Here is a 144,179-nt window from a genome sequence, read left to right as displayed (position 1 = left end):
TTCGGGACAACGTCCACTATTGAAAAGGCCATGTCTAGACGGATTTTTAGGCTTTAATGGGAACGCGAACAGTTCTAGTCCTTGGTCAGTGTGGTCAAGGACCTTACAGCTTTTGAGAGGAGCTCAGATCAGTCTAGATGCTGTGTAAATGACCTTTAGTAAATATCTCTGATGAAGGAGACCGAGTAAAGAGGGAACCGTGTAAACACGCAACGCCCGACCTCTCCCAAACCTTAACGTATTCATTTTAATACGAGTTGGCCTTCTAGGGTACAGCCTTTGCACTTTTTTTTAGTATGTATGGAATTATAGTGTACCTTCAAGCATTGTGCATTAAGGTACGTTCTACCATGGCGCTGCTGAGTTCTGGATTGTGATTGGTCAGAAGGTGTTGATTAATTCTCTACAGTAACAGTAACGCCACTTCACCAGACCGACCCTGCCACTGATTCTTTTCCTAGAACAGCACAACGGCTCCTTCCATATGCAGTAACACTACCAACAGATGTGTCCTTTAGACTCAGTAAACATCTGGGCACATCGACGTGTCTTTCTACGTTTCTTATCCGCTAGAGAGGCAGAAACATAGCAGCGTGCAATAGCATCTTCAGTTCTTCAGTTCTACACTGCGCTTTAACGTGTTAAAGGACAAATAAAATGTGTCCCCGTGGGACTAAAGACATTATCTTTGGCTGTAGTAGATCGGTTTGTGTGTGTGTGTGTGTGTGTGTAGGATATGTGTTGTTTGCCCAGCAGACAACTTATACAAGATGAAGAAATTCATTGCTAAAGTTAGCAAACATGGTGGCGGGTCTCAACGGGGACGGTTTATATAAAAAGCTCTCCTTTTGGTGTGTGTGTGTGTGTGTGTGTGGGTGTGTGTGTGTGTGTGTGCGCGTATACAAAGTCAATTTTGAAATGCACCCTGCATTTTGTTTGTTTCTCTTGTGTTTCTCAGTGTATCGAGGAGATTGATCGAGTGTGGTGTGCGCAGGAACCTGCCAAGTCCTCTTTAATTACTGCATAATTAGCTGCATTTACTTCAACCCTCTTGGTGATTCTTGTAGAAATTGGATTTACACAGTCCTGCTTTCCCCTCCACCACAAAACCGGAGTCGAAAATCCACAAAGTGGAAAGTTTTGTAACCCGCAGGGTGTGAAGACGGAACGGTTCATGTCATAGCCTTTCAGGTTAATTATCCGTTTTTTTGGGAGCCTTTTGCTCTGAAGATATTCCTAGAACTGCAGTAATTATCCCATCATGGAATGTGGGGGGAGTGCGGAAAAAAATCAGGAGCCCAGGCTATACTTATATATATATATATATATATATATATAGACTTAAATACATCAAGGTTCTCGCTCAAATCTGGCGAGTGCTTTCATACAGTACGAGCCCCTCACAGTTCAGCTGAGCGTTAAGAAGGATCCCAAATCCTGTCTGTATTTCAAAGGAAAGGTTAATTGAAGCAATGACTCGGATCACCGGCGCATGCAGAGCACCACGCAATTTATCAGTGGCTGGAGAGAAACTTTTCATTTTTGCAGCTTAAGTTGAAGTTGAAGATTATTGTCTATATACGCAAACATGAGGAGCCGTGACGTACAATGTACAACAATAACAATGCTGAAATGATTAGAACATGGACCAATGTCCATTACAGGGACACACACACACACACACACACACACATTCCAGGAGTGCACATAGACATATGTGAGGATTTGGTCTTCGCTCCAGCACACAAACGAGCGGCCAGTGACCGTAGCTTTGTTAGCACTTGTGACGATTTGAGCCGTGTGAAATCCTCCGAGGTTCTCACCGTTGTTCCCGGAGCTGTTTTACACGGTTATTAATTGACACATGCGAGAATGAGAAAGTCAGTTAGCAGTGTCTTCACCGTACTCTGAGGTGCTCCTGCGTATTCGGTACGACTGATTTCTCTCTCTCTCTCGGTCTTTCTCTCTGCAGCGTGTGAGCTGATGACGCAGGGTATCCTGGCGCTGGTGACGTCGACCGGATGCGCCTCGGCGAGCGCCCTGCAGTCCCTCACTGACGCCATGCACATCCCGCACCTGTACATACAGCGCAGTGACGACGGCTCGCCTCGCACCGCCTGCCCGCTGAAGCCGAGCGCCGACGGAGGACGCTACACGCTGGCCGCCCGGCCTCCTGTGCGCCTCAGTGACGTCATGCTCGCACTCGTCGACGAGCTCCGCTGGCGCAAGTTCCTCGTCTTCTACGACAGCGACTACGGTAAGAGCGTCACGTCTTTTTCGCTGGTTGAACCGAGACAACGTTCACATCAAAAGTCGGATTCGCGATTCCTTTTGGTTAAAAGGTGTTGATTTGTTTTCTAGAACGCCAGAGGAGCAGCTGTTACAGAAAATTCATTAACACCTCCTGCCCAATCAGAATCGATCGTTTGATAAATTGCTTGGGTGTTGCATTATGCGATAAAGACTTTGTAGTGGATTGTTACTGAAGCAGGCCACAGTTTAAACGGAGAAACCGGCCTGCTCATTCGTTAGCAAATGACTCGTCAATGTCTATTCATGAAAATCCAGCCTTAGGATGGAAACCTCCTGGAATATCTGAACTTTTCCTCAAGCTGTTGATTTGACTGTTCAGAGCAGCATCAGCCTAACACCGTGTGTGCTCTCTGCTCATGATTTCTCATCCCATATTTCCCAGAAAGCTTGTTTGTTGTTCCTTGTCTGTTAATAAAATGGAAAACGGTTTAGCACGGCTGCTTTTCATGGACGCTGCACTCATCTATAGCTTTAGAAACCTGGTAGCACATAATCTTACGGTTTTATAAGATCCTTAGGAACTTGAACACGTTGGCTGATGTAGTTTCCTTTCTAATTGGTATCTACATTTCCTGCTGATGGCCACGACTAAAAGAGTCAGTCCAGACTTCTCTATCGCTGGTCACAGATATAATCTCTCCAGTGGGTCCAGGGTCTGCCGCAGGATCTCCATCCAGTGGTGACATGCCTGGGTCAGTATCCAGGAGGAGTCCTTATAAGCTGCCCAAGGGTCCTCAGCTGGTTCCTCTTGATTTGGAGGAGCAGTAGCTGTACTCCGAGGTTCTCCCAGATTGTCCAGCTCCTCATTCTGTCCTGGAGAACATGGCCTGCAAACCTCATTTGCACCACCTGTGCTTGAAACATAATTCTAGCTCCACAGCTTAGAAAAACAATGTTGGGAATGTTGAGCTAGCTGGTTAACTATGGTGAAACATGCTATAAAGACTGGCTAACTAGGGCAAAGTTGTGAGTTGGTGATGGGTATCTAGCGACCTTGGGTTCTCTTGGACCTCTTCTCGGGGTGAACCTAACTACACAACTAAAACCAATGCATAAGTGTTTAGAACTACTGTTCTCTCTCTGGAACTCTGCTAGGGGTATAAAACAATGACACTATGTGTACTGCATATATTCATGTCTGTATTCAGATTTAAACCTGAAGTGGGTGTGGCCTAACCTAGAAGATGTGGAACAATGGAATAAAAAACCCAAATGTGGCCCAGATGAGAGTTCCTCGACCTCTGCTAGGAGTTTTTATTTTTTTCTAATGAATTTAGTTGGTTCCATTTCTCAAAATATAAACAAATTTAGTATTCTAATTGAAACAACTGTGAGCCCGACCAGGCAGTTACTAAAGACAAAAGAATGAACTCTAACCCGGGATAGTAAACCCATCCTCTGAAGGAATTCGGAATAATGCATCTGTACGACATAAAAAAAGAAAAGAAAGGAGGTTCTGCACGTTGACCTGAGCTGCACTGGATTCTGGCAGAAGTTACATGTGGGTGGAAGACGCTGACACTGTTGTATCTGAAGAGCGCTGTTTACTCTGCGCTCGAGCAGCTGAGTTAAGAGCACTGAAAATGTTTGGACAGAAGACTAATGAACGGTGTTCGGGTCATGTTTTTTTATTCTTTTAACCGTTTGAACACGATCAGCTGAGAAATAAGAAATTTGATCAGCCTGACCGAGAGAACATTTCCACCTGTACCGGAAATGAAAACGCTTCCAGTGAAGGTACGAAGGTCATCGTTAAATAGAAGGTGAACTATTCATGTGGAGTGGGTGTTAGTATATATTTATGTATTTATTTAAATGAATCCAGAACCTTGGCAGATTGTCCACTTCTTCCAGCTGTGTGGCTCAATCTCTGTGTGCGGTGTTGTGTAATGTGTTTCTACATAGCATATTAGGAGACCTGATTATTTATTGATTTATTTATTTATCATACATGTTTCGACAGATGTTGACTTTTAAACATTACGGATTTTTACCACACATCTTCCATATGAGCCAAACGGAAGGAATATTGCCATGCAAATTGTGTTTGTGTTTTCTGTTATTGTGCTTCGTACCATGGCTCTGTTTAATTCTGATTCATTTTCCATAACAGCAGCTCTGATGGTAGAGCAGGTTTATATTAATATGTTATCGTTTCTATAATAACAGCTCATTCGCAGGGACTCGTACAGCGGATGCGCCACCTAAACGCGTTTTACAAATGTGTGTAATTGTTGATATTTCGTGAGATGTTTGATTATTTCATATTTATGGAACGAGTCTGCGGTGTTTGTTCACTGTTTATTTATAAAAGATATTTGTTTATCACTGCGGTATAAGAGGAATAAAAGCGGGACACTGAGCCGTATCGCATTACTTTGGAGTGGGTTCCATCCATCCATTACATCCTACAAGGGTCACGTGGAACCTGGAGACTATCCCAGGGAGCATCGGGAACAAGGCCGGGTACACCCTGGACAGGGTGCCAATCCATGGCAGGGCACGATCACACACGCCCGTTCATACACTATGGACGCTTTGGACATGCCAGTCCGCCTACCATGCATGTCTTTGGACTGGGGGAGGAATCCCCCGCAGCACGGGGAGAACATGCAAACTCCGCAAACCCCTAACCCTGGAGGCGTGAGGCGAACGTGCTAACCACTAAGCTATAAACAAATCCTCAGTTGGAACGTAGCTGTCTTTTATTTCTGTTATTTGTTCTCTTCATTGTTTGCATGTCAGACTATTTCAAATTAATTAAGCAGATTGTTCAGTTCACAGTCTGCTGTGATTATTGCATTTGAATTGACTTCAAGGTGATTAGCATGTATGAATTTCTGTAATTGGATTGCTTAAATTCAACATAGAGTTGCGGTTCAGCTTGGGGAAGAGCTAAATATGCATTGCAGTTACTCATGCTCATCAAGTCTTGGCATATTGATTTCTTAAATGCCAATTAGTCTGTGAAAATCCAAAGTGTCAGGATGGTTTTAGTGTGACTAAGAAGGCAATTACTCTATTTATACTGACAGTTTACTCATTTCTTGGACTGCTTTAGATCTTTTCCCCTCCACGTTTCCTCCAGATGGTTGGAACGCTATATTCATTCTACCGTTCTAAAAGAGAAAATGTTTGTAAGATCCACAACCTAACCTCGATTACAGAGTAATCACTACTCCTGGACGAGTACCAGCGCTGACAACTGGGCTTTGGTGTGAGGCTGAAAGGAAACACATTTACAGGTCTGCACACACATCTCAGTTTATTTCACACCCCTGTTCAGGTTAAAGCCAGGCACAACCATCGCTCTCAGTAAAAACACAGTGGTACTGTTCTGCTCGTTCCCTTCTGCCTGTTAGCTAATGGATAGTGCACATCACTCAATTGTGTGAGGCACAGCAGTGTGTGAGGTTTATACTGCAGTGCAGAATGACTCAGTGGAGACCAGCTCTCAGCGACAGAGTGTAAAGTGTTGGGTTCCATTAGGTGTTGACAAAACACACCGATTCTGTCGGATGCAGGTTGTATGGTGCTTATTAAAGACTCGGTTTGCTGCATGGTGAATCATTAGCTCCTATCTGATGTGGTTTGAAGCACTGGGTCCTTCCTTTTCTGGTGTTCTTTGACTAAAGCGTTTGGTTCTGGTTAGATGTAGTTTGAAGTGCCTATTAAAGAACTTGACTCTGTGTCGTATAATGAATCACTGGGTTCTGTTTAGTGCTGAGTGACGCGTTAGGTTCCGATTGGGCCAGGCAGAAGTATTGGGTTCTGCTTGGTGTGGACTGAAGCGCTGGGTTCTTCTCATTGTGGATTAGAGCAGTGAGTTTGTTGTGTCTGTTGTGGACTGATGCTTTTGGTTCTGGTTGGTGTGGAACATCACATTGGGTTCTGATTGATGTGGACTGAAGCGTTCGGCTTGTGTGCTCCGTCAATATGGAGATAATGTTTCTCAAATGCAGCCGGTTTTCGCTCACCCTGTGAATTTACATCTGTTATACTGGCTGGGATTTATGTTCCCCTACTGGCCAGTGCTCACCAGACACAACAAGAATGATCAGACATGGTCACAGAGATTGAAAAAGCATGCCCAGACTCTCTAATAATTCTAATGAGCGATTTCAACCATGAAGTCTGGATCTCCCGTCATTCCATCAGCACATTAAAAGTGCCACCAGAGAGGGAAAAACTTTGGGCCACTGCTATAGCCCCATTAAGAATGCATAGCATGCCACTACCCCTGCCCCTTTTGGGGTGTCTGATCATGCTACGTTCCAACTCATTCCTGCATATAGATAGAGACTGAAACCAGTGAAGGCATGGACTACTGAAGCAATTGAAGAGCTTCTGCAATAGCACAGACCAGGACATGTTTAAATCCAACAACAAACCCTGTTTCACAGCTGTGCAAGAAAAATAGAAGAGGCTTTAAGGACAGGAGAGAAGGATGAATTCAAGAAGGCAAAACACAGGTTTGAGAAAACTATCTGAGTAGCCAAATAGCTATACTCTGATAACCTGAATAGTTTCCTTCTCAGTCTATCAAACTATAAAAAGAATATCTCTTTGTACTGACCTCCATCTTACAAACCTACTAAATGGCTTCTACTGCAGATTTGATAGACGGGCCATCTGTTTGTCATCCATCAGGTTCCTAATCTGCCACCTACTCGGGTGCAATTTCTGCAATTTGCCTGTAGAAGCAACAGATTTGTAGATGATGCAGTTAACACTTGAAGAATCTAGGCTCTCCAAACACATATGTTCAGGCTTCAGTTCCTACGAGAGAAACTCATCACTTTGCATGTACCTCGTTCACTCAGCACTGGAGCACCACGAGATTGTGCCTCTCACCCCTCTTATATTCACTTTGCACAAAAGACTGTGTTTCCAGTGATGCATCTGTGACCGTAGACTGAATCATTAGGTTCTGCTTGATGTGGACTGAATCATGGGTTCTGCTTGATGTGGACTGAATCATTAGATTCTTCTTGATGTGGATTGAATCATTAGATTCTTCTTGATGTGGACTGAATCTTTAGATTCTTCTTGATGTGGACTGAATCTTTAGATTCTTCTTGATGTGGACTGAATCTTTAGATTCTTCTTGATGTGGACTGAATCATTAGATTCTTCTTGATATGGACTGAATCTTTAGATTCTTCTTGATGTGGACTGAATCTTTAGATCCTTCTTGATGTGGACTGAATCATTAGATTCTTCTTGATGTGGACTGAATCATCAAGTTCTTCTTCTTTTATACGGAAGCATAGTTTCAGTTCTGAGTGAAGTTCTTCCATCCGGTGTGTAGTGAAGTGTTTGGTTCTGCAGGTGCAGAATGAAAAACACTTATTTTTTATTTAAAGTAAACACTATGGTTCCCTTCGTTATGATTTAAAGCACTGGGTTCTTTTACTGCGGAGTTTTTGGGGCCTAGCACGTTTTAATCCTGTCATTTGTGCTCTCAGTTTCAGTTCTGGAGTGTTCTCTTCATGTGAGCAGGAAGCACTTTATTGAGGACAGTAATAAAAGGGACGTTCAGAGGACAGGACAAAGGGGACATTTATTCAAATTAAGGCTTTTTGTAGGATTTTATTGGGAGCAGATGGCACCTGGGTCTGCCCGTCCATACACGGCCTCGCCTCGCACTGACAGCTGAGTGATTATGATTAAGGAGAGACCTTGGATTATTGCACAGCTTCCCATCTCTACCCTTCATCTCCTTTCCCATTTTTCCCTTTGTTCTGTCTGACTCTGTCTCCGTCTCCTTGCGTTCCTTTGAGAAGTACGGTCTATGACTTTCTCCACCACGTACGTTCACATATTTTCCATCAAACTTTTCTCATACACTTTCTGTTTTTTTTTACAGAAATTGGATTCTCTATAGACCGCGTGGAGTTTCTTGCTGTGCCTCAAAGCACCATGGGGCAGGAAGTGTCAACTTTCTCAGCATTCTCTGGCTGCTAGCTGAAACACAAAGTTGCTCTTTTCTGTTCTACACATCATCACCTCTAAATGAAAAAAAAAAACAAAACAAAGGAAACTTCAGTAGCAATCAGATCTGACCTGAGCTGCCCACTGGTATGCAAAGTTGCCAGATATTCCTTGTAGTGTCACGTCTAGTACTACTGAAGCGCTGAGGCACTGAGGGATTTTTTTTGGTGAGAAAATGTTTTTTTTTAGACGTAGAAAAAAAAGCCAGCCCACAAGGTTGAATTATGGAAACAATGCTGAAAAAACCAGCTTATTTTGGATTAGTGTTGTTTCTTAGATGTTACAGAAATAAGCACATTTTAATACAATTCAAAACATGAACTTTTGATACAGGTTAGCACCGCCCATTCTCTCTACAGCAGGTTAACCACACCCACTAATTGAAAGTCATTAGTTAAGGGGTGTGTATACCGTCCTCATGTTTTTTCTTTGAATCTTGTTGGGTGCTATTTCACATTAAAGGTGGGAAAAGATCTGACATGATTTTATCTTCAATTTTAACAGGGGTGTGTAAACTTTTAGCCCACACCCGCAGCACACGCTCAATATTACATTTATTTAGAATGACCTAAAGCCCATGCACTCATGCGTGGTGTTCGTCCGTCTGCTGGATGAACGGGAAGTGCAGGATGTTTTTGCCCTGGGTGAGGTCTTTATGAAGCGATGGTGGCAGGCTCTGCTGTAAACTCTCTTTAGTGAAATACACACACACACACACTTCTTTTAAATGGTCTTCTGTGATGCTCTCGTACAGTCGGGTTTAAAAGTCCGTGTCTTCAGACTTGAGGCAGGACGTTCAAGGTTGCTTCTGAGCTCTGAATACTGATGCGGGGTGTGATTTCAGTATTAAATCCTCACTACGCATTAACTCATATACCGTTGTTTAGAAATTCATACCTCATGGATTACATTATCAATAATTCATGTCCGGGTGACTGAAAGCGGTCACATACGAGAGCTGGTGTAAAAATGAAACTAGTGTCCCCATAGTTTTGTCCAAGAAGGTGTAATTCGGTACAGGTTTATTAATGAGTGCAATAACGTGTAGTCGTGAGCTTACGTGTCAGCCGCAGGAGCTACAAGGATGAGATTCTCTACCTCATTATGAATGAATTACTGAAGCAGATGTAGTGTTCGCTTGCTTCAGGTTGTTTGTGTTGGCAGTGAATTGCACATCAAATAGTCTGTAGAAAGGTTTTCAAGGTAATAAGTCATTAAGACTTGACTTCCATCAGGTAGAGAAGTGCTGGGTTCTTCATAAACGTCCACAAAGCAGAAATAGCGCAGCGCGGTAAATAACGTTCACGACATAAGAAAGGTTACGAATGGTAGCACCACCCGTCATGCTAACCTTAACTGAAAGCCGCAAAAGAAGAACCGCCCCCCCCCCCCCAAAAAAAAACCCCCTCATTATATTTGTAATGGTTTTTAATGATTATAATGGGAATTGTATTGGTTTTAATGGAAACTGTAACAGTCCCTGTGGGTCTCTCCTGGTAATTTGTTGCCTTCTATTGGTGGCATGTTATGTCTAGTGGATTCCATTAAGGATCAATAATGGTTTTAATGGTTAGCTGATGGTTTGTACTGGTATTTGTAGTGGAAACCATTAGAATTCCTCTAATGGTTTCTATCGTTTGTTTGTTTTGCGTCAGAGACCTATAAATGTGAAGTTATAGGCTAGCAAGCGTGCTATGCGTACGTCAGAAACCAGTCAAGCTAGCTCGCGGCTTTTGAAGATGAAACCACACTTGTTAGTTTTTCTTCCGTTTTCGTGTCAGACAGCAAACAGGAACTAAAGTCGTAAGCGAGGAACTGAAGAACTGTCGTGAAGGATCGGTCTGAGGAACCGTGTCGAGCCGATGGTTTGGATTACGCCGTCGTACCTAATTTGCACCGGTGAGAAACGATGAATGGGTGGAAACCGAATGCTCACCTGTCACTCTGGTTGTGAATGTAGGATAATAAGGTGTACTGTAGAGGAGCTGGAGGGAACTTGAGAAGCTTGAAGAACTGCTCTGAGCGTTGTGTATTATGAGAATGACACTCAAAATGCTTCAAAGCCTGTCTATGATACACGCTTCAACTTCTCCTGCCTCTGACTTGAGCTCTACAGCGCTGCTTTGATCGTCTGCTTTGTGTTCGGAGTGAAGGTGTGTGGAAATCAGGTTGCTGATGTGGATCCCTGCTATATCCCGCTGTTTGTGCCTGCACCATTTAATATCTCTGTGCTTTTTTTTTTATCTGCACAGCGTGTTTAAGCAGCTTGAGTAATTGGGATGTAGTTGGGAAGAGGAAGGAATCCATCGCTCCCACCAGATGTTAAAGGACTCCCTTTATACCTCAGTTTTTGTTTAGATCATGGTACGATTTCCCTCTAGATGCCCCGTCATCTTCCCAAGATGATCCTTCATGCTTCTTCTTCTTCTGGAAAGCTGCTTGATTCCTGTGATTTATCTACCTGGGGTTAAAGACGTGTTTTTACGTAGACGTTCTGAAACATCGTGCGGTGTGATACAGCCTGATGTGAAGCGTGAAGCTCTTCATCCACGAAGCGGACTCGTTTCTTAACCCGCGGCAATTAAAGAAATAAACGTCTTCTCGCAAAACATCACCGATTCGTTTTTCAGCAGCGAATGAGCTATTACTATAGAATGTATTAGAACGAGAATTTTGACCAATCAGATTAGAGAATTCAGCAGTAATAGATATAATGCTATAATAGATAATAGCAGCAGAACTGGACTCGGTGTCGTTCTCAGAGGGTTCCTCTGGTGCGGTGAATCCTGTGGATTCACGGATGATTAAGTATTCATCAGGCTTGGGAGTGATATTGTGTGGACACCTGCAGCTCTAATATTTGTCTCGTTTTTAGTACCTCTGTGTTCTGCTTTGATGTTTTCTCTCATTATGTCTCCGAGCTGGCCGGTGAGAAAGAGCAGGGAGTTGAATCAGGGCTGCACTGCAAAAATAAATAAAAACACCAAATCTTAGCAAGGGGAAATATCATGTGTCCAGTGAACCAACTAGAAGATTATTAAACCTATTTTCAGACGTCCGAGCTTTGAAGTAGTCTCATTCTATTGGCGGGTCGTTACGTTTATTTTTAAGCGTTTACGTCTAGACAGAAGCCGATACGAACGAGTAAAAGCATCTAAAAGCAGGTGCAGTCATCGTATATCTGATTGAAATCATAAATTTGTCAATATATTGTCACTTGCGAAGAGATCTGAGGTGCATCTACAGTAAGGATCCAGAAAGATCTCTTCTGAGCCTGAGGATTTTAGTCAACTTCTCTAATAATAATCTCACGTCTAGCTCGTCAAACATTAAGTACAATGATGGGACACTTGTCATCGCAGCTGTGGATTTAAGCAGCTAGCGCTTCACATGAACGTCTCTATTCGAGTGTAAACGATAATGAACGTTAGCAGACGTCTTGACCTTGATATCGAGATCTGCTTGAGCAGAGGGATGTCCCAGTGAACCACGCCATATCTAGAGTATCGTTCTACTACTGCAGATCTTTTATACTTTTATTACACTGTTTTTCTCGCTCTCGGTTCCCTCCACTTCAAAACACCAGCAAAATCCAACAGACTCTGAGATTCAGACAAGGAATCCTTACAAAGCCATCCTACAGGACTCCACAGCCCCGCTGGAAGAACAGAGCTCATCTTCAAGACATGAGAATCTGAGCAGTACCATTTAATAAAAACTTTCAGCTGTTTGATGCCAGACGCCACCAGACGCCTGCTGATGTGTTACTCAGTGGGATTATAATTGTACGGCAATTCTCGGCATCAACAACGGTGCATTTGGAGGCTGTTACGCGGGCAGGTGGAATCTTAATTCATCTAATCTTAGATCCAGATGAGTGCTCGGTCAGTTTAGACTTCGAAACCACCGGCACGTTTTCTCTACAGGCCTTCGTTGGCTTAATCTGATTCATCCAACCAATCGAAATCTAGAATTAAAAGCGCGATCGAATCAAATGCACACATTACGGCACGCGCCCTCGTTAAACGCCGAGGCGGAGAAAAATCAATATCCCCATCTGACTGTGAAGCATGCTGGCGGTAGCGTTAGTAGAGTCACGTCTCGGTTGCGTCTCACTTCATCGTTATGGGTGATTGTGCTGAAGATTCAGTTTTGCATCCCTTTTCTGCTACAGTTTTGTGTAGAACAATGTAAATACACCAGATATATCAGTGTGTCTGAAAAGAAAATAACGCTTATTCCGAACCTCGCTTTTCCTCGCTATTTTCCATCTTTAAGCCCGACGCCAGATGTTCCCAGAGGATGGCGGGACGTTACAGTGTTCATTACGTTCGTGCTCGGCGGCCCGACCGAAATGAAAAGAAAGCAGAAGACACGAAGACGGAAAGTCTTCTTTTCCCCGCTCTCGCAGCGCTCAGTCTGTGTCTGATTTATTTATTTTTTTACACGGATAAGATGTAAACAGATGGCGGGCAGCGTTCCTCTTGAGGGAGAGATGCTTTTATGAGAATTCTTCTGCATTTCTAATGTTGTTTTGGGTTCCATAATGAATGCGTATGATCGCTTTCAAGCCACGAGCACCTTGCCACGCTAACGGCGCAGCTAACTGTTGGCCTGTTGCTATATGTTGGCTTGGAGAGGAAGCTCTCACAGGTTCACAAGCTTCCAGCACATAAATCTTCATCAGTTCCTTTCGCATGGCATGAATTGCTGCGCTGGGTTTTTGGTTCTGCTCCAGCGGTTAGAGGAAACTGGCTATGCACCAAGAAGCCATAGGTTTGATCCCAGCTGATAACATCTCCCCTCAAGCATGGCACTTATCCCCGAATCCACCACGGTTTGCTCGCTTAATCACATCTGCTAAAACAAATATATGCCAGCTTACTGGAGCTCAGCAGATCGTGTGCAGATGGTTCCTAACCCCGAGAACCCTTTTTCTTTTCCATATTCTGTACTACCAGGCTTCGCACATGCACTTACACCAGGCAGCCGTCCATGCCATATGCTACGTTGTTTAATCATGACTACTCCTTAATCAGGACATTTTGTTATTTAGTACGGAAATCTTCAGAACATACTAAGAAAATGCTTTTTCTGAATAAAACCAAACGTAGAGAAGTGTGTTATTTTTGGGTTTGTGGACCGGGTGAACGTTATATTTCATTATAAACCGTCTTCTGATTGGCTTCTTATTTCTGTGGGCCTTTTAAAAACGTCAACACGATGCATTCCATTTATTCATTTTTTAAAAATCCAGAATGAAACGAGATATTAGGTGTTGGTTCCCCTTTACCGGATTAGTCACGCTCCGAAAGTGCTCCGTACGAGGAGGAAAAAAGGCTGAATCCGGCCTGGATGATGTGTTCCTGTGTTACGAAACCGAGGCTGATGACTGGATGCAAAAACAGCAGCGAGTATCTGTTCAAGGGGTTAAAACTGTGGCGAAGTGGAGATTTTTCTGAGCTGCCACACAATGAGGGATGTGCGTGTTTAGGTGTCGGAGCCTCACGGAGCCACTCGTGAGAGAGTCATCGGGCGAGTGCTGGGATCGGGATGGACACGGCCTCTGAAGACTTTATTAAAAAGAAAAAAAGGAATCTAATGAAAGGCTGAGTGTGTGTGAGTGCAGTTACGGCCGGCTGGGATGTCCTCGTCCCCGTGCTAATGGCTCCTCCTGAGGCTCTGGTCTCGGGCCCTAACTGTGAGACAAATCAAACCTGTGAAAGCTTTTTATTTTTGTCTCGGTCTCCGACAGCCCTGTTTATTAGCGGCTCCGTGCTCTTTTTCACACCCTTTTTGCTTTCAGGGCTCTTCCCGACGTGGACGTGTCGTCTTTACGGCCGTAAATAAGACTGGATTATTACCGCGGCAGTCGAGCTCAAACTTTCATTATTGTTTTTAAACCCGTGGCCACTTTTTAATACTTAATGCGTTCAAAATGACAGACTTAATGATTTTCCTGTGGGTTTGTGGTCTCAGTAGTCCACCGCGCTCGGATTTATCAGGATGCTTTGCAGATGTCGAGGCTTCGTCTTGGTCTCGGAGACGGAAGCGTCACTCGTATTTCAGAATCTCTGTTAAACCAGGTTTCTCAGGATCTCCATCAACACTGTCGCAATCATTCATTATGAAATAAAAACCTTGCAGCACCGTGCTGTTGAATTCTGCATTCTGATTGGTCAGTCAGTTTGCGCAGACGCGGTTGTTACAGGTGTAGTTGTGTAATGAATAAGACGCTGTTATTGGAAAATAATCAGCAGTGAGTTACCGTCGTCACAGGAAGTTGATTAGTTTCCTATCACAGCACATCTTGAAGTCTTTTATTCTTCTCACACCGAAGCAGTTAATGACCAAATTTTAAAAACATTTGTAATCGTTCACCTGTATCTAAACTTTATGGAAGGAGTCTCCAGTGTCAGCGCTTTTTAACAGTCAGACCAGACATTTAAGGGGTACAGGAAGAGATGTTCGTTTCTAGGTTTTGGAGGAGGAAATAGTTGATCAACACTTTTAAAATATTAAATAGAGATGTGGTTGTCAGTATTTATGGTTTCTATCTGAATCTGCACTAGTTTTACTTCTCAGCTGTGTTTGTATTCTATCAGATAATGTGTGATTATATACACGGAATAAGTCTATTACACGGTCTAATCTCAATCTCATTTGGTTGAAAGGAATCGGGTACTAATCTGTTAATTCCTCTTTAATGTGTTAGATATTCACGTGTGTGTGTGTGTGTGTGTGTGTGTGTGTGTGTGTGTGTGTTTCTGACTGCATTGTTCCCTTTGATACAGAAGTGCACAGCTGCTTTAGAGGAAGATTGAGTGGGGTTTCAGTAGTGGCAGTGGAAGATGAGCCAGATGTTTGGACCAGGCTGTGATTGTGAGAAGTGTGTGTGATGTGGACGATTATTCATTTCTCGAGCCTCTTTGGGTGATGCTGGTGAGCGGTTTGAAGTTCCTGTTACTGCTGTGTCCTTCCCAAACCTAAAAATAACACAAATACATTCTGACATGTGAAGAAAGGAAAGAAAGGTACTTTAGTCCCACTTTAATAGGCCACCTTCCCGACTGCAATAAAACCCTCCCAAATCCTCTGCTCTCGTTATCGGACAGCAGAATGACTGATTTAATCTCTCAGCCACTTGGCAGGAAGGAAAAAAAGGCCTTAAAAGCTTTTTCTGTCCTCTGAGGTGTCTTCTGACATTCTACTAGAAATGCAGGCACATTCAGTCTGGCAAAACCTTCTGAAATGCAGCTTTTGACTTTTTTCATCTTCATACTCATAGTCATCATCATCACCATACTGATAGTCATCACCTTCATACTCATAGTCATCATCATCATCATCATCATCATCATCTTCATACTTATAGTCATCATCATCACCATACTCATAGTCATCATCTTCATACTTATAGTCATCATCATCACCATACTGATAGTCATCATCTTCATACTCATAGTCATCATCATCATCATCATCATCATCTTCATACTTATAGTCATCATCATCACCATACTCATAGTCATCATCTTCATACTTATAGTCATCATCATCACCATACTGATAGTCATCATCTTCATACTTATAGTCATCATCATCATCATCATCATCATCTTCATACTCATAGTCATCATCATCACCATCATCATCATCATCACCATACTGATAGTCATCATCATCACCATACTGATAGTCATCATCTTCATACTCATAGTCATCATCATCATCATCATCATCTTCATCTTCATACTCATAGTCATCATCATCACCATCATCATCATCATCATCTTCATACTTATAGTCATCATCATCACCACCATCATCATCTTCATCTTCATACTCATAGTCATCATCATCACCATACTCATAGTCATCATCATCACCATCATCATCTTCATCTTCATACTCATAGTCATCATCATCACCATCATCATCTTCATCTTCATACTCATAGTCATCATCATCACCATCATCATCATCTTCATACTCATAGTCATCATCATCACCATACTGATAGTCATCATCTTCATACTCATAGTCATCATCATCACCATACTGATAGTCATCATCTTCATACTCATAGTCATCATCATCACCATACTGATAGTCATCATCTTCATACTCATAGTCATCATCATCATCATCATCATCATCTTCATACTCATAGTCATCATCATCATCATCATCATCTTCATACTCATAGTCATCATCATCACCATCATCATCATCATCTTCATACTCATAGTTATCATCTTCATACTCACAGTCATCTTCATCATCATCATCATCTTCATACTCATAGTCATCATCATCATCATCTTCATACTCATTGTCATCATCTTCATACTCACAGTCATAATCATCATCATCATCATCATCATCATCATCTTCATACTCAGTCATCATCTTCATACTCATCGTCATCGTCATCATCATCATCATCATCATCATCTTCATACTCAGTCATCATCTTCATACTCATAGTCATCATCATCATCATCATACTCATAGTCATCATCATCATCTTCATACTCATAGTCATCATCTTCATACTCATAGTCATCATCATCACCATACTCATAATCATCATCTTCACTGTCATCATCATCATCATCATCTTCATACTCATAGTCATCATCATCATCATCTTCTTCATACTCATAGTCATCATCACCATACTCATAGTCATCATCTTCATACTCATAGTCATCATCATCACCATCATCATCATCATCTTCATACTCATAGTCATCATCATCATCATCATCATCATCTTCATACTCATAGTCATCATCATCACCATCATCATCATCATCTTCATACTCATAGTCATCATCATCATCATCATCTTCATACTCATAGTCATCATCTTCATACTCATAGTCATCATCATCACCATACTCAGTCATCATCTTCATACTCATAGTCATCATCATCACCATCATCATCATCATCATCTTCATACTTATAGTCATCATCTTCATACTCATAGTCATCATCATCACCATCATCATCATCATCATCTTCATACTCATAGTCATCATCTTCATACTCATAGTCATCATCTTCATACTCATAGTCATCATCTTCATCGTCACCATCACCATCATCTTCATCTTCATACTCATAGTCATCGTCATCACCATCATCATCATCATCATCGTCATCACCATCACCTTCATCTTCATACTCAGTCATCGACATCATCATCAGTACATAGTCACCATCACCACCATCATCATCACCACCATCATCATCATCATCTTCATCAGTACATAGTCATCATCACCATCAGCACCAACATCACTACCATCAGCATCATCATCATCATCATCATCATCTCCATCATCACTACCATCATCACCATCATCGTCATCATCATCGTCATCATCATCATCTCCATCATCACCACCATCATCATCATCACCACCATCATCGTCATCATCATCGTCATCATCATCATCACCATCATCACCATCATTATCATCATCATCATCATCATCACCATCATCGTCATCATCACCATCATCATCACCATCATCATCATCATCACCATCATCATCACCATCAATCATCACCATTATCATCATCATTGTCATCACCATCATCGTCATCATCATCATCATCATCATCACCATCATCACCATCATCACCATCATCGTCATCATCACCATCATCGTCATCATCATCATCGTCATCATCATCATCATACTCATAGTCATCAACATCACTTTCATCATCATCATCATCGTCGTCATCATCACCACCATCATCACCATCACAGTCATCATCATCATCATCACCACCATCTTCATCATCATCATCTTGATACTCAGTCATCATCATCATCATCATCATCGTCATCACCACCATCTTCATACTCATAGTCATCATCATCACCATCACTATAATCATCATCATCTTCATACTCATAGTCATCATCATCAATTAAATTCAATTCAGTTTGATTTGATTTGTATAGCGTTTTTAACAATGGGCAGTCTCAAAGCTCAAATGATATATCATCATCACCATTATCTTCATACTCATGTTCTTCATCATCATCACCATCATCATCATCACCACCATCATCATGATCACCATCATCATCACCACCACCACCATCATCATCACCATCATCGTCATCACCATCATCATCACCATCATCATGATCACCATCGTCATCACCACCACCATCATCATCACCATCATCGTCATCACCATCATCATCACCATCATCATGATCACCATCGTCATCACCATCATCATGATCACCATCGTCATCACCACCACCATCATCATCATCATCATCATCATCGTCATCACCATCATCATTATCATCATCACCACCGTCATCACCATCACAATCATCATCACCATCATCATCATAATCACCACCACCACCATCATCATCGTCATCACCATCACAATCATCACCATCATCATCATCATCACAATCATCATCACCATCATCATCATAATCACCACCACCACCATCATCATCGTCATCACCATCACAATCATCACCATCATCATCATCATCATCACAATCATCATCACCACCATCATCATCATCGTCATCACCATCATCATCACCATCACCATCATCATCACCATCATCATCACCATCATCCTCATCATAATCACAATCATCATAATCACAATCATCATCACCATCATCATCATCATCACATCATCATCATCACAATCATCACCACCACCATCATCATTGTCATGACCATCGTCATCACCATCATCATCATCATCACCATCATCCTCATCATCATCACCATCATCCTCATCATAATCACAATCATCATCACCATCATCATCATCATCACATCATCATCATCACAATCATCACCACCACCATCATCATTGTCATGACCATCGTCATCACCATCATCATCATCATCACCATCATCCTCATCATCATCACCATCATCATCACCATCATCATCATCATCACAATCATCATCACCATCATCATCATCATCATCATCATCATCATCACAATCATCATCATCATCATCATCATCACCATCATCATCATCACCATCATCATCACCATCACAATCATCATCACCATCATCATCACCATCATCATCATCATCACAATCATCATCACCATCATCATCATCATCATCACCATCATCATCATCACCATCATCATCACCATCACAATCATCATCACCATCATCATCACCATCATCATCATCATCACAATCATCATCACCATCATCATCACCATCATCATCATCATCACAATCATCATCACCATCATCATCATCATCACCATCATCATCATCATCATCATCATCACCATCATCATCATCACCATCACAATCATCATCACCATCATCATCATCATCATCACCATCACAATCATCATCATCATCATCACCATCACAATCATCACCACCATCATCATCATCATCGTCGTCATCACCGTCATCATCATCATCATCGTCATCATCATCACCATCATCATCATCATCACCATCATCATCATCACCACCATCATCATCACCACCATCATCATCATCACCACCATCATCATCATCACCACCATCATCATCACCACCATCATCATCATCACCACCATCATCATCATCATCATCACCATCATCATCATCACCATCATCATCATCATTATCATCATCACTGCAGTGCATCACCGCAAACATTATACAAAACTTTAAATTATTGTCCAATCTGATAGTTTAGCAGCAACAATGATGAGACGCAGTACATTACACCACACCATCGCTATAACAACAAGCTATTAAACCTCTCGCTTAAACACACTGTCCTCGGGGTGAGATGGGGCGGGGAATTTACATACGTAGCGGACGTTTATTCAGTGTCTTCGATCATTACTGCTTATTATATTATTACAGTAATACCGTATTGTCTCCTATTCGACCGTTAGCTTGTCCCTGACTAATATTTTAGTCTTTGTTATGAGTATGGAAAGTCAGATCTCAGTTAATTAAGAATTCAATCTTGGCGAACATACAGTAGTGCAGCACGTCCGTTTTAAAACCACGTTGAATAATTGACGATGAGCATGAGCAGGTCGTTCAGCCTGTGTGTGCTTGGAGTTTGGCTTTGTGAAAGTAATACTTTTTGTCATCCTCCAGTTTTATCACGCCGTCGTCAGCATGAGTTATGACTCGGGTCATCTCCAGGAGTTCTCGGGGCGAACGAGATGTCTGGCTATCTGCAGCAATGCACAGAAACTACTCCGGCTTGGTGTCTGAGGCGATGACCGACGTCCCAAGTGCTCGTGTCTCCATTAGAGCAAGACCGTGACATGAGGTGTTAATGCTTTTTATATCTTGTTCCTCTCGCAGCACTTGTGAAAAAGCTTCTTCCTGTCATAAATCCTCGGGGTTTGGGCTTCACTCGGTGGGTCTACGTCGGCCGTTTTCACAAACATGCACTAACAGTGTTGATGCACAGCGACGTGGCAACATCTGAGCAACAGCAGTGCAGACCAGCTTCTAACGTCTCTTTAATGCGCAGCAATAAACACGATGGCTGAATTCTCCTGGAATATTCCTACTGTTTACTGATTCCTCAAACATCTCTACACTATTTAAACATTATTATTATTATTATTATTATTATTATTAGCATTGTCCATTATTCCTTTGTAAGAACGACCCGTGTGTACTGCCTCCGTGCCCTACTGAAACGTCTCCATACATCCACAAGTTCATTAACCGAATAAACCTCCTGCGAGATGGCATGTGACGAGACTCGACATGATTTCTATCCTGGACCTACTGTAGACTGGCATGTCTGTCTGTCTGTCTGCCTGTCTGCCTGTCTGTCTGTCTTTACAGGAGTTTTGTTGGTTGTCTCGTGCCATGTTTTCGTTCAGTGAACGTACCTCAGCCTGACGTGTGGAAGTTTTCGTCAGACAGCCGCAGCGCTCTGTACGTTACACCGTGTGTATTATGGTATTATAAGGCTGGTCTATATATGATACTTTTCTGTTTAGTTTGGACGAGATACAAGTTATTTCTGTATGTTTCATCAGGCAGTGCATGTGTATCACTGTTCTGACTCAGATCCTGGTCAGACATGAGTGTGTGTGTGTGTGTGTGTGCGTGTGCGTGTGTGTGTGTGTGAGTGTGTGTGAGCGGTAGACGGCGTATAACATGTCTAGCCAGCTGTTTTACTTTATATGAACTTATTGGCTTCAGTATTAAGATTTAAAAGTTAGCGCATGGAGTAAAGAGGTGTTGGTTCATTCATTTGTAATAAATTATGGCTGTGTGTGTGTGTGTGTGTGTGTGTGCGTATGTGTGTGTTGGGTGCACTTGACTGACACCGACTCTTCACGTTACGTCATCTTGTCTCTCCGCGTTTAGAATATTCCCGCTGATGTAAACGCTTGATGATTCACTATGGTTTTCTAAGTTTTTGCAAAAAATAATAATAATACATTTGCAAGACCTAACGCAACACCTCATGCACGGTGAGATCAGCAGCTGCGGAGGAACGACTGCAGCGCACGTTAAAGTCTGATTTAACTCCGGATCGAGAAAATACTGGATAGGAATGGACAACGAGAGTGCTAATTCGATGCCGTTGATTAGACTTTCGTCGTCTGCATAATTCAGTCTTAATTCAGTTATGCCTGTTGCAATTACGCTTGTGATTATGGCGTAATAACTGCAGCCTTTCATGCCATCTTGCAAAAAGAACGTTTTAGTCTTGTGCTAGCGTAATTAGCATGTAAGTAGAGCTGGAGTGGAAGGAGTGGCGTACGACCAGTGACGGCGGTCTGAGCAATCCATAGAAAGGGCCTTGGAAATAAACAAACAAACAAATAAATAAATAAAATTAGCACCTCTCCCAAAAAAAGCACATTCCGGTCGCTCCTCTACAGACGATAATTAGAGAACCTGCTTCACTCTTTCTAGTCGTATCTAATAAACTCGTTTCACATTCGAACGAGGTGACTTGTGCGTAGATTTAATGCAGAGGAAATGGCTGTTTAAGAGGTGATGGATATGCAGTTTGAGCATAATTTTGTGATAGATTTAATGACTAAAGTAGACAAATTGAAGTGCTATGGCAAGAGAACAACCTCCGTAATTATGCTCTCCACATAAGTGATAATGAGGCTCAGAGCTCCCATGTGTGCTGAAACTCTCTCTGCTCAGGACGGAGTCGTTCTTCTCGTCTTTCCTTATACACGTGTACGGTAGAGTGAGATATCCGGACTGTACTCTGTACACAAGACTGAACAAAAAGGGCAAATAGCGTGACAGTGTGAAACAGACACATTTAAGTTTATTCCCCATGTGGGCCATTTCCCGGTTTTTTGGAGAACTTGCGCCCTGCAGTCGCTGCCGCTGCCGCTACCCAACAATAACAGACTTGTCAACAGGCTAAACTCCTGCAGCGTACACGTATGAAAAACATGGCCGAGTCATTTGCCCAGGACTTTTATTACCTGTTATTAACTGGCAAATAAAATCAAACAAAATCTAATTAAATCAACCGCACAAAACGTAGAGTATTATCATACAGCGGACCTGACAACCCCGAACAGGAATAATGCCTGGCTATCGATCTGCTTCTCAGACTGAATGAACAAAGCAAACAAACAGCATTTTAGATCTCCGTCCAGTTATCATTGCCATTAAAATGATTAAGTCTTAGATTAACGCTTTGTTGTAGGTCTAATGAATCTTTTCTTTTTTTTTTTTTCCAGTCAGACTTGCTGGCCTTTGCAATCGCCGAACGTTTTCAGTGAGCTCAAAACATCCTCCGTCTGCAGTGTATTTGAAATGATCGTTTAAAGACTTTGTTTTGAATATCTAAAAGTAGAGGTAATCAGGAAGGGGGCGAATACTTTTTCACGGCGCGGTATAAAAGCGACAAAGGGAAAACGTGGGCCGGAAACATGACTGATGGGAGGAAGGGGCGGGGCTTCCGCTGAGTGTCAGAGTTAAACACAACTATGGAAATGTCACCCGGATCCTCTGCCATTTTGATGAAAGGAAACCTGGTCTAATGGCATATTTTGGAGAACGTTCCAGCGTACGGTGATGCTGTACGCAAAATGTGGAAAGGTTGGCAGGTCTGATACGGTCTTTGAAGCATTTTGGTATTTTCCATCTTAAATACCTCTGATGTAAGATGAAACCCTACTCAAGGCCTTCATAAGCGAGGCATAAATCTGCTTAAAGCAGTGCTGGAGAATTTTAAAAAAGCATCGTGAGCTTAGTGTTATAAAGTTCTGGGTGAAATGCTCTTTTGAAATGTGGGACGTCAGAGTTTTGAACTCAAAAATCCCAAAATTGATATTTACAGCTCAACAAGACCTACACGTTAAGGTTACTTCAAATTTGCATGATTAAAATTCTTAGACATTTAGAGAGTACATTTCTGAACGGCGGCCAAACACCGATAGAAATGTATGATTGTGTAAGATGAATTACTGTTTGATTTCATACATCCATTCTTATTCTGATCTCTTATCCTTCATCTCTTACATGACTAATAAATGATATCACTCAGTACAGAGACTTTTAGAGCCACGTTAGGATCATATATGCTTTTCAATAAAGTTTTATTTTACAGAAATGTATTATTTAAAAAGTAGAGTATTGAAATGTCGGAGTACTGGATTGCTGGAATGTTTTGAGTATTGATGTGTTGAAATGACAGGATTTGGAGTGTTGAAATATTGGAGTAGTGGAGCGTTAGAATGTCAGAGCATTAGCTTGTTGGAATGTCGGAGTATTGGATTGTTGGAATGCTGAAGTATTGGAGTGTTAAAGTGTCAGAATGTTGAAGTGTTGGAGTGTCAGAATATCGGTGTATTAGATTGTTGGAATGTCGGAGTATTCGATTGTTGAACTGGTGAAATGATGATGTATTGGAGTGTTGCAGTTTTGGAATGTCGGAGTATTGGATTGCTGGAGTGTTGAAGTCTCGGAATGTCAGAGTATTCGATTGTTGGAATGTCAGAGTGTTGGACCTGACCTTGTCCCCTCTCAACTGTCCAGCTATAGACCGATATCAAATCTCCCTTTCCTCTCTAAGATTTTAGAAAAGTTTGTACACAGCAGTTAAGCTCATACTTACATAGGAACAACATTCATGAAATGTATCAGTCAGGATTTAGACCTCACCACAGCACAGAGACAGCGTTAGTTAAAGTAGTAAATGACCTTCTACTGACCTCTGATCAGGGTTGTGTCTCGCTGCTTGTGATACTCGACCTTAGTGCAGCTTTTGATACTATAGATCACACTATTCTCCTTGATAGATTAGAAAATGTTGTTGGCATTAAGGGAACGGTCCTCTCTTGGCTCAGGTCTTATCTGACCGATCGTTATCAGTTCGTAGATGTAAATGAAGACTTCTCCACGCATACCGAGGTTAAATTTGGAGTTCCACCAGGTTCTGTTTTAGGCCCACTGCTTTTTACTTTATATATGCTACCCCTAGGTCAAATTATTCGTAAACATGGAATTATCTTCCACTGTTATGCTGATGATACACAGCTGTATGTTTCAGCGAAGCCAGAGGACAGACAGCAGCTTAGTAAATTTGAGGAATGTGTAAAGGACATTAGACGTTGGATGATTATTAACTTCCTTTTACTTAATTCTGATAAAACAGAAATACTATTATTAGGCCCACGTGTAGCTAGAAGTAATCTTTCTGATCTCACAGTAACTCTGGATGGTCTTTCTGTTTCATCATGTGCAGCAGTTAAAGACCTTGGAGTGATTATTGACTCCAGTCTATCATCTGATGCTCATGTAGATAATATTACTAGGATAGTCTTCTTTCATCTCAGAAATATTTCTAAGATAAGAAATATATTGTCACTACATGATGCAGAAATATTAGTTCATGCTTTCGTCACCTCTAGACTAGATTACTGTAATGTCTTACTGTCTGGATGTTCCAGTAGGAGCATAAACAAACTCCAGTTAGTCCAGAATGCAGCTGCTAGAGTCCTAACTAGAACCAGAAGATACGACCACATCACCCCGATCTTATCCACACTGCATTGGCTCCCAGTGAAATCTCACATTGATTATAAAATACTTTTATTAACCTATAAAGCACTAAACGGACTCGCACCACAGTATCTAAGCGACCTTTTGGTTTTCTATGATCCACCACGCCTACTTAGATCAAAAGATGCAGGCTATTTGTTGGTACCTGGAATAGTGAAGGCTACAGCAGGGGGAAGAGCTTTCTCTTATAGAGCCCCACAGTTATGGAACAGTCTTCCGGTTAGTGTTCGGGACTCAGACACAGTCTCAGTGTTTAAATCCAGGCTTAAAACGTGTTTGTTTACTCAAGCCTACCCTGACTAGACTTTCTATTATACTAATTCCCAGTCCTAATAATCCCTCTCTCCTTCTGCCGAGCCACACACGAATTTATGGAGATACTAGAGATCCAGATACTTTCTGCCTCTGTATGGAGCTCTCATCTACTCCAATTCCAGACTGCTGGGACTACGGCTGCTTCTAAGGCCATACAGACTTCATATGAATCCATAATGAACTTTTTCACACTATCTGTTGTTACCCAGATGAGGACGGGTTCCCTTCTGAGTCGGGTTCCTCTCAAGGTTTCTTCCTCTTAAAACATCTTAGGGAGTTTTTCCTTGCCACCGTCGCCACTCAGTGGCTTGCTCAGTTGGGATAAATTCGCACCTTTAATATCTGTACACCGTGTTGATATTTCTGTAAAGCTGCTTTGAGACAATGTCTATTGTAAAAAGCGCTATACAAATAAAACTGAATTGAACTGTATTGTTGGAATGTCAGAGTGTTGGATTGTTGGAATGTCAGAGTATTCGATTGTTGGAATGTCAGAGCATTCGACTGTTGGAATGTCAAAACATTTGATTGTTGGAATGTCAGAGTATTGGAGTGTTGGAATGTCAGAGTATTCGATTGTTGGAATGTCAGAGTGTTGGATTGTTGGAATGTCAGAGCATTCGATTGTTGGCATGTCAGAGCATTAAATTTTTGGAATGTCAGAGTGTCAGAATGTTGGAATGTCAGAGTATTCAATTGTTGGAATGTCAGAGTGTTGGATTGTTGGAATGTCAGAGCATTAGATTTTTTTTCCAGTTTTCATTTTTATTGAATATTTCTGCTGTACATTTCTGCTGAACATTAGATTGTTGGAATGTCAGAGTATTCGATTGTTGGAATGTCAGAGTATTCGATTGTTGGAATGTCAGAGCATTCGACTGTTGGAATGTCAAAACATTTGATTGTTGGAATGTCAGAGTATTGGAGTGTTGGAATGTCAGAGTATTCGATTGTTGGAATGTCAGAGTGTTGGATTGTTGGAATGTCAGAGCATTCGATTGTTGGCATGTCAGAGCATTAAATTTTTGGAATGTCAGAGTGTCAGAATGTTGGAATGTCAGAGTATTCAATTGTTGGAATGTCAGAGTGTTGGATTGTTGGAATGTCAGAGCATTAGATTTTTTTTCCAGTTTTCATTTTTATTGAATATTTCTGCTGTACATTTCTGCTGAACATTAGATTGTTGGAATGTCAGAGTATTCGATTGTTGGAATGTCAGAGTATTCGATTGTTGGAATGTCAGAGCATTAGATTGTTGGAATGTCAGAGTATTCGATTGTTGGAATGTCAGAGTGTTGGAATGTCAGAGTATTTGATTGTTGGAATGTCAGAGTGTTGAATTGTTGGAATGTCAGAGTATTCAATTGTTGGAATGTCTTGAAGTGTTGGAATGATGAAGTATTGGAATGTTGCAGTGTGGGAGATTTGAAGTGTCAGGATTTTGGCATGTCCGTGTATCGGAGTGTTGGAATGGTAGAATGGAGTATCGGAGTGTCACACAAACACCATGCAGTGTAGAATGGTGAAGGAGCTGCTACAGTGTTTACACCTTAATCAGATGAGGAACGTAATGGACAGAGTTCCACTGGGGTGTTTAACCTCAACACACAGCTTAACACCTGAGCTGGAGGAATCATCACTATACAGATCAACGTATACAGATTCACAACACCATTATTATTATTATTATTATTATTATTAAGTTACAGAGTTAGACTTACAGCCTTAAACCTGATGTGTGGAGTCAGAGGTGCTTGTGTTGTGTCGGTTTGAGACAGTGTGAGCTCAGACTCTACCCACTGGGATGTAATCACACTTTCGCCGTTACGTAAATGTCACCAGCTTCACTGTTATGACTGAAGAGAAGCTGCTGCTCCTCAGGGCTTTTCTTAACTTAGCAGAATATCAGATTACAGAAGATCAGCACTTGTCTCCTTCACTCTGGAGACGTTAAACGTTTCGATTCAGGAGTCGCGTTCAGGATGTCTTGGGGATCCCTGACGATGTGCGGATCAGGGTGGGATCTGCCTGAGCACTGACCATAACGTCTTCTACAAAAAGATCATTCATAGTAAAGTTATTTTTTAAAATACGTGTGCACTCGTTGATATGACGAAATCTTCTGTAAGGAGATGTTTATTACATGGATGAAAAGTATGTTCTTTAATAAATAAATAAAAAGAAAAGAGGGATGATCCACGAGTAACTGTAAAAGTCAGTCGGAGGAGACTTGTCCATAAGGTCAGGTGATATCCATCTTCATAAAGTTCACTCTGAATGAGCTGAGCGTTATTGCCTACTAATATTTCTCTTTCATCCAAATGCATCGTTTTTTATTACAGCAGAAGCTGGACTGCGCTGGAGGTGATTTTCAATTCGATTTTTCTTTTCTTCTTCTAATTTTCTCGAATTACTCCCAGTGTTGTCTGGCGGAGCATCACGCACGAATCAGACCTCAAACGTTTCACACTTAACCACGTTATTCCCTTCAACTTTGATGCTTGAAACTAACCTGATGATGATGATGATGATTATCATTATAGCTCAAGCTTGTGCTTGTGCTGGGGATATAATAATAAAATAAACCCTGCAGCTATGGCAGGGTCAGCGTGGTCACAGCGGCCTGAAAGTAATGATCCAGCCGAGCATGACTCAGCTGTGTGTTTGTGTGTGTGTGTGGCCCTGAGAGAGAGAGAAAGAGAGAGACAGAAAGTGTATAAGAAAGAGAGAGAGAGAGAGCGAGAGAGAGATTAATGGCAGAGGTGTAACTTGGTCTCACGTATTGTTTAGACACAACACTAAGTGACTTATTTTCAATGCGCCATCTTCCCGTGTCGATTTTGAAGTGCTGTTGTGCCGGAGTCTACGAACAGAGGCAGAGGCAGAGCAGACTCTAGCTGTTGTTTTTTTGAGGAAGCTCAGGTGCTTCGGCGTACGTATGAGGTGGGGTGCGTGGCGTGTTGCACCTGTAGTGGAGTGGCTGTAGTGTGCACCATTTTTTCTTTTCTTTTTTTTGTAGTTGTGCCTCCTTTTCCATCGGCCATTTTGTTGTAAACAGTTTACCAGCGATGAAGTGAATAATGATACGTGCTGTACATACGGAAGGAATAAAACACTCTTTCTGAAGATTTTACTGGAAAATAATCAGTGATGGGGTGATGCGAGTCGATTTATTTCCTATAACCTCATGTCGTTAAGTGTTAAGTGTCGTTAATGCACTGTCTAATTATCATTACTATTAAAAATAGACGACTTTGTTGTAAACCTATTTAATTCATTTTTTATTTGGTCACAGTGTTGTTGTTTTTTCTCTTTAAGCTGATTTTGACCCTTTTTAAGGTCCATAGTACATATAGTAACTGACGTTTGCGCTATACAGTGTGTAATGTTAACGTGGAACCTGCTTCCAAACGAGAAAATTCGAGAAAACGATTACTGTGAGATGGAGGGAAGGGGGCGGGGCTTCCGAGGTTGCGTCATAGCGTCACGGCGTACTCCGGCTTTCGGAAGGTCTGCTCGTTCGCAGCTGACAAATCAGTCTGCTTCGCATTTGCATAAAGTTAAACTCTGCTCGACTCCTTCTAATGGTTGCTTCGCCTCCTGCATTGAAAATGAATGATTTCCAGCTGCTTTGTTGAGTCTTGACGCTGTGGGTGAGTGAGTGCAGGGTTACGGAGTAAATTTATCCAATAAAACACTGCGAAAACACACACAGTAGTTCAAGAGTAAAATAAAAAGGCTCTTTATATCCTCGTTTTGCTGCATTGAAGAAGAGAAAAGGTAACTAGCAGAGGTCTTTCGAGAGACTTCTCCTCAGACTTGCTCCTGCATAAAAGTCTATTAATGATGCTTGGAGAAATCTTCCCGGGGTGCCATCACCATGCTCACGCACCCTGCGTCCCTGGCATCGACGCTGCAATCATCTGAAGGAGCGTAATCAGACATGGAGTAATAGCACGAAACCATCTCGGGAATCTCGACACAAGGCTGCGTTTGCACTCGGAGCAACATGTCTCCTGCACGGTGTCTTTAAAGGCCTCTTTTAAGTCGATTACACCATTTATCCTGAGCACTTAAAACTGTTTTTTCTGTCTGATATTTACCTAGTGTGCACTGGAGCCGAGAACATATGTGAGGAAGTCTGAAAGTGTGAAAATGCACTGGATTTTGTGTCATTCCTGTAAAGATTACACTGTACACAAGTGTCCTGGTGAATCCTAAACACAAACGAAGGGTCAATTGTACACTGTTGATGCAGATACTTGTGAGGTAATAAACTGTCTCTTGAGAAAAGTGTTGCTTCTAATCTTTCGGTCTGCAGCGTGCCTTATAAAGGGTATGGACTAATTGGCGTCTACACCATATGCGGCCCTCGGCATATTCAATAGGGAGCCAGTTGGCATTTAGGCGCCGGCTCCGTCTCTTTTCTCAAAAGTTTAGACGCTGATAAAGTGTGAACTGTCACCCAGCTGTTCTCTTTAGCAGCTTTAGCTGAGTGCGCAATACCGCAGCTGAGGTAAACATCCAGCGCTCCCAGCATTCTGAATACGAAAAAAAAAATCTTTGCAAAATAGATTTCTTCTACACACACACACACACAAAAATGAAGAATCAGATCACAAAAAGAAAATAAAAGACTAATATGAATGAGAAGATGGCGAGTGCTGAAATAAATCTAACAGGAGGCTTGTATATCATCCATATACTGTATAACCGCATGAATTGTACAAGTTGTAACAATCGCATTAATCACTGGGTTTAATTGAACAAAATGGCTTCCACACTCGTTATTCAGCAGCGCATAGAATAGCACTCGATCCAGCGCCACGAGAGTCTAAATCGAGGTCATGAAATCTCATTGTAGAGATGAGTTCTCCTTCTCTTCTTGTACCTTCTTGTGCCTAACATGATCGATCAACTCAGCCTGTATAGCTAGATACATACGGATTACCTCATTTCTAAAGCGCATCCTACTGTATACGCTGTGTGGGCCTCGTGCTTCCACTAGGGGGCACTGTAATGCAATGTAAGATGCAGGTGATCAGCGTTATGTGCTAATTAGCAGGTGCCTGATGAGATGGCTACGCAAGCGAGTTCTCTCTTCGGTGGAAGATTTTACCATCATGACCAGTCTGAACATTGTGTTTGTTTTTTGTTGTCCAGGTCCTGTATGAACAAATCAACAACTAAGCCAGTGGTTATTTAGAAATGAAGGCTAAGCTGAACAGCACATTTCTCTTCCTTCACCACTTAGCTAACTGACCTGTAGACCCGGAGGTCCTCTTAGTAGCAATGCAAATGTTAAACGCACAACACGTGCAATCTTTGCGTGTAGCTCTTCACGTGTACACTTTTATTTCACCGGAAATTTATAACATTAATACAGGGACATTATCACACGTTATAAAATCAGGAACATTAGCAAACTAATGTACATTACGTTAATGATTCAGTGGAACACCTGCATTAACAAAGTCGTAAAAAAAAGGGTACAAATGAACATCTTGATGTTTTCTTTTTTTTATTCTTTTTAAAGCTCTCAGTTGTTGCATGGCGATATTAAGAACCGAGTCTAAATATCAGCACCAGTTTAAGAGCATGCTATCAGTTCATTTAGGATCATTTATCTGGACTCAATAAACATTCAGTTAACTAATAGAGTTTAATGAAGGTGTATTTCATTAACATTTCAACCAACATCAATTAACGCATGCTTTAACTTATTTTGTTAATGTTACGTGCTGTTTATTAAGGCTAAGTTGATCATTTTTTAATGTTCATTTATGCAGTGATTTATTTAATCGAATCTTTGTTTTTAGTTTTAAAATAATACACTCAAGGTTTCGGGCTGGATTTTGCGAGTGCGTGTGGGAGTAGTTGAGATTCTGAGTCGGTGTGTTTGGGAGCAGGTCATGGCAGTGCAGCAAAGTGACATCTTAAACAGGAAGCGTGTGTGGAAATGTGCTGCCACGGTGTGCCATTGTTCGCTGTTAGAGCTCGTCGTCACGGCCCGAGCGACCGAGAACAGACGGCGCAGAAATAGAAAGGAGTGCAGAGCTCGTGTCACTGTTTTTTTCTTTCTTCTTCTTCTTCTTCTTCTTCTTGCCTGATGTTCTGGAGGGCGAGCGAAGGTACAAAGCTGAAGGCTTAAACTAACAGTAGCGTGTGCCTGTCATACGCGTTTACGTTCAAAGTGGATTTACTGGAAAATACAGAAGTGGAAAAATCGTAAGTCTCTGTATAGCTGCATGTGTACAGGATAAGTGATAGAACAATAACAACAGAAATAGAAGAAACAACACGTTTAGCACGTTTGCTTCTCACTTCTAGGGTTGGGGGTTCGATTCCCGTCTCCGCCCTGTGTGCACGATGCTTGCATGTTCTGCCTGTGCTTTGGGGGATTACTCCAAGTACTCTGGTTTCCTCCATCAGTCGAAAGACTTGCACCGTAGGCTGATTGGCATTTCCACTCCATGTGAGTGTGTGTGATGGGTTGACACCCCATCCGGTCCCCTGGGATGGGCTCCAGGCTCCTCGCGACCCTGTGTCTGGATAATAATAATAATAATAATAATAATAATAATAATAATAAAGATGGGAAATGAATCAGTTCTAATAACACGAACAGTAATGAATCAGTAAATCTCCATTCAGACAGCAAGAAAAGGAGCTCGAATTTTGTGAAGCGTGCGCTCCAGAGCGCTGATGTGTTCAGATGTGAGTCGGAGGGAGGCATGACACACATCGGGACACACAGCTGAGACGCCATGACTTCACGGAGCTCGGCGTAATCCAGCAGAACAGGGAGATTAAGCCCGGCTTTTTTCTGTCCGAGTGGTTGTGGACGTCGTGGGTTCAGCTGCTTGGTACCGACACGTTCGGTTCGACACGGCTGCAGTGACATCTGTATCCCGCTGTCTCGCTGGTCGAATTGCTTCCAGAAGGTCACAGGCTTTCCCTTGAGGCTCGCTCACATTTCAGCAGGAAGAAAAGCCGTAGAAATTTTAACAGTGACTCTATAATGGCTCCCGTGTCAACAACGCTAAAGTTCATCACCGGTTCAGAGCAGAATGATGTTCACGCTGTAAAGTCTTCTCCCAGGCTCGTGTTCAGCCTCAGCCGATCAGATCCGAAAGTTACCTCAGTGTCCGTGTGGGGAAAGTTCCTCGTATTCAGAGTCGAGTTACGCGGCTGTTTTTCTAAGCTCCACAGCCGGATTATTAAACTTCCCAGTAATCTGTTGTGTTATAATCCTAATCTGTTGTTCTCACCGCTCAGGGCATTCGCAAAGAGAGAGCAATAAGATTCAATAAAAGAGTGAGTTTTGGATCCTCACCTGTCTTCTAGCTCATGCTACAACCACAGCCCTGAATGTTTCACTGAAGAACACAAGGAGGGAAACCAATTAATGCAGTTCATCATGATCAAACGCGACCCTGTTATTATTTTTACGCAGTGTGTTATGAAACGCCTACATCTCATGATGTAATGCTCCTGCTCCTCAGATGCTGAAAGCGATCGTCTGGTTTGTTTTCTCCAAAAAGACTTGCTGGCTGTCATCAGCATGAAAGCATCCACACGTCTCCTCCAGCCCTGGATGTTGTAGGTCCATGGCTCTCGTTATGTTTCCGGTGTTTTCTGGTTCTGACCTTATCTGTGTGTCTGTACCGTGAGTATGGAAATGTCTGTGTTTGCCTGTGATTTGACATCTGCACCGGGCTCTGAGCACGGCTATTTAAACAGCCTAAACAAACTCGCTCTGGTCTGCCCCGCCTCCTCGTGCCAGGGATAACGCTACGACGTTCCCTCTTTTTTTCTTTTTGTAAATGTAAAACTCGTAGAGATGCAGCTGCAGGATCTTCTTCTGGAAGCTTGAAAAAATACCCGCAGGTAAAAGCTGTAGTGACCAAATGAAGGTTTTTGTATTTTTTTGCAGATTGGTCAGAAGGTGTTGGTTAATTTTCTATAATAGCAGCGCTGACACTAGTGCAGGTGCAAATTAAAAAGAACTATAAATGGATAAAAAAAAGTTTTATTCCATTTTTGAATACATTAATACATAAAAAAAGTGTGAAGGTTCAGATTAAGGTGAGGGTCAAACGAGCGATGCTGGGCTTCGTGAAATTTCCACACATCTCGAATGAATCAGGACGAGAAAGCCGCAATGAATTTAGCGCTCTTGATCCCGTCATGAAATGGAAACATACAGTCCTGCGATGGACAATCTGTCAGGACCATCTGCCCTGAGGAAGGACAAGTGTAAGCCCTGAGGCATTCATGTTCTCGCGCTGTGATGTCATCTGTGTGAATAAGGGGGTTCTGGGATGGGATGGGTGTTTGGTCCCAATCCTGAGATGGGTTTCAGTGATTTTTGGCCTGAATTTGCGGTTGCAGATGAAAACTCTTTGGCGACGAGCCACTGCGAGCAAAGTTCTGATTAAATCGGTCACCTCCTCGAGCTTCAGAAGCACTTTGCTTTTACAGCTGAAGAAGAAAGAATGTTCGTCCAAATTCTAGTGTTTTTTTCTCGTACTAGCTCTATCGATATATATATATGTATATATTTTAAATGATACGTCTCAGTTTTGAACAGTGCAGCCGGACAGCTCATGAAGAGAATAATAATTCTGCGCTAACTTGCTCCGTCCTGTAAATATACCTCACAACACATATCGATACACACAAGGCACGTGCACAGAGCTCTTGCAATTATAATTAAAATGCCATCTTTGTGTTGGAGGAGCGATGGAATTAGCTGTCAGAGAGACATTTTGTGTGTGTGGTGTGTGTGTGGAATTCTCAACATGCCACGGCAGTCAAGCTGTCAGATCTCACGTTGCTTTTAATGTCTTTTCCATTTATTTTTCGCCCTTCACGCCTCTACCGAATAGAAACTCATCCGCGTTCAGTTCGGCTACACTCAGCCTGTCATTGAGCACTGCAAACACAGCGCCACTGATTGTGTCTGTATCTGTTTACTGCTCCATATGTTTATGTGTTTTCAGATTTAACTGTCTACAATCAACTGTCTCTCTATCTCTCACAGAACGAGCTCTACGATCCGAACCAGTCGGCTTCATTCCAGTCCGGCGCATTCCGCAGAGACTGCCCTTTTGGCCATGAATGAGAAGCTACATGCTGCTAAATCAGCCAAACTGTCATGAGTCCTCATCCTCCTCGATCTTTCAGCAACGTTTGACACAGTCAACCACAAGACTCTTTTTTTGTCCACCCTCATGAGTCGTGGAATTCGTGACAAGGCATCACAATCGTTCGCTTCCTACCTGGAAGGTCAGTCATATCAGGTGACGTGGAGGGGATGCACATTGTCTGATCCATGCAGTGTCTCCATTGGTGTCCCACAAGGCTCAGTACTTGGACCTCTTCTGTTCTCCCTTTGTACTCAATCTCTTGTTGAGGTCATATCCTCACATGGGTTTTCATACCACTGCTATGTGGATGATGCTCAACTCATCCTCTCCTTCCCTCCCTCAGATCCTCATGTTTCTGCTCAGACCTCATCTCATCAGCAGAAACTTAATCCCAGCAAAATTGAACTGCTGTTCATCCCAGGTGATTCATCCCCATGTCAGGATCTTGTGATCTCCCTGGACAAGTCTCTGATCTCACCTTCGGTCTCTGCACGCAACCTTTTCCTCTCCCATTGCTAATCTGACACGCTCATGTCGAGTTCTTATTTTCAACACCAGAACGATTTGGTTATTTCTGTCCACACAGGGCCACTCAGGTGTGTGTTCAGTCCCTTCTCATTTTGAAACTGGACTACTGCACCTCACTCCTGGCAAGTCTTCCTCTGAGCTCCATTCCACCTCAATCTGATCCAGAATGCAGCTGCACGACTGGTTTGTTTTTGGAGCGTGATCAGCTGTGTCACTGAATTACAACGATATTTTGCAGGAAATAAACCTGTAAAAAATTATTACTACTACTATTATTATTATTATTATTATTATTATTATTATTATAAAAACCTCCTGTCTTTTTACTTCGCAGGATCCCGGTGCATTCCTCTCAGCTCCACCCTTTCTGGCAAGCTTTCTAAAAAAACAAAAAAAGTGTACCTTCTATTCGTATCTGTATTCGTGTGTGTTCTGCTCATTCTCTATAATGTATTCGTGTTTGGTTACATCCCTAACGTGTACACTCATTTATAAAATATGGAGATGACAGGAGAAAAAGCCTCGAGCTTTCAAGGCCACAGCATCCCCAAAAGAGCGACACAGCTCCTTCTCCTCTTTCACCCCGTCCTCTCCAATCCTTTTCTCCTCCTTTGGCCCGCAGCCCTTTTCTTTCACCAGCACAGAGTTTAGCATGCTGCGTGGCTGCCAGGAGATCTGCCCCTGGCAAGGAACGACAGGAAGCGTCCTCCTCGTCAGTGTGCTTTTCATGCGAACTCTTCTATAAAGTTGAAGATCTGAATGGAGGAGAGGCAGCGAGCAGGGTCGGCGCAGTGTATCTGGCGTCCTCTCACACTCCGGCTTAGCTTACAATGAAGCAAAAAGCCGAGCGGAAGACTGGCAATAATGTAGAGGGAAAAGTTTTGAATTATACTGAAGAGTATTTCGCTGGAGATGCCCGAGACAGAATTCTAGTCTCTAGTGAGGTTATAAAAGCCGAAGAAAAGCGCTTTTACCGTCAGTCTATCATACGGTTCAGAGAATAATACAGAGTCATGAAATCATCAGTCTGGAAATGCAAACAGCACTACGGCTTGATTTCATTCTGGATTTTAACGTGCCATGATAATATAATTAGTCATTTCTCATTCGATGAATCTAGCTGGACATTTTACTTGTTGACTGTTAGAAGAAGGATTCAAATCAAATCAAAATCACACTCAACTGCTTTCACACTCCAGACAATAACCCCCATACACCCGCAGGGTCGAGGGCTGCGAGTAATAAATACATGGATATTTTTATTAATCAATAAATATTTGTCTTTCTGTCTTTCTAGCACAATTAATACTACTACAAAACATTAACTAGGCCGAATTACACATCACCCTAACTGTTATACTAGCTCATTCACAGGGACTTGTACAGAGGATGCTCCACTGTGCGTGCAGCACTCGTTCTTCATGAATTGTATTCATGAATTCATTTCGTAAAGATGAAAGAAACGGCGGTGTATAAATGGCAGCGAATGGCAGCTCATCATTATATATTGTTCACTGTTTTTTATTGGCGTAGCAGTGAGTCCACTTCTGTGGAAATTGTTCAGCTGTCTGTGTACGTTACCTTTTATGGAGTTTTGTGGGCGTCGTTAAATGCAAATGAGCTGTGTCGGGAACAGCCGAGGAAAGTGCAAGTCAGGAACTTGCCTTTAATGGTTCTCAGCATACGCACGTGAAACTCGGTGTTTCTGAAGCCATAACGTTTTTTTGTTCAGTTTGCCTTACACAAACATTTACACACAACATAATGGTTAAGACGTTGGGCTACTGATCAGAGGGTCGTGAGTTCAAACCCCAGCACTACCAAGCTGCCCCTTGGGCCCTTGAGCCAGCTGTTGGGCTCTTGAGCAAGGCCCTTCACTTTCAACTTCTCAGATATAAAACAGTACGTCCCTCTGGATAAGGGTGTCTGTCAAATGCCACAGATGTAAATGTAAACGTTCCTAAAAGACTGATAAATGAGGCACCTGGTTGGAAAATAACCACCCTGGTGTTGATTATTTTCCCATAACAGAACATTTATTGTGGGTTTAAGGTGACTTTCTGATTGTACTGCAGATTGAGCAAACTGCCTTAGGCTAAGGTACGACTTGTATGTACATATAATAATAAGTGAAATATACACACACAAATGATAAGGCAGAGGCTTCAGGCCGTGTGAGCGGTGTATACTTCATGTGGGTGATGCTGGGACTGAAAAGGAGGGGAACAGGGAAGATGGATGGATGGATGGATGGATGGATATATGCTTCACGTCTGAATTTCTGCACACAAACCCACATGCACAAAAACCCATATTTGCTCCTTTAGTCTGTTTTTCACCTCCCTTTAGCTCAGTGTGTGTGTGTGTGTGTGTGTGTGTGTGTGTGTGTGTGTGTGTGTGTGCACAGACGGAGAGGAGAGGAGGGAGATAGAAAGCCTGGAACAGAAGCTGTGAAGTGAAGAATCAGCGCTTTACTTTTCCCGCACTAATCCCTTCCTTTCCCCCTCACCGCGGTCTCCAGCTGGATTGATCCTGTTTGATGGGATTTGCTCCTCCATTCCTCTTTGATTATCTCTTGTTATGATCTCTTCCCCTAAGTACCGCAGTTGTGTTTCACTGGGCCCAGGCCAGCTGTTGCTAGAACCAATGAGCTGAATGCTGAACGCTTCTCCTGCTGCCGTGTGCGCTGAGATTAACACGACTAAACACTCATCACAACTGAGCATCTTGTGTGCAAAAAACCCCCCCAAAAAACAACAACAACGTTTCATATGCCAGATTTTTCCTGTCTGATGCAGAGAGCAGCAGGTCATCAGCATACGAACAAAGATGTTTGCATAATTTTACATAATCAATGCATACATTTGAATGTGTTTTAGAGATTTAATCCGTGCAAATTGTCGAATTGTGTATAAAAGTGTAACTGTAACGCGTGCACATGTATTAATCATGTTCTGTACAAGTGATACAATAATTATCTTTCAAAGGTTTATTGGCATGTGCGATCGGAGATCTTTATTTAACGTTAATGGAAGGAGTCTCCAGTGTTAGTGTTGCCGTTAGCTCTGTTTAACTCTCTGTGAAACAAGTTACTTCCTGTCTTACGTTATAGTTAGTAAGACGTAGAACTTCGCACTGGAGACTGACACTGGAGACTCCTTCCATGAAAGCTAGTGTAAATACGTGTATTCTTACACAAAACCACATCAATGACCAGCAGTGACACGTCCCTGTGAATGAGCTGTTGCTATAGAAACGATACCGTATTTGACATACTGTCAGAGCTGCTGTTCTAGAAAATGAATCACCACCTGACGTCCAATCACAATCAGCACATGAAAAACTTTCCTCTGTACATGTGTCCGCTTTATTCCAGCACACACACAGCAATCCGTCTCCAGTTTTCACCACATTCTCACTGTGTTTTTTTTAAAATATCTCCTTTTTTTTTTTTTTTTTTTTTTTACCCCAGACAGAGGTGACACTAAGTAGAAGGGGAGGTAGAGAAGTAGTGGATTCGGCAAACAGCAGCACCTTTTTCTTACAAGATGTCTGTCATGGCTAATAGACAGGAGCAGGGCCCCGGAAGCAGTAATTGAAGAGCCCTTGAACCTCTCAGTGTGTGTGCTTTCAACTAGAAACACATCACTCCTGATTATAATTCACCTTCTTCTGTGTGAGTTTTGTGAGAAAATTGTACCTTAGCGAATATCCAGTGCTGTTCACAGTCACGGTTTGTTGGGAAACAATTTCGATTTACAATTACAAACAGCTCTGTGCTTGGCTTCTTACAGATATCCGTGGACTGCAGGGCTTTTTGGACCAGACGGCGAGACAGGGCCTGGACGTGGCTCTGCAGAGGGTGGACAGGAACATCAGCAGTGTCTTCTCCAATCTGTTCAGCAGCATGCGCACAGAGGAGCTGAACCGCTACAGGGACACGCTGAGGCGAGCCATTCTGTTGCTGAGTCCTCGCGGAGCGCAGGTCTTCATCCATCAGGTGCGTGGACTCGGATCTGTGTTCGTCATAAACCGCACGGCTCCACAAACCCTGCGCTGTTCACATCATCTGCATTCGGTTCAGGTTTCTTCGTACAAAGCGGCTTTACAGAAACCGCGACGTAGATTTAGATCCCAGAGGTGACAGAGAGAGCGACTCAAATGGGAACCGTTCGTCTTCTGGGTGACGTGAGGTTATAAATCCTTACAGTGTACAGGCGTAGAAGAGCGTTTACAGGACGAGAATGTAAATGGGATGAGCAACAGGACAGTGTTTATGATGACAGCAGCAGCACTTAAACACAAAGCTGCAGAATCCAGGTGAGATGAAACACTGAAGGCGAGGCTGCCTCTACCTTCGTTTCATTAATGTTTGTGCGAGACCCTGTAGACCTTTTAAAGCCGACGTCTCTCCGTGTGCTTCATTTTCCCCGCTGCGCTGAGGTCAGGACCTCTCAGCACCGCGTGTCACTTCAACCTCAGAAAGCTCTTAACACGGTGAGTTTGGCTGCCGCTGCTCTGAGATCAGCCGGAGACGGTAAAGCTCGTGGCTCTGCGCCAGCTTATTCTGACAGAATGAAAAAGTGCCGCTCTCATGCATATGGAAATGACTCGGCTTTGGCTGGTTCTATTTTTGGAACGGATCGTTTTAGAAATGCTGGAGTCTCTTATGCTAGTCGTTTGTAGACGGAGACTGGTAATTGCTTTAGGTTGGTGTTCCTCATCACACAGCACACTACCAGTTACACAATAGATTGGACGCATGATAAATTGGGACAGTAATAGCTACAGTGTGCTGTCCAGTCCTGAGTTGTAGTTGCCCATCTAAAAAGTGGTCGCTAGCATATAGGTATCGAATTAAACACATTAATACAGAGTAATGGAAACGAGTGAGTTAACGATTATTATTATTCTCTTCGAACAGAGTTTCTAGTGTAGCACGTCATGTTTGAGCTGTGAGCTGTAGAGATCTGTCCACGTAAAAAAAGATATTACTCAACGCTTTATTTCCTCTCGACGGTCTTAAGCGTAAACAGGAGAGTTGTGACACATCCAAATGTGTTAAACGACTTCAAACGTTGAACCTTTTGCAAAAGTATAGGAACGCATACATCTTGAAGTAAATGAAAGTAAATAACACTTGATATTTGGTTGCATGTCTCATGCTTGCAATATCTGCATCAAGTCTGCGGGTTCTTCTTCTGCAGTGCTTTTCCAGGTTTTTACCGTGCCTTCTTTCGGTTGTTGTTTGATTCAAAATGCCTTGCTTTTCTCCCATAGACAGCTCTCTGGTCTTCATGTTTGCTTACCCTTTTTAACAACAACTGCAACTGTCTTCAGTGAAACCCGAAGGCTAAAAATAAAAGTAGACGGTCAGAGCTAGTTTCAACAATCAGTCTAACGTGACCACACCTGTCAGTCACACGTTCCAGTATTTTTGCTCGCCTACATATCGGGTGGTCTGCTGCAAAATGTGCTAGGTTTTATGTTGTAAATAATATATAAATACCAGGAAATAAAAGCTGCGATTCTAAACTCTCTCCTCATAATTCATGTTTAGATCTCAAACCCAAATGTCTGAACTGGCCTTGCCGTTCCAATAGTTTTGGAGCGGACTGTATAGCAAATGACAGGCATGTAAAAGACAAACACTGATGCACTCTCAGATCCTGATCCTGATCTCCTCGGTCGGTATATTTTCAGGGTCTAAGATGTTTTTTTATTTTTTTTTAAACATTCGGTCTCTTTGGAGAAGTGGTGTGGGAGGTGTTGGTCATGTGGGCGTGCTATGTTTTGGCCCTAAACACACACACACACAAAAAAAACAAGCTGGCTGTCATGTGTCTGCTGCCAGCCGTGACAGGACAGGCTGTCCTCCTGATGAGGTCTGAGACTTGGAAGGAGATGTCTCAGCGGGTTTGCTATTAATGTGCCACCATATTTCACTGCCTGCTGACATCCCTGTCCCTCTGAAGCCCACTTCCCCTGTCCACAAGGAGCTGGATGCATTTCAGGACAGCGAGTGTTTCTGCAACTCTGGTAGATTTGATACAAGGCTGTGTGCTTTGTGTTATCCAACCATAATGATGTTATTTACCAGAAAAGGATGCTGTCAAATAATATTTATTTGTTTTCACATTGCTCTCAGAGAGAAGACAGACACCAGACACCACACACACACAGGACACAATCCTGACCTCATGCTTTTAATGAAAATATCTGTGAGGGATCCTTCACCAAGCGAGTGTTGGTGTATCCAACTAAAACGTCTAGAGGTCCAGCCACAGACGATTCCTCGAGATTAGTGACTAACACGACCGAAAAGCGACAGTTACCTTTGTCGTCCTTAATCTTAAATAACCCTAACCCTAACCCTCTAGTGAACTCTAACGGCAAGGAAGTGAGATTTGACTCTGCAGGAAGTGACTGGACAGCAAGCTAAATAGCAAACGAATGAATAAAAAAGAATCGATCTCGCTCTGATTCAGACTCGGAGTAATCGGTGTGAACATGACAGGCGGGGTGATGTTAGAGGTCATGGCGGTACCGTGGAGAGCGCCGCCGTCTCACGGCTCCGAGTTCGATCCTGAGCTCGGATTCCTGTCTATGTGGGGATTCGCATGGTCTTCGGGTTTTCCTCCAAGAAACACGCCTAAATTGCATACGCTGTAGATCTGATTGAAATCCTTCCGTCCCCAGCGCTCCTGTGTTAGATTAAGCATAAGGAAATTCCTCCAGTAATGTAACACAAAGCTCTGCCAGTTACGATTACATCTTCTCACAAGACACGACTCACAGTCTAATCTGATACCGAGCGTCCCTCATAAACTGCCAGAGAAACACAGGTGGTATATTACCCTCCCGTCCCACTGGGTCTTCCACTTCAGGAGAGATTGTGGCTAATCTTTTTTTTTGGCCACTCTCTTGAGTCTCCAAATTACGGTCCTGGTGTGTTCGGTATGAGAGGCAGAGACGGAGAATTTCTTACTCTCTTAACACGTGGGACTCGATAACGACGCACTTCACGGACCTGAATCGTCCGTGGAGCGCTGTTGTTTTCCCGCCTCCCGCCGAGCGATCTGAAAAGGGAGCGAGCAGGTGGACACGGATGCGCGAATGACTCACGTACCAGATGGATGGCATGATTTGTGGCACATCTGCGAGCATCCGACTAGCCTTTTCGTCGTCCCGTGGTGCGAGCGTTAAAAAGCGGGAGAAGCAGACGACAGGGAACAGACAGAAACCTGGATATCATGTCTTGCATGTGTGGGCATCCTTTCCGTCAGGATGTCATCATCTGTCTGACTATCTGTCTACCTTGATTTCTCTCTCTATCGCATACAAATCACGTGTGGAGCAGACGGAACCGGGGGGGGTCGGAGGATCAGGACGAGTGGCAACACGAATTCGTCCGCAGGGGCGACGGTGACGAGCCTCTCCTCATCGTCGTTTCAAAAAAAGATTTCTCCGGATGTTTTCACAAGGTTGTCTTTTATTTAGACCCCCATCACCGACGACCACAGTTCCCCGTAGCGCACTCGTCTATTTTCATCCCCACCGGCTGCTGAACGGGTTTCAGGCTTTTAATAAGCTCGTATTGAAATATTAATATCTTCTGCTGCTCGGGCTCAAAGCGAGACGCAAACTTTCAGGGCATCCTTGGTGTGTCTTTGAAGTTCAAATCTCGAATAGCAGGGTTCGTTTTAAAGCTTTTTTCCCGTCCTTTTATTTTTCACTTCACCTATGGTGACAGGATCATAACAGAGACGTTTTTTTTTTCTTTTTTTTTTTTCTCTTCCTCCTTCTGCTTGCCCTGACCACCAAGTGACACTTTACTGGAATATTCAATAACTCCTCCACAAGTTACTTCAAAAAATATTTTATATATATATATATATATATATATATATATATATATATATACTTGTTTAGGGACTGAATAACAGTAGTCTTGTTTGGAAAACATCAGTGTTTATATATGACTAACGTCTTGAACTGTGAATACATCAATATACAAAACCTTTACAGATTTCCGTTTGTCAAGCTCCGAGTGTTTTTTTCCCCCCATTGCGACATGATGGAATTTAAAGTAAATCTCGACACCAAATCATTCCTAAATTATTGAGCAATATGCAAGACATTATCTTTCATGGTGCAGACGCCATCGTGGACTTTTCAGGGCTACGGAACGTAAACTGTTTTCTGTATTGAATAATAAATCGCTTGTCCTTAGATATAGATATAAAAAGGACAGAAATACAGCTACGCTTTTACTGCGCAAACTTTTTTTGACAACTTGTTTATGAAGCTGAAGTTGCTGCAGAGAATAGCTCTAACGCTAATGCTAACGCTAACACAAGTGTGGAAACACATGGAGGTAGAGTTTTTTTTAGCTCTGTAAGGAGCGTGGGAGATGTAAGTGAACATGAGCGTGTTGATACGCAGCAGTTAAACGTTTCGACTGAAAGCTGGAGATACAGGTGAGCTTTACTCAATACCGACACTGGTATCGTGATCGGAGTGTCGGAAAATCGCACTTAGCTAGCAAACTAGCTATTAAACCAGCTACCTTAAGCAGACTGCCGTCAAGGTGTGAGGTGTCAGAGTATTGTCTGAGATGGGTTTTCACAGACCGCAACACACATTTTCTCTCCCTGACTCCATTGTGATGTTTATCTTCACGTTTTTTTTTTGTTTTTTTTTTAAATAAAAAAATTGAGGTAAATCTACTGCAGTGACATTTTTTCAATGATTTTTTTTGTTTGTTTGAATTAAGAATCATTTTAAGATTCCTGATCGGACATGCTACACCGATTCGGAGCTCGTCTTTGACTCGGCTCCGTGCTTGCTGCTGATCCACGGGTCTGGCGGACGTGTTGGCGTGCCTGCAATTTCGTGGCAAATATTTGAACGCTGGGAGGCCCATTTATCTCTATTTACAGTTACTGATTCAGCCGTCCTCCAGAAGAGTGTGTGCCTCATCTCTGCTCTACACCGTTCCCTTTTTCTCCAAAAAACCTCATCTCGCTGACATCTCAGATGGGGGTGCGGGGGTCTCTTTTCATCTATTCCCAAACACTGTGTGTGTGTGTGTGTGTATGTGTGTGTGTGTGCGTGTGTGTGTGTGTGTGTGTGTGTGTCGATGCTGCACTCTCTAGAGGAGACGGACGAGAAGATAATCGGATATCAGGCGACTGCAGAGAAGATGGATGGAATGACACTCTGTGGGAAATTTTCTCCTGAGAGGGACGCACAAACACAAAGTTGCTGTCTAGATGCTCCTCAATTTGTGTGTGTGTGTGTGTTAAGTAAACAGCAGCGTATAAAGTTTGACGCGGTATTCCACCTCTTGTTCTTTAAGTATGTTTCCGTGGCTTTTTCCGAATCTGTCAAATCGAGCGTCAAACTCGGAGTCATCGCTGCAGCAGGTTTCAGGTTTCATAACGTGTCACCGTTACAGACAGGGCTATAAAAATTCCACCCACTGCCTGCAATCTTACGGGTTCTTTCTCTGTCGAGTCATATTTTCTAATCGTGCTTTTTAGCAGTGAAGATCGAATCTTCTAGCACATGGTGAAATTCTGACATTGTCTACAAAAACGTTATGCATGAAGAGCTCCCATTTTTATGGAAGGAGTCTCCAGTGTCAGAGATTTATAACAGTCAGAGGTAAAGCAGTAACTTTCTCTTCAGTACAGAGGGGCTTACACGTTGTGGTTTCTCAGTAACGTGGCAAACAGGGGCGGACTTAGCACTAACAACTAGGCAAAGGTAATTATTTATAATGTATGCCAAAAATTTAAATTTCGATGTTGAAACACTGAAATGATTCATATACATAAATATGAGCAAAGAAGGCTGTGAAAATTATCTTTATTGTTTAACCTTTTGATCTTATATTTAAAAAATTCACAAAAATACTCTGCTCTCACTGATATCAAACAATTGCAAACACAACACAGGTTTATCCCAAAAAACATCTTTGTTAAATATAGGTGTGCAACAATTATTGGCATGTCTATGAATTCATATGAGAAAAATATCTTTGAAGTATATTCATAACAATGGGTTAGAACAAGGAATATAGCTGTGATGTGCAGCAAAAGGTTGTTGAGCTTCACACAATGGGGCGTGTCTATAAGAAAATAGCACAAGCATTGAAAACGCCCATTTCCACCATCAGGGCAATAATTAAGAAGTTCCAGTCGACTGGAAATGTTATGAATCCACCTGGAATTGGACGTGTGTCTGTATCGTCTCAACGCACTGTGAAGAGGACGGTTCGAGTGGATAAAACATCTCCAAGGATCACAGCTGGAGAACTGCAGAAGTTAGTTGTGTCTTGGGGTCAGAAAGTCTCCAAAACTACAATCTGAAGTCACCGACATCACCACAAGCTGTTTGGAAGGGGTTCAAGAAAAAAGCCTCTACTCTCATCCAAAAACAAACTCGAGCGTCTTCAGTTTGCCGACACTACTGGAACTTCAAATGGGATCGGGTTCTATTGTCAGATGAAACCAGAATAGAGCTTTTTGGTGATAAACACCAGAGGAGGTTTTGGAGCACACAGAGAGGTAGCCATATGGAAAAGTACCTCATGCCCACGGTTAAATATGGAGGTGGATCTTTAATGTTTTGGGGCTGTTTTTCTGCCAGAGGACCTGGACATTTTGTTAGGATACATGGCATCATGGACATGGCATCAACAGATATTAAATGAAAACCTGACTGCCTCTGCCAGAAAGCTTCAAATGGGCCGTGGTTGGATCTTCCAGCAGGACAATGATCCAAAACATCATCAACATCAACACAGAAATGGTTTACTGACCACAAAATCAAGGTCCTGCCATGACCCTCCCAGTCCCCTGACCTGAACCCCATAGAAAACCTGTGGGGTGAACAGAAGAGGAGAGTCCACCAGTGTGGACCTGGAAATGTGAAGGATCTGGAGAGGTTCTGTACGGAGGAACGGTCTCAGATCCCTCGCCATGTATTCTCCAACCTCATCAGGCATTATAGGAGAAGACTTAAAGTACTGTCTAAAAGGGTGCCAATAATTGTTGCACACCTATATTTAACAAAGATGTTTTTTTTTTATAAACCTGTGATGTGTTTGTAATTGTTTAACATCCATGAGAGCAGAGTATTTTTGTGAATCTTTTGAAGAAAAGATCAAAAGGTTAAACAATAAAGACAATTTTTCACAGCCTTCACAGCTCACATTTACCGAGGGTAGCTTGTAGCTGTTATTTCTGAAGCAACCAGGGGACACCGCTGAGCAGCAGCATTCATCACAGCAGAGAAATGTGTAACTGACTAGGGCCCCATTCCTATATTCTGCCTCGGGCCCCCAAATCACTAAATCTGCATCTGCCCCTGTTCCCACTCCTTCTGTAACTACACTGCAGGTCTCTCTCGCTCTCTCTCTCTATTTTATGTATATATATATATATATATATATATGTATGTATATGGGCTCAGAGGTGGTGAGTGCTATGCGTCAGTCGATAATGAAACCGTTATTTATAGACAAAGTGTGAAAATAAATATAGCTCCATATTCAGAATTGATCAAGAATAGGTCAGAGTCATAATGCAGTTCCACTCATGTCCCTGGTTGGTGTTTTATGGACTAGCGTGATTAGCATTTTGTCGGTCCACTCTGTACTCCCCGTTGGTGGTTTTGTCTTCGTTCGAGATGAGCTTATTCACTCATTCTTTCCTGTACCTGGGCCTCAGGTGCTGATGGGCCACCAGCTCATATTGCCTGCCGTTGCATCATGCCATTTCCAAACGGGAGAGTGTTAGTGATCTCAGGTGTTCAGAGCGTCCAGCTTTATTTAGACGTAAGTGAGAGAGGGAACACTTCAGTGCTTACAGGTTTTATACACCCATCTCCTCTGCACACACAAGCAACTAGCCTTCTAATGGATAGTGTTTCCAAAGGTGAAGGATCATTTTTACTCCAACTCTCTAACCCGACAGCTACAGATCTCATCTGCTCACCGGAAGCTCACCAAACCGCTATATTGTGTGATCTGATCTCTGTTCAGTACACCATTCCATTAAAATGAGATCAGATTTATGTATCTTTTTGTAAATGGATTTTCACCAAATGTATACAGGTTTACTAACATAATCAAAAGCAATATTTGCTTTTTAGACACTGTTCATGTTCATGAAGCTTTATTTGTTGCGTACAAAGAGTTATACATAGCGAGTCTTCATAGTCAGATAACAGAGCTGCAGGACTTGAATCCGATCTCGAGATGCTTCGTGCATCGACTCGGACTTGTGTTGGATTTAGTGGCATTAGCGCTTGGACTTTGTTTTGGGATTCTCAAGAGAACTTCCAGATTTGTAAACTATACTGTATGAAAGTGCAGTGGAAGACTTGGCTTCAGAAAGGATTGGATGGTTTTCGGTCTGGATCTTGACTCATTTTGGACTGGGTCTTGGGTGTGACAATGCTGGTCTGGACTACAGCCCTGTCAGATACTATAATACCTAAATAAAGCTTTGTTATGATCTTTATCATAATATAATATTACATGTTCTCTATTCTATCAGTAATCACCAGTAACCGACTCTGAAAGTAGAATCGGACGAGTGTAGGAAATTATTCGAATAAATGCACTATTGTGGCTGATAACATTTATTACACTGATTTCTTTCTTTCTTTATTTTTAACAGTAAGAAAGAGATTTAAGAAGAACTCACATGGGATAATCTCTTAAGATTGTAAATATCCTAAAAATAAACATTTTAACATATACTATATTTTTGATGTTATGATCTTATGCAAATTTACACCGATTTAATTCGACAAGGCCTGATTTGCATAAATAAATGTACTTTTAACTCTACATGCCCTCTGGATGAAATTCCTTTTAGTGTGGTTCTCTGGCTGCTTTCCCAAGACAACACTGACAGTGTGAGCTGGAATTAGCATTAAATTAAATCCACCTTTATAACAGCAACCACTGATTTAAAAAAAAACATAAAAAGATGTTTATTTTATATTATTTATCATTATTAGTGTTAGGAAACGGACGTGGAAGCGGAAAGCAAGTGCAGATGACAGTCTTTATTAATACAAAGTCAACGAATATAAAACGCGGTCTTACACGTGAAGCGCGATTCGAGGACAAAACAGGAAACTTGGGTCAAGGCATGAAATAAACCGGACACGAACACTCGACCGCTTAGCATCAAGGTATTTAGAACGAACATAACCGTAGACTTGTTTAGTGAAACGCATATACAATACTCAGACTTCGTTGGCTGGTTAACGTAAATAATACTGCGCGACGTGCGCAGCAACACGAGGGGTTTAAATAACAAACGCAATCAAACATGAACTCAGGGAGTTGGAAACAATCGAAACACACCCTCGCAGCTCCGCCAATAACTAAACAGGGAGGGGACAGAACAGAAACCAAAACAAGTGCACGTGTCCATTGTAAACCCTATCGTCCATGCGCACTTACAGCGCTCGCACGTGTGCGCCCTCCGGCTCTCCGTGCACGTCACCGCCGCAGCGCCATCTGCAGGCGAGATCGTGACAGTTAGCGGTCTAACCTGATAAACCCAGTATAAATTCACCGTTCTGAAGCTTCTCACCTCCCTCATGGGTGAATATTTTTTTTCCTCGTTATATTCTGTCATTCCGGCCAGAATTACACATGTCCAATAATGAATATTAATGAGCATGAACATTGCTCCTTATGAATATTAATGACCAGTGAGTAGGCTCAGTGAAATCTGACCGCGAGTTGGAGCGGCAGAAAATCCCTTGATGTGTTTAATAAAACTTTAACAATAATGAAAAATTCTATACAGTAGATGACCTTTTAACCTTTATCTCTTTGTGTTTCATATGAATAGCAAAGCAAATATAATGGCACCTCTCCGATTGCGTAATTCCTCTTATACCACAGCGACTTAAACTCATTTCATCCAGAGCCTGTTTTTTATTTCATTATTTTTTTTTACATTTACACCACTTGGGCTGCTAATGAGTGCTAAATCCTCAAAGGTTAATAGAAAGTTGAATCATTTTAACGGTATGGCCTAATTGATGGAAAGAGTACAGTACACTTACTGCATGTTGGCGTGGTGGGACGAGCACCAGGTTTTACTTCGTAAACAGCCACAGATCTGAGATGTGTACATCTTCTAAATAGTTATAATTATAAATGCATCAATGCAGAGAATCATAAATCTACAAACGGAAGATCCAGTGAACACGATCACACTCGTTCACACACTACACACACTTTGGGCATGCCATGTCTTTGGACTGGGGGAGGAAACCGGAGGAAACCCTGAGGAAACCCCTCTGCTAACCACGCAGCCACCGTGCACCCATCAGGAGAAATCAGTGAAAGGTAATACAACTAAACTACTCTTTATGCATCTCTTTTTCAGCATCATATTCTCCGTGTGAAATGTCACAGTCTCTCCCAACAGCACAACAGTGGCTGTCATCTGATTTAATTGTGTAATAAAAGCCAATGTGGCCGCACATTAGCAGCAGCTGGCTGCCCTGTAAAGCACGATCGCATCAGGCACTGGACTGAAATACGAAAGTTTGAGATGTGATGGAGTGAAACTCCTCCATGCTATTGCTGCTAAACCTGCAAATACAACAGGATTAAGGCCGAGGACCTCAACCTGTCTGTCTATAAACCGAGCTCTGAGATCCTTTAAGCCTTTGTGTCTCTTCATTGCATAATAACCTTCACCAGATTTCTCAACATCTGGGACAAAATGATCTGCATTGTGCTCCAACACGGAACACTTCAAATCACACCTGGGAAATAATCTGAAATACAATACACAAATGGTGTTGCTTTTGCAGAACGTGTTCCACAGTGAAAAGCCCTTAGTTATTAGGGTTAGCATGTTGCACAAATATAGTACAGGAATAAACTAAAAGTCCGACTTTCACACTTCGTACACGTATTTACATAAGACGTACTGTCAGATCTATCCTCCGTTCATACAGAGTAGGATTAGATCAAATTTTAAAAAAGGGAATTCAAGAACATGCAGTACGTGAGCACAAAGAGTAGGAGAGAAGCAAACAGAATGCAAATGTGACGCGATGATGTCACGAATATGCTAATTAGCGCATGGCATCATCGGGCGACATTTATCGACTTTCCACTGAAAGTTGTTGGCAACAGTTTCTTTGTTTGTCACTCACCTGGAGTATACTGGCGTTATGGTGAAGATGAAGTAATGCCTGGGAAATGCTAATTTAGTCCAGCATGGCTGGAAAAGGCGCCATATAAAAATTGGATGTGTTTTGTTATTATTATTATTATTCATTTTTTTGGCTTAGTGGTTAGCACACTTGCCTCATGCTTCCAGGATTGATTGTTCGATTCTCGCTGCCACCCTGTGTGTGTGTGTGTGGAGCTTGCGTGTTCTCCCTGTGCTTTGGGGATTTCCTCTGGGTACTCCGGTTTCCTCCACCAATCCAAAGACATGCGTGGTAGTCCGATTGTCCATAGTGTGTGAATGGGTGTGTGATTGTGCCCTGCGATGGGTCAGTACCCTATCCACGGTGTCCCCTGCCTCGTGCCCGAGTCCCCTGGGATCTGGGATAGGCTCCAGGTTCCTCGTGACTCTGTGTAGGATACATGGTACAGAAAATGGATGGATGGACACCCCAGAAAGACAGTGACTAGATCAGATAAGACTTTATTGATCCCAAGGGGAAATCAGAGATCAGACAGTAAAGATCAGAGGATACTAACTCATATTTTATCTAATCGGATTCTGCCTTATTGAGGGGTGGGGGCGAATACTTATGCACAGCACTGTAGTTTAAACATTAAATCAGCGGCTGTCTTTTCACTCCGGGATGCGAGAGTGGTTTTATCACGCCGGTCTGCCGCTACAATTTCACCAGAGTGGCCAAAAATGCAGTAAGTAAAAGAAAAAAATAAATAACGTGACGGACAAAAACCCATTTTCATTTTCCCATCTTTTACAAGAAATAAATACGAGCTGCCAAGAAACCTCGAAATCACAGCATTTCAAAGCTGGTTGTCCAAAATAAAATAAAAAATAAACATCCCTGATGTGACGGTCAGCGTGTGGATTAAATTCACCTTAAAGAGCTTCTCTAAACAACATGTCTGACTTTCCCACTTTTCCCTTTCATGCCTGGTGACATTTATAATTTGTCATTCACAATTTCGATTTTTTCCCCTTTGTGCCGTCCTTCTTGAGTGATAATTAGGTATATGGTTAAAAAAGGTACATGTTGGGCATTAGCTGGACGTAATGACATCTGACGCAGCAGCTTCAAGCAGAAGCGTTTGAACATTAAGCACCTGTGGAAGAAACATGGGAAGAATAATGTGCATCATAAAAATCATAAAATATCATTAAACATGAAATTCCAATTTAAAAAAAAAAAAAAACAATTATTCAACACTGACAGTGCTTAAACGAATAAACGTTTTTACCATCAAATTAGCGAACACGCAAGATGTGGTTAACGAGCGCGCGTGCTAATGGCACGAGGGCGTTAAGGGCGTTCGAATGATTAATAATTTATTTTCAGTCTATAATTTGGGGAACAGAGTTGTACTTTAAAACCATTGTTCCTTTAAGCGCTTACCCCGAGTGCAGGACAAGCTGTTTTTCTGAGCACAAAATGGAAGGCAACTACATTTCACCGCTGAACGAAGGCACATTTTTAACAGTAGTCATTAACGCTAAGAGAGCTTTGGCTCGCGGTAATAAGATGTCATTTGTTGATCTATGGGAGAAATAACTAAACTTACAGCTATGCCATTTAATCGTGTGAACGGAGGTTAAACTCCTAACCCTTGATTTTTAAATCCGGTCCTGCAGCACCGCCCGGGCGTAATGATAGCGTTTATACATGTCAGTACCTCGCACTGAAAGGAAAATGAGCATTGTTTCTTTTCTTTTCTGCCACTAACACCAGCTTATCGAGGTCCACAGAGGCAGATAAGAGGAATTAAATTATTCAATTAAGTTGTGGCTGAATGTATACCTGCTTGGAACGGGTCTTGTAGAACTTCATTTCCGAGAGAAAGACTTTGTTTGTTTGTTTGTTTGTTTTTACAAGCTGCCCTGAACAAGCAAGCGTGTAATCTGACCTTTACTAATCTCTTTTATAGATCTGATGCAGTGATCGCTCAGCAGTGACCGGGAGGCTATGAGGGCAAATCCCCAGACAAAAACAAGGCACTGAACTATCAAGTGCCGTAGGTTTACCTCAAGCATTTAATGATTTCATTGCAGTTCCACACAGTTCAACTCAAACTCACACCAAATACATATATTAATAAATATCCCGGTTTGTTGCTCGACTCCTGTACTGTGATTTGGGATTGATTTTGTATCGGTTGACATCATGGTCACTATCACTTTTTCACCTCTTGCTCCTGTTTCAGTTTCCCAGACCTCTGACAATTTTATAAGTGTGAGGGCAGCGAGAGGTTCCCCAGGTTCTTTTTATTGCTGTCTAAGCAGAGAGGCTGTCATGCTAGAGAGAGTCCTGTCAGACAGAAACCTCATGATTTACTGTGTCTTGCCTCTGTGTAGGGCATAGGGTGTATGCCTAGGGCATAGGGTGTGTGCATAGGATGTAGGGTGTATGCATAGGACGTAGGGTATATGCATAGGGCATAGGGTGTATGCATAGGATGTAGAGTGTATGCATAGGATGTAGGGTGTATGCATAGGGCATAGGGTGTATGCATAGGATGTAGAGTGTATGCATAGGATGTAGAGTGTATGCATAGGATGTAGGGTGTATGCATAGGGCATAGGGTGTATGCATAGGATGTAGGGTGTATGCATAGGGCATAGGGTGTGTGCATAGGATGTAGGGTGTATGCATAGGGCATAGGGTGTGTGCATAGGATGTAGAGTGTGTGCATAGTATGTAGGGTGTGTGCATAGGATGTAGGGTGTATGCATAGGACATAGGGTGTGTGCATAGGATGTAGGGTGTATGCATAGGACATAGGGTGTGTGCATAGGATGTAGGGTGTATGCATAGGACATAGGGTGTGTGCATAGGATGTAGGGTGTATGCATAGGACATAGGGTGTGTGCATAGGATGTAGGGTGTATGCATAGGACATAGGGTGTGTGCATAGGATGTAGGGTGTATGCATAGGACATAGGGTGTGTGCATAGGATGTAGGGTGTATGCATAGGACATAGGGTATATGCATAGGGCATAGGGTGTATGCATAGGATGTAGAGTGTATGCATAGGATGTAGGGTGTATGCATAGGGCATAGTGTGTATGCATAGGATGTAGGGTGTATGCATAGGGCATAGGGTGTATGCATAGGTTGTAGGCTGTGTGCATAGGTTGTAGGGTGTATGCATAGGGCATAGAGTGTATGCATAGGTTGTAGGCTGTGTGCATAGGTTGTAGGGTGTATGCATAGGGCATAGAGTGTATGCATAGGTTGTAGGCTGTGTGCATAGGTTGTAGGGTGTATGCATAGGGCATAGAGTGTATGCATAGGATGTAGAGTGTATGCATAGGGCATAGGGTGTATGCATAGCTTGTAGGCTGTGTGCATAGGTTGTAGGGTGTATGCATAGGGCATAGAGTGTATGCATAGGATGTAGGGTGTATGCATAGGGCATAGTGTGTATGCATAGGATGTAGGGTGTATGCATAGGGCATAGGGTGTATGCATAGGTTGTAGGCTGTGTGCATAGGTTGTAGGGTGTATGCATAGGGCATAGAGTGTATGCATAGGATGTAGAGTGTATGCATAGGATGTAGGGTGTATGCATAGGGCATAGTGTGTATGCATAGGATGTAGGGTGTATGCATAGGGCATAGGGTGTATGCATAGGGCATAGAGTGTGTGCATGGGTTGTAGGGTTTGTGCATAGGGAGTAAGGTTTATGCACAGGGCGTAGGGTGTAGGGCTTAGGGGATAGGGAGTAAGGTGTCTCACACTCACCCAGGCACAGTCGTATTCTTATGGGAGTTTGAGCAGCTCAACAGAAAAGACAGGACGTGACAGATCAGCTGCTTGTGTGTTTGTGGGTATTTAATCCCAGTTAGCATGTGCTGCTAATAGTAATGGTAAAAGATTAGCCCTTTTGTTTCAGAGTCTGCAGTTACATGTACAATGCATATCATTTTAATGATCCAGCATGCATAACCGATCAAACAGTTTCCTTATTCCTCTGTGATTAACTCCTTGTTATGTTTATGTGTATCTACATAAAGGATGGCGCAGGCACCTAATGCATGGATTTGCTGAAGATGAATGTGAGAAACGTTCCCTGCATAACTTTAGTACTCTGAATACAGCCTTCTTGGCATTTACATACGGAAGTAATCGTTACTCGGTAGTACCTGAATGACGGGAACGGTGCGCTAATCAGTGCTGATCGACGTTAACTGACTGTGTGTGTGTGTTAAATGATCTGAACTGTGATCAATACTGATCTGTCAACTGCAGACCTCCAACGCTGACTTTATGAATGTCAATAAATCATGAATCGGACCATCTTCTCTCTATTCTAAAAGCTCAAATAAAAGTGATAGTTACACCTCTATGCAAATGTTGCACAGAGCCAGAGGTCAAGAGTGATGTGTATTGAGGTCTTTATGGTTTTCGCAGTATATCAGACATGAGTATGTGTCAGTGAGACTGAATGAAGCTGTCCATCTGCGGCATGGACATCCTTCTGAGTCAGGCCAGACAGATGGAGAGAGAGAGAGAATCAGGGAGGGCAAGGTGAGAAGAGGAGAAAAGAATAGAGAGAGAGAGAGAGAGAGAGAGAGAGGTGGCAGACAGAGATGGATGATCCACTGGTAGTGGCCATTTTCTCAGAGAATAGGAGAGGCTAATGAAACCGAGGCAAAACATAATGAGGTCAAAGAAAAAACCCCCGGCCACAGAGAGAGGGGCTGATAAAAGCAGACAGTTAACTAGACAAACCCCCAGCACTCTCAAATACACTCTGACCCCGCCTAGCAAGCGGAGGCCATGTCGGCGGCGCTACGTCTGACCCGATCACACATCGTTAGATCACAGATAGAGAGTGATAACAATCGGTAATGTGGCTCTGAAGCCTGATCTTGTTCCTTTAACAGTACGGTCCAGCGGCGAGGTCAGACATTTTAAAGTGAGTGGACCTTGGTGAGATCTACCTCAAAGCCTACATCGTTTACAATATGGGATAAAAAAAAAATGAATTTGTCAATTAATATTAGTTACATGTGATTTACAGTTTCATGAATACAACAAAATCCATTCATAAATAAAACAAACAACGAAGAGAACAATACGAGAACAATAAACGAAGATAAATCATTGATGTGCATGTTGGGGAAAATCTGCACATTGTGGCAGCAGCAGACTAACATCTGGATCCTGTCAAACATGTTGCTGAGAGAAGTGAGAGAGAGAGCAAGGGAGAGAGAGAGAGAGAGATTAAAAAGAGTATCATACAGGTAAACATGAATATGCAGAGCCAGCACATTATCCAAAAAACAAACAACAAAAAAAAGCACCACCAGCTGTAGGTCATCATCGTTCCTCACATTAGTATTTCTTCCAACCACTGAGACACTGAGCCTGGCAGGCCCCTTTCTTTGTCTGGAGATGGTTCTATCCAAGTTTGTAATTTCATGTTTAGTCATTAAACATAACTCATCTGTGAGTTTTAGAACGTTCTCAAAGTCGCACTGTGAATTATCTCTGAAGACATCTTTTAAACCATCAACAAGGTGGATACAGTCCAACACGCACAGCGTCGGGCTTTGCAGTCCTTTTGTGGCGAAGTCACTGCGCTCAAAAAAGTCTCCCGAGTGTGACTAACAAAAAAACAGGACCCGCTCCATTTGGATCTGTTGTAGAAGAACCTGTGCCTAGATTTTTGTCTGGCTATGGCTACATTCCACTACGTTCGGCGAGTAATTCTAAAATACAACCCAGTAAAATAAGTGGATCGCTCAAGCTCAAGCGACTTGGACGAAGTTGTTTCTGTATTTCCATGAACCCAGCGTGTCGGATGCTTCCCGCCAATGTGCTGACGTGACTGGAAACTTTTGCCCCATTGAAGCTGAAGCCTGAACAAAGAGAAGAGTTCAATCACTTCCACAATCTTTTTTTTTGAGATGCAGTCATGTCTACAGTTTCCACAAACCAACGGCTCTTTCCTTTCGCATTCCCCGGTGAACATACCGGACACACGCTGCAATTAGTTCTTGCTCCAACTCGCCTTTGTACTCGTCAGCGATCGGCGTGAAGTTAGTGCCCAGCGTTTCATTCAATTTCACTGCCTTTATCTTCCGCAATAATAAAGAAGCGGCCGCCTCTAGCAAATCGTTCTGCGTATCAGAGCTCATTAAAGTGGCGTTTTTTAGTATCTCGTCGAGCCGTGCCCTTATCTGCGCATCATAATTGGAAATGAACCTTCCCAACAGTTCTAAAAAGTTGCCTTGGTTCAAGGCATCGTCACTCTCTCTGTGGCCACATAATGGTAGGTCTTGTTTTTTTGGCGCACAACAATACGATGTCCAGAACGACCTTTAAATCTTCCTTTGTACGATTCATTGTGTCATGATTCATCTGGTTGATTACCGTGCCACGGCCAGATTTCTGACAGGCTCTATAGCCGTTATAGTTTTCGAGAGCAATCAGATGTTGCTTACTCCCTTGGCGCCGCTTGCTGGCCTGCGTGATGTGTTTCCAATCTTGGTATGCCTCTTTAAAGACGCTTTCAAACATAGTGGTAGCTCAGTGGTTAAGATGTTGGACTACTCATGGGAAGGTTGTGAGTTCAAACCCCAGCACCACCAAGCTGCCACTGTTGGGCCCTTGAGCAAGGCTCTTAACCCTCAACTGTTCAGATGAGATAGGTGTAAGTCGCTCTGGATAAGGGCGTCTGCCAAATGCCGTAAATGTAACGTAATGTAAAATGACGACGCATCTTGTAGTACGCTGCATTGTTTTTATGCTGTACTCTAAAAAAAACCCCCAACCTGCTACTATAGAAGCCATAATGTATCAGAACAAGCGCATTAATACAAACCTGCACTACTGTCAGAGCTGCTGTTCTAGACAATGAATCAACAAGATGAATCTTCTGACCAATCAGGATGCAGAATTCAGCAGCGGTGGGACGCAAATACAGATTAAGATGATCTTCAAGTAGAAATTCATTGGCGCTGGTTAATGGGATTCGTAACGTTCTGAGGGTGAAAGTAAAGTTCATTTCATCAAAACTCGGACAGAATTAACAAAGCAAGGTGAAAGTGTTGACGAGAGTGAAAGTTCTCTCCTGGACTCTTGGAGTGCATGGAGCTTCTCCAGGACTCATTTGTCAGTGCTTAGGTTGTAGTTGACAGGCTCGGAGGGAAAGGGATTATCATCCCCGGTGATAATATGAAGGGCAAAACAAGTCTGTGGCAAAAAATTGTCCTTTTAAAGGTAATCGCTCAGGATAAACACACAAAAAGCTTTCTGCTCCCGTTAGAGCGTTGGAGAAATGCACACCGTTCAGATGTTTAGCAGAATTATTCTTTTTTTTGTCTGTTCCTGTATTATTGTTTCATAATGTTTACCATAACCATTAGCCTGACTTCTGTTTTCATTTGTTTTTATTGACGTCTCGGAGCCTTGTTTCACTTCCTAGTGTAATATACAGCAACAAACACCCCCCCCCACACACACACACACATTATTACAAATATGCTAACCCATACGTGCACTGCTGATTTATCCCTGCAATATTATGTAAAATACTCATAAGATGGAAAATATATATATATATTTGAGCTGGATATTGTTTTGGAATTGTTTGCTGCCATTTTTAAGAAATAAAGCACTTCCAGCAGCTGCAGCCTGACGATCTAACGCTGATACGTGTCATGTAGCGTCATTTGAATAAAGCGTGACAAGCTAATTATGTGCATTAATACAAACAAACCAAGTACATATTCGAGGAGTGACTTTATATAGACACAGTCTTTTATCCCTCTCCTGAAATGGTAGAAAGTCTACAGCTAACATTTTTTGCTTTGTTCTTGTTATCGGATTCTTGCCATCGTCTTCATTTTCACTTGGCGAGTGTTTATGCACGTGAAGTGACTATGTGTTGCGCTAGCATAAGAGCTGCAGGACGGTATTTGTGTTGCATTGCGCTAACCCCCATTCTGTAAAACAACCTGCCAGGCATTTTAAGAATTATGTTGCTACATTATCTTGGTGAAAATGCTATGAGAAAATTGCTACGAGTCGAAACAATTGAGATATGAATCAGGAATGATTGCTGGAAGCCCCGCCCCCTTCCCTCCATCTCACATTAGTGATATTTCAGCCGGTGCTCTGGTCTGTAGCTGACGCGGCGTCCTTACTTTCTTTTTTTCATGGTAAATGGAGGAGGATGTTTTGAATTTGGATGTTTAGGATTTGGACGTAACACTGACCCCTGCAGTACACCTAATGACGGTACGGTATATTACACAGATTTGGAAGAAAACCTGACAATGAGGTGAAAACCCAAGGTCACATTTCCACAGCGCCACTTTTGTTGTAAACTAGTCTGCCACTATTCTTAACTGCCACATCATTAGGCTTCTGTAAATGTGAAGCAGTGAAGCTGTCAGTCATTACAGGAAGTGAAGTCCTTTATCAGGGTGGTTCATAGGGTCTGGAGGCAGCATGAACATGATTTTATGTAACTTGCTCACAAGCATACAGTGTATATCTATGTACAGTATATCCAAACTTATATACCATATATGTGCAATTTCAACTCTTCAACTTGAGGCAGTCTTCTAACCCCAACCCCTAACCCCTAAACCTAATCTCTAATACCTAACCCCAACCTTAATCCTTAACCGCTAACCCTAACCCCAACCCTAATCCCTAACCCCAATCTCCAACCCTAATCCCTAATCCCCAACCCCAAACTGCTTTCCACTAGATTTCGGCGACTGTTAAATACTTTACAGTTAATATGAATGGAATATTAAGCTGCATGTTTACATAGTCACTTTGCAGTGAAGCCAAGTCCTATAAACCTCCACCTGTGGTTTCCTGTAGCTACTGCTAGGACTTGCACATTGAGGAGGAACTTTAGAGCTTTAGTTCCTACAGCACAAGGGTGGGGAACATATGCATTTAAGATCAGCATCTAAAACAGGTTAAGACCGAACTCGGACTCGATCGTAATCAAGCGTACATTTTCTGTTGTTGTGTGTTTCGGGTTGTCGTCTTGTTGCATCACCCAGGATTCATGAAGGTGATCAGCACTACCCTCACATTCTCCTGTAAAACTTCTTGATGCAGTTTTGAATTCATCATTCCCTCAGTGAATGCAAGCTCTCCAGGCCCTGAGGCAGTAAATCATGATGCGCCCTCCTCCACGTGCATCTGAAACGTGTTCGATCAGGGCCTGATTCACAGCGTACGCTTCACATGAACATCTTTTTCTTAAGAAGAGCAGACTCTGTCAGAAACCAGGCGGTGTGCGTGATTTATAGAACAGTGTAGACTCCATTTAGCCTTTAAACAGTGTACACACGTTTCGTCTGATATTATGACTTGGATGAATATCAGACAATGTGTTATGAGCAATGCGGTAATCCAGGTATGTTTTAAGAGTTCTGCTCGGATGTCCTGCATACAGTATATGTTGGCACACAGCACCACATTCTTCACTTCAACACGGTCACTGACCTCTGCGAGGAAATCCTGAAACGTGCTCGTTGAAGAAGCCTGAGGAAAAGGTCGTAATTTGAATTTTGCTTATTGCACTAGTTGCAGTAAGTTGCGAAACCGATCTGAAAACTCTGAAAGTGTCCCCTTCCATTGGAACACCACTGATGAACATATGGCACAAGCTGTCTGGTGAGAGAGGAGACAAAATGGTACATTTGGCTGCAGTTATGGACGTCCTGCTGCATCTTGGACATGGTTCCGCTTAATTCACGTCACTGCTGATATCTGCTTCATCTCCTTCACTGCTCATTGGTGTATCCTCGAATACGAGCGAGAACATAGAAGAGAAGGAGACTGGACAGGACAAAATAGTGAGGAACATAACGTGGACCTTGGCATGTGAACTAATCTCAGCTTAGTTAAATATTAAAATAAGACTGGACGTTTTTTTAAATTTATTTTATCTCCAAATCCATGTATTATGTTTGGTAATTGGGCTCCAGCCAATCAGCTGTGGCTGTACAGGTGTCACAGGTGACTGTAGCCAAGTCTTTAATGTGTTGAAAGAAGAACAGGCAGTCTGTTCTTAAAGCACAAAGCAACTCTGAGACTTTTAAAACAGTCCTTTCTTTACGTCATCATCGTTCACGGATTAACACTACGCCCATCTCTGATTAACAAAGTTGGTCACTCATCCATCAGAGGATACTGAGTCATATCGTATCATACGCATCATCAAGTATCAAATCACTGCCTTATGAATCAAATCTGTACCATATCCAGGAGATGACCAGGAGGAAAACACTTTAAAAGTAAGTAGAACTACATGTTTTATGTAGCTATGGGATACTTATACTGTATGTGTGCATTTACAAGTTAAACATTTACATATTTATTTGCTTAATTCTGTCATGCATAGCGCGCGAATTAGCTCTAGCTAGCTAGCTAATGTTACCTGTGTGCTGGAAACTACAGTATAGCGAATGTTTCTTCTTAAAATACTGCATATAAGCTTTCAAATGAGAATTCGATAAAACAAGTCATTTCGTTTTATTCCCATTTTTATTCATATTATTTGAATTGTATAATGGACTATTTCTTTTTTAGAGTATATCATCTTTCTTGTATGAGTAACTAGTTATCACACTCCAAACATGACTAAATGCCCAGTTCAGCCATGAAACTCTATCCGTGTGCTGATTGGTTCCCTCAGCGTCGGTGCCGCAGCCTATCGGCTATGATTCCCTATCTACATTATCCTTTATTATCCTGACTAACTCGCTGGGCTTGGCCCCTCCTCCTCCTCCTCCTCCTCGTCTTCCTCCTCGTCAACACCATCATATCGATCTGTTACGGAAGTTCCTCCTACCAGACCTTTTTTACAGCAGCAGCAGCAGGGTTCTCTTATCTCCACGTCTAACAGAGCAAGCTTTCATACTTGCTCGGCAGTAGCCGCGGCATAGCTAATCTAGTCCGCCAAGACCACACCTACCTACACTCCATTTCCATCAATAAAAGCTGTTAAACCCTTTCCGAGAGTTGGCATGACTGAACAAACCAAGAAAAATGACACACTGTGAAGTGTTATGACGTACTTATACTTATGTTATAAGTCCAGATGTAGGACCTGTCTCAAATAACGAGCTCCGGCTTCACCACCACAGAGCGGTACAGCGACCGTCTGATATTCCGTTCGACTGCGTGAACCGTGTTTCATTTAAAGAGTTAACCAAATTCAACTGGATTCGTCTGAACACGTCAGATTCCCCGTTTTCCTCCCGTCGAGACAGTAAGTTGTTTATTTTCGAACGGGTTCGTCGTCCTGTAACCTCGATTACAGTGTCACTCAGCGTTGCCTTCAAAAATATGTGAAACCAAGTGAGAAATTTGTCCTTCTTCATTCCTTCATTTCATTATGACTGTCACATTCAGGGTGATAAACGAAACGCATGCTGGCTGATTGCCTAGCGAGCTGGTGCTATGGCGGTGTCCCGTCATAAATCATCGTGCATTTAATAAATTACCTCAGCACTGATTATTCTGATCGTGGCCCGATTCACCGTGGGCTTTCTCGGGGAGAAAGTCAGAGAGCTTAATATAGGCACTGTGGATTTTTTTGGCCAGCTTTAGCAAGGTGACAGCTCTGACACCCACTGCACAAGACCCTCATGTCTTACATATATAGTCTTGTGTGCAGCTCCGTGCCAATCACTCCAGACTAATTTTAACTCCGGTCTATGGAGAATATGCAGATTCAGAGGTGGAATTTTTTTCTTGACTGACACCAGCATCTCCAGCACGGAAGAAGTAACCCCTTGGACTATTTCCATCCATATTTTTGTTACTGCAGCACCTGCTGAAACGTGGCACCATAATTGATGGGTGCCATAAAGATTTTCAAGGTCGTTAAGCATCTGTCGAGAGAAGGTGAGATACCTGCGAGGTAATCTGAGTTAGCAATAATCACCGAGCAGGAAACTCTATCCAGTGCAAATCAGGAAGCTGTCCTTGACACGCTCTTTCAGAAATAATGCTTCCGAGATGTACTTTTCCGTGTCGCTGGCGTAAGGTACTGTAGATTTTTTGCGAACATGATATAATTTAAGTTACAAAGCTTCTTAGGTAAAAAAATATACTGTACATGTCTCCTTGATAGGACCGCTCCAGCGACAAGGAATTAATTCATTCATTCTCCGGTGTATTTTCTGTACTGTGAGCAACACCAGCTGTAGGATAAAGACCCTAAGTCCTCCATGACACAGGGCAATTTGGCGTCTGATCTTCCCGTAAGCCTGCTGTTACACAGCTGAGGAGGAAAACCTGAAGACCTGAGCATGGGACTGGGCATGGATTAACCTTTTTATTTCTTCTCCACCATCACAAGAGCTTCCCACTCGTTCACTTCAACCGTACCCGATCCCGACAAATCATGTCTGAATCTTTTATTATTTTACCTCACATGTACGGTAGCCATGTCCGTTTATCAAATTCACGTCCTGATGATGTAGCAGCAGAACATAGCCATGGGCGCAGCCAGAGCTTTCACACTGGGGTGGCCAGGTTAGACCCGGGTACTTTATTTATGCCACTGGGGTGGCAAACTAGGGTGAGACAAAATACTAATCCACGTCTGTAAGAAATGACACTCTGACACTCCTAGCCTGAGTAGGATCAGCAATGGACATAAAAGACATTTAACTGTCGTCTACCAAAAAGCTCCATCTTATGAACGACGTCAATATTATTACCTAACTGTAGCAAACTGAAGAAGTTATAATGTTACGAAGATATTGAAGAAGTGTTTCTGATGGCAATTGGAAGGTTGCAAACATATATACAGGATATTTTATTTGAAAAATGTAAACTTCTCGTAACATTGCTAACTAAATCAGCTTGCTAGTAGCAGTAATGCTAGTAATGTTAGCTGATTGTGTTTCGTCTACAGTCTCCAAATAATGAATCTGATTGTATGAAAAGTAGCTAAAAGTGGCTAACTTTCTTGTGTGTTTTTTTTGTTTGTTTGTTTGTTTTGTGTGTGTGTGTGTGTGTGATGGCCTGCACATGAAGGCTCCGGAGCTGAACGTTTATATCGGCTAATTCTCTTCTCCGTGATGGCAATGCCTTTGGCGACTCTGTTATTTTATCAGCTTCTCAAGACGTTTTATTGATTCTGTTTATTAAATGCTTGGGTTGTAATGAGTTGTCAACTGCTTTATAAGTTAATATGTACAAAAAGCAATTACTACAAAGTGTGTGTGGGTGTGTGTGTGTGTGTGTGTGTGTGTGTGTGGTGGCCTGGGAGAACCCTTCATATTGCGAACATAGACATTTTTGACTAAAGCGCCTTGTTTCTCTGAAGAACCTTTCCGATTCCGAATGCGGTGTTATAACCTGGACTAAAGGTGGAGAAAAAAGAAGTGCTCGCCGTGTATCCGCCATATGATTGGCTGGTTGGATGATTATTTATATATTATATGAAATTATGCGAAAAAAAAAATATGAGCACAAACCTGCAAAGTCTCATACACAAGACCAAAGACTTTCCCACAATTGTGCAATATTTATTCAATTAGAAATCCCTACTTTAGAGATGAAATAATCTTACAGCGTGTAACGCCACTGATCGTCATTACATATTGGCTTCCGCCTTCAGTGGATAAACGAAACAGAAAATAGGTACAAATTTCTGTTTAAATGCAAAAAGGAGCTCCAAAATCCACTGTAGGCATGTCATGGCTTCAGTTCGAAAACCACATGCTTCCACAGCTGTTACCGTTCACTTCAGCAAACACAGGAATTCTGGGTGGCTCGTTCTTCTCAATTATAAAAGCACTCAAGCTTTTTGAATCGTAGCCATTTGGGAAACATTACAAGTGCTTGGACCCCGGTGATCGCCTCTCACACTAGATTTAAATCAGCCCATACGTTTCTAAGCCATTTCCAGTTCCACAGTTCCAGTTAGCATTCACGGAAGCGTGACTAGCCTGCTTCTCCGAGGACTTCATGCTGAACAATAATAAGAAACATCATTTCCTAATAAGAGCAGGAAGCGCGATATGCTAATGCAGACAGTATCTGAAGTGTGAACACTGACTGTCTGAACCTCTTCGCTCTATACATAATGAGAGCCTGAGAAAGAGCTGAGAAAGTTCTCGCTCTCATTGGTCCAAACATTAAACCAGCTTTAAGGGTAATCATTTAATGAATTTAGACTAAATTAAAGGCTCAATCATTTTATCGTAGATTGTAGCTCATCAAAGCTAACATCCAAAGTAATATCCATGTTCGCTAATGTCCCATCTTATAAAATTCTATGAAAATAATCAGCTTCAGAATAGTAATAGTAAGTCTTAACTGTTTTCTGATTATTTGACATTATTAGTAATTGGAAGATGAAATGAAAATGAACCGTTGCTCATTTTCATTACTGTGTTCTGCATCAATATAATACAGGTACCAGACTAATAACACGATTATGCAGTCTGTATCCTGCACCTGTTCCTTTTCTACCAGCTCTACGTGCCGGTCCTGACGTCCTGTACACTTGTTACACAGTTATTTCTGCTCTCTGGTTCCCGAGCGTCGCTGAAGCAGTGCGAGATCAGACGCCGGATAATCCCGTTCTTGTCCTCCGGCACCGGAAGAACCGGTCTTCAAAACAACTCTTGACTTTATTCTGGGATCTAACTTTGTTCGCCTGCTGCGCTCTGCTTTAAACTTCGGAGCTAGTTCAAGCTTGAAAACTTGGGTTGTGTCCACTGCCAGGTTCTGAAAGGCCTCCTGCCTCGCCGTATGCGGTGCTGGCTAATATCGCAGCAGAAACTGTCTGGTTTAGTCATAGGCCTTCCTTTTTTAGGAGACGGGAGCAGGTGTTGGAGCTCATTCGAAAGTGTGACTGAAACCTCCTCCACTCGCCCTCTGGGGAATTGGTACTGTATTCGGTGAGCTCACTGCTGAAGGGGGAAGATTTGGCAACCGCTCAACAATACATAAAGAGAGAGAGAGAGAGAGAGAGAGAGCAGATAATGACATTGGCTCACAATTTTTTCATTCCTTCGAGTCATGAGCCCATGTTCAGAGAGAGATTAAATCATTTAGTTCCATTTTTAAACTTGTTTTAGGGGGTGTGGCCACACATACTCATTAGTAGGTCATATGACCATAACATGTCTGTAGTCCCCCGAAGCATCGCTTCTCCGACACTATATTTATACTATAGTGTATATATGTATATATATATGGAGATGATAGATAAGAGAAAAGAACTAGCACTTCCTGGAGCGTCTTTATACTGAAGAAACAACGCAAAACCTCTTTTCGTACAGGATATAACGCAAGCTTTACCAACATGTCGGTCCAGACGGGATTTATTTCCACTGCTCGGTTTATAGACGCCGTAATCTGTAAAAATGACTGACGCGACGGATTCAGACTAAAATCCCAGAGATACTCCCGGAGAATAATTACATTACACACGTCCACATGGAAACCCAGTCCCGTCTGAATAAGGCTCTGCACTCTGCCTGTCATTTTCTCTTAATTTGTAATGCGTTTTTTTCATCTGAGGACTGAGCCCTCGCAATCTTGCACCTATAATCAAGCCCCTTGGTCATTTGTTCCGAGCAGCACAGAGCCACACTGTGTCTGAGTGGGTTGAAGCCTTTAAACTGCTAAAGTCACACATCTACAGTCAGCGTAGGATCAAAAGTCTGCTGCAACACCATCTGAGCTGCTTTCAGCGAAAAAGCCTCGCGACAGGTCACCTCGCTAATTCTGGGTACAGCAAAGCAATAGAACAAAGAAGAGAAATATCTACAAAGCGTTTGATTTCATATATATATAATACGCTGTCACTATAACTCAGAATCCAGCCTCTTTGGTGGATTTATTCCCGGTTTTGTTCGTCTTAATGCCATCATTTGTGCTTTGTCTGACAAATGAATGCGCTCTAGACTATAATCTATTAACTATAGTGAATGAAAAATACATGTGATGGATTCTATTGTGTGGCTCTGAAACATTCCTCATGCATACATTAATATAACCGAGAGCATTGTGGGTCTAATTACAGAGGCATTTTCTTGCGTGACGTACCGGCTGAGAGTCCGTTTGTCGAGTCTGAATCAAAGTGAATTTGATTCTTTTGATTCGTTTGCTGTTTGGTTTCACAAAGTACAAAACGAAACAAGCCTGTGTGGAAGGAAATAAAGGATAAAGTTTGATAGGGGTTGAAATGTTAGAGGGAAACTAATCAACAGTGTGTGGTAAGGGACAGTGGTGGTAGGCGGCTACTCTGGGATCTGGGTTACTGATCGGAAGGTCGGGGGTTCAAGCCCCGGCGCTGCCAGGCTGCCACTGTTGGGCTATTGAGCAAGGCCCTTAACTCTCTCTTCTCCAGGGGCGCTGTATCATTTCTGACCCCAACTTCCTGTTATGGGGTATGCGAAGAAAAGAATTTTACTAAACAATAAAGACTTGTTATGATGAAGCAGAGTTACTGGTACCACCCAGAAGTCCTGAAGTGTTTTATTCCTCTTTATTCCTATGAAAGAACGACGCACCATACATTTGATCCATTTACAGTCCCCTTTAATGCTGTGGAACGTCCATGAAACGTTCCAAAGCTCCGCGCTTTGGCTCGGTTTAACAAAAAAAAAACCCCAAACGCACAACATGTTCGATTCAGTTGAAGCAGTGAGTCGATTCAGAGTTGAATCGTTTTCTCACTCTGGTTCACTCGGAAGCGGATCGAGACGCTCTCTCGGACCCGAGTGTGAGCGTGGAGTATATTATAGCCTGATTATAGAATCACACCGAGGTTCTGTCAGGTTCTAGATCGGGTTCTAGTCCGTCATTGGATGAGGAACCTTAAAGGCTAGCGATGAAACGAATCTAAACCGTGGGCTACAATTAATGCGCATTGTCCAGCAAGATAGAACACACATATTGTATGAGGTGCTTGTGGGACTAGCTGTGGGAAATGACGACCAAAAAAAAATAAATCAATAAATAAACAAAACAGAAGGTCAAAATGTGGGCGTGCGCAGTGTGGGAAAGACCTAGAGGTTAAAACTAAAATGGAGACGTTGCGCCTGTGTTTATTTAACGGTTTTCCCTCCTGTACCCGAGCGCTCATCATTCCCAGGCACAGTTTCCCAGCCTGAAGACACCTCACAAGTTAATGATCAGCTTCAGTGTGTACTGTACGCTAGAGCGAGGAAATGACCAATCTGTGCAGGACTCCAGTCCTCCAGGACATGGGAATTGATAACCCCTGCTGCACATCAGACTTCAGTGTCTTACCCTCTGATGTCCTTCTTGGCTAGGAAAAGAAAACAAAACCTGGTCTGGGTAATATCACTTCATCAGCGTTGATTTCATGCCAATAGCTTTATGTTCTCTGGTTGTTCTCTTGACTCGCATTTAGAGACAAACTCAATCCCAATGAAATGCTTACCGCCTCATCTTGTTCATTAGGAGCTGACAGAATTGGGTATTTTGTATTATTTCCTCAATATCTGTGATGTACATCACGGATCGTGGCGTAGCTGTGGGAAAAGCAGTGAAACAGAAGGAGCATAACGGAGAGATCATGATTGATGGTGGAGGGATTAGCCTTACCTGATTAGCACCGGTAAAGTTAAACATATTCATCGCATTTCATTCCTCTCATACTCATATAGCCAGGCTTTACTGGACTCCATACACCCAACCCACCTGCATGACCCTGGAACATGGATAAATGAGAAGTTGTAGCCTAACCATTGGCAAATTGGTGTGGTGTAAGAAGAATAAATCACGTCTGCGTGTGCCGTTATTGGAAAATAATCAACTTTGGGGTGGAAAAGGTTCTGCTCGATGCCCACATCGCATCACCAATTGTGGATTATTTTCTTACGACAGAATACCCCCAAAGCCACACACACACACACACACACACACACAGGTATTTATTAGCGACGTTGAAGAAGACTTTATTCATCTGTATGAAGAAACAAACATCCGTGTTCATTTTTTTCCCTTCAAGAACCCGACCCCTGCGTTTGCGTAAGAACTCATTTGGACAGTGTGCATCGGTGAGTGAAATACTGCGTAATCAGATGTGAAGTTTATTTCGGAGGCGTTTCTTCAGAGGTGTTTAGGTTACGCTTAATCCAATTATGAAGACAGGAGCTAGCTCTATATTAATATCAGGAAAGACAATGGCAATTCAGACACAATTAACACAGCGCATGAAAGATAAACCAGCGATAGAGCTCTGCTCCGCTCCCCCGTATAATACATAGAGTCGGCGTTGAGGGCAGAAAGTAAACTTCTAGTAGTTTCCTGGTTTGGTTAACCGTGAAGATCTTTTTTTTTCTTTCTTCTTTCTATCTTAATGTCTCTTTCAGGCCAGTTGAAATGTTACTGCCATTTTCTCTCCTCCAGTAACTCTGTCACTTTCCATCCAATTACCTCCGCAGAGCATCAACAGTAGAGTATTCCTCCTGTAGTTTCTTCTCTCCTGCACTTTCTGCCTGCTAGGAAAGGAAAGCAATTCAGCGTAGCCTCTGTTCTTTATTCAGCAATCCATGATCGCATTCAGTAATTCTCTTTCACCAAAATTAACGACACATAAAAACTCAAACATCACCGTTCCCGAGGTTCTAACCAAAAACTGGGGTTTCCTCGACTTTTATTAAACGTAAATATATTCCCGTAGTTTACAGAGAAATATTATTATTGTTTAAACATTATAACCATGTGTAGGCTTTCCAAGGACACATCTATTGAACAGTTACTGTATGGAAGGAGTCTCCAGTGTCAGAGGTGACACTGTATAAATGAGAAGGAACAACGGGAACAGTCGTACAATGTGCTATCGTTGATTATTTATTTTTGATATTATAACAGTGTTATTTACACGCTCACGGTCCTTTACTATGCAACTTCTTGCGCATGTTGAGATATATTTTAGTTTTTTCCGCTCCTCTAAACGGACAGGAACAGCGATCACATCACGTAAGTGCCATGTTTTAGGTGTCGCACATCTTCTCCCTGAACATATTCAGCTATTCAGTTATTCAATTTATGTATTGATGTTCAATGATCCATGAAAAAGGAACCAGGAGAGATCGAGTGAGTGTTTGACATTCTCCGTTTTTGTTCTTCTGTTCATATTAAACATTTTACACAAAGGAGGAGGGAATGACAGAAATGTCCTCCGTGGCCGAAAAAACCTCCACATTTTGCTTCGTTGCTGAATTTTGATTATGATTCTCAACGCTTTCTGAGACAAGTTTCTGTCTCTGCGTTTGAGAAAAGGAAATGGACGAAAGGAAGAGCGTCGTGTTTCACGGGCGTCTCTCGGCTGTTCCGACGTTGGCTCGGGGTTCCCTCTCTTATTCAAAAGTTGCTAATTGTGTCATTTTTCATATCGGAGGGCTGTTTGAGACATAAGCTGGCCGTATTAATCATCCTAATGGAGAAATAAGCGATCTGAAATAGAAGCTTTAATCACGTTTTCCCAACAGTTGTCATTCAATCCGTTCGGTGTGACTCGGACGCACCGGATGTTGATCACGAGAGCCTTTTCTTCCGCCAGCCGTCATCGCTGGATGAGTTCGAGTGACATGTTCAGCTCCTGCTGGCCTTTTCTTAGTCGCTCTTATTTCTGCAATGTTTTCAGAGAGTATTTTTATCGCTATACCGACGGTCTCACAATGGGAAAAGTTGTAAAAAGCATTATTCATATGAAATACAATTAAAGTTTTCTCCCTCGTTAACGTTTCTATGGATTTCACCCTGAGACTCGAGTGAACTTACATCCGAAAAAGAACTGCTTTTGGAAATCAAAAATATTTTTTTCCACGCCCAACTGAAATATATTTTTGGATCTGCTGCCAACAAGTACTGTATGTGTACAAAGATTTTCATCATTATCTGTTAACAGACGCTCCTGTGCCAACATGGCTAACAGGAGAATAAACCCAGACGTTTACCACAAATACTCTGTGTGTATGTCGGTGGAGAGGACGGCGCCATGCTAACACCACGAATGATCAAATATTCTGCGGGCCAAACGATATATATTTAACTGCAGACACATTTACATTTATAATTAACCAGCTGGGCAATAATTACGCAATTATTACAATTTGGACATGTCTATATTATCCATCAGATCGTAATAAACGGTCTACAACTGTAGCTAACGGTGATTAGCGGACTTTTCTGCACAATTAGGAACACAACCCTAACCCTAACCCACTGTAACACTATTTTCCACTTTCTTGCTTCCTATTGGCTCACAAGACTGAGACTTGTGACATCACCGGTCAAAGTTCATCTAGATAAAGTCAGCATGAAGCGAAAGTAACACTACAGAAGCAAGTGCAAGCTTTACGTCCAGCGTCCTTTTCCCCTTCGCTTCAGGGGACTCCTACATCGCCTTAGCAAGGGGTCAAAATTGTACATACTACTACTAAACCCTAAATATTGGCACTTCTGCATCCCATAGAGTCCTTCCATGATTGTAATCCAAGATTGAAACACTCTTGGATTACACTTGGAACTCCATCAGAACCTGAGGGTAGGAGTAGAACCTGTATCTGCTACCAAACTGAGCTGCCATCATGTCTGCTCCTTCAGACTGGTCTTTAGATAAGCTTCAAAAGATCGAATCGTGGTTACAGTATTCGTTATGAAGGGTTAAGTAGCAGATTAGAGATTTGACCACAAATACTACTCAATCATTCATTCATTTTGTTTTCTGGTTTGGGTCACAGCAGCAACAGACTGAGAAGTTCAGTCCAGACTTCTCTATCCCCAGCTCCTCCTGATGGATCCCAAGACATTCCCCAGTTGACTGTGAGATATAATCTCTCCAGCAGCTCCTGGGTCTGACCTGAGTTCTCTGTGCATTTGGAGGTGTCTGATCAGCTCTACCAAGATCCCGCCAGGGGGTGTCCTTGTAAAGTGCCTGAACCACCTCGACCGACTCCTCTCAATTTGGTCGAGCAGCAGCTCTACTAAGATGCTCTGACGAATTGTACATTTTTCTGAACTTGTCACAGAACAACCCTGTGATGGAATCTTATTTCCACCACTCGTGCTTGCAACGACACATAGCTCGGTATTATACCTCAGAAATGCTTAAGCACTGATTCTCCTGCTTCAACTGTGGTCTCAGGAATGTTTTTTTTTGTAACACACTTAAATTGGGAATAATATCTGAGGAGGAAGTTGCACCGGAGTTATACCAGAGACAGCAGGCTGTGAAGGTCAGTCCAGACCTCTATCCATGCGAATGTATTCCGGCTTCGTTCTGGGGCTCCAAAGACAGTTCCAAGGTTGTGTAACATGCCCAAAACCCCTCAACTGGGTCCTCATAATTCAGAGGAGCAGGAGCTGTTCTCCAAGGCTGTCATGTTCTCCTAACCCCTCCCAACCATATCCCAGCAAGGCTGCAGAGGAACCTCATTTCCATACCTCATATTTCCCATCTGTTAATTAAAGACGAATATCTAAGGAGGAAGTTGCACCAGCAGTAAACCAGAGACAGGAGGCACAGCCACATATTCCAGTTCCCCCTGAGGGATCCCAAGACATTCCCAAGGTGGGCTAACGTGCCCAAACCATCTCGACTAGCTCATCTTAGTTCAGTCGAGCCTTCACTCCAAAGCTCTCCCAGACTGTCGAGCTCCTCACCCAATCACAGAGAATCAGGCAGCAATCCTGTACCAGGAACCTCATTTCTGCCACCTGTCCTCATGACCATCCCTCAGAAGTGCATCGCCTGTGGTCTTATGAGTGCTGAAAAATATCTAAGGAGGAAATAGAGTTCCAGTGGTATCTGTAGCAAGCCAAGGAAAATCTGTAAGCTATCAGTCATGTGTGTAGGTGCTGGTCAGAATGAAATTTCTTCCATATTGAACGTGTAGTGGATCCAGTCAACATCTCCAAACTCTGGCCTCTCCTTTCTTACACTCGTGTCATTAAAACCCGATTAAATGTGAAATTAGTATTCAGCTCTCGCTAGCTCTCCGGTGTGTTGAGGAGCTCAGCTCGTCTCCGTGGGTCACAAAGCAGACTGACATGGCAGAAAGGGAAAACATGAGCGAGCGGATAAAAGAGAGAGAGAGAGGAATGTGAAAAACAGATATATTACTCCAGTAATGAGACCCCAGAGGGGTTGAGGGAGAGCCGTCTGTGTACTAAGAAGCATTTTGATTTACCTCGCGCCTTTTTAATAGAACATCACAGCGAGCTGTTTGTACATGCACACCGAAACTGACGGCTTTTTCCCACAGAAAGTGGCAGAGGTGTGGGCAGAGGTGTGAGCAGGGGACGTGGCAACACCATGAAAAATACGCAAAGACAAAAAAAAAAACAAAACAAATAAAGAGGTTGATGTTTAGAAAAGGTCGTTATTTTGGAAGGCTTTTTGAATAGACGCATCAGGAGAATTCAGAGTTTGTTACACACATCAGTATGCTGCGCGTGCTAACCTGCCGCGTGTCGCTGTTTGCTCCAGCTCTTCCAAGAAAAAAAGAGCAGAGGAATTGTTTAGATTTTCTACACACACACACACACACACACACACACACTTTCTTTGTTGGCGGAGGATCAATGGCCCATTATATTCAATCATACAGGCTTCGGTCTTAATAAGCCCAGCCTGCTTGGGTAATGGAAGTCTAAAGCAGGGATGGATTCAGCTTTCTGGAACAAGGTACACAGAAATGCCATGATGAGTCACAGTGCCAAAGGGTGCCAGTATTTATCTACGTGAATGATTATCCTCGAGAAGAAAAGAGATTAAAAGTTTTATGCACTGATTACTTTGGTGGCGGAGGTGATTGGGTGAGGAACGTATTTAAAGCAGGCTCTGTCTTGACGAGTTTCCTGCCTTCAGCCTTCTTCACGGATCTAACAGCAGGAGCGAACTGTAACTGAATTACTGAGGATTTTGAAGAATGAAATATTTGTCAGTAGAAGTGTGAACTCTTAACGCACGGCCATGTTTCCCACTGGGAATGCTCGACAACTGTTGGAGATTTTCTTTAATCGCAAAACTAATCCAGATTTGACTTTATAGTTCACACGCTTTGGAAGGCAGTTAAAATCCTTAATGCTTTTTTAAAAAAAAAAAAAAAAGCCACGGCGCTGTGAGTTCTGGATTGTGATTGGTCGTCAGGTGTTGGTTTATGCTCTAGAACAGCGGCTCTGACGGTAGCGCAGGTTTATATCAACGCGCTCGTTCTGATACGTCACGGTTTCCATAGTAACGTCTTAAGAAAACAAAAACATGGAGTCGATATTTGATATTTTGTCAGGAGACTTATTTAATTCCGTCGCTTTTATGGAAGGTGTCTCCAGTGTCGGACGTTTTCCCACGTCTTCAGGACAGACTAGTTTACGCTTTGTGTACACGACAAAATGTGTGACAACACGAACGATCTCGTTTCCACAGCATTCATTAGAACTCAAGACGTATTGTACTCGGTTGGCTGTGGTATAGCGGGAATAAAACACTCCAAGCTACATCCTCAGGGTGTAAACAGTCATTTTTCGCTTCCTGTCACAGCACCGTTTTAAATAAAGCATCTCAGAACGTGATCTCAGAACTTCCTAAGCAGTGGAACTGGAAGGAAAAGTTCCCGGTGGTTAGTGTGCAGTGTTTGTGCAGTAGCTTGCCTCTCTGACACTGAGTCGCCACCTCAGGTTCGTCTCTGAACACTTGAATAGAACTCTGCGGTTCTGCCGACGGGTCGAGCTTCTGATGTGTGACGCCTGAATCTCCACCGCTCCCTGTTCTGTTTTGGTGAGGTCTCTTCTATCTGCATACTATAATTGAGGTCAGTCTTCATATCTATATCTCCGTGTTTATCTCACCTCCGTCACTCGGTTCGTCTCTGAGCTCTAACATCTCCGTTGTGGCTGAAAACTCACTGGAATACATGCGCTCTCTCTCTCTCTCTCTCTCTCTCTCTCTCTCTCTCTCCTCTCTGTGCTTTATAGTTTATAAAATGTTGTAGCTTTCAGATCAACCCTCCCTTAATGGCTTCCAGTAGGAAAAATGAATCTTTGGAACAGCTCCTGCACTCGGTTGAACTTCTTCCACGTTCTAAAGTGGAAAGAACCCCAACAGTCGAGCTGAAACATGTAAACTCGCGTATGGTTCCGCTTCCCTGTGGAGAAAGTGTGAAACCGGTAGAATTGCAGAATTACAGTGGAAAATAGTGGGCTGAACAGTAAGTAGTGGTTCATTTACAAAAAAAAAAAAGACAAATTGCTGTGTTCTAAGAGGAATCAAACACATGGGGGCGTGCTGTTATGAGAAAATAATCAACTTCACTTCACTGCTTCATATTATATTATATTATATTATATTATCCATCCATCCATCTTCTATAGCGCTTATCCTTTTCAGGGTCACGGGGGGAACCTGGAGTCTATCCCAGGGAGCATGGGGTACAAGGCGGGGTACACCCTGGACAGGGTGCCAGTCCATCACAGGGCACAATCACATACACACTCACACACCCATTCATACGCTACGGACACTTTAGACACACCAATCAGTCTACCATGCATGTGTTTGGACTGGGGGAGGAAACCGGAGTACCCGGAGGAAACCCCCGCAGCACGGGGAGAACATGCAAACTCCGCACACACAGGACCATGGTGGGAATCGAACCCCGCATACGTTTTAATACTTATATTACTACAGAAGTAGACCACAGTTACGTCATGTACCGCACAGACAACGTAAACACATGAGATTTAAAAATAAATAAATAAAAATGACAGAACTTTACTGAACATAAATTGGGTTCTTGATATTCTGCTGAGCACCGAAGTCTTTTATTGAAGAATTTATGAAAGTAGTTTATCACGGAGAACACATCTAATCGTCTGGAGGATGCATCCATAAAATAATTGCCAAAAAAAAAAGCAACAATAAAGTGTATGCTCATACCCGGGAATAATTAAATTGAGTACTTTATTCAGACACCGTGTAAAGGAAATGATTCTCTCAGCAGTCAGGTCTTTCGTTCCGTGAATCGTGAGCGCCTCCTGCACCTATCGAGTAGAAACGCTCGAGATGATCTCACCTTCTGAAGCACGCTGTGGAGATTGTACAGTAGTCATGTTTACTTGGGGTTTGTGAAGGAATTGTTGATTTCCCATCGCCGACACGATTGGGTCTGGGACACTGGTGTTTCGTAAAAGCGATCGTAAAAGATTGGGAAAAAAACAGCGGATAATACATTTTTCAAACATTTCATCTCAAGCAGTACTCTGCTGTGATTATCACACTTCAGTAAGCGCCGCTTCAATAAACTTTCCATTGTTCCATTGAGGCAAAAACCAATTACGTGAGAAACCAAGCATACGAGCAGTGGCGTTCATGTAGGCGTGAAAGCGTGTGAGGAGCAAGATCAAGAAAGATCTCTACAAATATATAGTTTAAGTAGAAAATCTTAAGTTCTAATCATACATACAGCGTACAGGATATACTAACCGATGCGTTTTCTTACTGTACGTCTCCAACAGCTCCTGTGAGAGCCCTACTACGTTATTCATAAAGCCCACATTTGAGGATGCGTAAACAGCGAGTTATATTCCTGAGAAGCTTTTCGAGCGTTCTGACAGAACTCGACTCATTATTCACTCGTTCTTGAGATCAGACACGTCGTCTGATCAGAGCTTTCAAATGACTCGTTATAGTTTGACTCTTGTGGTTGTGTCGCAGCTGTTGTTGTTGTTGCATGTGGGCGTGGCCTGTCCAGTGTGGGGTTATTTATTTTTATTCAGTGAGGAACAGTATTAGCTGTACACGGGATATACTGATATACTGTATGATGTATACAGCGACCTAGTTCAAATGAAATAACACACTAATCAGGGTGAAAATCAGTTGTGTGGTTTACGTATTGTGCGCTCAGCTTCATACTAGATTCCTTCTCAGATTAGATCTCTGTTGGAAAAAAAACCCCCACAAAAAACAATAGAAACCATCACAGAAATCCTAATGGTTTCCACTATAAATACCATTATAAACCATCAGCTAACCATTAAAACCATTACCATTATTGGTCCTTAATGGTATCCACTAGACATAACATGCCACCAATAGAAGGCAACGAATTACCAGTAGAGACCCATTACATTTCCCATTAAAACCAATACAATTCCCATTATAACCTTTAAAACCTTACAAATTCTATGATTTGTATCGTGCACACGTTTGATGATAACGAGAGGTCGTATATGATGGGACAAGATGAAACTCCGCTTCGCCATCTTACATTTTTGTGTCAGACAGTAAACAGGAACTATCTGCAGGTGATAACTAGAGTTTTGAGCGAGGGAACTGAAGAACCATCGTGCCGTGCGCGCCAACGGATCGCTCTGAGGAATCATTCCAGATGATCGCTAGGTTTTGTTGTACCTGATTTGCGTGGAATGAAGAAATTCTCAGTTGAAACGTCATGGTTCTGTCTATGTTGTGCACATACAGGGTTCGAGGAGCACGGAACGTATATTGTATAAGCTATATTCCTAACCGTTCGTGAATTTTTAGCGCACTACAAGAAGGCTGTAGGGGGCGTTTATTTATTTTGCTAGCACGCTACACCTCCACTCGTCCACTGAATAGTGAAGAATCACTCCTGCAGCTCTTCTGACTGATGAAACATTTCTATTGTGATGGGCGTGGTCTCTTTCATTGAATTAGGTGTTCTGGTGGCTCGTGGTGGACCAGCATCTTACTTTTTGTGTCGTTAAATAGCGTTTGAAAGTCTCAAATTAATCAGATGAATCAGATGTGAATAAAAGTATCGCTAAGCAGAGCTGATGAAATGGTGGAACAGTATATTTAAGCAGTTGTCCAGACCTTTGGTCCTGTGGACAATAAAATGAGTAATCACAGAGCCAGGTCCATTAGTTATTAAAACACAAACGCGGTGCAGCTCAGCGCCGCTAGCACGCCTTTATGCTCGCTTATCTCTCAGCGCCACTGTTTTGCAGTACAGTGCGTCTCATTGTGCGGACGTGTAAGCGGTCTCTCCTGGTAATGACGCTGTCCTCGTTTCATTTTCTTCCATCGAGTCTATTATACTGTCAGCATTATAGGCTTCAGAAAATCCTGTTGAGCACCAAATGAGTCCTTCTGAATGTGCTGTCGAACGTAAAGGCTAGTTTTCCTTCTCAAGCGCTAATTCGTTTTCGATATTCGTTTCTTTTATCTTCACACGTTTGATGGCTTTTTTTCTACTTGAAAAGGAGCGTTTCGGTTACACGTGCTTTTCGAGACGTTTCCTATAGTCAGATCGATACTTCGTTAAGAGAGACGTTTACAGATGTTGTGTTCTTGCTTTTGTTCAAACTTGAAAAGGTATGGAAAAGTACACGTGTTCGTGTACTTCCTCACGGTTCTTCCTCACGTCTGTACACACGCGTAATGATGACGAGAGCTCGTATATGACAAGATGAAACTACGCATGTAAGATTTTCTTACACAGGTGGGAACTAAAGTTGCAGGCGGGGAACTGAAGGAACGTCACACCAAACACGCCTTAAAAGTGACTGGAGCTGAATGTTTGCATTTCGCTTGAATGATCATTTCCTGTGGAAATCGAGAAATTAAAAATGATCACCTGGTTTGTGGCAAATCTGGCATAAATTACTGTTGATACGGCCTGTTTCATCTAGTCAGATCAATGCAGCTGAGAGAGTTGCGTTTTAGAGATAACGTATTCGTGCCCTTCCTCAGCTATTACGAGAGAAGAAAAAGCTCATGATGATTACCTTACCACAAACTGAGGAAGTCTCTAGAACTTCTCTGGCGGTGTGCCACCGATGACCGTACGCTATTCATGTTGTTGTCTAGGACGTCTCGATCAATTCCACCATATTTCAGCGTAATCTCTGACACACTGTGCTCAGTATCTCATGCAGTTATCTTCCACAATCCACAAACACCAACACATCACAACAGCGCTCTCCCGAGTTATCATTCGGACAGCTTTCATAAGCGGCAGACCTGACGCTGATCCCGCCGGAGTCTCTCCCCGAGGAGCCTCATCCACTGAACTGCAGCCAGAACGGCACTGTGTGGAGTTAAATAGAACTAAACAGCCTTTTACTCCCATCATTCCCTGAGGCCATGACAAGTGACTCATGTGTGACTAAGCGATGGGAGATAGAAGTCAGGCTTAACACTCCCCCAAACCAAACAGCCATCATATACGATATGTCTCACGAAGTCGCTAATGTGCTACCATTAAGGCAAAACGGAGGAAGGGTAGCTTTTGTCTGGTAATTGTGTAATTTGTCAATTATTGGACCAAACCAAACCTGTAAAATATCACAAGAACGCAAAACACCACAGCATGCACGACTATTCATTTTACTAGCTGACCGGTATTAAAGAAAATATTTCATTTTTCGCGTAGTTAAAGCAAATTTCAGGACGTGGCTACTCACTTAACAGCTGTGCATGCAAATGACATGTCCAGCTGTTGAGGGGGTTCAGAGCCTACACTTCTACTGACCAAATCAAACATTCAAAATAGTCAACATTTCAACCCAGAGATATCTCCAGCCATCAGAGAGCATCAGAAGGACCATCTGTTAGCTACAGTGCTATTACATGGTCATATGGGGTTTGTGTGTGTGTGTGTGTGTGTGTGTGTGTGTGTGTGTGATGTCCACCACTGCTTCAGCAGAGTCAATATGGATGAATTCCCACACAACATATTGTTATTCATAATAATTCATCTCCCTTAGCAAGTGGGCATCTTACAATATGCAGTGTTCTGGTTTGACATGAGCCTTCAGTCTTTAAAAACCCTGGCTGTTTCATTAACCGTGATGCACACGGAGCGAAACGGGAGATTGGGTTTCTGGAACTCGTGACGATGTTTCTTCAAACTATTTTTTTTTTAAAGTTAATTAATTAATTCTTTTTTCTTTTCTTTTCTTTTTTTTTTTTGCAAACAATACTCTCCTTTGTTCATACCTCCTCCTCCTCCTCCTCGTGCCCGACCCCATCACTGCCCACGGAGACGGCTGTGTCCTGACCTCCAAAAGCTCATGAAATCACAATGACTCACACGACCTCTTCACACGGAGAGAGCAAGGCTGTAAAGCGCCCAGCACATGCCGCGGTGTGTGTGTGTGTGTGTGTGCGTGAGTAGTCATTATTTCCTCAAATCCTTATTCGCTCGTTATTTCTAATATAAAGCTTGATTTGAAGTTAGTGTACAGACTGATAATGTAAAAAACAAACAAACAAACAAAACAAACAAAAAAACCAATATAGGTGCTAAAATAGTTTTTTGAGAAGCCAAAGCCTAACCCCAACCCTAATCTAACCCTAATCTTAACCCTAAACCTAACCCTAATCCTAACCCTAACCCTCATCCTAACCCCTAACCCTAATCCTAAACCTAACCCTAAACCTAAACCTAAATCTTATCCTAACCCTAACCCCAATCTAACCCTAATCTTAACCCTAAACCTAACCCTAATCCTAACCCTAACCCTCATCCTAACCCCTAACCCTAATCCTAAACCTAACCCCTAACCCTAAACCTAAACCTAAATCTTATCCTAACCCTAACCCCAATCTAACCCTAACCTAACCCTAAACCTAACCCTAACCCTCATCTTAACCCCTAACCCTAATCCTAACCTCTAACCCTAACCCTAAACCTAACGCTAGCTCTTATCCTAAACCTAACCCTAATCCTGACCCTAAACCTAACCCTAACCCTCATCCTAACCCCAACCCTAACCCTAACCCTAACCCTAATCCTGACCCTAAACCTAACCCTAATCCTGACCCTAAACCTAACCCTAACCCTAAACCTAACCCTAATCCTGACCCTAAACCTAACCCTAATCCTAACCCTAAACCTAACCCTAATCCTGACCCTAAACCTAACCCTAATCCTAACCCCAACCCTAACCCTAAACCTAACCCTAACCCTAATCCTAAGTGCAAAGTAAATTCCACTGAAGTCGTCAATACAGATTTAATTGAATAAATAAATGATCCAACTATTCAGACGTTACATTGCAAACAAAATTGTGCAAAAAAGTGGAAAAAAGACAACTTAATCAGGTTTATATACTGTCTCTTGTTATGAATAAACCATATAAAGGATTATTAAACCCACATCAAGCTTGAAATCATTGTGTTTTATTGGCAGATGTTTTTTTTTATCAGATAAATTTGCTGATATTCAAGATATTTTAACTTGCTAAGATTTTGTTGTTTGTTTTGTTTCTCAGTGAATGCTCATTATTTAAACGTGTGCAGTAATAATCTGGAAATTTATTCGAGCAAAACAGCTTGGTATTACGTTTTTAATTTATATCTTGCTTTATTTTAGGTTTACTTGACGTCAATCAAAAGGTTCTTTAGGAAATGAAAGAAAATATTTGTATGGCTTCGTTATCGCTCGCAAGAATAATTTCCGTCATCCAGCTCGCTGCAGCCAGAATCAGGAAACTAATCATCACCTTCTGACCAATCAGAACATTCTCCAGAAAATGTCCACTGCATGGATTTTGCTGGTTAAACGAGAGAGCGCATTAGGACGGAGGTTGAGTCGGAGAATTGACGGATCATTTACCAATTCCTGCTAATTGATTTTCTCCTCTAACTAGAACACAACTTCAATACATCATAGATCTTCCAGGATCAATAAATATGGCTCTAAGTGCTCAGTAATTTGATTGATTAAGACTAAGTTAATGTCTGTGCTTGGTAAAGAAGTGTCTCCGGTCGGGTCACGTGAGAAAAGCCAGCGGTGATCGATGTGACCATTTACGCTGATCTTAATGTCCCTTACAGTAAAACGTGCCGGAACTTCACGTGTGAATAATCATGTGGTTCACGTGCGAAATGTACCACGTGATTAGTTTTTACGTGACTGGTAACGTTTCATGCACTTTTCATATGGGGTGCATTTATTTATTTATTTATTTATTACACGATTCATTCACCAGATTGTTTTCATCGATATGATTTTTCACACAATTAATTTATTATCACGTATGATTTATTTATAATTTTTTTTTTTTTTTTACACATGATTCATTTCCTGTCTTGTGGGGCACATGGTTTTAATGATTTCACACACGAATTATATTTTGTCCATGGGATCACGTGGAATTTGTCTCCTCCTCGTCACTCACGACGTGTTGTGGTTATCTGGAACGTTCAACGTGCCGAACACACGATACGAGAGTCAGCCATCTGCGTTTTCCCCAGCAGCGTCAGTAAAGCAGAGGAAGGGCGTGTAATTATTTTCTAGTCTATTCCTCCAGAATGTGAATGAGTAAACCCCCGAGTGAACGCCAACCATTGTAATGGCACAATATTAATATTTGCTCTGCATCACGTTCTGCATGTCTTGACACCATGGCTGTGTAAAGAGTAAGTCCCGGGACTTGATGTACCTGTGCTTGTGTGTTAATACAACATGAGCAAAAGAGAGAGAGGAGAGAGAAAGCGTGCGGCTTTGTGCAGATTGACCCCTCTTTGTAAAAGCTTTTAAAACAGCCAGTTCCCTGAGCACGAGGCTGGGTCAGAGCGCATTTCCCCGCCTGGTTAATGGCTGTCAGATTTGCTGGCTGAGCTGCGACGCTTGCAACCCTCTCCCCAGCCACCGCGGTGTCACCTGGACCTGCCACTCCAGAAATCACAGCTATAGAGCTACACAAGCGCCGACTTCCACTCAGTCCAAATTGCAGAACCCCGGTGAGCTCGGGCTCGGAAACTACACAAGCCTTCCACTGGCTCTGAGATTAACACTGTTCTGGAGAAAAACCACAGCCTGGCATTCACACCCCCATCAGCATCACCGCTAACCTTTAGTTCATGCCACAGAAACATCGATGCCTCATTGAAGGCCAACAGGAAAATAACGTTATCTAAACCAGACGTGTCAAACAAACGGCTCGCGGACAGGATACAGCTTCTAATCCGGCACAGCAAATGGATTCATACTCCACGTTCGTATTTACAATCCTCTTGTGGATCGTAATTGAATTAAAAGCTGGGGACAAAACTGTAATTCTTTATTAGCACACCAAACGTTTTACGTTGCAACCAAAAGATACCGTCTCTTTCCAAAAGAGCTCATTCAGAGGTTTCACAGCAACCAGGGTGGAAATCGATGCAATCATAACAATGACATTTACCACATTTTTTACTCTCTACGTCAATAATAGTAATACTACTACTACTACTACTACTACTACTACTAATAATAATAATCCCATTTAATCCAACATAGCCTGTTCCCTAAACTGCGTGTAGCACTGCTGCTCTAAACTGAAACAGCAAATACATTACTCAAAATTAATGTGCAGGTCGTCCTCGTCTTACACAATAACTGTAGGACTTCCAGAATGATTTGAACTTGTTTAGGATTGTAATGAATCAACAAAATTGGCAAAATATGATATAAACAGATCTTGCAACAAATTTCATTATAAATTAGATGAAATGTGTTATGAAGCACTACGTCACTTCATTTAGACTGAAACACAGTTAATAATGCATTTATTTGGAACAGAATATACATTATGTCACAAGTAGAGACGCTATTTGGATCAAATAGTTTATAAGTCATTAAGAAATTTGAAACATAAGCTTTGATAACCTTTGCGTCATTGAATTTTCTTAACACACACAATATTTCGAATTTTTTTTAATTTTTTTTTTACGTCTGCCGTGTGTTCGGCGCTGGGAGCCAATCCCCAAAAGAGTCGACTCACTGACTCCAGCCATTCGAAATTAAGAGTCAACTCCATGAGCTGTGGAATCGATTCCACACACCCCAAAAATGATTCACCGCACGTTGCACAACACGAGGCAAACAGAGTGAATTTATCGTCTGCGTGATTCAGTTAGCAAGACAGCCATCGTGTGTTGCGATTTATTTGGATTTTGACGGCTCATGATTCAGAGCACTGACATTAGTGGCAAAAATAACATTTTTAAAAGCACAAAATGTACAGAACATTGTGACCTTACAGCAGTTTGGGTGTCTGATTTGAAAAAAAAAAGGTGTTGGACATACAGTAAGCACAGATTGTGTGATAACTGTCAGTAATGTGGTGTGTTCTAAATTGAAAAGAATATATATATATATACATACATGTATGTGTGTTTATATATATATATATTTATATATACACACACACTTCATACACACACTCATTCATTACGTAGATGACTTCTTTTGCTCGATTCCATATGAGTTATTTTGAAAACTACAGACTTCCCTGATCCTTATGGATTTGATCTAGTGAGTCGATTTTAGTCGATGCTTAGCTCAGTAACAGAAAACCCCAATAATAAATGCAGTGTTAATGTTAACTTTGCTATGCATTTGTGTTGCAGAACTGTGTAGATTAAGATATTTGAAAGAGTGTACTGAAAGTGTGAATTTGGAGCGTTTCTATAGAGTTTTACGGTTCACTCGAGTGAACAAAGATAAAGTGATAGCGTGTAAAAGATGGGCAGCACAGTGTGCGAGCTGGAGGCTGTGGCGTGAAACTCTTGTTAAAGTGGAACTGAATAAAGGTCTTGACACGATGAGTCCGCTGTGAATTGGCCTTAAGAAGCCTTGGAGGAAAAGCATATGCTTAACTTTCGCGTGTGTTTCAAAATAACGTTCGCAATTCTACTGCTGCGGAATAAAGCAAACGACGGATCAGCAAGGCATCCATTACACCGTGGTGAATATAACCTGCGTCACGCTTTACGCCACAGAAACCAAGTAAACAAGTGCGAGAAGAACAGCTGCAGCAGGCGTGGATCAGAACCCTGTGCTCAGTCCTCGAGCTGGTTAACGCCATCAGATGATCTCCAGTGGCACCGCACCTCATCCCATTTTGAGGTTCCTCCATTACTCGCTGATTTAACTGACCGGCCGTGTAACGTACATTATTCATGTAATAAATAAAGTATAATCATTATTAATGAAGAATAAATTCATATAGTCACTTATGCGGACATGTGATGAGGCCCGAAGTCGATTATTTTCTCCTAACAGCACGTCCTCGAGTGTTTTATTCTTTTTATACCACAGCAATAATATCTATCCATCTATCTATCTATCTATCTATAAATAAATAAATAAATATATATATATTTCAAAATGCACTATATTCCCTTTGGTGTCCAACACCGATGCATTGTGTCCAGAGTGGAAATGTATCCTGAGCGTTGTTGCGATCACACAGAGTGATCCAGCGTCCTTCTCTAAACACGTGACTGTAATCTCTGTGGCTTTGTCCAGTCTGGACTCATCATCACTCTCCTTTCTCCTTCTCCACAGGCCGTAGAAACCAACCTGGCCTCCAAAGACAGTCACTGGGTGTTTGTGAACGAGGTAAGAGAAAACTATTTCACTTCCTTCCTCTCTTTGTAAACTCCTTGTGTTCAGTGCAATGCGGTTTGTTTCAAAGAGCTATTTTAGAGGAAGTGTGCGAGTGGAAGGTCATCGTCCGAGTCATTTCTGTGACGGTTAACGTTAGGAACACGTTTTGTAAACTGCAGTCAAGTCAGCTGTGAGAGAAGCAGCAGTGCGTGTATGTGGGTGTGTATACGGGGTTTTACTGTAACCTGTCAGGTGATGTAGGCGGAACGGGTTCAGATGCAGACAGAGTTTATTTTGAAGAAAAAGGTAGACAAATCCAAATCATAAGGCGAAAACCTGATCATAAAACAGGCGAGGATAGGTGATGGACAAACCACAGTCAGAAGGGCGAATCCAAAATTCATTGAATTCTAGAGAAGTGTATGTATAGTATGAATTATATAACGTTAGACACACTAGACTTTCAGCGTGCGGAATGTCTCCGGAGACCGCTGCGAATCACGGATGTGACATCAATACTTTTACCAATATTATTTCCTGTATGCAGCAACGTCGCGATTAAAATGGGACGGCGCGACACCGCTACAAATCCGTCCTTCCTCCATCTTGGATTTTCCCGTAGTGGTCACTATCGGTTACGCGTTTTTACGTGATACGAATTCGCAAATCTGAGTTTGCCAAACGTGAACTTTGGAACTTCTTTGTGTTTCTGCTCGACGGAACCGTCAATGGGATGAAAAGCGTGGTGTGTAGTGCGACCGCCCCTTTACTACGTCCCAGTACTTGCATACTCTTTTGCTACATGGTCAAAAGTCTGTATTTACGCTCTTAGTACGTAGTATAAGTAGGCGAATTGAGACGCAGTAAAAGTCGGTGGTTGTTTGGGAGTGTGGTCCTGGCAGCCGCTGTAATGACACAGGAGCATAGGCGGGAGCAGATGCAGATCAACGTCTTTATTTACTGAACAGCAGACAGAACACAGGAAACGCGGTCTATACTGGACGAGATTAACTAGGTAAAACATAGAACTAAAGTCTAGGCATGGAACGAGAGCCGGACATGGAAATAAGACCGCTTAGCATGCGTAGCGTATTCACCATTACATTCCGTGATTCAAATACTCATTCAACGTAAATACTGCGCGAAGTGCACAGCAACACGAGGGGTTTAAATAACCAACATAATCAAGCTGAAACACAGACAGCTGGGGCAAATTAAAGACACACCCTCGAACGTCAACCAATGCTTAAACAAGTCCATATACAAAAGTCTCGTGCACGCGCGCTCTCTAAAGCCGCGCGTGCATGTCGACGCCACAGTGCCATCTGCTGGCGGGAGCGTAACAGCCGCGGTGTGTTCTGGGAGACACAGCTCTCAGTGGATGTGTTAGTTACCCTGACATCATTTTTGCAAGGAGAAATAAATAATAATAAATAGTCTGTGCATAAAATAGCGACACAGTATGTGATTAAAAGCTCAGCTCTTTAAATAACCCCCCCCCCCACCTCCGCCACCTACCGAAAGGCTGTAAAATAACACCTTTGTCCTAAAAAACAAAAACAAAGCACCTCTACAAACAGTTGCACCTCAATTATAACCCCCCCCCCGTGTGATTGCGATTGATTGCCACAATCCAAACAGCTGAGGATTACGCAGGGAAACGAGAAAGCTACGCCTTTGCGTGTATTCGCGTCCCATCATCTTGGAATAAAAGTGGAGGATAATGGTGCAGTTTATAGATGTGTAAAATGATTTCTGGTGCCATTTTCTTAGCTGGAGAATTTTTTTTCTTGCACAGCACATCAGTTATCAGGAAGATTGGTGCGGTTAGGAACAGTGTGCTTGATCGTGATTACACCTCGGTAAACACACTTTATATATTTCTTTCATTTATATTTCTGCAGTAACGTCAGTTCTGTGAATTTCAGACGGTTATGGTTCTAAACACACTACGTTGTTTACCGCAGAAGAAATAAATAAATAAAAGACTGCTTTTATTTTTAGCTCCAGTTGTGATGTGGAACAATGATACGGGGTTTTTTTTAGGGATTTCGGTCTATAATACATGCCAACGCTCATTTCCATTTATTATTAGTAATGAGATGTGAGAGGAATCGAGCCAGCGCTCGTTTTTACACAAAGAAGTTGATCAGTTCTGTGTCCTGACGGTAATCCACACAGTGTCACCTCCACAGTCCGCCCCGAGCACTCTGCATGGACTTTACACAAGCTGAACAAATTGTTCTGATGTGGATTCATGAGTAATTAATGCAAAGTGAAGCTAATGGCACTCCAAAATGCAAACTTAACAAAATCCATTACATTTGAATGTATTAATATAATACACTGCTAGCTTAGATTTTTACTTATTTATTTCTTTTTAGCAGTGAGTCACCGAATGTAATGGAAGTGATTTAGGGAAGAAACTTGACTTTGGGTTTTGTTCATAATTCACAGTACAGTGGGCGCTCCGTATAATCTAAGAGGGGGGGTTGGGGGGGGTAATGTAAAAAATTAAAAAGGTAAATATTTTTATGGAAGGAGTCTCCAGTGTCAGAAGTAACGCTGTAACGTTGAAGCTTTCTGACCTGTTCAGGACAGAGGAGTTTACGCTTCTTTGCCGTTTCTAACCGCATATTTAATAATATCTAACCGCATATATATATAATCAAATTGTCTCGCTAACAAATATGTTTGAAACCGGTTAAGAACAGAATCATCCTCTTGGATTATTTCAGAAAAACATCCCTGCGTTACATCATTGCATTTCTTTTAAATCCGTCGGCTTGGTTCCATTCGTTTGTTCCGGCGTGGCGCAGTATGTTATCGTGTGATATAAATACTGTGTTGGGCTTCATGCTACCCTGATATTAAATGAAGAAAGATTTACCGCTGATCCGTCAATAAGAAACATTTCATTGCTAGGTATGTCTAACTTAATAAAATTCTCATTAATAGTGATCAGCACAGAACAGGACACTTTGTTATTATCACACATTCTGTCCCTGTTTACTTTCCTTAAATGGCTTCCTGAATTCGTTTCCTGTTGCTATGGCAGCTAATTAGTACCACCTGTTGCCTATTACCCTGTTATTAGTGTGTGTGTTTAGATCTGCTTCTTTCACTGTAAGTACTGTATGAGTAACTCCTGCATTACTGACTCATGAATTTCATGACCTTGTGTTTAGTCCGTTCAGGCTTTCACTCTTCCTGCATTTTTTTTTCTTTCCGCATTTCTTTAAACACACATTATTCAAATACACATCCCAACCTCCATGTCCCGCGTATATAATTAATCACCGACGGAGAGCTATTCAGAGCTTTAATCCTGAAATGACACACATCAGTACTCAGAGCTCAGTCGTGGCTACAAATTTCAACGCCGTTCGGAAGTTATGTAAGAGTTACGCACGCGGGGGCGGAGCTTATCTAAAACAGCGGCGTGTCTCAGATTTCTCAGACTCGATTCTGATCACACCCATGATGCTCTTTAGGGTAGAAAGCAACACTGAAAGAATTAAATGGATCACTTAGAATATATTTTTGCATTTCTTCTTCTTCTTCTTCTTCTTCTTCTTCAGGTATCGACGTGTGCTCAGCAGGACAGTTTTGTGCTTGAGTGCCACCATGTCGTGGTTTTTATGTAACTTCAACGGCTCCAGGCACGTGAACAAAAGCGCGAATCTCATTGGTCGGCCAGTTTTAATGTTGAAAGATCTATCTATGGTGAAGACTTAACCTCATGGCTGAGGGCTAAAATAGCACGTGATGGAATTCGTGATACTGTTAAAGTTCACGAGACCCTAACCTGTACGATCTTTCAGTACGTCTCTAGCTCCCTCGCCGTCTCGCTATTTTCAAGAACTGCCAAGTTGTTTATGTTAATGTTTACATTAATGTGGTCCATAATTGATTTTTTTCCCCCTTTTTAGTTTGATCTCTTTGAGAGGAAAGATGGGAAAAGTAGCTTCTTCACTTCTACCAGTTAAAAATGTTTCATGTTTATATATAGCCTATAGTCACATTGGATCATTCTCATGAAGGGTGCCAATAATTCTGAAAATAGAGTGTCTACTCTAACCTTTTATAAAAGTATTAACATTTAATTGATGTTTGAGTGATTAAAAGTTTATTTTAGTGTTTCCAGGTTGAGCATTACCGGCGCAGACGTCTCCCTTCCTGTTTCATTCACAGTTTCTGTTTTATAATTCCTGCTGATGTTTCCCGCTTCTATTTCCTGTCTGCTGCTCTAAAGGCACCCCACGAGCACCGTTCACACCTGTTTCTCGTTTCTTGTTATCCATCTTGTGTTGTCTCATTAGTGCTCATTAGTGTGTGTAGTGTATACGTAGCCTTCATGTTGTACATCTTCTTTGTAAAATCTGATTAGAGCTAATCCGTGGCTTCCTGTGGCTCCTTGTCTCTTGATCTCCTTGTTGTCCTGGTATTTTAGGGGGTTTTGGTGTTGATCCTCATCCAGATTTTTTACTTTTCCATTGGGTTTCCATTTCATGGCATTGGGAGTTGCGCTAATGCAGTGTACGGAGCATTTCATACAGAAAAGTCAGTATTTAGAGATAACTACGGCCTGACTACAGCCCTAACGCACGCAGGTGAGTTTAATAATCTGAACGTGGAGCTTATGCAGGTGCGTAACCTGACTCTGAATACCCAGAACTTTCCCCAGGTAAAGATTAATGTACCTTTTGGAAAAGTGTCAAACTTGGTGCTCGACTCCAGTCTACAGTATATCAGATGAGGTTAAAAAAGAGCTCAGCTCGTGCCCTACGTAGTGCACTACATCCTCTGCATACAGAACAGCCTGCCATAACAGCTGCAAAACAAATGCTCTCTCTAATCATCTCAAAAGTAGATTAAGAGGCATTTATACATCAGCAGATGGTGTTTAATCTACACTATGTGCACACAGTGAGTCTGGAATAGGCGAACGTGTGTCAACTTTACTAATGCGGTCTCTGGAACACAGTTTTTGTTTGCGTTAGCTTTATAAGGCTGCAGCTAACGCTTGCGCTGTGTATTATATGCGGCTGTTAAATATTCATGCACGCAGCTTTCTGACGACGCGGCACGCAGATTGCCCCGTTCTAGAGTATGTACGATTCAGAAACAGAGAGTTTGACTAATGTTGCGCGTCTTCGAATGCGTTCTCATTATTTATTCAAAGTCAGCATTACATATTAATAAAGAGCACAGGAAGGAAGTGAGCGCGGTCCTCCAGAGCGGTCAGACATTATCAGAGCTGACGTGTGCTGGAGCAGTCCCTCCACCTTCTTCGCTGCTCGTCGAATGCTAAAAGTTGCAGTAGCCTTTAAGCGTCTGGCGGATTGTTTTTATTTATTGTTGGTTTTTTTTAACCCAGCGTCCATTTTCCATCCATCCCACAGCAGAATGCAGCACAGGAACAAACGCTTTACTCGCATTACTCGCAGATTATTAACCTCCTTTCACTCTATCCGTGGAGTATAATTACCATTAGCTGTTGTAAGGTCTGCCTGATTACAGTACTTCGTTTTTAAAAAATTGTTTTATTACTATTTAATATTGTTCCACACATTTATTTGTCCGTGAAAGGTTTGTAGATTTCCTCTAATCCAGTCAAGCGTCATAGCAAGTATGGAGAAAAACGCTGTCCGTGGTGCTGTTCTGGAAAAATAATAAACGACATGCTGCTGCGATGAAGCGGAGTCACTGTTACCGCCCTGAAGTTGATTATTTCCCTGTAACAGTATGAATTATAACTGGTCCAGTTTTACTCAATTCTGTCATTTCTTCTGACGGTTTTCGGTTTCCTGCATTGAGATTCGCAGTGAAGTGCGGCGCCGTGTCTCCACGCCGCTCTTCCTGCAGATGTGAAACAACAGAGTGTGAAATTAGCAGTGGCGTCGCGAGCCCCTCGGTGCGTCGAAAACACCGGCAGGCTTTTAGTGTGAAAGCGCACCAGATCTCTCAATCTGTGCACCGCATGAAACAGGACACGCATCCAAACAGTTCTAAACGTGGAGAGGATGTTAACGTCACCACCTTTTTTTCTAGGTCACTCACCTTACCTGGTATCCCTCCTGAGAAAGCTGATGGTGTGTGTGTGTGTGTGTGTGTGTGTGTGTGTGTGTGTGTGTATGTGTGTTTTGTTCTTGTCTTTACAATGACGTTGCATTGGGTTACAAGATGATTTCATGAATAATGGCTGAGCAGCATCTTGGTGATGAATATTCTATGTACCGAGCTGTTTTACTTCATTTATTTACAAAACATCCGTCGTCCCGAATACGCGTGTTAAGTCACAGAAACATGAAAAGACAGGTGCAGATAAAGAGAGAGAGACACTGAGAGAGAGACATTGAAAGAGAGAGACATTGAGAGAGAGACACTGACAAAGAAACTGAGTGAGACACTGAGAAAGAGACACTGAGGGAGACATTGAGAGAGAGAGACACTGAGAGAGACATCGAGAGAGAGAGACACTGAGAGAGAGACATTGAGAGAGAGAGACACTGAGAAAGACACTGAGAAAGAGACACTGAGGGAGACACTGAGAGAGAGACACAGAGAGACATTGAGAGAAAGAGACAGAGAGAGACACTGAAAGAGACATTGAGAGAGAGAGACACTGAGAGAGACACTGAGAAAGATACAGAGAGAGACACTGAAAGAGACATTGAGATAGACATTGAGAGAGAGAGAGACACTGAGAGAGACATCGAGAGAGAGAGACTGAGAGAGAGAGACACTGAGAGAGAGACATTGAGAGAGAGAGACACTGAGAGAGACATCGAGAGAGAGAGACATTGAGAGAGAGAGACACTGAGAAAGACACTGAGAGAGACACTGAGAAAGAGACACTGAGGGAGACACTGAGAGAGAGACATTGAGAGAGAGAGAGACAGAGAGAGACACTGAAAGAGACATTGAGAGAGAGAGACACTGAGAGAGATACAGAGGGAGACACTGAAAGAGACATTGAGAGAGAGAGACACTGAGAGAGATACAGAGGGAGACACTGAAAGAGACATTGAGAGAGATACAGAGGGAGACACTGAAAGAGACATTGAGAGAGAGAGACACTGAGAGAGATACAGAGAGAGACACTGAAAGAGACATTGAGAGAGATACAGAGGGAGACACTGAAAGAGACATTGAGAGAGAGAGACACTGAAAGAGACATTGAGAGAGATACAGAGGGAGACACTGAAAGAGACATTGAGAGAGAGAGACACTGAGAGAGATACAGAGAGAGACACTGAAAGACACATTGAGAGAGATACAGAGGGAGACACTGAAAGAGACATTGAGAGAGAGAGACACTGAGAGAGATACAGAGAGAGACACTGAAAGAGACATTGAGAGAGATACAGAGGGAGACACTGAAAGAGACATTGAGAGAGAGAGACACTGAGAGAGATACAGAGAGAGACACTGAAAGAGACATTGAGAGAGATACAGAGGGAGACACTGAAAGAGACATTGAGAGAGAGAGACTGAGAGAGAGAGACACTGAGAGAGACATCGAGAGAGAGAGACATTGAGAGAGAGAGACACTGAGAAAGAGACACTGAGGGAGACACTGAGAGAGAGACACTGAGAGAGACAAAGAGAGAGAGAGACAGAGAGAGACACTGAAAGAGACATTGAGATAGACATTGAGAGAGAGAGAAACAGAGAGAGACACTGAGAGAGACATTGAGAAAGAGACACTGAGAGAGACACTGAGAGAGACACTGAGAGAGACACAGAATGCAAATTTGGAGGAAATGTACGAGCTCTCTCTCTGTCTCTCTCTCTCTCTCTCTCTGTCTCTCTCTCTCTCTCTCTGTCTCCCATTTCGGATTCGTTTACAGTAGCTGAGTTTAAGCCTAAACCTACCATAAGCCACTATAATATTTTATTGTTGCGCATTTGAAACTTTTGGCTTCCATAGAAAAGTGAAAAGCCTGGAGCGTCTTTACACTGAAGGGAAAAGTGCGGAAGTTCTTTCCACACAGGATTTAACGTAATCTTCACCAACATGTCGGTTCAGATGGGATTTATATATATATATATATTACCTGGAGTTATTTCTCTTAGATATTTTATGAAAGGTAAAGTAAAATATGCAGTATGCATGGATTCTGACTAAAAACCCAATTACATCCACACGTCCAGCAGGAAAACTAATCCCGGCTGAATTAGGCTGAACAGATTTTACCCCACGCCCTGTAGTTTTCATCTGGTTTTTTTCCGTGTCATTTGCAGGTGCATCATGATATACACATGACTTCATGTCCAAAGGAATCAGTGTCATTTTTATTTTTTCATTTTGCACAATCTCCTAATTATCTCATTGTGTATTGTGTAAAATGGTTAGTCATAATAACATTATTTCTGACCTTTCTTCTTTTCATGCACTTTTTTTTAAAATAGCTGTTTTTGTCGGCTAAGTAGCATTAAGATTACATAACAGCGACAGAGCACTCTTTCCAGTACAGCTACAGGCTCAGACACCCAAAGTGCAGAGTTTATTCAATAGAGGCACAAAAAAACAGATTCAACAAGCTGAAGGCCAAAAACAAGAACAAAGAGAGCTACGTATATTATATAATGGATTACGTATCATAAAGAGAGAGCGCCAGATAAAATCCATGGAGGTGACATTCAAAGAGAAAAACAAGGCTTAGACACTAAATAGCTTTCACCGATTGATACGTGTTTGTCACAGCGAGCCAAGTAGGTTTGTTTTTCCTTAAAGAACAAATGATTTATTTCCTTCTTTTCTGCGAATGAACTCATTTTTTCCCCTGGAAAATGAGCTGTAAAAATGAAATATCGTCTCGTTTGATTGTTACACCAGACAAAAGTCTAGAAATCCAACGTTCATGAATCCAACATCTCTTCTACGATCCAGGACAATGAAGCGGTGATCTCAGCAGCTGTAAAATGCTCACATCATCCTCCTTTAATTACTGTCTCACTCGTACATCTGAGATCCTTCTTACATTTTAGGATCTGAAATGATGAAAAACGAGCAGAAATCGATAGTTTGCGTGTACGCCGATCAGCCATAACATTAAACCACCTGCGTAATATTGTGTAGGTCTTCCTCTCCTTGTGCCACCGAAACAGCTCTGATCTGGAGAACCATGGACTCCACAAGACCTCTGAAGGTGTGCTGTAGTATCTGGCACCAAGACTTTAGCAGCAGATCTTTTAAGTCCTGTAAGTTGCAAGGTGGGGCCTCGGTGGATCGGACACGTGTGTTTATCCGGTACGTCCAACAGATGCTCGATCGGATCGCTGAGGCCGAGTCGACACCTTGAACTCCTCGTCATGTTCCTCAAACAGTTCCTGAACCGTTTTTGCAGTGTGTCAGGGCACATTATCGTGCAGAAAGAGGCCACCAGATGCTCCGACCCAGTCGTCTAGCCATCACAGTTTGGACCTTGTGAAAGTCCGTACGCTTGGCCATTTCTCCTGCTTCCAACACGTCAACTTCGAGAACTGATTGTTCAGTTGCTGCATGATTCAGTATATCCCACCTCTCGACAGGTGCCGCTGTAACGAGATGTCAGTGGTTTTAATGTTAAGGCTGACGGTTTCTATAAGAACGCAATGCACACAGATCCACAGTCCTCAAAATATTCAAATTTCTCAGTCCTCCACCAGTCCCCCACCAGTCCCCCACCAGTCCCCCACCAGTCCTCCACCAGTCCTCCACCAGTCCTCCACCAGTCCTCCACCAGTTCTCCATACGACGGCTGTGATAATTAACTGATGAGTTCAATCAGGTGTGTTAAATGAGGTGGAATGATAAAGTGCTTCAATAAAATTCCGCATTTTTGTTCTTTTGCAGTTTGATGAAATCGTTGTGTGAACTTTTTCTTTTTTTTTTTTTCTTCCACGTCGTGCTCCTGCTCATTATAGGATAACTAGGATGATGAGTTGAGAAAATGCCAGGTCTCCTTCAATTGAGACGTTTTTTTACTGAAGAAAGATCAGGGGCAATTTTCTCCAAGTAGATGAGATCGGAACAGGCTGAGGAAATTACCGACTTATCATCTCGTCGCTTTCCGTTCAAATTGAATTTTATTTCATGGTAAATGAAACAGCATCTAAATAACAAAAAAAAAAACCCAATCTATCTGCTTCTCTGTCTGATTTTTTTTTTTTAGGAGATCAGCGACACTGAGATCATGGAACTGGCCCACAGCGCTTTGGGAAGGATGACGGTCATCCGGCAGATTTTCCCGCTGTGGAGAGACAGTAGTGTGAACTGTATGAGAAACAGCCATCGCATCTCCTCTCTGCTCTGTGACCCTCAGGAGGGATACCTGCAGTCGCTAGAGGTCAGTTCCTGTTGATGTTCCAGATTATTTTCCTATAACACATTCATAAACATTTTAATGAGAAGACGGGTGAGTTTTGTTTTGCTTCGTTTTGTTTTTATCATTGAAGAGCTGCAGCGTCAGCAGTATTAAAAGCTCCACCAGTGCTGCACCAACACCAGCTGACCTTGAACATTAACTCCTTCCGGCATTAATTATACTTAATCCGTATCATCACATCATACACATTCTCACTGAGCCTCACCATGAAAACCAATTTACCGTACTGCTTCCAGGTTCTTGTGATCTTCTGAGAGTCGTGTGCTGACATCGCGTTACACTTTTTGAAGCGTCCCGTTGCTCTGGGTTTCAGAGGAATAAAACACTCCAGTACATGCAGTTATAGGAAAATAATCAACTCTGCTTCCAGTCTGGCTTCATGACATCACACCCACATATGCTGTTCCTTACAAGAGGCTTTCTGAACCGAATCCTACAACACTAGCCGTGCCTGGGTGTTTCTACTTCAGTACTGTGACGGTCTTTATGAGTCTAAGCAGAAATGAGTTCCTGTCACCGGCGATGATGCAGTGGCTTAATGACAGCGTGCGGCTGTGAGACACCTCTCTGTCCTGATCAGCCGTGCCTGTCTGAGGTCTGCATGTCAGAGAGCATCTGAGCCTCTTCCTGGATTTTATAGCACTTGATGTACTTTGGCACCTGACACACATCTGAGCTTCTGAGCTGTAACGTGTTGTTCCAGGCTTTAGAGGACTGTGTCACTCATATAATGTTGATGTGACATCAGACACAGCAGTCAGTTCTGAGGTATCACGGCTTCAGGAAATCATGCGAACACTAATGGTGACCGTGGCATGGATGTTGGTGTCAAAAATTCCCCTTACAATTAGAAGTCAATGGTTACACATATTTTAATCCCTTTACATGGAGTCATACAAGTCCCTGGGACTAAATAAGGAAGAAAATTGGGTGGGGATATATATATATATATATATATATGGTTCTTCTGAGGGTTTCATTCATGAACCATCTTTGTCTTTTTCTCTCAGGTGTCCAACTTGTACCTGTATGACAGCGTATTGATGCTGGCCAACGCCTTCTACAGGAAGTTAGAGGACAGGAAGTGGCACAGCATGGCCAGCCTGAATTGCATACGGAAGTCAACCAAGCCCTGGAATGGAGGCTGGTCCATGCTGGAGACCATCCAGAAGGTACAACAGTCTCCTCTCTGAGAAGTTGTTATCTGTTAGCAGGAAGCCCTCCATCTCTGCTTCTTTGACCTTGCTAGCTAAAAGACACCAGGCCAGGTGTGAGAGCCTCAAAGAATAAAAAACTGAAGCATTTCTGAGTGTTGCTTTAAGTCCGAGTGCTAGACATGTGGCTGTTTGAGTTCAGCCCAGGACCCCATATCTTCATCTATCTTTTCTTGTCCATCTTTCTGTTCTTTTAGGGATTGATAACTCTCTAAAAACCTCCTCAGTCTATTTTAGTCTCTAACCTACAGTCTAAACACTGATTATCTCTTCCTGATATGCTATAAGGACATTAGATATTGATTAGCATGAGAAGTGGTGCAGTGTCATTCTAAACTAGCGGATGTTCCTCTCTCGGCAGGGTCGCATCACCGGCCTCACCGGAGTTATGGACTTCATGGACAACGGATCCAACTCACATGTTCAGTTTGAGATTTTAGGCACCAGCTTCAGTGAGACCTTCGGAAAAGACGTAAAACGGGTATGTTTAAGAAAAAAGAAAGAATGAATGAAAGAAAAGCATGTTAGGCATTAAAGCTCAAGGTCTTTATTTACTGAACTGTTTCATTCTTCGTGAGGTGATAAAGCTTCAGAGAAGGTGCCTCATTAAAATTTTAATTCCTGATTTAATGTGACAGCAAATTCAGCATACAGTTGAACTTAGCTCAGGGGGGATAAAAAAAAAAAACAGCCCAAGAGCAAGGTTAAAGGCCCACGGTATGATAACTGAGCTCTAGAGTTTTTCTAATGTTCTAGTATCACTGTGGTATTTTTTGTTTGTTTGTTTGTTTGTTTTTAGTAACCCCATTCCGAAAATTGATAAATCCTTGCCTGGGGCATTTTTAACCAACATATTTAGAATAAAAAAGCGTATTTGACATCTTTTGACATTTCCGGTTTCCGCTTGGGAAAGTCTGGAATGAACTGTGAGTTACACCGATCAGCCATAACATTGAAAGCACTGACAGGTGAAGTGAATAACGTTAAGTATCTCGTTACAATGGCACCTGTCAAGGGATGGGATTTATTAGGCAGCAAGTGAATAGTTGATGTGTTGGAAGCAGGAAAAATGGGCAAGTGTAAGGATCTGAGCGACTTTGACAAGGGCCAAGTTGTGATGTCTAGACGACTGGGTCAGAGCTTCTCCAAAACAGCAGGTGTTGTGGGGTGTTCCCGGTATGCAGGGGTTAGTACCTACCAAAAGTGCTCCAAGGAAGGACAACCAGTGAACCGGTGACAGGGTCATGGGCCCCCAAAGCTCACTGATGCGCGTGAGGAGAGAAGGCTAACCCGTCTGGACTGATCTCACAGAAGTGCTACTGTAGCCCAAACTGCTGAAAAAGTTCATGCTGGTTCTGATAGAAAGGAGTCAGAACACACAGAGCATCACAGCTCGCTGCGTATGGATCTTCGTAGCTACCGAGCGGTCAGAGTGTCCATGCTGACCCCCGTACACCACCGAAATCTCCTACAATGGGCATGTGAGCATCAGAACTGGACCATGGAGCATCTGAAGAAGATGTCCTGGTCTGATCAATCAGGTTTTCTTTTACATCTTGTGGAGGCCGGGTGCGTGTGCGTCGCTTACCTGTGGAAGAGATGGCACCAGTATGAACTACAGGAAGAAGGCAAGCCAGCAGAGGCAGTTTTACGATCTGGGCAATGTTCTGCTGGGAAACCTTGTGTCCTGGTATTCACATGGATGTTACCTTGGCAACGATATTCCCTAATGGCCGCACTGCAAAAAAGATTTCCAGGAATGGTTTGAGGAATATGACAAAGAGTCCAAGGTGTTGACTTGGACCTTAAATTCCCAGATCTCAATCCGATCGAGCATCTGTGGGATGTGCTGGACAATCAAGTCTGTGACAGAAACACTGCAGACGCAAACATTTGTGTAGTAGAAGCCCTTTCATCAGGTTTTAATGTGGTTCTAGATAATAACTGAATCACTTTCGATCCTAACGCGACTGCACGCTCGCCAGCCTGACTCAAAAAAGAGATAAAAATAACAATAGTAGTTCTTCCAAGCGAGTCAGAGTGTGTGCGTGTGTGTGTGTGTGTAGAGAGAGAAAGATATAGTGAACAATCTAGTGAATTAGAAAGTGAATGAAGGACAATAACCCACATATCAGTAACTATGATAATATTAGCTTCATAACAATGGATTCATGGCATTGCTCATGAGAGAATAAACAGAGTCCTTCTGTGGCCCTGATTCACAGAAGATATGTGTGTAAAACCATGTTAGAAAACCTGATAACACTCTTGATATTTATGCTGTTTGGAGTATTTCGACCTTAAGGTGTAAAATATGGGGCGGAGTCACTGCAGATATATTCATTTCACACACACGGTGAGATTTATTGCAGCTGATTAGCAATTGTGTGGAACGCAAATTAGTTTCAGCAAAAATCAGGTGTCGAATTTTCTGCAGGTTAAAGCAAAAATGATAGCATTCCCAAGTTCTAAAAATGACTAAATTTATCAAGGTTATGCCTTAAAAGGATGGATAACTAAGTAAAATCTCATATTCGTCGTATTTTCCACACCTCCAATGCAGAGAGCGTTTAAATAGCCTAGAGCCTGTGAACAGATTCTTCATTCACACGTACGTCACGAACAGAACACACTCTCACGTGGTTTTTTCGTAAAGTTTTCCTATGCACCTCACCTCCAGTTATGTTTTTGTTTCTAGGGATCTTGTTTAGATCTGAACTCGCTGTGGTAATCAGGAACACTTACGGTAGAACACGGAAAAATCTCGTAAATAAATGCATGTTTACGTTTTGTCCAACTCGCTATTTGCCAGACTTTAGCCTCACTGTGAAAACAGCTAACTGTTGCATTTTATTACCGCTGAATAAATTATAGTGCTAGTCATGAAATTCACAGACAAGCTGCACACATTACCCTCGTCTTTATTTCTCATCCAGTCTGCAGTTTCACAAGTCTGAGTTTATCTAATGCCTGGATTAAATTTGCATATAACTACATGTGTGCAAAATGGCTGCCGTGTGTGGTGCAGTACCAGCTTAAACGGTGGGGGCGCTGTAGCATGATGCATCATCACGTTCTCCCACTGGTAGGAAGAGCGAAACATGCTCCCTATTTTCATGAAGTGATTGATTTAATGGCGATCTATATTGGTGATGCAGCTGCTGTTTCTATATCTTTGCAAAATAAAGTTCTCCATCATTGCCATGTTTAATGTTGACATTCACAATGAAAAGAAGTAGTCTATAAATATATTCCAGTGCTGGCCAGGGATGTTTCTGCCCCTACAGGATTTTTACACATGAACTTGAAGTATATTTGCAGCTTAAAGCTTACATGCTGACATGCCTGCTGCACAACTGGCCGGCAAGATGGCTCCGTGTCACCATTTCCATCTGAACCTAACCGGGTTGTGGTTGCAGGTCACCAGGAACTCACCTACAGACACCACCCCCAGGGCTGGCTCCAGGGACAGATCTCTAATATCCCTAATCCAAGCAGGGTATGCCTTTATAGACCATATATAAAAGGTTGCAAGTGCAGCTGGTTGAAATGAGGTTCCTCTGCAGGGTTGCTAGGAATACTCTCCGTTGAGGGGTGAGAAGATGAACAATCTGGGAGATCCTCAGAATCGCTTCTTCTCTGAATCAGGAGGTCATTTGGACAATTTGCAAGCCCTGGTTGGCTCCTGACAGAGCTGTATCAGGACCCATTGGAGAGGTTATATCTTACAATTGGTTTGGGAACATAGATCTAGAGATCCCCCAGGAGGAGCTGGAATCTGCTGCTGGGGGTAGAGCTTTGCAGCCTGTTACCACTCTAACTCCACCACAAAAAAAACAAGTCATCAAAGAGTCATTTGGCATGCGACTGGAGTTCAAGTCCCTGGTGCTTCATCCTGGTCAGCATCTATCCTATGAACACTGGGTGTGGAGTGGGAATACTGGGGCAGTTTAGCATAGCCAGTCCATCTACCGGAATGTTTTTGGAGAGTTGGAGGAAACTGGAGAACCCAGAGGAAACCCAGACGGACATGGGGAGAACATGTACAACTCCACGCAGACAGAAGCGCGATCGTAGCGTTCCTCAGGATCATATGATATGTATAATACAGATACTCCACTTCACTCATCAAACACCACGCCTCATCGTGTATTTATGTGGCGCATGTGGCAGATTTGCTGCTGAGGAGCTCATCATGGAGTGAGTGGATTGGATGCAGGCTTCTCTCAGAATCGTTCATGCTCTGCCAAACAAAATTAAGAGTGACTTTTATTTAGTTTCCCATCAGTGAGGTGAAGGTGAGATCAACAAGAAGCACATGCCATAAATCTCAATCACTGCCTTCATAATCCTGGATAGATATTTATTTTCTCATATTTTCTTGGTTGCTTTTGTTTTTGTTTTCACCAATCTTTTGCTTCCCATCTATCATTTAAAAATAAAGAGCAATGCAAATTACAGGAGAGAGGACCGAAACAGTCCGCTGGTAATGAAGATTTAATCACCCTGCATCCCGACTTGAATTATGAACCCAGCATATCGCATTATGGCCATTAGGTTCCTGAGACCATGGCCATTTAGCTTGCAGGCACACATACACACACACACACACACTCCCAAAGGGCACTGGTCTCCCCTCACACACTCGGCACATTTATTAGCTGTAATGAAAGGCAAAGACAGCTAATGGCACGTCAAGTGCACTCACTGCCGTTGTTGTTCTTTATTAGAGCCCCAGCCTCACTCACCGAAACCAGCACCTCCCAACAAGACATTAATCCAGCCGACTCCATCTCCACTCGCTATAGAGACAAACGAGGGGCGCTCCTGTTTATTTGACATATGTCATGAATTTAAAGCACACACACATTCACTACATCTCCAAGCTGAATTTGATATGCTTCAGAAGCTAACGGAAAGCAGGAAGCTCGCGGCCAGCCACAAAGAGATATCGTCAGTCGTTCAGGCCGTCACTCTCCATGTCTTGTCCTCTCTCGTCTTATCTTAATCTCCAATCTCTCTCTTCTTTCTGCTCCTGCGCTTTTCCCCACAGTTGGAACAGCTCATAGATTAAGAGTAATGGAGATTGAGGTGTTATTTTCTTGTTCCTGCTCTCTTTCATTCTCGCCAGACGGATTTTTTTTTTCATCTATGCATTTACCGCACCTGGTAGCTTCGATTTCTCTGAGACAATATTGCTCGGCAAAAGAGAGCCACAGTTTTTGAAATCCCATTTAAGGAAATACAAGTGGGTCTTCTAGAAAATCAAATAAGCAGGGATCTAACAAGGTGGGAATTGCATCCTCTTTTTTTCCTCCACACAGGGAGCACGCAATCAGACTTTCTGCTGTAAAAAAAAAAAAAAAAATCATCGAGGAACTTAAGATGGCCGACTTTGGCTAAACTTCTACCAGACACTACAACATTTACAAATAGATTTGTTTTGCTGATGTTTATGGGAAGTAATTGGGAAGTGGTACCAAAGATTGAGCAACTGTCAAGCTCTCTGCATCATCTCTGTCCAAGCATTAACCTTCCTGTACCATTTCCCTCCTGTTAACAGGATATGATGAGCGAGCTCATAGTTTTTCTCATTTCTGAAAAAGATGCACGCTCAGAGTGCTGCAAATCTCATTTCCTAATGTGACAGAACCCATTACGTTTTCCATGGACAACAAATAAGGGATTTTTTGCAGTTTCGTTACACCTCACACTGCTAAGAAGTACAGTAATTATAGTGCACTTTCACGCGTACTATTCTGTTTTTTATCCACACATAAGCCTATAAAAGTGAGTTCCACAAACGACCCAACTAGAGCCCCCCAGTGCATCTCGGCCATTTCCACCACTGGGTATAGTAATATAGCTACATATACATAGTATAGTTTTATACTACAGATTTATAATAGCAATATTAAGTGATAAGTAATAAGGTATAGTAAGATAAATAATGTAGTTATAGTTCCTGTAATATAGTATAGTGATATATCTGTAAGTAATGTAGTTATAGTTCCTGTATATTCAATTTCAATTCAATTCAGTTTTATTTGTATAGTGCTTTTTACAATAGACATTGTCTCAAAGCAGCGTTACAGAAATATCAACACGGTGTACAGATATTAAAGGTGTGAATTTATCCCAACTGAGCAAGACACTGAGTGGCGACGGTGGCAAGGAAAAACTCCCTAAGATGTTAAGAGGAAGAAACCTTGAGAGGAACCAGACTCAGAAGGGAACCCGTCCTCATCTGGGTAACAACAGATAGTGTGAAAAAGTTCATTATGGATTTATATGAAGTCTGTTTGGCCTTAGAAGCAGCCGTAGTCCCAGCAGTCTGGAATTGGAGTAGATGAGAGCTCCAGCCAGAGGCAGGACATCCGAAACGGATCAGACAGGATCGGAGAGCAGAAAGGATCTGGATCTCTAGTATCTCCATAAAATCGTGTGTGGCTCGGCAGAAGGAGAGAGGAGAGAAGAGATTATTAGGACTGTGCTTAGCGTAACAGAAAGTCTAGTCAGGGTAGGCTTGAGTAAACAATTATGTTTTCAGCCTGGACTTAAACACTGAGACTGTGTCTGAATCCCGAACACTAACTGGAAGACTGTTCCATAACTGTGGGGCTCTATAAGAGAAAGCTCTTCCCCCTGCTGTAGCCTTCACTATTCCAGGTACCGTCAGATAACCTGCATCTTTTGATCTAAGTAGGCGTGGAGGATCATAGAAAACCAAAAGTTCTGTCAGATACTGTGGCGCGAGTCCGTTTAGTGCTTTATAGGTTAATAAAAGTATTTTATAATCAATGTGAGATTTCACTGGGAGTCAATGCAGTGTGGATAAGATCGGGGTGATGTGGTCGTATCTTCTGGTTCTAGTTAGGACTCTAGCAGCTGCATTCTGGACTAACTGGAGTTTGTTTATGCTCCTACTGGAACATCCAGACAGTAAGGCATTACAGTAATCTAGTCTAGAGGTGACGAAAGCATGAACTAATATTTCTGCATCACGTAGTGACAATATATTTCTTATCTTAGAAATATTTCTGAGATGAAAGAAGACTATCCTAGTAATATTATCTACATGAGCATCAGATGATAGACTGGAGTCAATAATCACTCCAAGGTCTTTAACTGCTGCACATGATGAAACAGAAAGACCATCCAGAGTAACCATGTGATCAGAAAGATTACTTCTAGCTACACGTGGGCCTAATAAAAGTATTTCTGTTTTATCAGAATTAAGTAAAAGGAAGTTAGTTAACATCCAACGTCTAATGTCCTTTACACAATCCTCAGCTTTACTAAGCTTCTGTCTGTCCTCTGGCTTCGCTGAAACATACAGCTGTGTATCATCAGCATAACAGTGGAAGCTAATTCCATGTTTACGAATAATTTGACCCAGAGTTAACATATACAAAGTAAAAAGCAGTGGGCCTAAAACAGAACCCTGTGGAATTCCAAAGGTAACCTCGGTATGCGTGGAGAAGTCTCCATTTACATCTACGAACTGATAACGATCGGTCAGATAAGACCTGAGCCAGGAGAGGACTGTTCCCTTAATGCCAACAACATTTTCTAATCTATCAAGGAGAATAGTATGATCTATAGTATCAAAGTAACACAAGCAGAGAGACACAACCCTGATCAGAGGTCAGTAGAAGGTCATTTACTACTTTAACTAATGCTGTCTCTGTGCGATGATGAGGTCTAAATCCTGACTGATACATTTCATGACTGTTGTTCCTATGTAAGTATGAGCTTAACTGCTGTGTACAAACTTTTCTAAAATCTTAGAGATGAAGGGGAGATTTGATATTGGTCTATAGCTGGACAGTTGAGAGGGGTCAAGGTCAGGTTTTTTAATCAGGGGTTTAATAACTGCTAATTTAAGTGATTTAGGTACATAGCCAGTGCTAAGGGAAGAATTGATTATATTTAAAAGTGGTAATGTATATCGTATAGTGATATATCTGTAAGTAACATGGTAAAGTAATATAATTATAGAAAATCTCTTTAAGAAATACTTAGTTATTATAGTTAATGAGAAATGAGACACCAGGGGTGTTTGTGTATTTACAAAGCTGTCGGTCAGCCTCAAATGAAGCAAGGTAAGATACATGATAAGCAATAAATGACATGTTTCTTTGTCCTTTGAGCTTAAGAGTCCTCCTCTTTAGTTCCTCTAAGTCTCCGTTCTGATACACCATCCGTCATGTCCTGGATTTCATTTGTCACTGTAGTGAAAAGTTTGACACAGAGTGGGAAAATCTGACAGTTGTTGATGAATCGGTCGGCCAGCTCTCTCAGCCTTGGGCTCTTCAAGATCATCACTCCATGTTGACGAGTGTTTGTGACGGACGGGGCAGCGGCGTGACATTTAACCCCATCACTTTCACTAGCTGACCTTGGTTCCGAGTTGGCTGGGAAGGAGGAAAATCTCTGAGTTGGAGCACTGTGCTTCAGGACAGGATCATCAGGTCATTCATTCTGGATGTTTTTCACTTCACATTTATTCCAGGCTGTAGCACTCATACATTTCTATTCAGCATTTTGAAGAATAAGGAAGGATCATTATAAAGAGCCATACTGATAGGAGAAAAATACTGAAGCATGATTAAACTATTTTGTGGACCAGCAACAAGGTGAATGGGTAAAACCCTGCCAATGTGAAGGCCTTGGCCCATAACAAAAGGTTGAGGTTGGAAAAGGATCATACAGTAACCTACAGCACTAAGCTCTGAATTTTGATTGGTTGTGTGAGAGTATGTCCACAGAATGAACACTAACTCTAAATGGATATAAGCTATGGCGCAGTATCACAGCTCCTCTTCATTCAGTATTTCTCTATAGCAGCAGTATATATATATATATATATATATATATATATATATATATATATATATATATATATATGTATATATGTATATATATGTATATATATATATATATGTGTGTGTGTGTGTGTGTGTGTGTGTGTGTGTTTATTTTTACCTAATTACTGCTAGTTGTTGTTCATGTTGCTAGGCAGACGTAACAATTAGACAAGTTCCAGGCGTCTTTGTATCATGTCGACCTCTGCCTCATACTCATCTTTTAATAAAGCAAGAAAGCAGCAATAAAAAGAGAGAATATTGCTCCGGGTGCATTTTGGCTTCAGATGAAGTTTTGTCTCCATTTTGGGAGAACTCTAATAGGCCGATCCGTCCTGTTCCTGTCCCCTGCAACTGGGAGCTTTTGTCAAGATGTACTGTACTCTATAAACGTCGTATCTGCACTTTGTCTTTATTTTCACTTTGTGTTTGCTCTGGCAGTGACTCAGCACCGAAATGAGGGCTTTTTATGAGCGTTTTTTTGCTATCGCAAGTTTTCCACAAGCACCTTGAGTGAAGAACAGACCTGCTGCTGGAGGAAGCTCATGTGTGTAATCAAGAAACCCCTGGTGGTGCTGGAATCACTGGAGAGTTATCTAAATATTATGTACTAGAAAAATGGTATTTCGAAGCCCTAGGCTGGCAAGCCCTAGTGCGTCTCCAGCATTTTATTAGCGCAGAAGCACGGCACTGAAGCTTATTACAGAGAAGCAGAGGAGTGAACACCAACGTTTTTCCATTTAACATTCTCATCACGGTCAGGTGCTCAACGGAGTTAACAAGATAGCTCACACACGAAAAAAAGAACGCATAAGTCATACATCTGCTGCATTTTGGTAATTTCATTATCCTGAGGCTTAATCCTGATTCTGACCTGTGTGTAGATGAACTCGTACAGAGATTAATCTAAAACCACATTGCATCATTTAATGGAATACGGTTTACGGTTTAGCGTGGATGGTTGTGGAGAAGGGTTTCTTTTGGTAACACTTTAGAACATGGACCCGTCATTAACGATTAACGACGCAGGAAGAAGTGAATAACACGATATTAATGTTCTAGTAAATACTATTAACTAACTAGAAACTTGGATTGCGGTACTTCAGTATTAGCTAATCAATAACTAGTGTTTCTTTCATGCCTACCAGAGAACTACTCAGAAACTACATACAGTTTCATAATTAATGCGAAACCGCTACTGTTAACAAATAAGAATAATAACGAATAACAAATTCGCTAATCAGAGTTCCTAATTAGTTAATAGTATTTACTAGAACATTAATATCGCGTTATTCATTTCTTCCTGCGTCGTTAATCGTTAATGACGGATCCGTATTCTAAAGTGTTAAGATTTTGTCTTTTTTTGGATTGCTTTATTGGGTTCGTTGTGTTATTGAATTAAAACTGGCACACGATCGATATCACTAATGATTGAACACGTTATTAATAAATGCTTTTTTAGATACATGGTCTGGAGTGTTTCTGTCTGGCACATTTGAGTGTTTTCTTCCTGCACTAATAACCACGAAACGAATCAGAAGATGATCAGGTTTGCTCCAGGACCGATGTTGTGTATTTCTAATTAAGTAAACACACATTTATTCAATATTAGAATATTAATGTGCAGTGTTACCTGGTTCTTGGTTGGCCACGAGCAAACAGCAAGCATGTCTGAGCCAGATGACCATGAGAGACCATGAGAGGCAAACCTTGTGTGTGTGTGTGTGTGTGTGTGTGTGTGTGTGTGTGTGTGCGTATAATAGTACATTAAAGCTTTTATCCGCCAGTGATTCGGTTCAGTCTGTTATGTTTTTTTTATTTATCTTCTTTGGCACAGAGTCACTGCTAGCCTTTTTGTGCCACTAGAGAAACATTTCCAGACAAAGACATTAATCAAGACGACTCTGTGATGACTTTTGTTGATCGATGGATGCTGTGACGTACCGCTCAGGGGAAAATTTTTGCACCAACAGGGTGTGTGTGTGTGTGTGTGTACAGAAATGAACGAATCATACATTCATTAGCTAGTCCAGTGGGTGAGTAAAAGTGCTGTCCAGTCCTGTTCTCTGGCCTAAACGTAGCTAACATAATCTCATGGCATACTGCATGGGGAGCTAATTAGCTAGCTATGTGCGCTAATATAGACTTTAGGAAATGTACAAGTTCATATCTCTGGTTGTTGAATCTGCCTGTGTGCTGATTAACTACAAATAAAAAAAAATCTGCTTGTCCTGGGCTACTGATTTTCCCACCCCGGACGTATTCTATATTTGTATTAAAGGATAAATGGTGGCTCTGAGAATCTGAGAAGAGTTTTTGTGAGTATATTGAAAAGCCTAAGATTGTCTATTTTTTCTCACCTTGGTGCAAGTTGTGTACCATTGCTGGAAAAAGAATAAACATTTTTAATATACGTTAAATATATAATAATAATGTACACTGCAGTCACCGAGCAGAATCTAAACCTTCTAAAGCGCAAATTAACGACTAGCTGACGATCTCTCGTGTGTTTTTCTGTCTCCTGCAGTTAGCCACCTGGGACTCGGTGCACGGCCTCAACGGGAGCTTGAAGGAGAGTCGGATTGAGAACGGCATGCAAGGGGTTACAGTGAAAGTTGTCACACTTCTGGTGAGAATCGTTTCGTATTCGTTTATTTGTTTTTATCGTCGAGTAATTTGTTTTGAGACGTCTAAACTTGTCAAAGTAAATCCTTTATTTCTTTTTTCCTTTAATATCTCAACGTCTGTCTGCATACAAAATTGTTTTCCTTCATTAGAACCGAGAGAAAGATGAATAATTCAGCACGTTCGCCTTGAAATATTTAGCAGAAGGAGCGCTGGAAGTGTACTTCCTTTGTTTTTCCACTACATGTTCCTTATTAGACTGTTTTAATATGCCATTGGTGTCACCCTGCTCCATCACACCACGTATGTCCGACAGCGCTCTGAATGGGAAGAACACGTTGCACACTTGTTTGAAATTGTCAGGAAAATCAATCATAGTAAATGATCTATGTCTTCTCTTTAAAGGAGGACCCATTTGTCATGGTAGCAGAAAACATTCTCGGGCAGCCCAAAAGGTACAAAGGATTCTCCATCGATGTTCTTGACGCCTTGGCGAAGATCCTCGGCTTCAAATATGACATCTACCAGGTAGCAGACAGCAAGTATGGCTCTCAGCTTCCAAATGGTTCCTGGAATGGCATGATTGGGGAACTTATTAACAAGGTGAGTGCTTCAGGAACTCATCAGAGCGAAGGGAACGAGGGAACGGGGGTAGAATACGTTCTGAAAACTCAGAGGGTAGAATCGGAATAGTTGTATCCCTCCGTTCGTATTTTCATGCTTCATGAGACATCCATTATCTTGTAGCTTGTGAGGGAACTATTAAGGCTACTGCTATCTAATTATTCCTGAAACTGAAATTAAAAGTGGAAGTCACTTATTGAAGATCCAAATTAGCAGACAAACTGCAAGCAGGGGTCAAAGGTCAGGCACACGGAGCGATGCAGGGCAATTAAAAAGCAAAATGAACATGCCGGACATAAAACCAAGCGTGAGAAGAGAGAAAATGTTCAGAAATGCAGACTGGAATGTCAAAAGGTGGTGAATGAACACTATGAATATAAAGAAATGAATGAGGAATGGAGAAGCTGGGTGAGACTGAGCTATAACGATCGTCTGAGTGGATCAGATCGAACGTTCGTAAGAATTTACCCCTATGTAAGATTATGAGCCGTTACGTTTAGGGCACGAGAGTATTTATGATCCGAAACTGACGTGAGTTTGTCTATGCAGAGGGCCGATCTAGCCGTGTCAGCCATCACCATAACACCTGAGCGCGAGAACGTAGTGGACTTCAGCAAACGATACATGGATTACTCCGTGGGGATCCTGATGCGAAAACCGGAGGAGAAGATCAACATCTTCTCCTTGTTTGCTCCGTTTGACCTGGCAGTGTGGGCCTGCATCGCAGCAGCCATTCCTGTGGTCGGAGTCCTGATCTTCCTGCTGAACCGCATGCAGTCGCTGCGCTGCCAGAATCCGACAGGAGCTCCGTCCACCATGTCCAACTCCTTACACAGCGCTGTGTGGCTTGTTTACGGAGCTTTCGTACACCAAGGTAAGTGGGAAAGCTCAGCTACTGCTACAAAAACATCTTTTATTCGTAGTTTAAGCCTCCTCCTTGGAGTATCATGTGCTGGTCTTGAATCCCTTTGTTTTTTTTGGCGGTTTGGTGAACTCTGTATGTTTTTGTAGGATATAAATTGTTCTGAAAACTGATATAATGTGGTTCCTCAACCACAAGTAATGTTCAGCGCAGGAACACGGTGAACGTTTGTGCAGCCGCTATTCACTACGACACGTAGATCTACATCAACTTGATGAAAGCATAATGTTCACTGTGCGACGAAATGACATTTAACTACCTTCCACAAGCAATATGACATCACTGTGGCGCAAATGGACATCATGCAGAGTTTGAAGGTTTCACTCAGCATGTGGTGGCTGGTTACTTAACCCCCCACCACCACAAAACATGAATAATAATAATAATAATAATAATAAAAAGTCTTATTATTATTATTATTATTTATGCTGTGTCATGTCTCCGCTTCTTATTTGCCGACCTCCAGCACACTCACATGATGCTCTGCGGCTGATTGTGGTGAACACCATGATGGTTAAAGAACAGTTACTAAAGAACAGAGATGTGCCGGAGGTGCCTTTGTGTGGAGACACTGAGTAACAGGTTCATCTGATCCAAAAAGCAAGAAAATGACTAGCTCAGCAAATGTGACACTCCATCTGCATCTATTACCACCTGGCACGCTGCCACCGAAGCCTTTTTATGCCAACCAGACTGTAATTAAATCAGGGGAGGCCCTGTCCCATCGGTCCTTAGCCTGCCACTGTCTAATCTTTCTGATGATTGATAGGTGCTGCACAAAAGGCTCTGCGATGAATCTATGCAAGTTCTCGACGTCTGTACTTTTATTGAGCATGCTGGAATTAGCACAGGAGGAATTAGCATGTGGTTAATAAGCGCACAGCAGCATCTCGGTTTGGTCCAACACACCATCTTCCTCTGGAGATGAGGAATAGCCGTGTCTGATTTGTAGAAAGTTAAGTCTCACAAGTTGATTCATAAGCTGTCGCTAGAGGAACAGTTTGGGAAATAAAAACAGCGTGAATGAAAAGCACTGCTAGTTTTTTTTTGCTAGTTGCAGTGTTAGCATGTTTGGTTGAACCATTAGGTTAATTAAATATTTTTCCCTCTTTCAGTTCACCCTAATATGATGATGATGATGATGATGATGATGATGATTTTCCCCAGAACGAGATGGTATAATTTGATTTGCTTATTAAGAACACGAGAGTTTGATCATGCTGTCCTGCCTGCAGGTGGAGACTCGGCGGTGGGTTCAGTGGCTTTGAGGATCGTGATGGGAAGCTGGTGGCTCTTCACCTTAATTGTGTGCTCATCGTACACAGCTAACCTTGCAGCGTACCTCACCGTGTCCCGCATGGACAACACCGTACGGTACGTCCCTGCCTCTTCTCAAATAACGCGTTTTGTTATGTATTTTTTAAAATGTATTTCAGCAAGCACCTCTTCCAGAAATGTCCACAAAGCACTACGTTGTTCTCGAACCCCACATTTCAATGCGTTTTGTTCTTTACGGCTTGTAGCTGAGCACGCTGACTGGATAATGCCGCCATTTTCAAGGACCATTGATTAAAATGACTCATTCTCGGTTTGTGCATTTTTCTAATCAAGGTGTGCGTGAAAATGTCACGCCATTAAGCTAACGCTAAAATGAATGCTTTTTGTCTGCAGCTTTTAGAATTCTGATCTATCGTTTTTTTTGGAAACACGACGTTCCCACGTCGCATTATAATTCATGCTAATGTAATTGTTTCGTTAGGATAATTAAGGTTATACCTTCGCACTTGCGACATTTGAAATGGCTGAATTTTTGCGCTTTCACAAAAAAACGAATGAAAACGGTTTCCATCCCAGCTCTTCTCAAGCGCATAGAATAGCACTCGATCCAGCACATCCTATTATTTGACGCAAGATCAGAATCGAGTGTAAATGAGACGCGCCTCCATTCTAGACAAACTCCGCCCCATGTGCGTAACTTCTGAAGCCTGAATACTGAGGTGTGTAATTTCAGTATTTAATCCCTCACTCAGCGCATAATTAATCTCCGTTAGATTTACGTGCACTTCACTATCTCACCTTGGTGAAAGCTTGACGATGACGATGTGAGGAACTCACCCGCACGTAGCTAGCAAGCTAGCGATTAAACCATCTTCGTTAAGCAGACTGACTGTTGGGTAAGGTTTGGTGATCATCTTTGTTTGTGGTGAAATATTCCTAAAGGTAAGGTGTAAAAGTATGTTATAGACAGAAAAACACCCCAAACAATTTAGTGTCATTTTGGACTGTTTTCCAGAATTCAGCCAGAGAGACATCCGATTGGTTTTCCCAGACCGTCCCACATTTATCCTTCTACAAACCGTCAGACTTTCCTGGATTACAGCGACTCATAATGCGGGATAAAGCGCGTTGTGTTTCTAGCGTTTACTCTTTTACTCCAGATGAAAATGCAAGAATCTGTTTCACCACGTAATCAGTTCTCCAGCTTTTCAATAAGGCATTGTGTAACCTTCACTGTTTCCTGACACTTTCCTGAATCTCAGTACTCTTCGTTTCATTCTTCATTTGGCAGTTGTTGTTTTTCGTGAAACTTTTTTTTTCCCCTCGCCGTGAGTTTTCCTTTCTACTGAGCTGTGTAAAAGCCTCAGCAGGAAACCCAGGCTGTCGTTGTTACGTGCCACCATTACCATGAAACTAATGCGTCGTTTGTCTGCTTTCGGCTTTAATAATCGCTGGGTTTTTATTCAGAATTTTATCTGGATTTTTTTTTTACTTCTGTCATTTTCCCTGAATTATTGATGAAGCTGTTGTTTTGAAGAATGGCCCCTGAGGGCAGAGTAATCATCCTTTTTTTTTTCCCCATGATTTAATTAAGTGGATGAACAGGCCCATCAGGCACACCGAACAGTTTCAAATTCAATAATTATTCTATGTACACTATCCAGCGGAGAGATGAGATCTATATCCTTTTTAGATAGCCATCCCATTTTCAGTACAGATGAAGCCCCGGGCCTCATTTGTTGCTCTGGACATGTCTGACTTAGTCTAACACTGATCGATGTGGACCGAGTCTCGACCGAAGATGATGTCGGTGAAGATTCCGGACCAGAGCGATGGGAGAGAGAGTTTGATTGAACCTAGTTTTGATTTCATGAGTTCTCCAAAAGCAATCTGGCAAAGAGCTGAATCTAATGGGCTACATTAGGTCAATATATTACTCTGGAACTTTCTTTTCTTTCTCTCCTTTGTTCTTTTAATTAACGACATAATGAGTTCACTCCTAATGAAATGAGATCATAGGATGCAGTATGGGGCTTATTTGATTATTCACAAATTTAACATGACATACTGTATTACTGTATATATATATGATTCTGTTGTTTTCAGGAAAGGAAAACGATGAAGAAATGAAACCTAGATGTTCATGTGTTTTCTCCTTCGAGGCTTTAGGGTTAGATTCAGGAATTCCCTTTGTCCCTGTTCCCCTTCAGACTTTTCTGATTCTTTCACCTCCGTGGACTTTGCCTTCATCTCGGCACTTTTGCGCACTCCATACTCTTCTCAGGAGGAGGTGTTTCCTCAGGCTATTTTTCCAAGCGCACCCACGGCCGCATGATTAAAACGGACCTCAAAAAAATAATGTTATGAAACTATTTTCAGATATGAGGTGGGAAAAAAAAAACTCGATCTTTTGATACTGACCAGAGTTTCTCTGGGATTTTAATCTGAATGCGTCACACCGGTTATGTTTTATGTGTGAAAGTGCGAGCTTCTGCGCTTGTTCTTCAGTGTAAAGATGATCCATATCTAGAGGGTTATAAGGGCCTTGCTCAAGGGCCCAACAGAGGTAGCTTGGCAGTGCTGGGGCTTGAACTCCTGACCTTCTGATCAGTAACCCACTGAGACACCACTGCACACTACACAATGTGATGGTCATGTGACTTACTGATGCTCACAAGCCATGCCCCTACAACAAGCGCCATGTCTGTGTGATTTCTACTGAGATCCCGTGTTAATCCATCAGAATTACTACACACACGTCCTTACTGACCACGCACACGTCCGGGAAACTAATCCCGCAGAAATAAGAACAATTAGGGGAGCTTTTCTTTTTCCTTTTTCCTTTTTACAAGGATGTGCAGAGAGACTCTCAGGAGTTACCGAAAGTGAGGCCCAACAGGCCAGTACACATTGTGTTCCTGTCTTCTTTTATTCATCTCCCTAGCTGCTTTTATCCAAACTGAGCTCTACTTCACTGAGCACTGCAGTGTTAAGGGCTTTGTTCAGACGTCCACCCGGGCGCTCTCTGACACCACCGGGGTTAAACTCGGAGTCCTCTGGTCCTGCTCGGGACCTTCTCAGAAGACGTACACATCTCTGTTTGAGAGAGGAGAAAAGGAAGCAGCATCCTTCAGGAAAACAACCACAAATCTGTATAAATACAAAGAATATCAAGAGCTCAGAGCGTAAAAATATAGCAACTCCACTCCGAATTACTAAGAAATGCAGAGATGAACAGCACGGAACGCCTTCCTGTGATCTTAACAATGTCAGGGACACGTGTAGACGGCAGTCTAATAAATAAATAGGTGATAAACACGACTATGGCCCAAAGATCGTGATTCGGTAATCACAGTAATGATGTTCACACACCACATCGTTTTGTTTGAGCAGAAATCTTTTCATGATTCTGTGTGTTATTCAGTTCAGTTTGCTCTTTGCTCATATTCATAAAGTCATGCACAGTATGTGTAATAATTCTCCCAGTTAAGACATTTAACATGTCCAGACCCCTGAGTCACGTCTCAGAGCGTAGAGACTTCATCTCTATACTTTATAGTCTCAGCTACATTTATACATGACACTTTAGCCATTACCGGATATCATCTCTCTCTCTCTCTCTCATACAGGACGTTTCAGGACCTGGCGAGACAGGTCGACTTGGATTACGGTACTGTGCGGGACTCAGCGGTGTATGACTACTTCAGAGCCAAAGGCACAAACCCACTGGAGCAGGACAGTACTTACTCTGAGCTCTGGAGGACCATCAGTAAAAATAACGGGCAGGAATACTCCGTGTCCAGTCCGTCAGAGGGCATCCGCAAGGTAAACAACGTCTGTATAACCACAGCACTCTTGAGTTCTGGATTCTGATTGGTCAGAAGGTGTTGATTCATTTTCTCAGTGTAATACGTTGCTGTTTCCATAGTAACGGGGTTACTTGTGTGTTTATTAACGTAACGTATATGGAAGGAGTCTGTAGTGTAATGTTTCACAGGAGTTCGACAACATTAATATAGTATAAATTGATAAAGTAAAATAAAAAAGTATATATTTAAATGAGTAAAAAACGATTGGCAAATTGTTATTGTACTAAAGGAATTACACTTTACAAATTAAAAATGTTCTCCATACACGGGAACAATGGCCTTTTCTGATGAATGCGTTGTTTCACAGCTTCCTCCCACAAACATTCACACTCATTATTCTGATGAGCAGTTTAAGCATTTTAATGAATGGCATTATTACGAGTACTATCATCTGTCATGCGTCAGCTTTGGTATTTGGTAGAGAATGTGCTCGAGAGCATTAATAACACAACCTTCCTGTCCACCTTTTCATTCCACACAAAACAGTCATGTTTTTGTCCATCCTAGTCTTTGCACAAACACTCGTAACAGCAGCCGCTTTTCGGTTTCAACATTATTCGGTTCTCGTTATTCAAGCGAGTGCAAACGAAGGAATTAATGATGACATTGGAAAAAGAAAGAGGACCTGTCAGTCCCTTTTACTTGGCTAATTAGCCGGAGTACTGGAAGTCTACACACCACTTGTGGATCTGAACGCTGAGACAGCTTAGCGGGATTTTTTTATTCTTACAGGAGATAAGATTAGTTATAACCTCTGACCAGCAGTGTATTAATCACTTAAATAGATATACCTGAGCCCAGTCCCCATGGCTGTGCTGATTTACTGTAATTACTGCGACATTATCGTCTAGCGGCTGTCAGGAATGTGCTGTAATAACCAGTTAGCGCTTCCATAATATTGCAGCTACAGTATATACAGTGCCCGCCACTAATATTGGCACCCGTGGTAAATATGAACAAAGAAGTATAACGCCTGATGAGGTTGGAGAATACATGGCGAGGGATCTGAGAGCGTTCCTCCGTACAGAATCTCTCCAGATCCTTCACATTTCGTGGTCCACGCTGGTGGACTCTCCTCTTCAGTTCACCCCACAGGTTTTCTATGGGGTTCAGGTCAGGGGACTGGGATGGTCATGGCAGGACCTTGATTTTGTGGTCAGTAAACCATTTCTGTGTTGATTTTGATGATGTTTTGGATCATTGTCCTGGAAGATCCAACCACGCCCCCATTTGAAGCTTTCTGGCAGAGGCAGTCAGGTTTTCATTTAATATCTGTTGATATTTGATAGAGTCCATGATGCCATGTATCCTAACAAAATGTCCAGGTCCTCTGGCAGAAAAACAGCCCCAAAACATTAAAGATCCTCCTCCATATTTAACCGTGGGCATGAGGTACTTTTCCATATGGCTACCTCTCTGTGTGCTCCAAAACCACCTCTGTGTTTATTACCAAAAAGCTCTATTCTGGTTTCATCTGACAATAGAACCCGATCCCATTTGAAGTTCCAGTCGTGTCTGCACACTGAAGACGCTCGAGTTTGTTTTTGGATGAGAGTAGAGGCTTTTTTCTTCAAACCCTTCCAAACAGCTTGTGGTGATGTAGGTGACTTCAGATTGTAGTTTTGGAGACTTTCTGACCCCAAGACACAACTAACTTCTGCAGTTCTCCAGCTGTGATCCTTGGAGATGTTTTATCCACTCGAACCGTCCTCTTCACAGTGCGTTGAGACGATATAGACACACGTCCAATTCCAGGTCGATTCATAACATTTCCAGTGGACTGGAACTTCTTCATTATTGCCCTGATGGTGGAAATGGGCGTTTTCAATGCTTGTGCTATTTTCTCATAGACACGCCCCATTGTGTGAAGCTCAACAACCTTTTGCTGCACATCACAGCTATATTCCCATTGTAATGAATCACTTCAAAGATATTTTTCTCATATGAATTCATAGGAGTGCCAACAATTGTTGCACATCTATATTTAACAAAGATATATTTTTTATAAACCTGTGTTGTGTTTGAAATTGAGTATTTTTGTGAATTTTTTTTTTTAAACAAAAGATCAAAAGGTAAAACAACAAAGACAATTTTTAACAGCCTTCTTTGCTCATGTTTACCAAGGGTGCCAACTGGAACTGCTCTCAGGAAGATTAACATTATGCTAACTAGAACTGAATAGAAGCTAGTATTTAATCGTTAGCATTAGCCCTGCATTTCCCCCGACTGTTTATTTTCCCCCTTACAGGCGAAGAAAGGCCCTTACGCGTTCCTCTGGGACATGGCAGTGGTGGAGTACGCAGCGCTGACGGACGACGACTGCACCGTCACCGTCTCGGGAAACAGCATGAGCAGTAAGGGTTACGGCATCGCTCTGCAGCACGGCAGCCCTTACAGAGACCTCTTCTCCCAGAAGTAAATATCCACCTGAACCCTCTCTCTTTCTCCTCTCCTCTGGATCATACGTGATGAGTTATATTTTCCAGGCAGTGAAAGGAAACTCGATGTTAAAGTGCTTGAGCTAAAGAATTAAGATGAAACAATGATAAGTACTACATGGCCTTGGGTTATGGGAAATATGAAATAAGAAACAAGTGCTTTGGTTACCATCAACTGGCTAAATTGGAAGGGAATGATAGCAGGGCGACATTATAAAATAAATTACTGCCACTTTTGGTTAAACGCAGAGCTTTGATTTGTTACTTGCAGTTTTGTGGCCCGGAGTTTTCACTCATTATAAATTGATCAGTTTGTGAATGTAACAGATGCGGGCAGATTATACAAATCTCCACATAATTGCTTGTAGCCAATTAAAACGGCATAATCATATTTCTCATGCGTTTGGGCAGCCAGGAGAGCTGTTTTTGTCTCTCTACTGCCTTCACACGATTTCATATTGATCTATCAAGAATATCCTAGCATGACTCAACAGCTTGCAACACAGACGGCCGGTGATTACTGTTTGTTGGAAGCTTATGTAATTCTCTCAGGTCCTTACAGGAGTGTGAAGTATTAAAGAGAACTTAACTTTATAACATGCCAGTTTAACTCTCCTACTTTCTTACCTAATTAACCCGTCAATGTTTGTCATTTCTGTCACTGTGAGCGAGAATGGGAGCGAAGATGATTAATTACTGACAGTAAACGAACGGCTTTCACACGGCTGGTGAAAGGCAGGACGCTAATCTCTCTCTCTCTATTACGGAGCGATTTCTTGTTTATTTACACCACAGCGCTGAGGAATGGTGAGTTCTGATTGGCCAGAAGGCGTTCTCTGAGCGCAGTAGCAAGAAGTATTAAACACTGACAGAAATCAATATTCGCTTACTTTGGCCACATGAAAAACGTTCAAGTTTTCCAGCGAAAATAAATACGACAAATAATAAACTCTGAATATCCACACGCATTCAAATCCCAAATGTAAATCCACTGCATGAAATATTACAACAACAACTAATTAAACAAAAAATGGAAATGAAGTGAATTTCATAAAGTATTTCATAATTTCATCATTAAAATGTGTTTTCTTGTACAAATCTTTGAACAGTATAGTATACACGACTGCGATTTTTAAAAAAAGAAGGTATAATGTGTAGTTCGAATACTGATTCAAATTAAATGTATATTATAATATAAAATCCCGTTATTAATATACGCATAAAATGTTATAATTGCGCTGAATACGGAACTGAACTACACTACCCATCAGCCCCAGCATGTCACATGACTCACTGATCACTCGCACCTGTTTCGTGTTCCTCCTAATAAAGTGCCGCAGGACCGAGTCCTAAAACCCGGAAACGAGTTAGCGTTCCATCGTCCCGAAGTCAGTGGGTTTTTTTTTTTGTTAAAAGCCTGAAATAAAGTGTGTGGTTACACAAGCTCAAGATATTTTTACGCTGTCTTCTACGAAATAAAATACATCAGTAATATCCCACTCGCAGCTTCTTTTAAAGCTTTTACGTGTCTTGAAAAAGACGCTTGCTAAACGAGTAGCTAAACGGGACTCCGGAGGTTTACGTCATTCGGGTTTATTGTCCTTGTTTTCGTGTCATTGTTTTTTGTCAACACCTTCATTAATAAATAGTATTTGGGATTTCATTGTCGACATTCACTCGTGAAACACTTCCTCTTAGTTTATATATTCCATTAAAAATGTTTTTCTTCGTGGGAATCGAAAGCCTACATGCTCACACCCTGAGGGACAGCTGGGAGCAGCCCGGTGGCTAATAGGCCCATGAACCAGCGTGTCATCTTCTGTAGAGCGAGGGATTCATCTTACTTTCCCCCTTTTCTGTCCCATCATCCTCCATTCCCACCTTGCTCGCATTTATCTGCAGCTCTCTCAAATGCTTCTCTGTGTTCCTCTTTCTGGAAATTGCTCTGCTTTTCCTCACCGTAGCAGCCGATGAGAATGATAAAGGCTTTCTCTCTGTTTTTTTCCTTTCTTTCTTTCTTTCTCTAAATGAAACATCTACATGCATTTGATTTTAATTTCCTTTCATGTGTGACTACACTTTTTTTTTTTTTTTTAAATTCATTTACACTTGAAGAAGAATTTCCCCCAGTTATTTACATTTATCTAGGACTCTGGTCATTGTCACAGCTCAAACACTCGACAGAACGAACCAGTTGTTTTATTCATTCCGGGGAGCCGATCGTGAAAATGCAAAGATAAAGCCAGCTGTGTTTACAGCCTCAACAAAAACCTAATGTCAGGAAGTGTGTTTAAATGAGAAGTGATGGAGCGTTGAAAAGAAATGAAAAAACTTGAAGCGCAGTGAAGTGGTAGAACCTGCACTGCTTTAATAAACATTTTAAACCAGATGCCTGGAAGACACTTTGCGTGCTCTCTTCATCTGGCTAATAAACGTTGTGTGGTTATATACAGTGTAATGCGTACAGACAGCGTGCTCGATATAATTAATTGCTTATAGTGAGAAAGTACAGAAATGAAGCTCCAGGCACATGTGAGCGACGTCTCGGGCCAGCGTGGATTAAAAAAAAAAAAGAATTCAAATACAATTAAAGAGTATGGGTGCACTTCTTAAATTTTGCTGTTTGGGGCTGAAACCTATAGAAAATGAAAAAAATCGTAAATCATAAATCCATGTGAAGCTCAGCATCCTTTCGCACATCACAGCGATATTCCTTGCTCTTACACATTTGTTATGAATATACTTCAAATATGTTTTTCTCATATGAATTCATAGGGGTGCCAATACTCTTTGGACAACTACATTTCACAAAGATATTTTTTGGTAGCCATGAGAGCAGAGTATTTTTGTGGATTTTTTTTTTTTTTTTCCAACAAAAGAAAAAAAAATTCGGACATTACGAGATAATAAACCTGCGATGTCCTTGGAGAGGGCACAAAAATACTTAAAAATAAAATTAAATTTCCTCTGCATACAGGCACTCAGACACGACAGCACCAGAAGCAAGGCTTCGATCTGCTTTATTGGTTTACGCTTTCAATCCACCCTTTCTTAATTTCTCAGGCCTAAACACAAGTTAGAGGGGAAGGTCTGTTGAAAAACTGCCAGGAGAGCACTACACCAAAAAACCTGGCAACCTCGAAGCCTTAATAATGTGAATGGGCCAGTCATAAAATCAAGTTAAGTGGCAGCGTAAGCCGAGTCTGAATACAACAAACTTTCCTTACATAAATATTGACATGTCTTTTAAAGTTAAACATGGAATTCAGCCCTAGTCTCTAAAACACGCTGGAGATAAGACATGCACAAAAGCTTCTGAAAGATGTACAGTAACCTGATTTTGGACGAGTTCCCACCAGCCTGCACCGTGGAGTGCCTCTTCCTGCAACAGCCCACTAATGATCATATAAAATACAAGGATATTTTTGGAAAGTCTGTAATCGTTCTCTTGCTGTTTCCCATCAGGATTCTGGAGCTGCAGGAGAAGGGTGACCTGGATGTGTTGAAGCAGAAGTGGTGGCCTCGTTCGGGTCGCTGTGACCCGGGTAGCCAGCGGGGGTCGCCGACCGATGGCCGCTCGCTCAAACTGCACAGCTTCGCCGGCGTCTTCTGCGTGCTGGCCGCCGGGCTCGTACTAGCCTGCCTGGTGGCCGCCCTCGAGACGTTCTGGAGCAGCAGCAGCAGCCACTGCCGGCGAGAGCAGCCCAAAGAGGTGACCGAGCACAGGGCCGGGAGGGCTGACGATACTGCCACACTCTACTTTACGGATCCGTCCGCAGACGCGAGCCCAGACTTAGTCGAACTCCAGTACACGCAGCTATAGGTGTGCTCTGCTGAAATCAAAATTGGTCCCTTTCCATTTTAAAATCATTTTTTTAAAAGAAAAACACACGAAGACGCCATTTTGTTGCTCGTCACGTCCACATTCCCCCTTTCACGCCAGGCACTGTGGCATTTATTTTATTTATAATACAGCACTATTGCACTCGTTATACAGGAACTGCTTTTTTTTTTAATAGACTGAGAATCTTTTTTTTTCTTTTATACTATATCTGCATTGTAGAAAGTGCTGACGTCTTACAGCAGCCTTTTTATTCTGCTTCACCCAGTCGTTATACAGAATAAGTTCTAAATTACGATCCGCAGACCATGTCAGAGATTTGGAACTTTGTTGTTCTGCCATTTATTTAATATATATATATATATATATATATATATATATATATATATATATATATATATATATATATATATATATACATATTAAACAGATATAACATGTTTCATTATTAATGATTCATATTCGCCCTCATAATTAAACGATCACTTCATCCATCAAATCGGCCAAACCACTTCTTTTTTTTTTTTTTTTTTATGAGTTGAGACCGACGTGTGCTCCTTGCATTACAAACTGTTAAAAAGTTGATGCAGTAGACTACAGAGGCTTGACATGGATCCATAAACTAAAGTGTGGTGAAACAGGATGTTTGCATGGGTCAGAACCCAACTGAAGCAATCAGACGTAGTCAGTCACCCCCAGTGCTTTTCAATGTCAATGTGGAGAGTTGAAATTTCTCTTTACGTCTTTTTTTGTTATTCTTCTTGATATGTTTATGATCTTGTGCAGGTTACTAAGGATTACAGAGTGAGAAGGGTTTCAGATCCATTGAGATATAATGATATTGCTACTGCTTCATCGGAGGGGAGCAAGGACATTTGGACAGACAGAGAGAGAGACTGGGATGAAACAGAGGCTATTGACACAGGTCAGAATAGAACTCGTGCTGTCCGAACGGGTCGAGTATGAGGGGTGGGGCAAGGGAGAAAAAAATAAATAAACAGGGGGTCATTAGAAATATGGACGAACTGTGATCATACCCCTTCTTTCATTCTGTTTGAGCTCCTCTAGTAAAGCAATGTGACCTGTTGAAAGAACTGTGATTAGATTAAAAATGCTTCATTTACCTACAGATTAGTTGTTGCTTTAAAACAAACAGTATGATCAACATACCAATATCAGCCCCCCAAAAAAATTCAGTAATGATATACAGTGCTGTGAATAAGTATTCACCCCCTTGAACGTTTTTTTTTTTTAAGTGAACATTTTGTAATCTGGAACTGAAATGGACTTAAAATTGTCGTTACTTGACAGGACCATTTTTCACTGCAATTACAGCTGGGATTTGACTCTTTCTGAGGTTTTTACCCGTTCTTCTGGGCAAAATTGCTCAATCTCTGTCAGGTTTTTGCTGTTGCTTAACCCTCTAGTGCATGAATGATTGCATTTACATCAAGAACTTGTTTTTATGAATTTTATTATTGAATTACTTAAAATAATGTTTGTAAAAATTGAAATAAATTCTGGGGTTGGGTTAGGGAGGGAGGGAGGCTGGGAGGGGTAGTTGGTAAATTGTTGCCATATGACAACAGTGCGCAATGGTGAAAGTGTCATATAGTCAAGAATGTAGTTTTTTTTTACCACCTAGTTAGAATGTAAAAGTTTTTTTTTTTTTTTTTTTTTTTTACATATTTGGACAAGCAAACATTTGACCCTCTTTGAAATGGTGCCTATTAATAAAGTTGATATGCTCTATCAAATGACATAAAATTTATATTTTGTAGTAATTTTCACAATTAAAATGAACAAAAAAACAGATCAGTTACATAGAAACAAATAAGTACATCCCTATATTTATCACACCTTCAAATCCATAAAATTTTAATCGGGTGTTGAAGATTGGGTGCTGGTGATTAGAACCTGCTTAGGGAGTGCAGGTGGAACCGGTCTTATTTATACCCCTCTCATATCTAGTGTCTGGTGTTCCCTTTGCTATTGAGGTGTGTGGTCATGCCAAGATCTAAAGAGTTCTATAAGACCTTCAGGAAAAAAGGTTGTGGATGCCTAGGAGTCTGGCAAGGGATCTAAAAAGATCTCCAAATTATTTGAAATACGTCATTCCACTGTAAGGAACATCATCTACAAATGGCACAGATTTCAAACGTCCAGGACTGGCCCTCCCAGCAAATTCAGCTCAAGATCAGACCATCTGATGCAAAAGGAGTCTCCAAGAACCCAAAATTTCATCACAGGATCTGATAGTAAGTCTTGCAACTGTTGGTGTCAAAGTGCATGCTTCTACAATCAGAAAGAGACTGCAGAGATTTGACCTGCATGGGAGGTGTGCCAGACTACAGTTTGTCAATGAGCATATAGACAAAGACCAGGCCTTTTGGAATAATGTTCTCTGGACAGATGAATCAAAGATTGAGGTGTTTGACCACAGTAACAGCAGACATGTTTGGCGCAGACCAAAGACAGCTTTTCAGGAGAAGCACCTCATACCAACTGTGAAGCACGGTGGTGGAAATGTTATGGTTTGGGGTTGCTTCACTGCCTCAGGGACTGGACAGCTTGCATTCATTGATTTAACTATGAATTCTGCATCACATCAAAGAGTGCTTGAAGATAATGTGAGGTCACCTGTCTGAAAGTTGAAGTTGTACTGAAAGTAGACTTTCAACAGGATAATGGTCCTAATCACACTAGCACATCCACCAAGGAATGGCTCAAAAAGGAGAAATGGAGGGCTATGGAATGGCCTAGTCGTGGGGTGGGGGGCGGGGGAGTATAGACAGTGCATGCAAGAAAACCTCTTCCAACTGAAAGAATATTACATGCTAGAGTGGTCAAAAATTCCAGCAAGCCGATGGACAATTGTCCACTGACTGATGTCCACCGACTGGTGGACAATTATGCAAAATGCCTTCAAGAAGTTATTTCTACTAAAGGGGTCAATACTAGCTTCTGAGGCCAAGGGTGTACTTACTTTTCTGTTGATATTTCTGTGGGCGCACGGTGGCTTAGTGGTGCCTCACACCGCCAGGGTCGGGGGTTTGATTCCCAGAGTTTGCATGTTCTCCCCGTGCTGCGGGGGTTTCCTCCGGGTACTCCAGTTTCCTCCCCCAGTGCAAAGACATGCATGGTAGGCTGATTGGTGTGTCCGTAGTGTATGAATGGGTGTGTGAGTGTGTATGTGATTGTGCCCTGCGATGAACTGGCACCCTCTCCAGGGTGTACCCTGCCTTCTGCCCCATGCTCCCTGGGATAGGCTCCAGGTTCCCCACGACCCTGAAAAGGATAAGTGTTATAGAAGATGGATGGATATTTCTGTTGAAAAAGCTAATTTTCCTTGTGGTTTTGTTCAAGTATATCATCTTTATTAACAGGCACCATTTCAAAGATGATCAAATGTTCATTTGTCCAAATATGTAAAAAAAAAAAAAAAAAACAAAAAAAACAATAATTTCCGTGGGGTGTACTTATTTTTTCACATGACTGTATATCTTCTAGAAAGGGATTACAGTTGTAAAAAGTATGTGGACGGATTTATTCACATACAAACATTAGATCCAAACATGTTTTAGGTGAAGTATCTTTTTAAATTCTTTCTCTTGAAACATAAAATTAAAAAAATAAGGTGCAACTGCAAAATGTCTGAAATTACATGTCATGGTTATGCTGAAATCGGCACTGGACTACACTTCCCAGCAGCCCCAGCATGTCACGTGTCTCAATCAGCCTCACCTGTGTCTTGTTCCACCGTAATTAGCACCACTATACAAGTTCCTGTATTTCTACGTCGTATAGTCCTTAATCCTGCTCATAGTATATGTCAGGGGTGTCCAATCCTGCTCCTGGTGGACCACTGTCCTGCACAGTTTAGCGCCTAACCCCAGTTAAATCTGAAACAGCTAATCAAGGTCTTGCTAGGCATACGAGAAACTTCCAATCAGGTGTGGAGACAAGTTTAAGCTAAACTCTGCAGGACAGTGGCCCTCCAGGACCGATGTGGACACCCCTGGTATATGTGGTTCGACTTGTATCTCCTGGTCGGGTTTATGTTTCTAGCATTCACCGTTTTTGGTTCTTTGTTCGCACTTCCTTTAATAAAAACCTGCACTTGCATCCTTCTCCCCTGGATTACATGACAGAACAACAGTTTTTCTTACTTTGAAGGTCAAAAAAAAAACAACAACATCTAAATATACTTTTAGAGAAGCCTAGTGTCTTTTTTTGTTACTGTATGTAGGCCTGTTTCAGTGCTCAAGACATATAAACTTGTTTAAATGACAAAAAAATAATGATTACTAAACTTACTAAATTCTCAGATAGTTTTGCTTAAATGTTGAAAAATGTATAACATTTTGAGAGCCCTCCAGTGATGACTTGTCATTTGACTGCAGAAAAGGAAGTGCAAACAGCACTTTTTCCAGTTACATAGGAAAAAATGGAGGTAAATTAATTGTTGCTATGGCAACACCATGCAGTAAAGGTTTAGGGCCAATGACGTGTTGGATACTGAAGCTCCCCCCAGTCTCAAGTTTTACTACTAAGGATTGCCCTGTATTTGTCTCCATCCATCTCACTCTCACCCTCAACCGTGACCACTTTCCCAGTCCCTGCTGATGAAAAGCAATCACACAGCATGATGCTACCACCACCATGCTTCACAGTGTAGCTGCTGGGTTTCTTCCAGACTCAGAATTGTGTACCTAGGCCAAAAGGTTTTGGTCTCACATCAGAGCAGAGAATATTAGGGTCATTTTTTATTTATTTATTTATTTTTGGAAGCTGAATATTTTAATTATTTTTGTAAACTATGATCGATTGATTGAGCTTTCTCTCACTGCAGTATTTATGGAAGGTTTTCTGTAGACTCGTGACCTAATCCCAGTTCAGTGCATTTCAGTTCCAGCTTGTAATGTTACAAAATGTGGACAAGTTCAAGGGGTGAATACTTATGCAAGCCGCTGTATACTGAAATATATACGTTCTGAAGCAGATATTACAGAAGACAATCAAGTCAAAGACGTTCAAACGTTAAAGCACGCATTTCTACATCTAAACTGTTGGACACTAAACACACAATATTTGCTAAATACAAAAAGAGCAAGAACCCATATCAGTATTGTGTGTGTGTTTGTGTGTGTGTATGTGTATGAGTGTGTGTGAGAGAGAATCACAGAAGCCAGAGATATGTTGGTGTAACTACAGAATGTAATACAACCCCCACTCCAAAAAAAAAAAAGGTTGGGACGCCGTGTAAAACGTATATAAATGTAAATAAAAGCGTGTTGCGGCCATCAAATTCAAAAATGACCTTATTATTTTTCTTAAAATGGTACATTTCCTCAATTTAAACATTTGATATGTTTTCTACGTTCTACGTGAATAACATACGGCTTTATGAGATTCGCAAACCATTGCATTCTGTATTTATTTACATATTACACAGCGTCCCAAGTTTTTTGGAATTGGGGGTTGTATTTATAGCAGGAGTTACTACGAAGGCAGAGTCTGTAATCAGAGGCATATCTACAGTACAGGCTGTGGTCGAAGCTACACAATAAAACACACACACACACACACACGCACAAAAAGTACTAGGGACTAGGGAGTTAGAAATATGGTTAGTGTTAGAAATCTCTGTGAACACACAGGAAATGATTATATAATAAGCTCTGAGATCAGGGAAGAGGTCAGGAGGAATACAGGAGGAAAGCCAGAAGGCAGAAGAAGTCAAGTTCTACCAAGACCACCAGAGCACAGTGCTCAGTGCAGACCTGCCAACCTTCACGTAGCTCGTGTAGGAGCTTCATGTTCTATTATCGGAGTAAGCTGCTACGGGGTATAAAAGGGTATTCTTTTATTCCTTAATCAAAACAGCAGATACTAACTGACCTCCTGGAAGCCCCGCCCCCTTCCCCTTCCTCTCAAGTCAGTCATGTTTTTTCATCTTGACTCAATTTTCCTGCTTGAAGGCTGTTCCGTTGCAGCGTACTGGATTTCTGTGAAATAAAATCTCTAACGTTAGACATGTTTAGCTAACATCGGTTAAATATATTCATTAGGAATACCAGCGAGTGTCAAATCTAACACTTTACAAATCATTTGAACTAAAAGTGATTCAAACAGTGTGGTCGAGCCCATGATGGTAGAAACAGGAGGTTTTACGGTAACCACCAGGCTACAGGTGCTTGAAGGGAAAGAGCTGTTGCTTGTCTGTTTTAGTTAAGATATACACAATAGAAAAGTTTACATGCACTTTATTATTATTCGGTGTATGTAATGTCTTTTTCTTACAGTAGGAAAGAAAGGACGTGCACGTGCAAACTTTTCTAGTTTCTAATATTTTTACTAAGACAAAGGAGTAGAGCCTGGAGCTTACCGTAATACCCTGTTTATACGCACACCTTCGTTCCTCCCTCACCAGTCCCTCCAGGATGTTGTGCATTCGAAGTCACAGAAAGGAACGGAAAATCAAGGAAACTCCGCAATGTTCCCAAGGAGCGTGCGATTTAAAAAAAAATAAAAAAATACTACGGATTTGGGCCGAGGCGCGTCATGTGACGTCATCTTCGATTCACGTACGTCGAACATGAGGACAGTTAAAAGTTCTCATTTATCAACAAACATCACTGTGAAAGACCGTGCGACACAATTTCATGTAACTGCAATTTCATCAATTCGAGCAGTTTTCCAACAAAAAAAGGAGAAAAATCTCCACAAATTAACAATCACAGAAAGAGACTTGCCCTTCTTTATTGGCGGGACGACGCATTATTCGTCTTCGTGGTTGGCAGGTCTGTAAATATCCCATCCAGAGTCGGAGGAATTACATCACAGGATGTAGGAGGAATCAGGTCAGGGGTTTGCATCAGGAGTTGGAACTGGAGGGTGAGAGTGGCGATCAGGGACGTTGTGTGAGACCGAGTCTGGATCTGAGATTCGATTTGCCTTGAGCAGATCTCTATGGATCTGTTGGAGAAGGATGACTGGGGGAGACTGTGGGGAAAGGGGTCAGAAGTGTACAGAGCAGGAACGGATACTGACCCGAGGCCAGAGACACGGATTAGAAAGTGGGACAGGATCGCATCTGGAGTCCGAATCAGAGTTTTGATTTGTTTGCTATTTGGTTTGGATTCATTCAAGCAAAAAAAGGGAAAAAATGTTATCTGAGGTGTGTGTAAAGCTAAAAATGTCCTCATAAAGCTCGGTGCTTTGGCTCGTTTTAATAACAAAACCCGCACTGTAACCCAAAACACACGGCGTGTTCGAGTCACCTCCGGCAGTGAGTCAATTCCGAGTCGAATCACTTACTCACTAGAGGGTAATTGTAAGCAGGAATAACCGCTCCATCCGGTTCAGTTTGTTACTAGTTAGAACGTAGATAAATTTTTAATATACATTAGTTTAGGTCTTGATAATGTGTAACTACACTGTGGTAAGCAGTACAGGCTTACAGATCTGCAACACTGTCTCACAAAATATAATGAAGTGAAACAGGTACAGGATGTACAGGAGCTGTCACTGTGGTGCTCTGTGTAGCGCTCTTCCGACGAGACATCATGAACTGATCGTGTAATCAAATTGTACATTGTTTAATCAGCAAGAAGACGGATTTCAGTGACTTGGCATGATTTAAAAGATCACAGAATAAACAAACAAGTGCAGGAGAAATGACTAAATGTACAGAGTTTGTAGGAGACAAAGGTCACTCTAGTATCACAGTCTGTACTCATTTATCATTATGATGTATAAACAAGCTCATAATTCATTTGCTGAGACATAAAAGCTCTCAGTAAATAATCTTCGGGAACATTGGATCCAGCTCGAGTCTAATCGTAATAAAATAAAATAGCTTTTACGATCAGCCGATGATTAGATTTTTACAAAATACACATCCCCTGACTCTTGTTTAATTTTATCTCCATGCTTCAGTGTTGTTTTATTTTTAACATTCTGTACTGATCCCTAATCCTGGTCTCGCTTAGCTAACACATTTTCCTGTCCACTGGCCAAATTTGATTTCAAAGTGCACATTCTATACTTCTCCCTCAATTTGAAGCTATGCAGGCAATTCCGACTGGGCCTTTTATTGTGGAACTTTGACCGACGAGAAAAGCAAAGCAAAAAGAGAAAGCGAGAGAAAACTAATTGCGTGGAGTTCTCAGAAAACCTCCCTCCCTTCCCTTCTCTCTTCCTTCTCTCACCCTCTCCAGGACAAGGAGGTGAACCTGGAGCAGGTGCATCGGCGCATGAACAGTCTCATAGACGAGGACATGGTGCACAAGCAGATCCCCGGGCCATCTATCGAGATCTCTGCCCTGGACATCGGTGGCATGCAGCCGGGCCAGGCGGCACGGGAAGCTGGCCGGGATTTCGCGGGCACGGGTCTATCCGTGAGCACCTTTCTGCCAGAGCAGGCCCATGGTGTGGGCAGGACACTGGCACCAGGGCCTGGCACTGCACTCCCGCTGCCCCTGGGCAGCTCCACCATGCCCTCCTCCATACAGTGCAAACACAGGGCCCCCAACGGGGGTCTCTTCCGGCAGAGCCCCGGCAAGACGCCCATGCCAATGCCATACCCACCAGTTCCAGGAGGACCCATCCCCGAAGCCATTGATCCCACCCATAGCACGTCCATCTGAGGCCACAAGGGGGCAGCTTTCTTGCGGGAAGAGGCGGGCGGTACGATTGGGGTTGTAATGTATAAAAAGAACAAAGAAAAAAATAAACACACATATAAGGGTGGAGGAGATTTTTAATATAGATACGAAAAAAAAAAAAAAACCCCAACAACAAAAAAACACTTTTCTTGTAAATATTTGTAAATAACAAAAGAGCGAAGTGAGTTAAAGTGTATTTTGAATATTCTCAATTTTTGGAGTTGAGTTACAAAAACAAAATGAAAACAAACAAAAAAAAAAAACAAAAAGAAAAAGAAAATATAAAACAGACTTTAAAAATGACTGTTTAAATGGCTTTGTAAATTTTGTTCTCTATGGATAAAGACGCAAATTCATTGTGATTGTTTTCTAAGTGCCGAAATAAAAAAGATGTCTCTCCACAGTTTGTTACTAGATTATCCCACATTTCACTTCATTATGAATCATAATGAAGATTAATTCATCAATTTCGCACCCCCTTTTTAATGTTGTTTTTTTAATTATTCGTAAAAAAAAAAAAAAAAAAAATTATTTTCCAATCACAGTCATTCTTTAATCTCCAAGAGTACCGTCTCCGTTCAGATGTTTTCATTTCTGCTCTCGTTAACAAGTCTGATTGCGGATGGTGTAAGCGTTAGCGTCGAGTCCGTGAGCCGAGTCAGGTCAGAGTGAAGGTCTAGCGAGGCAGGAAGGCCTCGAGCACAAGTTTTCTAAAGGAAGAAAGCTAAGCAGAAAACCTCTCGTTGTTATCGGATCCGTTATGTTTTACCCATGTACGGCTGCTTGGTCAATGCGAATTGTGTGACGATAGCGATAACGTTTATTTTTCATATCTGTGTGATGATATAACATATATGTAACATACAGAGATATTTTCCTTCAGAGTAAACTGCAAAGAAATGAAACGGTTTTATCGTTCACAAACTCTGTAAAGATGAATATAAAATATAAAAGGTATGAAACAATACATGCTGTGATATATATTTTCTTTTTTTCTTTTTAATTTTACTTTAAATGAGTCCTGCAAGGGGAAAATATGATTGTGTCATTATGAAGTATTTTTTATGAGGAAGCTTGAGGTTTTTTTTTTTTATTTTTTTTTTTTTATACAAGTTCTGTCCCCAGACGATTATCAATGACTGCCTCACAATAAGATGTTCCCCAGATATATGAATCGTGTAATTGCACTTATAGTCCTTGTCTTTTCTGTTATTGTGTAAATGTTTTTGCTTTGTTTCCACCTCAGCCTGAGAATCAGTCTGTGTTTAACTGCGCTTTCTCCATGCTTCATATTTAATAACAGTAATCAATCAGTGGTGATGGAGGACAGGCCGAATATCCGACAGCGGTTGTAGATATATGTGCTGTTATCCCTAAAGACTCGACTGACTTTCTCACATTCGGAAGTCAAATAAGGACATTCCTTTTTTTTTCTGTTTTGAGTGGAGGGGACGTCCTGGCATCAGCGCTGCACATTTTCAGTCAGTAATCACGGTCGTAGCCTGAATATCTTGTGTACGTTCCAGTAGTTTCCAATGTTAACCAAAGCGATATCATATCATACACTGTGTTCCACCATGAAACGCCGTTCGCTGGTGGAGACGACGATGTCCGAGCTTCTCGTAGAGACAGCCGTGTGCTCACTGCTTTTACTGCCCTGACTCCCTTACCCAATTGGAGAAGAAAAAAACAACAACACATATTTGATTTCAAGATGAAAAGAAAGGAAGAAGTCTATCATAGTGCAGTCTGTAACATTACACCAGAGGGAGGGAGACTCTTATTTTGATTATGAATATGCTGCTTGGAGTTTCTTAATTCTTTAATAAAGAAATATGGTTTACATGCTTTTGAATGACGGTTGTTCAGTTGTACGGTGATGATCACCGGAGGTTCACGCTTCACACACCCCTCAAATTCCTCCACAACACAAGCGAAGGTTCACTTTATCATTCATAAAGCAGTTATGTGAAAATCACTAACTTCACATAATATTACATGATAATCGTCTTGTTTTTGAGGCGGTTTTTCAACTAAACACAATATTTTTTGTATATTTATTGTATAGAATGTAGTACACTATACAGGAATGAATCAGAAATGCTGCATTTACTTGATTCGAATTCCTCTGTAAACAAAAAATTTAGCGGCAGCACCGTTTTGTCTTTCGGTTTATGCACTTTACAAATAATTGTGTTGATGAAGCTCCTGTTCATGTAGAAATGATGCCTTTATCTGAATCAGGTCAATTCAGTGTCACTTTTCAGTGTAATGCTTCTCTAGCACAATTATTTGTAGCAAAAATGTTGTGTATAGATTGTAAAGAAAATATTCAAGTGGAGAACAAAACACACGGGTAAGTCTTCAGCTAAACTGAGAGTCAGCTGTGATTGTATTATTATTATTATTATTATTATTATTATTATTATTATTATTCTGGCTAGAGTGTCTATGGCAGCCCACAGAACCGTGTGGTTAAAAGTTCTGAAATTTGGCACATAGCTTCAGGACACATTGAGCTCCAAATACTCCAAAGCTCCAAATACCACCAACAGGTCAAATTTGGCCAAATTTCAAAGTACCTTTATGCCCGTAACTTGTGAACCGTGTGGCCAAAATCTCAGTGCCAGATCTGTGCCTCTAGATTCCTTGGATCATGTTGAGTTCAGTGGCTCCTATTTGAATTCTCAAATTTGGCTCATAACATCTTCAGACAAATCCGCACAAATGTTATCAAATGGAATTTTGATTTTCGAAACCGTTCGCTTGTAACAAGCCAACAAATCTGGCGAATAAGTGACTCTGTGTCTCATTAATGATTTTACGCGTTGTCATGAAACTTGGTACGTGTCTTCAGGACTATCACCTGAGACTACGCAACAAATTTCATGACAGAGCCACCTAGAGGTCAAAAGTTACAATGACGTAGAATGTTTTCCCTACTCCTCCTACAAATTACACCCAAAAATCATCAAATTTGGATCATATCATCTTATCACCTGCCTGCCCAAAATTCATTTTTGATATTGAAATTTGTTCTCCCGCAACATGCCCGCAAAGACAAAATGCAGGTTCCTATGTCATATCTCTGCAATTCATTTACATATCAGCAACAAACTTGTTATAAACTTGTATAAAAGGACCAGACCCAGAATGTACCCAAGAAGTTTCGCTCCAGCATGTGCGAGGCACCGTAAATGCTGCTTGCAGTTTTAATCTTCTTCTTCTGGCTTAGGTAAGGGTGGCAGCCCATAGAACCATCTGGTAAAAAGTTGTGACATTTGGCACACTGGAGAGGGTCCAAGTGCTGACAATGCTCTAGCACCACCATTGGGTTAAATTTTGGCCTAAGGTGAAGGTATGTTTATGGTCATACCTTCTGAACCGTGTGTCAAAAATTTAAAGGGAATCTCTGGGTCAACATGAGTTCAACACACCCTTTGAAGCCAATTTCCACCTAATTAGATTTTCTGCCATCTTGGATTTTGCCCAAAAATCGTTGTTGTTTTTTTTTTTTTGCTACTCCTCCTACACATTTTGTCCAGTCATCACCAAATTTGGCTCACATCTTCAGCATAAGCCTCACAAAACCTATCAAAAGAATTTTGAATACTCCAAATGGTTTGTTTGTAATGGGCCAACAAATCCAACAGCGAAGCCACCAAACAGGATGTGAGGATATCTCAGCAATGCATCTACTTATCATCATGAAACTTGATGAGTATGTTCAGGACAATGGCCTGAATGTACACAAGATGTGACTGTGGTCAAGAACTGTAACAACTTTAATTTTTTCCTTTCATCATTTAAAGAGTTTGTGCTACCGTAAATTCACAGTTCTTCTTTCATTTAATTCGTTAGAGTATGCTGAAGTCAAGGCACACCAACATCTGAAATTCAAGTGTACATCCTACCAACCATCTTAGATTTTGTCCAAAATAATATTCGCCACTCCTCCTACAAGTTATGTCCGATCAACTCCAAATTTGGCATTCTCAGACCATATTCGGTCAAATTCAGACCGACCTGGACAAAAGTTATCAAAGGAACTCTGATATTCAAAAACTGTTCTGCCATAACGGACTCGCAAGTGCTGAAAGTACAAATCAATCTTGAATCCCTTTGCCTATTGTTATGGCTCTGCTTTCTTCTGATTGCTTGTGTAACAATTGTAGCATGTCTATGAATGTTAAGCTCACTGAGTCTGGGTGCTTGGCCTTCAAAAATACCGCTTGCAGCTTTTATTATTTATTTATGTATTATGTTTTGAATACTTTTTTTTTAAAAAACATAGGAATAAGAATAAATGCAGTCAGATTCAGTCTTGTTTTTTTTGTTTTTGTACTCATATTGAATAGCTTTTAAGAGTGCTGTAGATACAACAATTTTTGTTGGAGATTGAGTCTGTGTGAGAAAAGAATTCAGGAAAGATGAGGCTATTCAATGCCTTTTGTGTCAAAGCAATGAAAACAGCTTCACAGCTCAGTCCACATACCACTGCTGTGCTAACTGTGTATTGAAAAAGCAGATCAATATTGATAAATGCGTTTAAAACTTTGTAAGAATGAGTGTAAAAACATTGTAATTGGATTTCTTTATCTTCAGCTTTGTCCCGGTCAGGGTTACAGTGAATATTTGTCCTGCCCCATGCACAAAGCAAGAACACACCCTTAATGGGATGCAAAGTCCATCATAGGGCATCACACAGTCACACACTTTAGCTAATTCTGCTCAGTGCATGACAGCTTCCACTCACAGGTTTTTCTCCACGTGACTCTGTGGGTTTCTTCTGGGTTCTCTGGTCTTTGGTCCATTGAATTCCAGATAGACTCAGGATCCACCATGACCCTGACCAGCATAAAGCACTTACTAAAGAGCATGGTGCTTGTGATGCATTTACTGTGTTCATTCATTCATCTTCTTTATCCTGCTTTATCCTGGTCAGGGTCGCTGTGGTTAAATTATTATTTTATTGATATATTTTGGGAAACAGAACCAACCAGATTCATTACAAAACATTGTGAGACTGTACAAACATAATAGTAATACCCGTGGAAGCAGGTGGGATTGGTCAAAATTCTTTCCAGAGTGGGCATAATTGATCAGAATTCCTTCTGGGACAGTGGGATTGATTATAATTATAAAGACAGTTTGGAGTCCTTTTGGAGTGGGTGGGATTGGTCAGAATTCCTTCTGGAGTGGGTGGGATTGGTCGGAGTTCCTTCTGGGGTGGGAAGAAGTGGGATTACAAAAAATAGTCACACGCACACCACTCTTTTCTGTGATGTTGAAGATTTTGACCAAGGGACAGGATATAAAAGATAAATCAAAGAGGGCTGAGAAGTGACTCCTGAGAAAGAGTTTTCAGTGAGAGAGATTTGTACGTGCCACTGGTGACAAATCGCCGTTACTAAGATAGGACTTGAAGTGAGAGTCAAACCTACAATACCTTGCACTGAAAAAACCCCAGGTGTACCATGAATTACAAGTTCAAAAGCAGCAGTGACTTGAAGAAGATTCAGGATGTTCAGGGTCTTTTAGGACCGACGGCTCAAATTTCAGTTTCGTCTGTGCTGAGTTTCGTAGCTTTAGCTCAAAAACATAAAGCAACATAATGTGGAGGCAGAGGCACTGTTCACTGCTCTGTGTACAATTAACTGAAAATAAATATATATGCAAATGAGATGTTCAAATCATTTTTTTGGCTTCAAAACAATAAATATAACAAAAAGCTCTTGTACATCTGCTTGTTTTTCATCATTTCAGATTCATTTTAGAGCCGAGATTAATCATGAATGAGCCGGATGTGTAATGAGTCGGTTACAGATCAGTTGCTGATGTACTGCTAATACGGATCACTACGAGCTTTTTCACATCAGGAAGAGTGATGGCTGAAAAAATCTGCAGCATTTTCCAGGTGCTGAAACTTAAGAATGTTTTATTCAGCTGCTTGAAGTCCGAGCTAAAACTCTACAGACGTGCAGAATTCGGCTCCTACCGATTTACCGGAATGGTCAAGAGTGTCCTGTTTTTCACTATAATGAGCTCTCATGAGATTTTAAGCTCCAGTATTAGCATTGGAGGACTGGAGTTAGCTTGCATTACATACACTTTTATGAAGGTCGTTTATCAAAATCATTTCCTCACCTGGCTCTGTAAGTGATAAAAATGTATCTGCTTGATTCATTATGACTTCCTTTACACATCTGTCCAGGAGCAACATTGCTAATCTCTTTTAAAAAATCATGGAAAAGCTCCGCCAATGTTTTTTCTGGTTTTATTGTGTTCCTTGTTTTGAAACGCACCATGGTTTTTTTTTTTTTTTTTGTATTCACTGAAAAATGATCTGTCTGTGCTGGGCATGTTTTATTTCCCCATTCCGAACAACTGAAATGGGGACGGAGTAAAGGCGTGTTCAGGGCGTGTCTATAAACAGAGGCATTGAGTAAACACAATTTATTTTTCTCTCAGCCACATAATACATATTGTGTTATTTTATCAAAATGTACCTTTAATGTTTCCCGTTAATCTTGTAGTACAGCATTCGCTAACTTTAGAATGAAATATTGAGAAAATAACAACGTCTCACCCTCTCTGCTCTACTGCAGAATATATCACTGATTGCTTTTACAGTAGTGTAGCCATCTGTGGTGTGGGTCTGGGGTATTTTTCTTGTTCTCATGGCATGTCAAATGTGTCAAAGCTGTTTTAGAGACTGTGAACACATTCTGTGATGAAATATTAACCAGACTTTTCCCAGGTGGCCTCACGTGGATTGAAGGGGAATGCACGGTGTGTGTGTGTGTGTGTGAGTGTGTGTGTGTGAGAGAGTGTGTCTGCTAGATTGAGTAAAGGCTGCAGTTTGGATGTGAATGATTTGCTTTCTCTCATGTCCTTGCTGTGGTCTACAGTGGATATAAAAAGTCTACACATCCCGTTAAAATGGCAGGTTTTTGTGGTGTGAGAAAGATAAATGGGGTCAGAACTTTTCCCAGCGCCAATGTGGAACTTCACGCAGGTATCTTTTCCCATTCTTTCTTGCGTTCTAAACATTAGATCCATCAAATTATAAGGCCGTCTCCTGTGCACAGCCCACTTCAGGTCACCTCGCAGATTTTCATTTGGATTCAGGTCTCGGCTCGGATCAGGAAATGATTTGGATGTACGATTTGGACATTGTTGGCATGTTTTTACCCTTCTGCGGTTTTTAATTGTAACAGTAGCAAACCCACAAGCTTTATTAATAATATTCAAATATTTAATATCACATCGGACATGTTTTGTGGCTGTTTTACTGGGGCGATGCTATTGGTCCTCCTTTATGTCTGTCTCTAAATATTTAACCAATGAGAAGTATTAAAAGGGCTTGTGACTCGTAACTCTATTGGATCCTCAAACTGTCAGTAAACCTCATAGCTCCACCCCCTCCTCCATCTTGAATGAACTGCTGCTCACACCATAGACACTCACAAACACTGATCTTAATAAAGATAAATAAAGAACTGCTTGTTTGAATAAGTACAGCGTTTTCATTACTCAAGAGAAACACTATGTCTCATAAAATGCGTTTGATATAATATAATATATTTTAAAATAATAATCAAGTTGTTATTTCATGCGCAGCTGCTTAGTTCGCTTAAGCCTTGGGCCGGCTCTACAGAGCGGTATCAGACTGATAAAAACAAGATGATTGGATGGAGAAGTTAGTGTTTATTCTCCGCTCATCTGTTCAGGTAAAAATGTAAAATAAATAAATAAATAAAAATCATTGAAATGTCATTGTAAGAAAAGCTTCCTTTTCTGTTAGTCCTATGCTAATCCAGTTTAAAGTCAAATGTGCACAGAATGTCTGCATGGTTTCTCCAGCAGGCTTCAAAAGAGCAGCAGGAGATTAACAGAACCACTCACCAAGGACAAATTGTCCTTTTCCTCACCTCCGTCCGGAGCGATAGGATGCCTTTAACAGTCTTATTCCATTCCCAAGAGTTTGGAAACAAATCCAAACAAATCCTCTAAATAGATCTGATGTCATGATGAAACACATCTCCGTGGCGTGTCAGGGGTCGTGACTGCACCACAGCATGAGTCAGATTTCCAGAAAAACTTTCTGAAAGCCACTTTTCTTCCCATAAAACCTCGTCACTCATTCAGATGAATTGGTGGAAAACTTTCTGAAGTCACGCACAGGGTGCACTTACCACCTACCTGCAGCTTCTGCGGCAGATAAACGCATTTGCTGAGGTCTATTCATAACTTCCAGGAACAGATGTGCACGGCGGGTATAACCCGGGGAGCACAACGCACCAAATGCTTATTGTTGAGGCCAACTTCTCCTGTGAGAATTCAGCACTCTCATCTGCACACGAGCACCGTGCTGAATTTATAAACAGAAGCCTGTCGTTTACAGCATCCTGAACGAGCGAACGCTCCGATGATCTCGGACACCCACACGGCACCGTTCTCCAGCAGTGCCGCGAGGCTTTATTAGCAGTCAGTAATAAGCATTCAGTCAATCATTTCAGCATTGTTTCTGTTAAAAGCATGGTGCATTCAGCTCTGTTTAACTCTGTGGAGGTAAACGCCGTCATTCAATTCACTTTTATTTATACAGCACTTTCAACGAGACGTCGTCTCTAACGGCCGTCCAGAGGTGACCGCGGCGCACTGCTGTTCCAGGTTAATGATTGTACGATGATATCTCACCCAGAGCATTTAGATACCGAGCCATGTCTAATCTGATTACATTTTTAGTGTGCTTTAACATTTATTAATCTGTTTGTCTAAATCAAAGTCTGAGTCGGAGTGAATTTGATTCTTTTGGTTTTCGGTTGCTGTTTGATTTGCATGCAATTAAACGAGCAATACCCTGAGGTGTGTGTGTGTGTGTGTGTGTGTGTGTGTGTGTGTAGAGCAAATCTATAACAAGTGTGCTAAGAAATCACAAAAATTCCTGTATAATTCTATAACTAACCAGTTTAACCCTTTCAGGCACGGTGTCCACACTCAACTCAACTGGTTTTAGGAAATTATGAGATATAAATCACCTCTAAATCACTCGAGCGCGTGACTGTAATTTAACACTAATCATTATCCTGGGTTCTATTTGTCATTCTCAATGAAATATTCAGAATATCTTAATGTTCTGCACAACATTCCGAATTAAAAGTATGTGAACACTTGCACCCATATGTGCCATAGAATTAATCCCCTTATAAATACTCTTCTGGGGAGGCTTTCCATTAGATATTGGGGCGTGGCCGTGGGGGATTAGTGAGTGTGATTTGGGGATTTTGGCACGTGGCCGTGGGGGTTAGTGAGAGTGATTTGGGGGATTTTGGGGCGTGGCTGTGGGGATTAGTCAGTGTGATTTGGGGATTTTGGGGCGTGGCCGTGGGGATTAGTGAGTGTGATTTGGGGATTTTGGGGCGTGGCTGTGGGGATTAGTGAGAGTGATTTTGGGGATTTTGGGGCGTGGCTGTGAGGATTAGTGAGTGTGATTTTGAAGATTTTGGGGCGTGGCTGTGGGGATTAGTGAGAGTGATTTGGGGGATTTTGGGGCGTGGCTGTGGGGATTAGTGAGTGTGATTTGGGGATTTTGGGGCGTGGCCGTGGGGATTAGTGAGTGTGATTTGGGGATTTTGGGGCGTGGCTGTGGGGATTAGTGAGAGTGATTTTGGGGATTTTGGGGCGTGGCTGTGGGGATTAGTGAGAGTGATTTTGGGGATTTTGGGGCGTGGCCGTGGGGATTAGTGAGAGTGATTTTGGGGATTTTGGGGCATGGCTGTGGGGATTAGTGAGAGTGATTTGGGGGATTTTGGGGCGTGGCTGTGGGGATTAGTGAGTGTGATTTGGGGATTTTGGGGCGTGGCTGTGGGGATTTTGGGGCGTGGCCGTGGGGATTAGTGAGTGTGATTTTGGGGATTTTGGGGCGTGGCTGAGGGGATTAGTGAGTGTGATTTTGGGGATTTTGGGGCGTGGCTGAGGGGATTAGTGAGTGTGATTTGGGGATTTTGGGGCGTGGTCGTGGGGATTAGTGAGTGTGATTTGGGGATTTTGGGGCGTGGTCGTGGGGATTGGTGAGAGTGATTTTGGGGATTTTGGGGCGTGGCTGTGGGGATTTTGGGGCGTGGCCGTGGGGATTAGTGAGTGTGATTTGGGGATTGTGGGGCGTGGCCGTGGGGATTAGTGAGTGTGATTTTGGGGATTTTGGGGCGTGGCTGAGGGGATTAGTGAGTGTGATTTTGGGGCATGGCCGTGGGGATTAATGAGTGTGATTTGGGGGATTTTGGGGCGTGGCTGTGGGGATTAGTGAGTGTGATTTGGGGATTGTGGGGTGTGGCTGAGGGGATTAGTGAGTGTGATTTTGGGGATTTTGGGGCGTGGCTGAGGGGATTAGTGAGTGTGATTTTGGGGCATGGCCGTGGGGATTAATGAGTGTGATTTGGGGGATTTTGGGGCGTGGCTGTGGGGATTAGTGAGTGTGATTTGGGGATTGTGGGGTGTGGCTGAGGGGATTAGTGAGTGTGATTTTGGGGATTTTGGGGCGTGGCTGAGGGGATTAGTGAGTATGATTTTGGGGATTTTGGGGCATGGCCGTGGGGATTATTGAGTGTGATTTGGGGGATTTTGGGGCGTGGCCGTGGGGATTTGTGTTCATTCAGCTACAAGAGCGTTAGTGAGGTTGAGGTCAGTCGCTGATGTTGATGTAAGGAGACTCCAGTTCCAGTTCATCCCAAAGGTGACGAGTCAGTGGGGTTGAGGTCAGGGCTCTGTGCAGGAACTCGAGTTCTTCTACCTTCTTCCAACCTTCACACACCACGTCTTCATGGAGCGCGCATGTTTGTGCTCTGTGTGTCTCGCTGGAACAGTGCTCGATGTCTCTCAGTTCCAGTGAAGGGAAACTCTAACGCTACAGCGTACAGAAACGTTCTATACAACTGTGTGATTCTGAGTTTGGGGGAAGAAGCACATATGAGTGTGATGGTCAGGGGTGCACATACTTTTGGCTGTATAGTGTATGTACACACACATACACACATAAAATTGAATGCTCCTTAAATTAAATGCGCCTCGTTCTTTTTCTACACGCTGAATATTCTTGAGGATTTCGACGCATGTGGCACGATCTGATGATGCCCCCATTACGCTGGTTACTGCCCCCTCACCATTTAGCTCATTTCACTCAAACTGAAGGCGAAAACTGGCACTAAATCATGGTTATTGCCCTAACAACACTTTTAGGATAATTACAAAGGTTAGCTGGACACAACAGGAAGACAGCACTACATTAAATATTTAAAATGCCTAATACCTGCCCCAGGAGGGCAATAAGAACTCGCCCAGGGCTACAAATACAAGCAGCAGCACCTGATTATGAAAAAGTACGACTGGATATCAGTGATGTTAATCTGCATTAAACAAACTCTTCTCTCCATCATGCGGAGATACTGTTACCACCTGAAGCTGATTATTTTCTGTAACAGCACCACACGGAGTGTTTATCTCCTCTCACGCCACAGCGACCTACTAATGATGCAAATTTGATTGATTAATGAACACCATGTCGAACTTTTTATCCATTTATAGTTACATTTACTGTAATGCAGTGTCAGTGAGACAAATGAGTTCCTGTTGTCACTTCCGCTATAGCAGCTATAAACACTCATCCCCTCACCATTCCCTCTCTCTATTCTCTCTCTTCAAGTTAATAAGACTGCAGTTAATACACGAGTAAAAGTACATTAAACATTAAAAAACAAAATAAGCATTTTCATTAAAGTAGTAGCCTCAGGGCAATTTATGAAAATGTAACACCTTAAAAACTGCATTTAAAATAAGTTTTGGAATGGAATTAATATCGTACCTGTAAGAACTGTTCAAATGTATTTCACAGCGTGTGTAAAAAATGTCATTTTATTATTATAGGAATTGTTTGTAATAGATTGCAAAAAAAAAAAACGTGAAAATTCACAGTAATGCATTTATTTAACTAATGATAATAATAATAATTATTATTATAATTATATATATATATATATATATATATATATACATACACAATTCTATTTAAAGTATGATGAAGGTTCATGTGCTAGCATGTTAGATTAATATATTTTTAGCATATTTTCATAATTACGTAAATATGTGTAGACCATGGTCTGTCCGCGTACTCGATCCTCATTGGCTGGAAGGTGTGCGTTAAAACCGTGTATACCACAGATAGCATGTATTTATGACAATGTTTATTTTCATTTAAAATTTTAAAAAATTTTTGGTTTATTTTTTGACAAATTTGTTATCTCGGTACTGTAGTAGTTTGTGTAGTTTGTGAAATGCGACCTGCATTTTGTCTTTAACACCCTTCCGTACTATAAGCTCCGCAAAAAAAAACAACAAAAAAAACCCCACCAGTAGCACAAACATGTGTAAAAGCTTTGTTTTGTTAAGATGTCGGATTTAAGCAGCGGGACAGCGCGGCTGAAACACGCTGTATTCCGTTTTAAACCCGGTTCTGTGATTGTAGATGAGTTCACTGTGTTCTCTCTCTATCGATTCCTCTTCAGGAGGTAAGAAACACAATCTCAGATGGAAGAGAGGAACAGTTTCTGTGAGCAAAGTTCAGCACCACACATCTCCAGCTGCTCTGAGTGGAACGTGCTGAGAGAACCGACAACAGCAGAACGCATCAGAACATCGCTTCACCTGAAAGCGAGTTGTGCGCACTTTCACTTCCCTGCACACGCAATGAATATATATATGAGGAGGTGGTGGGAAATGCATCAAATGTCACTGCTGTTGAATTTGACTTTATCCAATGTCTAAAACGAGTGGGATTTCCTCACACACTGAACATCACGCTGTGATCAAGTTGTTATAGATGAGGTGAGATCTGTAGAGGACGGAACCGCAGCTTTCAGTGGAACCGGAATGAAATATTTACATTTTCCCTCCTTTTCACTTACTTTGGAATTTACTAAAATACCAAAATTTTGATTCCATGTGAAGTGTTTTTTACAGTTTTCTGTGTGTCCGCTAATGCTAATGCCGCTATTAGCATTTACTGCAGCACAAATACACACATCTCGAAGATGGACGCCGGACTATAAAATTCTGTTCACACCAATCGACTTTATCGTCGATGCTAATGCTCAGTTTTATTTCTGTGAAAGTACAACACACACTCGCGATTGCGAGAGGACAGACACTCATAAAATCTTACACTTCCTCAAACCAAAAGACTCCAAACTCATCCTAGCTATCATTAATCCTGAGGTGAAATATTACACACAAACGGGGTATACAGTAGGTGTGTGTGTGTGTGTGTGTGTGTGTGTGTGGTCCAGAATCCATAGCAGACATTATGAGATTAATCACAGTGACAGCACTGATGAATGGAAACCTCTTCAGAGGCCCAGCATGCTTTGCTGCAGCCACACAGAGACCATCATTAATTATCATTCACCGCCGGAGATCCGTCATCACTCTGCCGACTTTTCTACACAAGTTTCAAGGCCAGCTTCCTGATTACACACTCTCCGATATCTGTTTATTTCAAACTGTTCTGACATTTTTTTCTTACTGATGCGAAAGCACGAGACAAGATGTTATTTAAACCGTTATTTATTAACACCGCAAATATGCAAATAAGAAGGTTAACCCAGGGTTTAGGAATGTACAGTGTGAAACATCAGATTAGGAATATCCAGGATTAATTGTTATGAGCAGTGTGAAATGTGTAACAGGATAACCCTGGATTCCATTTACCCGGGGTTTACAATGACCCAGGGTTAAAGATTTCAAGTGTGAAAAGTCATCTTTATGGTGTTTAAGTGGTACCATCTTCAGTAATCTCAATAATCTTTAGGCTGCACCATGTGGGGACATCCTCAAGGACAATGTAGTTTGTGTGAGTGAAAGCAGGGACTCTGGCAAGACTAGCTATGACAGCATAGGACTCAAATAGACATGAAGGCCCACGGGGACATAAGGTGGCCAGCCACTCCACCATCAGCAAAGTTGGGTGAAGGCGTGAAAGTTGGGTGGGGACATCCCAGTTCACCACAACACTCTATACCTGTGATCCTCTAGATCTGCTCCTTTACCTACGAACAAAAATATTCACAAAAATTTTGAGTAAACAAATATGTTTTCAGCCTGGACTTAAACACTGAGACTGTGTCTGAGTCCCGAACACTAACTGGAAGACTGTTCCATAACTGTGGGGCTCTATAAGAGAAAGCTCTTCCCCCTGCTGTAGCCTTCACTATTCCAGGTACCAACAAATAGCCTGCATCTTTTGATCTAAGTAGGCGTGGCGGATCATAGAAAACCAAAAGTTCTGTCAGATACTGTGGCGCGAGTCCGTTTAGTGCTTTATAGGTTAATAAAAGTATTTTATAATCAATGTGGGATTTCACTGGGAGCCAATGCAGTGTGGATAAGATCGGGGTGATGTGGTCGTATCTTCTGGTTCTAGTTAGGACTCTAGC

The 144,179-nt window shown here is 42.0% G+C and overlaps 2 protein-coding genes across 2 annotated transcripts; both read left to right on the top strand.

Moving 5' to 3' along the window:
* Positions 1–38,562: 38,562 nt before the first annotated feature.
* On the top strand, positions 38,563–121,355 carry LOC128617291 (glutamate receptor ionotropic, delta-1-like). The gene is made up of 12 exons (XM_053640369.1): positions 38,563–39,368; positions 84,926–84,979; positions 95,131–95,304; positions 96,354–96,515; positions 96,919–97,038; positions 107,952–108,053; positions 108,455–108,652; positions 109,223–109,547; positions 110,831–110,969; positions 114,503–114,698; positions 116,991–117,157; positions 120,646–121,355. Exons 1-12 carry the CDS (start codon positions 39,276–39,278, stop codon positions 121,001–121,003), a joined length of 2,088 nt encoding a protein of 695 aa, XP_053496344.1. The 5' UTR covers positions 38,563–39,275; the 3' UTR covers positions 121,004–121,355.
* A 148-nt stretch (positions 121,356–121,503) lies between these two features.
* Positions 121,504–131,794, top strand: LOC128617054 (glutamate receptor ionotropic, delta-1-like). Its single transcript, XM_053640023.1, has 2 exons — positions 121,504–121,946; positions 129,244–131,794. The coding sequence occupies exons 1-2, from the start codon at positions 121,857–121,859 to the stop codon at positions 129,670–129,672; spliced, it is 519 nt and encodes a 172-aa protein (XP_053495998.1). The 5' UTR covers positions 121,504–121,856; the 3' UTR covers positions 129,673–131,794.
* The last annotated feature ends 12,385 nt before the right edge of the window (positions 131,795–144,179 follow it).

The sequence above is a fragment of the Ictalurus furcatus genome, chromosome 13, assembly GCF_023375685.1.
Source record: "Ictalurus furcatus strain D&B chromosome 13, Billie_1.0, whole genome shotgun sequence".
NCBI classification, from domain to species: domain Eukaryota; kingdom Metazoa; phylum Chordata; class Actinopteri; order Siluriformes; family Ictaluridae; genus Ictalurus; species Ictalurus furcatus.
This window is presented reverse-complemented; position numbering and strand designations above follow the sequence as displayed.

What these genes read in the sequence shown, in the direction of transcription:
- LOC128617291 (XM_053640369.1), top strand. Translation starts at nt 39,276, where the DNA reads ATGCGCACAGAGGAGCTGAACCGCTACAGGGACACGCTGAGGCGAGCC. An exon ending in CGGAGCTTTCGTACACCAAG is followed by an intron (nt 109,548 to 110,830) that starts GTAAGTGGGAAA and finishes TCCTGCCTGCAG; the next exon opens with GTGGAGACTCGGCGGTGGGT. An exon ending in AGAGACCTCTTCTCCCAGAA is followed by an intron (nt 117,158 to 120,645) that starts GTAAATATCCAC and finishes GTTTCCCATCAG; the next exon opens with GATTCTGGAGCTGCAGGAGA.
- LOC128617054 (XM_053640023.1), top strand. Translation starts at nt 121,857, where the DNA reads ATGATATTGCTACTGCTTCATCGGAGGGGAGCAAGGACATTTGGACAG. An exon ending in AACAGAGGCTATTGACACAG is followed by an intron (nt 121,947 to 129,243) that starts GTCAGAATAGAA and finishes CACCCTCTCCAG; the next exon opens with GACAAGGAGGTGAACCTGGA.